This window comes from Anomaloglossus baeobatrachus, chromosome 3, assembly GCF_048569485.1.
Source record: "Anomaloglossus baeobatrachus isolate aAnoBae1 chromosome 3, aAnoBae1.hap1, whole genome shotgun sequence".
Classification (NCBI taxonomy): Eukaryota; Metazoa; Chordata; class Amphibia; order Anura; family Aromobatidae; genus Anomaloglossus; species Anomaloglossus baeobatrachus.
This window is the reverse complement of record NC_134355.1, coordinates 672,482,310-672,626,488: the sequence shown is the minus strand read 5'-3', so window position 1 is coordinate 672,626,488 and position 144,179 is coordinate 672,482,310. Positions and strand designations below refer to the sequence as shown.

The 144,179-nt window shown below is 45.0% G+C and overlaps 1 protein-coding gene across 2 annotated transcripts; it reads right to left on the bottom strand.

Annotated features, from left to right (window-relative positions):
* Positions 1-50,240: 50,240 nt before the first annotated feature.
* Positions 50,241-131,327, bottom strand: FAM167A (family with sequence similarity 167 member A). Of its 2 annotated transcripts, none has more exons than XM_075341248.1 (3): positions 130,874-131,327; positions 76,192-76,662; positions 50,241-52,763 (listed from the first exon to the last, which is right to left on the bottom strand). In XM_075341248.1, exons 2-3 carry the CDS (start codon positions 76,555-76,557, stop codon positions 52,500-52,502), a joined length of 630 nt encoding a protein of 209 aa, XP_075197363.1. In that variant the 5' UTR covers positions 76,558-76,662; positions 130,874-131,327; the 3' UTR covers positions 50,241-52,499. The 2 variants fall into 2 exon arrangements, with proteins under 2 accessions (XP_075197363.1, XP_075197365.1); XM_075341250.1 differs by lacking the exon at positions 130,874-131,327 and adding an exon at positions 124,380-124,474.
* Positions 131,328-144,179: the final 12,852 nt, after the last annotated feature.

Here is a 144,179-nt window from a genome sequence, read left to right as displayed (position 1 = left end):
CATAGGGCTCTGCACACCACACACATAGGGCTCTGCACACCACACACACATAGGGCTCTGCAACCCACACACACATATGGCTCTGCACCCCACACACACATAGGGCTCTGCACCCTCCACTACATAGGGCTATGCACCCCCACACACACACATCAGGCTCTGCAACCCTCCCCACACACACACACACACACACACACACACACACACACACACACATGGTGCTCTGTACCGACCCCCCCACCATCGTTCTGCACCTCCCCCCTCCCCCCACCATCATTCTGTACTGACCCCTACCCCGATGGGGACCACATGTAGGCTACATACACATGACCGTTCCGTTTTTGTGGTCCGCAAAAAACGGTCCATTTTTTTCATGGATGCATCCGTGTGTCATCCGCATGCCTTCCGTTGTTTTTGCGGACCGCAAAAAATGGAAGCAGCAAGAAAGATAAATAGATGAGTAGATATAGAGATGGATAGATACATATAGACAGAGAGATAGAGGGATGAATGAATGAACAGAGGGATAGATAGATAGATAAATAAATAGATGAGAAAGACCTATATAATGTCCTACCCCCCTGCATAGTCTAAGCTGGCACCCTTTAGTGAGTTTCATGTGGCACTAAAGGGTGCTTAGCCTTGTATTTAGCCAAAAAATAAATAAATAAATAATTAAAAAAAAAAAACCGATGTGGGGTCCCCCCATCTTTTGTAGCCAGCTAGGGTAAAGCAGATGGCTACAGCCTGCAAACCACAGCTGGCAGCTTCACCTTGGCTGGTAATCCAAAACAGAGGGCACCCCACGCTGTTATTTTAAATTAAATAGTTTAAAACAAAAAACGTGGGGTCCCCCCAAATTGGATCACCAGCCAAGGTAAAGCAGACAGCTGTGGTATGGTATTCTCAGACTAAGGAGGTCCACTGTTATTGGACACTCCCCAGCCTAAAAATAGCAGGCTACAGCCATCCCAGAAGTGGCGCATCCATTGAATGTGCCAATCCTGGCACTTTGCCCCAGCTCATCCCATTGCCCTGGTGCGGTGGCAAACGGGGTAATATATGGGGTTGATGCCAGATGTGTAATGTCACCTGGCATCAGGCCCTGGGGTTAGTGATGTCAAGCGTCTATCAGATACCCGACATCACATCCCAGTCAGTAAGAAATAAAAAATAGACAATAAAAAGTTTTATTTGAAAAAGCGCTCCCCAACACATTCCCTCGTTCACCAATTTATGGAAAAGAACAATCAAATCCGGGTCAGGCGTAATCCAATAAGGGGGTCCCACGACGATCCATACCATAGTCATTGTCCCAGTCAATGAAGAACAGAATGTTCCCCATTGGCTGGGAGAGCCGTGCAGTGACCTGAGCTTACATCAATAGGTCAGCCCAGGTCACTGCAAGGGATGATGAGCGCTGCTGTCAGGAGGTTAGATGAGCTCATTACCTGCAGTGACGATCTCCTGCACTCCTGACGTCAGCGCTGTCACTGCCTTCTATGCTCGCTGCGTTCTCAGCAGTATCGCGGGAGCCCATAACGTCACCGCCAGGGACAGTCTCAGGCCACCCACGAGACGTGACGTGAGAACGCGGCAGGCATAGAAGGCAGTGACAGCGCTGACGTCAGGAGAGCAGGAGATCGTCACAGCAGGTAATGAGCTTATCTAACCTCCTGACAGCAGGGCTCGTCATCCGCGCTGCTGCCCGCACTGCAGTGGGAGAAGCTGCTGATACTGCAGTGCAAGCAGCCACGGGGCTGGTAGGGAGCGGGACACAGACTGCACGGGCAGTGATGAGAAGCAGCGCTGCGCTCCCTCTCATCAGTGCTGTGAAGTGTATTGGCATCTGTGATGCCGATACATTTGAATGTGCGATCCTGAGCAGGGGGCCCGATGCTGGCCCCTCCCCTCAGCTCACGGTTCCCACAGCAATGCCAGGGGAGGTTGCGGGGAAAGTATGGGTGCGGGGGAATGTGTGGGAGGGTGCAGGGATGGGGAGCAGCAACATGTTGTTCCCAGATTTGCATGTCAACATGGTCCTGCCCATGTTGACATGAAATGACCGGAAGCAGCAAAATCGCAGCAGGAGCGGTCACATGACTGCTCTGAGCCGGGGGAGAGGGGCTGACAGCAGGGCAGGTAAGTGGTCACTATCTACTTACCTGCCCCAATGTAGCCCAATAGGAAAATAATAAAAAAAAGTCAAAATAAGCCGGATAACCCCTTTAAGCTTTGATATTTATGAGTCTTTTGGGTTGATTGAGAACATAGTTGTTGATCAATAATAAAGGAAATCCTCTAAAATACAACTTGCCTAATAATTCTGCACACGGTGGAGAGATGCCGCTCATACTGGCGTATTAAAAGGGTACTTTGGGGTCCAGACTATGAAACGGCAGCCATATGGTCCTCGTCCAGCCACATGTATGTGCTTCTGCCTCACTGGACTGACGCCAGCTTTTCCTAAGTTGCAATTTTAAGGTTCAACTGCTCAAACATGAATTCATTTTTAGGGTGCACGGACTAGATTCTGTGTTCTATCATTCTGAGGGCGGAAAGAACTGTAGTTTCCAAGACCCAATCATGTAACGGGAAGTTCCAAAATGTCTATGGAATTTTGGTTTAATTTTACACATGAGCCTTTTACATTCTACAATACCACCAAAAAGGATAAATTCCTTGACTAAAGATTTCAAGAGAATTATTATTGTTCTGCTGAAATATATTTATCCTACTCTTTGAGTTGATCGCTTTGATGGTGGTATATGGGGGGTTGTGCTTAATTTTGTGTAGGTTCGTATTCTAGGCGTGGTGCTCTGTCCATTCTGTGTATTCCTGGTGTGTACATTGTCCTGTTTGCAGGTTAATCACCCCCTGCAGGGCTTTTGTCCCTAAAGGTCCAGTCACACTAAGCAACTTACCAGCGATCCCAACAACGATAGGGATCGCTGGTAAGTTGCTAGGAGGTTGCTGGTGAGCTGTCACACTGCGACGCTCCAGCGATCCCACCAGCAACCTGACCTGGCAGGGATCGCTGGAGCGTGGCTACACGAGTTGCTGGTGAGCTCACCAGCAACCAGTGACCAGCCCCCAGTCTCCTAGTTAGGCTATGTGCACACGGTGCGTTTTTCTCTGCGTTTTTGCGCGTTTTTCGGGTGCGTTTTTGGCCTCAAAACTGCATGACTTTGCTTCCCCAGCAAAGTCTATGAGTTTTCATTTTTGCTGTCCCCACACAGCGTTTTTTTTTCAGCTGCGTTTTTGTGGTGACCACAAAAACGCAGCATGTCAATTATTCCCGCGTTTTTCACTGCGCTTTTCATCCATTGAGTTCAATGGGATGTTGAAAGACGCAATGAGAAACGCAAATAGCTGCGTTTTGGTGCGTTTTGGTGCGTTTCTAAGACCAAAAACGCAGCTATAAACGCAGGAGGTGGGTAGTAAAGTGATGTGTACAGGAAGAGGATTCCTTCTGTCAGTATACACAGAAGCGTGAATCCTCCCGGTACCGTCACCGTCGCTTCCACCTCCCGTCCTGGGCATGTATGCTGCCGTGCGGCGCCATGTCTGGGCGGGAGGTGGAAGCGGCTGCGAAAACAAAAGTTAACAGTAGAAAAAAAAAAAAAAGTTATACTCACCTGTCTGCAGACTCCCGGTGCCATGCCCGCTCCCATCTCCTCTCACGGTATCGCCGCTCCGGCTGTGTGCAGACGGCCGGGAAACCTCCGATGGATGCAGGACCTGGCGATGGATCACCTGATGCAGTCACCTGACGCATCAGGTGATCGTAAGTATCGCGGTGACGCGGGCGCCCGGCCGGTATCAGCGGATGCGTCAGGAGACTTCATCCCTGATTACCGGCAGCTGCTGCAGCGATCAAACAGGATCAGACTCCCGCCCCATCGCTCCAGGAGCTGCCAGTAATCGGTAATCAGCACATAAGTGAGTATTATTATTTTATTTTTTTTTTTTGCACCGATGCATCAGCTGATTGTATAATCGGCTTTTATACAATCAGCTGATGTGTGATGGGATTCAGGCACTTGATCCTGACACATCATCTGATCGCTTTGCCTTCCAGCAAACCGATCAGATGATATTGGATCCGGATTGGACGGCGCGGGACCCTGACCCGGGATTACTGCGGAGGGGGGTTTATTTCAATAAAGATGGAGTCACTAATTGTGTTGTGTTTTATTTCTAATAAAAATATTTTTCTGTGTTGTGTTTTTTTTTTATCTTTACTAGAAATTCATGGTGGCCATGTCTAATATTGGCATGACACCATGAATTTCGGGCTTAGGGCCAGCTGATAATATACAGCTAGCCCTAACCCCATTATTACCCGGCGAGCCACCCGTCACCAGGGCAGCCGGAAGAGTTGGATACAGCGCCAGAAGATGGCGCTTCTATGAAAGCGCCATTTTCTGGGGTGGCTGCGGGACTGCAATTCACAGCGGGGGTGCCCAGAAAGCATGGGCACCCTGCACTGTGGATTCCAATCCCCAGCTGCCTAGTTGTACCCGGCTGGACTCAAAAATTGGGCGAAGCCCACGTCATTTTTTTTTTAAATTATTTCATGAAATTCATGAAATAATTTAAAAAAAAAGGGCTTCCCTATATTTTTGGTTCCCAGCCGGGTACAAATAGGCAGCTGGGGGTTGGGGGCAGCCCGTACCTGCCTGCTGTACCCGGCTAGCATACAAAAATATGGCGAAGCCCACGTCATTTTTTTTTTTTGGGGGGGCAAAGAAATCCTGCATACAGTCCTGGAAGGAGGATGCTGAGCCTTGTAGTTCGACAGCTGCTGTCTGCTCTCCTGCATACACTATTGGATGGAGGATGCTGAGCCTTGTAGTTCGACAGCTGCTGTCTGCTCTCCTGCATACACTATTGGATCGAGGATGCTGAGCCTTGTAGTTCTGCAGCTGTCTGCTCTTCTGCATACACTAGTGGAGAATGAAGAACACATTGAAGAAGGAAATGACATCAGACCTTTTTTTTTTTTGTTCACTGATAAAAAACGCATAAGGACGCAGTGAGCAAAAACGCAGCAAAACGCAGCAAAAAAACGCACCAAATCGCGGCAAAACGCGTGCGTTTTTTGCCGCGTTTTTTCGACGCAGGTGCATTTTTGTGCGTTTTTAGCGGCCAAAAACGCACAAAAACGCAGCGTCAAAAAGACGCAGTGTGTGCACATAGCCTTACAGCACACATCAGGTTAATTAACCCGATGTGTGCTGCAGCTAAATGTGCACAGAGCAGGGAGCAGCGCACAATGCTTAGCGCTGGCTCCTTGCTCTCCTAGTTACAGCACACATCGGGTTAATTACCTGATGTGTGCTGCAGCTACATGTGCACAGAGCAGGAGCCGGCACTGACAGTGAGAGCGGAGGAGGCTGGTATCAAAGGTAAATATCGGGTAAGGACAGGGCTTCTTGGTTACCCGATGTTTACATTGGTTACCAGCCTCCGCAGAAGCCGGCTCCTGCTGCCTGCACATTCAGTTGTTGCTGTCTCGCTGTCACACACAGCGATCTGTGCTTCACAGCGGGACAGCAACAACTAAAAAATGGCCCAGGACATTCAGCAACAACCAACGACCTCACAGCAGGGGCCAGGTTGTTGCTGGATGTCACACACAGCAACATCGCTAGCAACGTCACAAAAGTTGTTCGTTACCAGCGATGTTGCTAGCGATGTTGCTTAGTGTGACGGGGCCTTAAGTCTGGGGAGGTGGGCCTGGGATCCACCTAAACTCTCTGGGGAATTATTCATTCTGGCTGAGAAAGACAAGAGAGAAGCAGGAAGATTCATCCTCTGAGGGACACCAGAGAGACTGTGAGAAACCCTGATTTCCCTGGAAAAGGACTTCTGGAGGATTGTCACTGATCCCCGGGACATTAGTCCCATTACTGGACTATTTTACCCTCTGTATGCTGGATTATTTTAGGGACTTTCTGATTTGCTTGGAATAAAGGATCATTGGATTGTCCAATCCTCTCTCGCTCTGTTGATTGTGTGGTATGGGAGAAGGACCGTGTTACTTTTTTGGATTTGTAGGTAACATTCATCATTTCAACCACTAGATGGCAGAGCACACGCAGATGTGATCTCTCATCATTCCCATACTCCACAATATACACTGCTCACAGAAAGTTAGGGGTGTTTGGTTTTCGAGTGAAATTTCAGAATAATCCTAAAATGCCCTCTAACCTTTTCAGGTGACCTTAATGTGACCTTCTCTAATCTTTTGGATACTCATGTCCAACTGTTCAATGTTTCAGGACTTTTTTGCACAAATTGCTGTACTCTAAAGGCCCCGTCACACTAAGCAACATCGCTAGCAACATCGCTGGTAACGAACAACTTTTGTGACGTTGCTAGCGATGTTGCTGTGTGTGACATCCAGCAACAACCTGGCCCCTGCTGTGAGGTCGTTGGTTGTTGCTGAATGTCCTGGGCCATTTTTTAGTTGTTGCTGTCCCGCTGTGAAGCACAGATCGCTGTGTGTGACAGCGACAGAGCAACAACTAATGTGCAGTGAGCAGGAGCCGGCTTCTGCTGAGGCTGGTAACTAATGTAAACATCGGGTAACCAAGAAGCCCTGTCCTTGGTTACCCGATATTTACCTTTGATACCAGCCTCCTCCGCTCTCACTGCCTGTGCTGCCGGCTCCTGCTCTGTGCACAGATAGCTGCAGCACACATCAGGCAATTAACCCCATGTGTGCTGTAACTAGGAGAGCAAGGAGCCAGCGCTCAGTGTGCGCTGCTCCCTGCTCTGTGCACATTTAGCTGCAGCACACATCGGGTTAATTAACCTGATGTGTGCTGTAACTAGGAGACTGGGGGCTGGTCACTGGTTGCTGGTGAGCTCACCAGCAACTCGTGTAGCCACGCTCCAGCGATCCCTGCCAGGTCAGGTTGCTGGTGGGATCGCTGGAGCGTCGCAGTGTGACAGCTCACCAGCAACCTCCTAGCAACTTACCAGCGATCCCTATCGTTGTTGGGATCGCTGGTAAGTTGCTTAGTGTGACTGGACCTTAACATGGAGCTTAATGGTAAAATTCACTACAGGTGTTTGATACAGGAATCGCCTAATAAATTTTGGGGTTCAATTATAATTGGTATTAAGCCGTCCTCTCGATTATGCTGTTCATAATTATACATCATGAGATTAAGATGGCACCTAACAATTAATCAGCAGCACGGCACTATTGCGAGGCTTCAAGCAGGATGTCCTCAGACGGAAGTGGCCACTGAGCTTATATGTCACAGAGTGTCACCAGGAGGTTTTACAGAGACACAGAGAGACTGGAAGAGTCACAGAAAGGCAGAGAAGTGGCCACTGAGCTTAATATGTCACAGAGTGTCACCAGGAGGTTTTACAGAGACATAGAGAGACTGGAAGAGTCACAGAAAGGCAGAGAAGTGGCCACTGAGCTTAGAGTGTCATAGAGTGTCACCAGCAGGTTGTACAGAGATACAGAGAGACTGGAAGAGTCACAGAAAGGCAGAGAAGTGGCCACTGAGCTTAGAGCATCATAGACTGTCACCAAGTTGTACAGAGATACAGAGAGACTGTAAGAGTCACAGAGAGGTCTAAAAGTGGCCACTGAGCTTAGTGCATCACAGAGTGTCACCAGCAGGTTGTACAGAGACACAGAGAGACTGGAAGAGTCACAGAAAGGCAGAGAAGTGAATGTCCTTTGACCATATCCCACACTGATGACTGCCACATTGTGAACAATGCCCTTCGGAACTGAATGATTTATGCCACACAACTCCAGGCACATTAAGCGAGATGAGAGGCTCCCAAGTGTCACATCAGACCATTCAAAACCATTTACATCAGTGTCACAAAAAAGGTAAGGCCTCGCGTCACCTAAGTGTGGTCTGCGTGTTAGACAACCTGCAAGGTACCAAACCACACCACCAGGCACAGGCGTCATCTACACAGGACGAGAGACCAGTGGCCTTAGTGCTGGTCACTGATGAAAGCTGATTTACACTGAGCAGAAATGATGGCCCCAATGTCAAGGAGAGCGCTCTGCATCAGCCACTGCTATCACCAGACGAGCCTTTGGTGGTGGTGGTGTTATAGTGTGGGCTGGAGTGTCTAGTCAGTACAGAACGGCCCCACAGTGTGAATGTTACAGTGACAGCCCCGACTACTGGGATAACATCATCATTAATCCAGTCATTGTGCCTCTACATGAACAATGTCGTCTTCATGGATGACAATGCTCCAGGTCATTGAGGTCACATCATTAGGGAATGGCTGCTGGAGACTGGGGACCCTCAATGGAGCGGCGGCACTTTCCCCAGACCTGAATCCCATAGAAAACCTCTTGGATCAGCTGAGCTGCCGTGTAGAGGCCGTAACTCTGTACCCCAGAGAGGGATCTGCAGGTCCGTATTCCTTGGGATAGTGGGGGTCTGATTGGTGTGACCACAATTAATCAGAATTTCTCACTGCAAATCCTTTAATTGTGGGGTGAATTGGTATCTGGACCTATCAATAGAAAGTGAGGATACCATTATTCTGGTCACCACTAGAGGGCGCTCATTACATATGGCTTTATAACATGTATTAATTCCTATACAGCAAGCTCCCCCGAGTGGACAAAAATGTATCATGTAACTCTTTGCCTATAGGAAGGGGAATAAAAACTGTGATTTGGCTCCAGGTGGTCCGGAGGGATTTAGAAATGATTAATTTTATATCTTAGGGCTCTGATATAAATACATTTAACATGTATTATCTCCAGTGCTGAAGGAGTCCTAATGAATGGATCTAGGGCAGCTTAAATGTAATGAGTTTTACTCCTGGTGGGCTAGAGTAGTCACAAAGTTGTGGCTCTGATGGAAGTGTCTGGATAGGCCAGTGTTAGGGTCTTTGGTCTATAGTTTGCCCACTTGTATGAGCCACACTGGGAACTTCTAACACTTGCGAAACAAGTGTAAAGGTGGAGATGCGTGGGATGATAATGAATTGAGACCCTGGTGTCTAAAGGCATGAAATTTAAGAATTTACTTCTCATGGGAGCGTTCTCTTACTCATCTCTCCTATATCCAGCCACAGGCACTGCATTGTCTGCCGGGCTCATCTGATCCTCTTCATCACGCTCCTGTCACTGGGTCATATGGGGCCGAGCATTCAAGTATTTGGCATTCTAAGCATTACTTAGCATATGGAAGTACCTCTGTCTCAACTTTGCTACTTCTCTACACAACTCTGTTATTCCACTGTTTCAGCTCTGCTGCTTTGTCAAGTCAGCTCTGCTACATCCCTAGACCAGCTCTTCTGCATTGAGCGTCTGTTGTAAAGTCAGCTCTGCTACATCCCTAGGCCAGCTCTTCTGCATTGAGCGTCTCTTGTAAAGTCAGCTCTGCTACATCCCTAGGCCAGCTCTGCTGCATTAAGCTTCTATTGTAAAGTCAGCTCTGCTACATTGCTAGGCCAGCTCTTCTGCATTAAGCGTCTGTTGTTAAGTCAGCTTTGCTACATCCCTAGGCCAGCTCTGCTACATTAAGCTTCTGTTGCAAACTCAGCTCTGCTACATTGCTAGGCCAGATTTGCTGCATTGAGCACCTGTTTTTAACTCAGCTTTGCTACATCCCTAGGCCAGCTCTGCTACATTAAGCTTCTGTTGCAAACTCAGCTCTGCTACATCCCTAGGCCAGCTCTGCTGCATTGAGCGCCTGTTTTTAACTCAGCTTTGCTATATCCCTAGGCCAGCTCTGCTACATTAAGCTTCTGTTGCAAACTCAGCTCTGCTGCATTGCTAGGCCAGCTCTGCTACCTTAAGCTTCTGTTGTAAACTCAGCTCTGCTACATTGCTAGGCCAGCTCTTCTGCATTGAGCGTCTGTTGTAAAGTCAGCTCTGCTACATCCCTAGGCCAGCTCTGCTGTATTAATCTTCTGTTGTCAACTTAGCTCTGCTACATCCCTAGGCCAGCTCTGCTACGTTAAGCTTCTGTTGTAAACTCAGCTCTGCTACATTGCTAGGCCAGCTCTGCTGCATTGAGCGCCTGTTTTTAACTCAGCTCTGCTACATCCCTAGGCCAGCTTTGCTGCATTGAGCGCCTGTTTTTAACTCAGCTCTGCTGCATACCTAGGCCAGCTCTGCTGCATTCAGCTTCTGTTGTAAACTCAGCTCTGCTACATCCCTAGGCCAGCTCTGCTACATTAAGCTTCTGTTGCAAACTCAGCTCTGCTACATTGCTAGGCCAGCTCTGCTGCATTGAGCGCCTGTTTTTAACTCAGCTCTGCTACATCCCTAGGCCAGCTTTGCTGCATTGAGCGCCTGTTTTTAACTCAGCTCTGCTGCATACGTAGGCCAGCTCTGCTGCATTCAGCTTCTGTTGTAAACTCAGCTCTGCTACATCCCTAGGCCAGCTCTGCTGCATTGAGCGCCTGTTTTTAACTCAGCTTTGCTACATCCCTAGGCCAGCTCTGCTACATTAAGCTTCTGTTGCAAACTCAGCTCTGCTACATTGCTAGACCAGCTCTTCTGCATTGAGCGTCTGTTGTAAAGTCAGCTCTGCTACATCCCTAGGCCAGCCCTGCTGTATTAATCTTCTGTTGTCAGCTCTGCTACATCCCTAGGCCAGCTCTGCTACATTAAGCTTCTGTTGGAAACTCAGCTCTGCTACATTCCTATGCCAGCTCTTCTGCATTAAGCTTCTGTTGTGAACTCAGCTCTGCTACATCCCTAGGCCAGCTTTGCTGCATTGAGCGCCTGTTTTTAACTCAGCTCTGCTGCATACCTAGGCCAGCTCTGCTGCATTGATCTTCTGTTGTAAACTCTGCTCTGCTACATCCCATAGCCAGCTGTGCTACATTGAACAGCCATTGCAAACTTCTTTACTACATTGGTTCTTCCTCGCTGAATATTGCTTAGTTAATTCTGCTACATCACTATTCTGGCTCTACTGATGTTGTTCCACTTCAGCAGCTCCAATTGTCGTTTTTCCATCTTTGCCACATCTTCCACCATTGCCAACTCGGTTGCCATGCTGCAATAGCGCCACCTGTCTGTGCCGCACTAGAACTTTTCAATTGGACCAAAGGCTTTGAGGAGCGATCTGTCCAAGTAACACTCTCCAAATGTAGCAGAAGGGAGTGAAGAAGTAGCAGTCACATCCGGATCCCGGTGTCTTAAAGCGCTCCATTGGCTGTAGTCTATGCAGAACGTGGACTGGTGCCAGGAGTTTTTCTGTAGAACTCAATGATAAATCTGTATTCACTTAGCTCCCTCTAGTGGTTGTTACAGGAAGCTCACACTTTATAATTTAACTCTCTGCAGGGGATTTGGAGCTTTGTATCAGATAATCAGGCTTCATCGTCCGTTGACTCATGGATTTTACTTCTTGCCTTGTTGCAGAGTCTTTGGATCCTGAGCACGGAGGTAAGTGGAAAGTGTCCTGAATTATTTACACCCACAGTGTAGCAGAGTGGAGTATATACTTGGCCTCGTTGGTTATGAAGCTTCTCCTGAGATCATTGATTCTCCCCGGCCTCAGCCTTCTTTTTTTTCCTTTTTTATTACCCTTCTATGCCTTTGCTATGTTCTGTATTTGTATTTTGGAAGCATGAAGTGGTTAATAATTCAGTCCGGACGCCGCAGAGCTCTTACTGACGTCCCTATATTTAGAAGTCTCAAACTTTCACATTAATCCCTGAGGGAGAACGGAATAGTTTTCTGACGAAGCGTAAATGTTATTCAGATTTCTCCCAGAGATAATCTCCGACCATTATACTCGGGAAATAAAGGAGCAGTACACAAAGTACAACCAGCTGCGTTATACCCGGAGCGAAACGCGTTAGTCCTGTATTACTCCATAAACAGACCTCCCAACATACATACTCATGGCCAATAGTGTTGTCACTTTTTAAACTGCCGATACTGTAACCCCAAACATCTCTGAGCCTCCACCCTATCTGACTGTAGGTCTTGTGTTCATTTCTTTATAGGCCTCATTCTGTTTTCAGTAAACAGTAGAATGATGTGCTTTACCAAAAAGCTGCATCTTGGTCTCCTCTGTCCACAACAAGCTTTCTCAGAAGGATTTTGATTACTCACGCACATTTTGGCAAACTGCACTGTAGCTCTTTATGTCTCTGTGTCAGCAGTGAGGTCCTCCGGGGTCTCCTCCATAGTGTTTCTTTACATCAAAATATGGATGGATAGTTTGCACTGACACTGATGCCCTCTGAGCCTGCAGGATGGCTTGAATTTTTTTGGAACGTGATTGGGGCGGCTTACGCCCCTTCCAGCCTATCCTGCATTGCAACCTTTCACCAATTTTGCACATCCAGGGAGATTAGCTACAGTGCCATGGATTGTAAACTTTTTTGATTATGTTGCACACTATGGACAAAGGAACATCAAGATCTCTGGAGATAGGTCTTGTAACCTTAAGATTATTGCTAGAAAAACAGAAGCGCTGATAGGGTCTTACCAAAATAAACGAGGTAATATATGATATAATACACTCACCAGATGTGGTTGTGAAGGGTCACAAGCACCATAGATAGCATGAGATAAGGGCGGCTGCCACGGCCCCACGTGGAATTGTCTTCAAAGCAGGAGGAGAAAAAGGGGTAATCCCGCGCAATCCACCAGAATAAGATGTGGAATGTTGATAGATTAATAACTCTTTTATCCCATATGTCTACGCGTTTCGAGGTATGGAGACTTCTTCCTCAGGACCAGATAGTGATATTCTGGTCCTGAGGAAGAGGTCTCCATACCTCGAAACGTGTAGACCTATGGAATAAAAGAGTTATTAATCTATCAACGTTTCCATATCTTATTCTGGCGGATTGCGCGGGATTAACCCTTTTTCTCCTCCTGCTTTAAAGACAACCTTAAGATCGTTGATATTTTACAACAATTTTGGTTCTCAAGTCCTCAGAAGACAGTTCTCTTCTCTTTATGTTATCCATGCTTAGTGTGGTGCACACAGACACACAATGCAAAGATTGAGTCTTCTCCCTTTTTTATCTGGTTTCAGGTGTGATTTTCATATTGCCCACACCTGTTACTTGCCACAGGTGAGTGTGAATGAGCACCACATGCTTGAAACAAAGTTCTTTACCCACAATTTTGGAAAGGTGCCAACAATTTTGTCCTCATTTTTGGAATTTTTGGGTCCAATTTGCCTTTTTGTCTTTGTTTGTTTTTTTGTGAGTTGTTCCAATGCACACACAGGAAATAAATGAGTATAACAAAACATATGGAATTGCAACAATTTTCTGTTCTGGAACAATTTCAAGGGTGCCAACCCTTTCGGCCATGACTGTATATACAAATTTTAGATGCAAGGGTCTAAGATCACAGACAAGAGTAGTGTTATAAGGACATTGTATAGCACCATTACATAGGTGATGCATGGTAACCCTTTAGTATATACATTTTTATTTGGACATAGTGTTGGAATCATGTTATATACTTTACGGTGGTATTATTTGGGTGTTTTGCGGTAGTATTATTTGGACATGCTATGACGGTATTATTCAGGCATTGTGTGGCAGTGTTTTTTGTGCACTGCAAGGTGGTATTATTTGTGCATTTTATATTAATAATGTTTGAGCACTTATCGAGGTTTACTTGTGGACTGAATGTTGGTATTTTTAGGCACTGTATGGTGATATAGTTTAGCCACTGTGTACTGGTCTAATTTTAGCAAAATATGGCAGTATCATTTAGGAAATAAATCAATGTACAAAGTATAAACTTGCGTCACCCGTCACTTTTACTTGCTTTTTATTCCAAATTACATTCAAGACAACAGCGGATAGATTGAGCTACCAAATCCAAAGCCTTTTCATGTGGACAAAGAAGGGAATTTTGTTACTTACCGTAAATTCCTTTTCTTCTAGCTCTTATTGGGAGACCCAGACGATTGGGGTATAGCTACTGCCCTCTGGAGGCCACACAAAGCACTACATTAAAAGTGCAAGGCCCCTCCCCCTCTGGCTATACCCCCCCCGTGGTATCACGGGTTCTCCAGTTTTAGTGCCAGAGCAAGAAGGAGGAAGCCAACAACTGGTTTAAACAAATTAACTCCGAGTAACATCGGAGAACTGAAAAACCGTTCAACATGAACAACATGTGTACCCGCAAACAGCAAAAACAATCCCGAAGGACAACAGGGCGGGTGCTGGGTCTCCCAATAAGAGCTAGAAGAAAAGGAATTTACGGTAAGTAACAAAATTCCCTTCTTCTTCAGCGCTCTATTGGGAGACCCAGACGATTGGGACGTCCAAAAGCTGTCCCTGGGTGGGTAAAGAAATACCTCATGTTAGAGCTGCAAAACAGCCCCCCCCTACGGGGATGTCACTGCCGCCTGCAGGACTCTTCTACCTAGGCTGGCATCCGCCGAAGCATAGGTATGCACCTGATAATGCTTGGTGAAAGTGTGCAGACTCGACCAGGTAGCTGCCTGACACACCTGTCGAGCCGAAGCCTGGTGCCGTAATGCCCAGGACGCACCCACGGCTCTGGTTGAGTGGGCTTTTAGCCCTGAAGGAACCGGAAGCCCAGCAGAACGGTAGGCCTCTATAATTGGTTCTTTGATCCATCGAGCCAAGGTGGCTTTAGAAGCCTGCAACCCCTTGCGCGGACCGGCGACAAGGACAAAAAGTGCATCGGACCGGCGCATGGGCGCCGTGCGGGAAATGTAGATCCTGAGTGCTCTCACCAGATCTAGCAAACGCAAGTCCTTTTCATACCGGTGAACCGGATGAGGATAAAAGGAAGGCAAGGATATATCCTGATTAAGATGAAACGAGGATACGACCTTAGGGAGAAATTCCGGAATGGGGCGCAGCACTACCTTGTCCTGGTGAAACACCAGGAAGGGAGCCTTGGATGACAGAGCTGCCAGCTCAGACACTCGCCGAAGTGATGTGATCGCAACAAGAAACGCCACTTTCTGTGACAGGCGAGAAAAAGAAACTTCTTTGAGAGGCTCGAAAGGCGGTTTCTGGAGAGCCACTAGTACTCTGTTCAGATCCCATGGATCCAACGGCCGCTTGTACGGGGGCACAATATGACAGACCCCCTGCAGGAACGTGCGCACCTTAGGAAGACGTGCTAGACGCTTCTGAAAAAACACGGATAGTGCCGAGACTTGCCCTTTAAGGGAGCTGAGCGACAAGCCCTTTTCCAACCCTGATTGCAGGAAGGACAGAAAAGTGGGCAATGCAAATGGCCAGGGAGACACTCCCTGAGCAGAGCACCAGGTTAAGAAAATCTTCCACGTTCTGTGGTAGATCTTAGCAGAAGTTGACTTCCTAGCTTGTCTCATTGTGGCTACCACTCCCTGTGATAAGCCTGTTGACGATAGGATCCAGGACTCAATGGCCACACAGTCAGGTTCAGGGCCGCAGAATTCTGATGGAAAAACGGCCCTTGAGACAGCAGGTCTGGACGATCTGGAAGTGACCACGGTCGGCCGACCGTGAGATGCCACAGATCCGGATACCACGATCTCCTCGGCCAGTCTGGGGCGACGAGTATGATGCGGCTGCAATCGGATCTGATCTTGCGTAGTACTCTGGGCAAGAGTGCCAGAGGCGGGAATACATATGGGAGGCGGAACTGCGACCAATCTTGCACCAAGGCGTCTGCCGCCAGAGCTCTTTGATCGCGCGACCGCGCCATGAATGCCGGGACCTTGTTGTTGTGCCGAGACGCCATTAGGTCGACGTCCGGCACCCCCCAGCGGCGACAGATTTCCTGAAACACGTCCGGGTGAAGGGACCATTCCCCTGCGTCCATACCCTGGCGACTGAGGAAGTCTGCTTCCCAGTTTTCTACGCCTGGGATGTGAACCGCGGAGATGGTGGATGCTGTGTCCTCCACCCAATTCAGAATGCGCCGGACTTCCTGAAAGGCTTGCCGGCTGCGCGTCCCTCCTTGGTGGTTGATGTATGCCACCGCTGTGGAGTTGTCCGACTGGATTCGGATCTGCTTTCTTTCCAGCCACTGTTGAAAGGCTAGTAGGGCAAGATACACTGCCCTGATTTCCAGAACATTGATCTGAAGGGTGGACTCTTGCGGAGTCCACGTCCCCTGAGCCCTGTGGTGTAGAAACACTGCTCCCCACCCCGACAGACTCGCATCTGTCGTGACCACTGCCCAGGATGGGGGCAGGAAGGATCTTCCCTGAGACAATGAGGTGGGAAGGAGCCACCATTGTAGAGAGTCCTTGGCCGTCTGGGAAAGAGAGACTTTCCTGTCTAGGGAAGTCGTCTTCCCGTCCCATTGGCGGAGAATGTCCCATTGAAGTGGACGCAGATGAAACTGCGCAAAGGGAACTGCTTCCATGGCTGCCACCATCTTCCCTAGGAAGTGCATGAGGCGCCGTAAGGGGTGCGACTGGCCCTGAAGGAGAGATTGCACCCCTGTCTGTAGGGACCGCTGCTTGTTTAGCGGAAGCTTCACTCTCGCTGCTCGAGTATGGAACTCCATGCCAAGATACGTTAGTGACTGTGTCGGTGACAGATTTGACTTTGGAAAGTTGATGATCCATCCAAAAGTCTGGAGAGTCTCCAGCGTAGCCTGTAGACTGAGTTGGCATGCCTCTTGAGAGGGTGCCTTGACAAGTAGATCGTCTAGGTAAGGGATCACCGAGTGTCCCTGAGAGTGCAGGACTGCTACCACCGCCGCCATGACCTTGGTGAAGACCCGGGGGGCTGTCGCCAGACCGAATGGCAGAGCTGCGAACTGAAGATGGTCGTCTCCTATCACAAAACGTAGAAAACGTTGATGTTCTGTAGCAATTGGCACGTGGAGATAAGCATCTTTGATGTCTATTGAGGCAAGGAAGTCTCCTTGAGACATTGAGGCAATGACAGAACGGAGGGTTTCCATCCGGAACCGTCTGGCGTGCACATGTTTGTTGAGCAGTTTTAGGTCCAGAACAGGACGGAACGAGCCGTCCTTTTTTGGCACCACAAAGAGATTGGAGTAAAACCCTCTCCCTTGTTCCTGAGACGGTACAGGAACCACTACTCCTTCCGCTCTTAGGGAGTCCACCGCCTGCCGCAGGACATCTACACGGTCTGGATGTGGGGAGGTTCTGAAGAACCGAGCTGGAGGACGAGAACTGAACTCGATTCTGTACCCGCGCGACAAAATGTCTGTCACCCACCGGTCTTTGACCTGTAGTAAAACCCTCTCCCTTGTTCCTGAGACGGTACAGGAACCACTACTCCTTCCGCTCTTAGGGAGTCCACCGCCTGCCGCAGGACATCTACACGGTCTGGATGTGGGGAGGTTCTGAAGAACCGAGCTGGAGGACGAGAACTGAACTCGATTCTGTACCCGCGCGACAAAATGTCTGTCACCCACCGGTCTTTGACCTGTGTCCCTGTGGGGACCGCGCACAGCAACACTCCAGCATTGCTGGGTGTGCTAGTGCACCGGGGCCGCTTAAGAGCGGGTGTGTGGTCTTCCAAAGCCCCTCAGTCTAGGTCTCCCAGAGCCTTGCGTCCTTCCTCCAGCCAGACATGCATGTAATGGCTGCCGGCGTTCTGAGAGAAGAAGGGGGGCGGGCCCTGGGCGTTCCTGACCAAGAGCGGGAAGCCTGCTTCCCTCTGTGCCTAGTGAGAGGGCTGGAGCATGTAAATCAGGCTCCAGCCCTCGTCGCTGCCGTGAAACAGCGTCTCTCCCCTACCCTGATTGACAGGGTGGGGGCGGGAACGATCGGAGCTGCCGGCGTCCTAGGCCCAAAAGCCGGGGACTAGAGTTATAAACGCCGCCGCCGTAAAAGCGCGGTCGGCGTATCCCCGGCGCACCACAAGTCACAGCAGCGCCGCCCGGTCCAGAGGGGGTCGGCGCTGCGTTCCCAGAACACAAAGTCCCCCAGATAACTGTAGGAACACCAGCTCAGTGTACGGTCCCCGGCGCACTACAACACCCAGCCAGCCCGGAGTGTGTCTGTGCCTGCCGGGGACACAGAGTACCTGTATGATGCAGGGCCCGGTCCCTGATGGTACTCCTGCTCCGTATCCATCAGGTTCTAATGGGTCTGTGGATGGAGCCCGGCGTCAGAGCTTTGAGGCCGGCAGGATCCCACTTCCACAGAGCCCCCAAGGGGATGTGGAAGGAAAACAGCATGTCAGGCTCCAGCCCTGTACCAGCAATAGGTACCTCAACCTTACAACACCATCCAGGGGTGAGAAGGGAGCATGCTGGGGACACTATATGTGTCCTCTTTTCTTCCATCCGAACTAGTCAGCAGCTACTGCTGACTAAAATCTGTGGAGCTATGTATGGAATGTCTGACCTCCTTCGCACACAAAGCTAAAACTGGAGTACCCGTGATGCCACGGGGGGGTATAGCCAGAGGGGGAGGGGCCTTGCACTTTTAATGTAGTGCTTTGTGTGGCCTCCAGAGGGCAGTAGCTATACCCCAATCGTCTGGGTCTCCCAATAGAGCGCTGAAGAAAGGTTCCTTAAGACCCCCTTGAAAAGGTATGGTGGTATTATTTGAGCACTGTATAGTAGTATTATTTACAACCTGTGTAATGGTATTATTTGGGAACTGTATAGTGGCATTATTTGAGCATTGTATGGTAGCATCATCTCAGCACTGGATGCTAGTATTATTTGAATACTATATGGCATGTGTTATTTGAGAACTCTGTAGTAGGCACCCTATGGGTAGTTTATGCTTTATATTATTAGTGGACTGTACTATGGTATTATATGAGCTATGTGCGGTGCCTTAGTTTGAACACTGTATGGTAATATTATTTAGGCAGTTTATTGTAGTATGATTTGGGCACTGTATGGGGGCATTATTTGAGCCATATGTAGTAGTATTATTTGGGTACTGTATGGTGGTATTATTTGAGCATTGTATGGTAGTATAATTTGGACACTGTATGGCATAATTTCAGCACTGTCTGGTAGTATTATCTGACCACTGTGTAGTGTTATAATTTGGGCACTGTATGGTAGCATCATATGAGCACTGTACAGTATTATTATTTTAGCATTGTATGGTGGTATTTGAGCACTACTTGGTAGTATTATTTGAGTACTGTATCGCAGTATTATAGGAGCACTAAAGGGTGGTAATATTTTGCCAGTGTATTGTCATATTTTATGACCGTACATGGTGGCATTTAAGTGCTATGTGACAGTATTATTTTAGCATTGTATGGTGGTATTATTTAGGCACTCTATGGTGGTATTATTTTAGCACTGTATAGTGGTATTATTGGGGCACTCTATGGTGGTACTATTTAGTTACTGTATGGTGGTATTATTTTAGCACTGTATGGTGGTATTTTAGCATTGAATGAGGGTATTATTTTAGCACTGTGTGGTGGTATTTTAGCATTGTATGGAAGTATTATGTGGGCACTGTATGGTGGCATTATTTTAGCACTGTATGGTGGTATTATAGCACTGTATAGTAGTATTATTTGGGCACTCTATGGTGGTATTATTTGAGCACTGTATGGTGGTATTATTTGAGCACTGTATGGTGGTATTATTTTGACACTATGGTGGTATTAGTTTAGCATTGTATGGTGGTATTATTTGGGCACTCTATGGTGGTATTAGTTTAGCATTGTATGGTGGTATTATTTGAGCACTGTATGGTGGTATTATTTTGACACTCTATGGTGGTATTAGTTTAGCATTGTATGGTGTTATTATTTGGGCACTCTATGGTGGTATTAGTTTAGCATTGTATGGTGGTATTATTTGAGCACTGTATGGTGGTATTATTTGAGCACTGTATGGTGGTATTATTTTGACACTCTATGGTGGTATTAGTTTAGCATTGTATGGTGGTATTATTTGGGCACTCTATGGTGGTATTAGTTTAGCATTGTATGGTGGTATTATTCGAGCACTGTATGGTGGTATTATTTTAGCACTACATGTTGGTATACTTTGGGCACTGTATGTTAGGAACATTTTGGTCACTTCATGGTGGTATTATTGAAGCACCATAAGGGAGCTTTACTTGGACATTGTTTGGTGGTATTATTTGTGAACAATATAGCCATATTTAAAAGACCTGAGTTTCTTCACCCCAAAAAAGGCAGGAGTCCCATGCAATATTTTGCCCCTTGGCATTGCCAACTCATGATTTGACAATGCCACAAGAAAAGCGGGCAGCTTGTGACTGAGCTAAGGAAAATCCAGCAGATGGAGCAGAACCAAGTGGGAAACTCAGCTCTGCTGCATCTGTATGGAAGATGTCTTATAGGGAGAACAAGAGGCCTGGCCCCGCCGGACGCCTGCTGCTTGTGCTGTGAGCGGTCACTGATCAGGCTTGACAAGGATCTGGGCAGAAAGTTCAGTCCGGATAAAGAAGCTCCTTCTAGAAGAAGAAAAGACGAGAGACGTTACATAATAAAATCTAATGTAAGAGGCGTCCATTCATCCTGGGCCAGATAATATAATGTGAGAGCCATAACACAGCCACATTCCAGGCCCCGCACCCTCCATTCACACAGGACGGCCCCCGCCTAACCCTATATGTATATAGTCTGCTGAGCAGAGGCCGCACAGGGCCCGGGGCACAGGTCACGCAAGGAATATACATCTCACTGTTACATAATATCAATGGCATCAGATCACATGGAGACATTGTATAGAATTGTATCCAGCCTGACCCTACATGGAGATCGCAGCCTGTATGATCCCCCTGATTGCTAGAATTGGAGACCCCGTACCAGCCAGTATAACAGCCATCTGCCCTGCTGCCCCATTCAAAGTCTATGCTACAGATTTAGTGGAGTGATTGGGGGGTCCCGAGTGTGCATGGGTGATACATTTCTTATCTGGAACCTATTTAAAGGATATGGACGCATTTGAAGACGTTTTTTTGGTTGTTTTTTTTTAATAAAGATGCAGGTTTTACAAACTTTATTTCCCTGCATATTGCTAGTGTCGCGGGCGGAGGGGCCGTGCTCGCCACGCTCGGGTCCGGGGCTTCTGCTGCTGCTCGGTGGCTCGAGCGGTGCACCGGACCCGGGGACTCGAGCAGCGCTCCTCGTCCACGAGTGAAAAGGGGGTGGTTTGTTTAGGGCGATAGTTTGAGACGCCACCCACGGGACGTGGTGATGATGGCACCACCGCTGCTGGTGACGGGGATCCCGGGAGCGATGGTAGGGAGCAGCTGGGATGTTATTTCCCCCTCCGTGGGTAGGGGTTGGTGATCCCGGGGCCCGGTGGTGAGACGGGGAGGCTGGGTTGGTGAGGTGCAGGGTTGCAGCGACAGCGCGGTGCGGTGCCGGATGGCACGGGTGTACTCACTCAGCAATAGATGCACAAAGTCTCCGGTAAACCAAACGGCTGGATGGATGGGTCCCGCAGCCGGCTGCAGTGTCTCTCCCCGGACAGGTGATGGCGGCTGTCTCCCTGCACCTTTGTGTACTGAGTTGACTCCAATGGCTTCCCAACGGTAGTCCGCTCCCCGGTGTATAGATACCGGAGGAGCCCATTTTGCCCGCAGGCGCTGGCCCTTGGATTTCTAGCCGGTGGTGGTGGCTGTATACCCTCACGGTGCGGACGGTTGCCTTCAATTGGGACTTGGTTGTTAGGGAACCCCAGGGGTTCTTGTCACATTCGGATTTGACTATTGACGGCGGCTCCAAGCCTGGTCGGGGTCCGATGGCCCTGCCTGTGTGCTTAGCTTCACTCCATTCCCCGGTCCGGTACCGGTGGGCCACCGCCCAGCCCCGGTCCTTACGGCTCTGCGGAGTTCCACCAACTCCTGCAGACGGCCACCACCATCTGCCAACCTTGCTGTCAGTGCCTGGGCTCCTACCCAGACACACGCAGTTTGTGTCCTCTCACTTTCACCTCCTGAACTGAACTCCTCCAAACTCTAACTATCTGCATTTCCCGCCTCCAGGCCCGTGAACTCCTCGGTGGGTGGGGCCAACCGCCTGGCTCCGCCCCACCTGGTGTGGACATCAGCCCCTGGAGGGAGGCAACAAGGGTTTTGTGTCTGACTAATGTAACTGTATGGGGGGGGGGGTGTTTTGTCTGTGGCTACCTGGCTAGTCCAGGGCGCCACACTTGTTCCAATATGAGTTAACTGAGGATCCATCAGTGAGCTCTGTTTTTTTTTTTGTTTTTTTTTTTTAAAGTCTTTGATCTGCTCCTCTCAGCTGATTTAAGACCACAGATCACATCAAGGAGCTGAAACATTTATGTGGTCATAAAGCAGCTGACCCCACATGGTGATTCCTAGAATTTGAGAACCCAGAGCAGCCAGTATAACAGCCATGGATAGGCGTGGGGGTCCGCCATGTGCACTGCTGCTCCATTCAAAGTCTATGTTACAGCCATAGTGGAGTAATTGGGGGTCTCCAGTGATCATACATCGTGTGCATGGGTGATACATTTCTCATCTGGAGCCTATTTAAAGGTTATGGACGTATTTGAGGCCATGTTTTTTAACAATATGCAGATTTTACAACCTTTGTTTACCTGCATATTGCTGGTTCCAGAATGAGTTAACTGAGAATCCATCAGTGAGCTCTTTTTTTTTTTTTTTTTTTTGCAGCTCTTTGATCTGCCCCTCTCAGCTGATTTATGACCACAGATCACAGCAAAGCACTGAAACTTTTATGTGGTCATAAAGAAGCTGACCCCACATGGTGATTGCTAGAATTTGAGAACCCATAGCATCCAGTATAACAGCCATGGATAGGCCATGTGCACTGCTACTCCATTTAAAGACAATGCTACAGGCATAGCGGAGTGATTGGGGGTCTCCGGTGATCATACATTGTGTGCATGGGTGATACATTTCTTACCTGGAACGTATTTAGAGTTTATAGACGCATTTGAGGACGTTTTTTTAACAAAAATGCAGGTTTTACAACCTTTGTTTCCTTGCATATTACTGGTTCCAGAATGAGTTAACTGAGAATCCATCAGTGAGCTCTGTTTTTTGTTGTTGTTTTTTTTTTAAAAGTCTTTGATCTGCTCCTCTCAGCTGATTTATGACCACAGATCACATCAAAGTTGAGCTAAAACTTTTAGGCTATGTGTCCACGGTAGAATGTTGCGGCGGATTTTTCTGCATGAAAATCCGCGGCTTTCCCGCAAAATCCGCACCTTTTCAAAGGTGCGGATTTGCCGCGGATTTACCGCAGAATTGCCGCGGATTTTGGTGCGGATTTTTATTTTTTTTCCCCAATTCTGAAGCCAAAATCCGGATCAAAATCCGCAACAATAATTGACATGTTGCAGATTTTTCCGGATCAAAATCCGCACCAAATCCGCCGCGGAAAAATCCGCAGCATGGGCACAGCATTTCCAAAAAGCCATAGAAATAGCTGGGAAGTGCCGCTGGTGCAGATTTTCGGGAAATCCGCGGCTTTTCCGCGAGAAATCCGCGGCAAAATCCGCGCATTTTCCGCAGCGTGGGCACATGGCCTTATGTGGTTATAAAGTAGATGACCCCACATGGTGTTTGCTAGAATTTGAGAACCCATAGCTGCAAGTATAACAGCCATGGATAGGCGTGGGGGTCCGCCATGTGCACTGCTGCTCCATTCAAAGACAATGCTACTGGCATAGCAAAGTAATTGGGGGTCTCCAGTGATCATACATCGTGTACATGGGGGTTACATTTCTTATCTGGAGCCTATTTAAGGTGTATGGACACATTTGAGGACTTGGTTTTTGTGTTTTATTTGTTTTGTTTTTTAACAATATGCAGGTTTTACAACCTTTGTTTACTTGCATATCGCTGGTTCCAGAATGAGTTAACTGAGAATCCATCAGCGAGCTTTTTTTTTTTTTTTTTTTTTGCAGCTCTTTGATCTGCTCCTGTCAGCTGATTTATGACCACAGATCGCATCAAAGCACTGAAACTTTTATGTGGTCATAAAACAGCTGACCCCACATGGTGATTGCTAGAATTTGAGAACCATAGCATCCAGTATAACAGCCATGGATAGGCGTGGGGGTTCGCTATGTGCCCTGCTGCTCCATTCAAAGTCTATGCTACAGCTATAGTGGAGTGATTGGGGGTCTCGGTTGATCATACATCGTGTGCATGGGAGATACATTTCTTATCTGGAGACTATTTAAGGTTTATGGACACATTTGAGGACATGGTTTGCTTTTTTTTTTAACAAAAAAACCTTTGTTTACCTGCATGTTGCTGGTTCCAGAATGATTTAACTGAGAATCCATCAGTGAGCTCTTTTTTTGCAACTCTTTGATCTGCTCCTCTCAGCTGATTTCTGACTACATTTCTTATCTGGAACCTATTTAGGGTTTATGGACGCATTTGACGACATGTTCTTTTAACAAAAATGCAGGTCTTACAACCTTTGTTTACCTGCATATTTCGGGGTCCAGAATGAGTTAACTGAGAATCCATCAGTGAGCTCTTTTTTTTTTTTTTTCTTTTTAACTCTTTGATCTTCTCCACTCAGCTGCTTTATGACCACAGATCACATCAAAGTTGAGCTGAAACTTTTATGTGGTCATAAAGCAGCTGAGCCCACATGGTGAGCCCATAGCAGCCAGTATAACAGCCATGGATTGGCATGGGGGTCCGCCATGTGCCTTGCTGCTCCATTTAATGTCTATGCAACACCTATAGTGGAGTGATTGGGGGTCTTGGGTGACCATACATCATCTGCATGGGGGATACATTTCTTACCTGGAACCTATTTAGGGTTTATAAACACATTTGAGGACATATATTTTAACAATATGCAGGTTTCACAGACTTTGTTTACCTGCATATTGCTGGTTCAAGAAGGAGTTAACTGAGAATCCATCAGTGAGCTTTTTTTGTAACTCTTTTAGCTGCTCCTCTCAGCAGAATTATGACCATAGACCACATCAAAGTTGAGCTGAAACTTTGATATGGTCATAAAGCAGCTGAGAGGAGTTGAGAAAAAAAACATAAAGGAGTTACATTCTCCCCCTAAGAAGGAGCTCACTGATGGATTCTCAGCTAACTCATTCTGCAGTCAATAATCCATAAGAAAAAAAAGGCCCTGTAAACGGTATAGATTTAATGAAACCCAATTACAAAACTGAGTATTAGCACCAAAAATATGCTTTTAAGCAACAAAAAAAAAAAAAAAGTGTCCTTGTCTTTTAAGTGTCTCTGCTCTAAATGACCCCTTGGTGCCTCTATTGTCACCGAATTACTACTTATTACACCTAATTCCCAATTACGGCCATATTTATTATAGTAAGTCCCTTCAATTTGGGGGAGGGGTGACTGCACAGCGCTGCAAAGACCCTCAGTGCTTTCTATGGTGGGTAAAAGGGGTTTCTGGCAAAGCTGATATGTGAGGAGTAAGTTCACCTGAAAGGGGGACTAAGCCACAGTGCTGAAGTAGTAAGTTCTGGCACTTTGGGGAGCGATGTCCCCCTGATATTCTAGAGCCCTCCAGTTCCCTCTAATGATGGATATTGGCAGTTTCTGGTAAAACTGATATGGGGGTGCAAATGAATGCACCTGTTATGGTGTAAACCATCGAGGAGCCCGTACCCCCATATCAGCATGACAAAAAACCCTAATACTGATATATTTTTGGTGGCGTACCCTGTTAAAGCCATGTAATAATGTCCTTTGTCCTGGCCCCTTCCTATAATAATGTCCTCCATCCTGGGCCCTTTCATATAAAATGTCCTCCATTCTGGGCCCATTCCAATAATAATGTCCTTTGTTCTGGTCCCTTCCTATAATAATGCCCTCCATCCTGGGCCCTTTCATATAAAATGTCCTCCATTCTGGGCCCCTTCCAGTAATAATGTCCCCTGTCCTGGGCCCTTTATTTAATAATGTCTCACTCCTGGCCCCTTCCTGAAATACTGTCCTCTTTTTGGGGCCCCTCTGTTAATAATGTCCTCCATCCTGGACCCCATCCTATATCAATGTCTCCATTGTGGTCCCCTATCCTGAGCCCCTTCCTTGTATATTGTCCCCCATCATGGGCCCATACCAGTAATAATGTTCCATATTCTGGCCCCTTTCCAGTGATTATGTCTCCTCCTGGCTCCTTCCTGTAATAATGTCCTCTTTTCTGGGGCCTTCTGGTAATAATTCCCCCCCTCCCCCTTCTGGGTCTCATCCTATAACAATGTCCCCCATCCAAAGGACCCTTTTCTGGTATAATGTCCCCCATCTTGAGCCTCTTCCTGGTATAATATCCCCAATTCTGGGCCCCTTCCAGTAATATTCTCCCCCATTGTGGGCTCCTTTCAGTAATAATGTTCCCAATCCTGGGCCCCTTCCAGTAATAATGTCCCCCATTGTGGCCTCCTTCCCGTAATAATGTGCTCTATCCTGAGCCTTTTCCTGGTATATTGTCCCTATTGTCCCCTATCATGTGCCCATGACAGTAATAATGTCCTACATTGTGGTCTCCTTCCAGTAATAATTTCCACCATTGTTGCCTCCTTCCCGTAATAATGTGCCCTATCCTGAGCCCCTTCCTAGTATATTGTCCTCTATCCTGAGTCCCTTCCTGGTATATTGTCCCCCATCATGGGCCCATAACGGTAAGATTCCTTTCCAGTGATAATGTCTCCTTCCTTTTCCATTCCTGTAATAATGTCCTCTTTTCTGGGCCCTTCTGATAATAATGCCCCCATCCTGGGCCACGTACTATAACAATGTCCCCCATCAAAAGGGCCCCTTTCTGGTATAATTTTCCCCATCCTAATGTCCCCAATCTTGGGCCCCTTCTAGTAATAATGTCTCCCATCGTGCACATTTTAAAAATTAAAAAAACAATAGTTCTCCCCACTCCCATGACGTGTGCCTTTCCCTTCTATAACTGGCAGAGAAGCTGGCAGCTGACTTCGGCAAATTTGCATGGGCAGGCAATGACACAGGTTGCTTGTGACTGGCAAGTCAACGTTAGCTGCTGGCCACTGATTGGTTGGTGGTGTGTAATGCGGTTCAGGGAGACAGCGGGTCTCTGTGTTGCAATATAGTTCAGCTGAATGTGCATCACGGCTGTGTGACAGATGACAGACAGTCCTGTGGTGTCTTGCAATAGAAGGTCACAGCGTTTAGCTGTGCAAAATGCTCCCTGACTTTCTATTGTTCCTGCTGTTAGTATTCAGTGTACTGGGTATCTCCTCTGCTGGATTTTCATCCTTTTCCCTTTAGGACCCTGAGGAGCTCTTCCCTTCAGCTGCTAATCATCTGCATTTCCCCTTGGGTTTAAATACTCTAATTTTCCTTCGACTTGTGCTGGTGATATTCAGTTTCTCCAGAAGCTCTGGATGTAAGCAGGTGGCTTGCACTCATCTGTAGGATAGTAGCTATCCTACAGTGTTTATTAATGGATCTGGAGTCCTACTATTGATAGAAAGGTAGAAAGTGCCCAGTGCCCTGCGTGTGTCTATGACATGCTGCTGCTGGCCGGCTCAGTGGGCATGTGCCCGGTAATGGGGCAGATGAGGACAGGCAGAAAAAAGGCGGCTTAATGAGCACAAGAAACCTTTATATGTAACTGGTGAACATTCGCTGGAATTACATTCCGCTAAGTCAGTAGCGGAGCTGTGCATGGTGCGGCCGGGTTACCCCGATGACAGGGAGCCCCGGGCTGTGGGATTATCCCATTACACGCTGCACCGGGTCTTCCACTGATCCAGCGATGGGCTCGTTTACAATGAAAGGATTTGCTTCTTACTATTCCAGGAGGGATTGGGCAATTGTCATGAAAGAGAGAGGCCTTGCACCGGCCACGTGTTCCACCAATGTTTGTACCCACCAAGAACCTTAATATTAACCACAACAGGTATAATTTACACACTGCATACTTCAAGCTTTGCCAGGCTGTTCGGGTTCCTGTGCATTTTTTTTTATTGCAAAAATACAGATAATAATAATAATAATAATAATCCCTATAAAGTTTCTGTGCCTTCTTGTGTTGGAGTGGATTTACTTTCATCTGATGGCTTAGCTTACTCATAGCCTTTATCACAGCTGCAGCATCTTGTTATCATGCCCTTCCGCTATATTTACCCACTCCTGGCTTTACTCCATGCCGGTGATATATCTTCTATATTGACCGCTGTGAATGAGCCTGTCTCTGGAGTAGCTGAGGAATTGTTTCAGTTGCAGCTGTGAAGCTTCCTGCTGAAGAAAACTAGGAGTGTTATTTGTGGTGTCTTTGCCCACTTTATTCTTTTCACTTTCCTTGCGTTATTTTATTGTAGTAGTGGACAAGTCAAGGTAAGTTCAAGGTAAGTGAATGCCTAGTCATGTGACGGGCCACAAGGGGAAGGACCCATCTAAGGATTTTAGGAATCTCAGGGATTAGTCACAGGTAAGTGTAAAGTCGTGACCCCTCTCCCTTCTCCTTATCACCTTCCTCTATATCACTGGGGGGATATATACAACACTGGGGGGTACATACGCACTGGGGGATATATACAACACTGGGGGGCACAGACATCATTGTAGTGCACATACAGCACTGGAGGGCACATACAGCATCGGGGACATATACATTGCTGTGGGGAACAGACATCACCGTGGGGTATATACATCACTGGGGGCACAGACATTACTGGGGGTATAGACATCACTGGGAGGCTATACTGAATGCAGCACCTGGAATTAGAGCACTACTCCAACTTTTTTGTGTTTTTTTTTTTTCAGTGCTGGAGAGCTACTTTCAACGGTCGGAAGTCTGAAGTTACATCACAAGCTCCCAGTTCATCTCTATGAGAGCCAGAACAAGGTCAGAATGAGGCTGTCATAGACTTGCATTAATTTGTGACCTCTGAAACAACAATCAGAAACGGTTCTGCACTACCTTATCGCGCCTTCTTTATGGTGGCAGGGAGGAGTAAGCCCGTCGAATCCTTGTGCAATGTGGGTCTCGGGTGCACGTGGAAAAAATGATGAACTTGCTGACAGTCATAAGGGTAGTGAACCACGGCACATCCAGCAGATATCCCAAAAAGTGCTTTATTTGTGCCGCCCCAGCAGCAGTCGAACTGCTCGGATCCGGGGTTGCTGTTGCTCGAGAGTCTCCGGACCCAGGGGCTTGCGGCCATTTCAAATGTAAGGGGGTATTTACAGGGGATGAATGTTTGTGACGCCACATGCGGGTTGCGGTAAAGGGGAGTACTGCCGCTGCCGATGGGAGTACCGGGGCAGATGGTGTGGAGCAGCCAGGTGTCAGTCCCGTCAGTCCCTCTGCAGGTAGGGAAGGCCCCAGATAGTGGGGATTTGGTGAACGGGTAGCTTGCTTGGCCTTGGGAAGCAGGGTGCAGGGGTCAGATTACTCACTGCGGTAGTCTTGATGCTGGATCGGGTGGAATAAGCAGACACTCACACAGATGGTAAACCAAAGTCTCTAGGCACCGCAGTCTCTACGGGGGGGGGGGGGGGGAGGGGGAGTTGGCTGGGCTTTCTGGTGCCAACAGTCCTCCTAGACTGTGTCTGTTACACTCCTGTCCAGTGTTCTTAATACCAGTCCCCGACTCCTGTGGTTCCGGACCACCGTCTGCGGCCCAACCTGTAGCCTCCCTGGGAGCTCCAACTCCCCAGCTCCTCACTCTCTGAGGGATAACTCTGAACTCCTTGTCTCCCCTCCCACTTGTCTGCCTGACCCCTAGGTGGGCGGCCGTGCTCCAACTTGACCAACCCACTGATGTGTCTGTCCAGCCCTGGTGTGAGGTGTGGTTGTGATTTGTAGTGCGGGTGACACTGTTGATAGGAACATGGAACCACGCGGGGTAGGCCCTGCACCCTGGGGTACAGGATGCAGTTCCCTGTAGCACCCTGACGCAGTCAGGGGCGCTACATATTCACATCCAATAATGCATTAAAACAGCAGGCAGAGAATTGGGTGCAGGTCTCCTGGGGACGACGTCCGTTTCGCACCTCTTGGTACTTCTACGGGTCCACCAACCGTAGAAGCACCAAGCGGTACGAAACAGCCGTCGTCCCCAGGAGACCTGCACCCGGTTCTCTGCCTGCTGTTTTAATGCACTACTGGATGTGAGTAAAGCACTTTTTGGGATATCTGCTGGATGTGCCTTGGTTCTCTACTCTTATGAATGTTAATTTGTGACCTCTAATGCGCTCCATGAAACAGTGGAGCTGCCAGCAGGTCACAAATCACCAGAGATGGATCGAACCAGCGCTGGAAACAGATGAAGATGCGGGAAAGTGAGTATAATACAGGGGGCTTAGATTTAAAGCGTCACTCCAGATCAGTCCCATTGTATAAAACTCTCATAATCCAACTTATGAAGTACATGATGTGACTGAGAAAACAGGAAGCGTTCTGAGCATGACCCTCGGAAAGAATGCAACTTTCCCAATCAACTTGATTGTATAAAGATATAAACAGTGAGAATCCGTGTAATCATCCACATCCCATAGTCAAAACAGCCGCGTGTCTGCTGAGAGGCATCTGATCATCCATCAGCGCCCAACAGGGTGTTTACCAGCAGATGTCACTCTGTGTCGCTGACAGAGGCCACACCAGGGATTCTATAATTATACTTTGCTATTGGGAATACAAAAATGTGGGGAAGATTGTGACAGCGAGTGTGGAGCCTAATGTATAGAAGGATCAATACAAAGTATTCTTCTAAATCACAATGATCCCTGGTATTTTAGTGGGGGCGAACAAATAGTCCCTGGGCAAGAAATGGGCACCACTCACCAGCTGCTGCCATGGTCGACACTTAACTCTATACTTATTGGGTGTCACGTTAGGTACGTGGAAGTACCAAGCGAGCATCGACAGGTAAGTGAAGGGGACCCCTGCGTCTAGAGAAGGGGGAGATGGTGACCCCTGACCAAACCTGATGCTGGCCCCCCACCACCCTAGATAGGTTCCGCACCTCTGCGCCGAGCCGGATACTTCACTCTAGGTATCTCTAGTGCTCGGCCCTAAATAGGAATTGGGTGGGAAGAGCTCTTCGTCAACCCCAATAAACACTAGAGAGGACGCACAGGGGGAAAATGCATGAGCTACTTATTCACATATGACTCAGGCAGGAGTTCAGCAAAGCTTCAGCAACCATAGTACAGATTAGAGCAAGCCACCTGCTTGCAACCAGAGCTAGAATGAACTGAATAATATCACCAGCACCGGTCCATAGAAGATGTGAGTTATTAAGCACTGAGAATACTGATAATCAGCAGCTGGACAGAAGGCAAGCACCTGCTGGGTCCAAAAGGGGGAGAGAAGAAAATACAGCAGGAAAGCTACCTATACCAATGAATACTGACAGCAGGAACAATAGAAAGCCAGGGAGCATTTTGTGCAGCTAAACACTGTGGCCTTTTATTGACAGAAACCACATGACTGTCTGTCATTGGTGATACACCCATGACACTGGGCTATTAATGGCAGTGTCTGATAAATCCTTTCCATTAATAACCCCTGACTATTCAGCTGACATCAACCCAAAAAGTATTACCCTGATTGCAACCACACAAGGGTAATTGGAAAGAGCCAGGTAAAGTGTCCCAACTGGTGTGATGCGCCATTTCTGGGGGCTGTTATTTTTAGGCTGGGAAGGGCCAAATAACCAAGGACCATCCCAGCCTGATAATACCAGCCCCCAGTTGTCTGCTTTACCTTGCCTGCTTATCAACAATACAGGGGACCCCACACCGTTTTTTATTAAAAAAACAGTGTGGGATCTCCTCTATTCATAACCAGCCAAGGTAAAGCAGACAGCTGAGTGTTGCAGCCCGCAGTTGTCTGCTTTACCTTACCTGGTTATCAAAAATAGACGGGAACCCTTGTCATTTTTTTTTTTTATTTATTCCCTATTCACATTTGCTTGCAGTGAAATTGCCCCCGTTTTGCTACCATTGCAGCCCCCTAAGCCCTAACTATGACCATTTTACAGCAATTTTCCATCATAGAAGTTTGGATCCCCATTGGTGCTGAGAAATGAAGCTGGACATGGCAGACGCCGGGATGGCGAGGACAGAAATAGTTACTTTTCCGGACATGTTACATTATGTCCGTTCCTCTTGGAGGGTTTTCATTCTTTTTTGCTACAAACATAAACTTTGTCAATTGTCAACTCTCGGGGGGCTTGTTCCGGGGGACGGGGGGGGTTCTCCTTAGTTGGTCCTGCTGCTTTGTATCTGAAGAATGGTGGCGTTCAAGCTTATTTGTGAAAAATAAAGCTCGCTGGTAATGATTCTCGTAACCGTGCGGGGAGCGCCAGGAACTCAGCCCACACCGGCTATTATTCACCATCTAATAAAGACATAGCACAAAGTGTCTCCCATCCTCCTGTCCATCCAGAGCAGTCTGGTGCATGAAACCGAGGAAAAGCAAAATGAGCCACATAAAGACGATCGTTACATTCTATTTTCCATTGTATCAAAGCCAATGATATTTACCATGAGTCAAACATCACTGGATACAAATCTGATTATTTATTGCTACGAGAGATGACATCTATAGATATTACATTCATAAATCAAGGCAATTAGGAGGGAGTGCGGGGGCTGGCGCCGTCCCATAAATGCCACCCATGTACCCGGAGCAGGAAATACCATCATCATCACGGCATTCATCTGTCAAGACGATACTCGTTTTGGATGTTTGGGCCAAAACCAAAAAGTTTACAGTCTACATTTTGCAACCTCCTGATACATTGTAACGATTGACAGCAAGAACAATGCTGGCAGCAGAGCGTGCGTTCCGGATTACATTACCTGCGGATACAGTAACACAATGGACGCCCAAAAGTCGATTTCTCAAGGACGTTGTGTCATTCCTCTCGTCTCATGTTTCGGTAATGCCCCTCCTGTCTGTATCTGACCTCCTGATCTGTAAAATCTGCAGATAATGTGTCCAAATCAAACACGGCAGTGATGGCTGTCAGATGGGAAACAATGGCTATTGAGTAATATCAGTAAAGACCTGTTTCAGGCTTTTACACCTCATCAGCACAAATCAACAGTTTATATTATGAGTTTTATAGTTTTATAGTTTACTGTAAATAGGTGAAAGCAGAGGTGTATAAACCTAAAAAGGACTCGAGTCTATCCATAATGCTCCACGATGTCTAAATAGACAATCCACAGCAGAAAGACTGTCACCCACATGTACAAAGTACAACAAATTCAGAGAAATTCATATATAGTAAATATTGCACAGACGTCCCAAATAAATAAATAAATGTCCCAATATTAATGGATACAGACAGTAACTTTAAGGAGACATCTTTAGACCATATAATAAATATTGGGATAGGACATATACATGGGAGCCTCATATAGAAGAGTTATATATATATATATATATATAACTTATAACTCATATATATGAGTTAGAAGAAGGCGCTGGTGGACAATTAAAATAGAAGGCCCATTATTCCTATAACCCACCAATAAGTGCAAGGAAGACCCTTGAGATCACCTCGACGCGCGTTTCGCTTCAGCTTCGTCTGGAGGCACAGGGACAGTGGAGCTGGCTGATTTTATACCCAAATGTCAGAACTCGTCAACCTATGGCAGCGCTCACTGGCCGTCTGATGCCAATCCACTGCTGTGTCCAGCGCCACGGAAGTTGGAGTGCGCATGCGCAAACTCCAAATAATCGTTAGGATGCCAGGCACAGGGGAGGAGGAGAGATCAGAGCAGCCGGCGCGTGCAGAGGTGTGGCATGTGGGTTTGGCGAGGCAAATACCCCATGCTTGGTGCAGGGGTAAGTGGTAAATTCACAAGAGTTAAGGCTCAAAAAAAAGATTCTGCTTGGGGTGAAGGAAAGCCTTCTTATAAAAAGCGGACTTACTGATTTCATGTTATATGAGTGTCTCTGCTGAAGGCATCACTCACACTAGCGTAGAATTTGGCAGAGTGCACTGCGAAAAAAGGGATTGTACTCAGACCAATGTTATTCACTGAGATCTGCGATTATTATCTCAGCGGTATTCAGCTTGAGGAAAACATCGCAACATGCCACGAGTGGGTGCGTGAATCGAGTGAGAGTCGCCAATGCAAGTCAATGGGTGCGAGGGAAAAAAATGGATGCCACATGGACTATCCTAATGGCATCCATTTTTTAGGGATACTTTACCATTCTGTAGCATAGGAAGGCTGGACTTGCCGAAAGAGAAGAAGAAGTAATCAAAATTCCTGGACGAATCATCAACAATCTTAAATACGCAGATGATACAACATTGGCAGCAACAAGCACAAGCATAGATGGAATGAAGGACTCATTACGGAGGTTCAAGATGGAAAGCCCAAATATGGGACTCCTACTCAATACAAAGAAGACAAAGATATTGACTACTTCAAGGTACGACCAGGACACATCTGAGATGGACAGTGACAAACTGTAAGTTGTAAAGGATTTCAATGTTCTCGGATCAATGATCACTCAAGATGCAGCAACGATACCGGAAGCCAATAGGAGAATAGCTACGGGCAAATAAACAATGAAGTCACTGGACAAGGTCCTCAAATCAAGGAACATTTCACTGGTGATGAAGACACGGCTTGTACATAGTCTGGTCTTGGCTCATACATAGTCTGGTCTTTTCTGTAGTTACATATGGAAGCGAAGCCTGGACGATAAAGAAACAAGACAGAGGAAGAATCGAGGCCTTTGAAATGTGATGCTGGAGATGGATGTTATCAATACCATGGATGGCAAGAAGATCAAACAAATCAATTTTGGAATAAATCAAGCCAGGAATGTCAATTGAAGTAAGGATCACCAAGCTATGACTTGCCTACTTTGGAAACATCATGCGAAAAGAGCAATCACGGTGGGAAGAATAGAAGGAACAAGGTAACCCGATGGCTTGATACAATCAAGATGTCAGCGGAGAAGACCTTCGTGGACCTATCTTGGCGGAGAAGAACCTGGTGGATCTATCTAGGTGGAGAAGATCCTGGTAGACCTATCTAGCCGGAGAAGACCTTGGTGGACCTATCTAGGCGGAAAAGACCCTGGTGGACCTATCTAGGCGGAAAAGACCCTGGTGGACCTATCTAGGCGGAGAAGACCCTGGTGGACCTATCTAGGTGGAGAAGACCCTGGTGGACCTATCTAGGCGGAGAAGACCCTGGTGGACCTATCTTGGCAGAAAAGACCCTGGTGAACGTACCTCGGCAGAGAAGACCCTGGTGGACCTATCTAGGCGGAGAAGACCCTGGTGGACCTATCTAGGTGGAGAAGACCCTGGTGGACTTATCTAGACAGAGAAAGCCCTAGTGGACCAATCTAAGCAGAGAAGACCCTGGTGGATGTATCTAGGTGGAGAAGACTCTGGTGGACGTATCTAGGCTGCACTAGATCCATCTTCCAACAGAGCGTTCATCCATCAAGTCGCCAAGATTAAGCTGAAGGCTGTTAAAAAAAGCATGGGACACTGTAAATGGCCCTGTAAATGAATAATAGCTGCTCTGAAGAAAACCACTGCATATGGATAGCAGATGGACAGAACGTGGATGACAAGTGAGAAAACAATCATCCTATTTTCTGGATGATAATGGGACTAATTTTTTTATACACTAGTGGGATGATACTGCTGAAGTACTTCTTTCTCCAATAAAGGTTTCTGGGATTCATTCTACGGTGCAGGTGAGAATGAAATATACAGGTATGTGATTTCCAAAGCTTTCCAAATTATTTTAATGAGAATCAGATCTTTTATAGTCCTTAGAAATATAGGTGTACAATATCAAAATTTAGAGTTCCTTACATGATAGCAAATAGTAAACTACATAACTGCATAATAAGGAACGACACTCCCAGCATCCACCCAGATTAGCCACACCTCCTAAACAAGTCTGTGTTTCAAAAGTGAAATCTCATGTCCTAAGAACTTTTTGTCCGGTCTGAAGACATAAACTCTTTCCTTTAACAGCACACGAACAGTTTGTTTCAAGATCAGTGTCATGTTACTTATCCATGGACAGACCTGTCTTTTACACCTCATCATGTATCACATATGATGAGCACATATCAAGTTTTTGCAATTTGAGGTCTTTAGTTTAAAGAGATATTCCCATATAGAACAAATGTCCGATTTTCCATGTTAGATCCCGCCCAATTCCCATACTAGAATTTCTTTTATCTTAAAGTGATCGATGAGTCAAGGTCCACAACCTCCGGACATCCTCAGACCACTAATCCTTTGCCACCCTCTGATCTGTGGACCGTCACTAATTGCATAGCTTTCCACCATTGACTTCCAATGAATGATGCTCAAATGACTGTAGTAATTTAGTTGCCTAATCTGCTACAACAACTCATTCATGGTAATTATGAATAGGTTTAGAGAATAAATAGCTCTTATGACAGAAGGTGGTTGACGTTCCAGGAATCTGAGCCAAGAAGAAGAAGCCACCACAAAATTTAATTAGTAAAACCCCATAAAAGTCAATAACAAAATACAAGGAAATGATAAAGTCTGCAGAAAGGTAACATGTAAGGACAGATCAGCTCAAGACTCATCACATGGACAAACAGATGTATCCGCACTATAGCTGCACCTTCATATCACCTATCAGACCAATCTGATCATTATACTATTATAGTAGTTATATTCTTGAACATAGGAGCAGTATTATAGTAGTTATATTCTTGTACATAGGGGGCAGTATTATAGCAGTTATATTCTTGTACATAGGGGCAGTATTATAGTAGTTATATTCTTGTACATAGGGGCAGTATTATAGTAGTTATATTCTTGTACATAGGAGCAGTATTATAGTAGTTATATTCTTGTACATAGGGGGCAGTATTATAGCAGTTATATTCTTGTACATAGGGGCAGTATTATAGTAGTTATATTCTTGTACAATGGAGGCAGTATTATAGTAGTTATATTCTTGTACATAGGGGCAGTATTATAGTAGTTATATTCTTGTACATAGGAGCAGTATTATAGTAGTTATATTCTTGTACATAGGGGCAGTATTATAGTAGTTATATTCTTGTACATAGAGGGCAGTATTATAGTAGTTATATTCTTGTATATAGGGGCAGTATTATAGTAGTTATATTCTTGTACATAGGTGGCAGTATTATAGTAGTTATATTCTTGTACATAGGGGACGGTATTATAGTAGTTATATTCTTGTACATAGGGGACGGTATTATAGTAGTTATATTCTTGTACATAGAGGCAGTATTATAGTAGTTATATTCTTGTATATAGGGGCAGTATTATAGTAGTTATATTCCTGTACATAGAGGGCAGTATTATAGTATTTATATTCTTGTACATAGAAGCAGTATTATAGTAGTTATATTCTTGTACATAGGAGCAATATTATAGTAGTTATATTCTTGTACATTTGGCAGCATTATAGTAGTTATATTCCTGTACATAGGGGCAGTATTATAGTAGTTATATTCTTGTACATAGAAGGCAGTATTCTAGTAGTTATATTCTTGTACATAGGAGCAGTATTATAGTAGTTATATTCTTGTACATAGGGGACAGTATTATAGTAGTTATATTCTTGTACATAGGGGCAGTATTATAGTAGTTATATTCTTGTATATAGGGGCAGTATTATAGTAGTTATATTCCTGTACATAGGGGCAGTATTATAGTAGTTATATTCTTGTACATAGAGGGCAGTATTATAGTAGTTATATTCTTGTACATAGGAGCAGTATTATAGTAGTTATAATCTTGTATATAAGGGCAGTATTATAGTAGTTATATTCCTGTACATAGGGGCAGTATTATAGTAGTTATATTCTTGTACATAGAGGGCAGTATTATAATAGTTATATTCTTGTACATAGGGACAGTATTATAGTAGTTATATTCTTGTACATAGGAGCAGTATTATAGTAGTTATATTCTTGTACATAGGGGGCAGTATTATAGTAGTTATATTCTTATACATAGAGAAAGTATTATAGTAGTTATATTCTTGTACATAGAGGGCAGTATTATAGTAGTTATATTCTTGTACATTGGGGCAGTATTATAGTAGTTATATTCTTGTACATAGGGGCAGTATTATAGTAGTTATATTCTTGTAAATTTGGCAGTATTATAGTAGTTATATTCTTGTATATAGGGGCAGTATTATATTAGTTATATTCCTGTACATAGGGGCAGTATTATAGTAGTTATATTCCTGTACATAGGGAGCAGTATTATAGTAGTTATATTTTTGTACATAGGGGCAGTAATATAGTAGTTATATTCTTGTATATAGGAGCAGTATTATAGTAGTTATATTCTTGTACATAGAGGGCAGTATTATAGTAGTTATATTCTTGTACATAGGGGTAGTATTATAGTAGTTATATTCTTGTATATAGGGGCAGTATTATAGTAGTTATATTCCTGTACATAGGGGCAGTATTATAGTAGTTATATTCTTGTACATAGAGGGCAGTATTATAGTAGTTATATTCTTGTACATAGGAGCAGTATTATAGTAGTTATATTCTTGTACATAGGGACAGTATTATAGTAGTTATATTCTTGTACATAGGAGCAGTATTATAGTAGTTATATTCTTGTACATAGGGGGCAGTATTATAGTAGTTATATTCTTATACATAGAGGCAGTATTATAGTTGTTATATTCTTGTACATTGGGGCAGTATTATAGTAGTTATATTCTTGTACATAGGGGCAGTAATATAGTAGTTATATTCTTGTATATAGGAGCAGTATTATAGTAGTTATATTCTTGTACATGGGGCAGTATTATAGTAGTTATATTCTTGTACATAGGGGACAGTATTATAGTAGTTTTATTCTTGTACATAGGGGCAGTATTATAGTAGTTATAATCTTGTATATAGGGGCAGTATTATAGTAGTTATATTCTTGTACATAGAGGGCAGTATTATAGTAGTTATATTCTTGTACATAGGGGCAGTATTATAGTAGTTATATTCTTGTACATAGAGGGCAGTATTATAGTAGTTATATTCTTGTACATAGGGACAGTATTATAGTAGTTATATTCTTGTACATAGGAGCAGTATTATAGTAGTTATATTCTTGTACATAGGGGGCAGTATTATAGTAGTTATATTCTTATACATAGAGGCAGTATTATAGTAGTTATATTCTTGTACATAGAGGGCAGTATTGTAGTAGTTATATTCTTGTACATTGGGGCAGTATTATAGTAGTTATATTCTTGTACATAGGGGCAGTATTATAGTAGTTATATTCTTGTAAATTTGGCAGTATTATAGTAGTTATATTCTTGTATATAGGGGCAGTATTATAGTAGTTATATTCTTGTACATAGAGGGCAGTATTTTAGTAGTTATATTCTTGTACATAGGGGCAGTATTATAGTAGTTATATTCTTGTTCATAGGGGCAGTATTATGGTAGTTATATTCTAGTACATAGGGGCAGTATTATAGTAGTTATATTCTTGTACATAGAGGGCAGTATTATAGTAGTTATATTCTTGTACATAGGGGTAGTATTATAGTAGTTATATTCTTGTATATAGGAGCAGTATTATAGTAGTTATATTCTTGTACATAGAGGGCAGTATTATAGTAGTTATATTCTTGTACATAGGGGTAGTATTATAGTAGTTATATTCTTGTATATAGGGGCAGTATGATAGTAGTTATATTCCTGTACATAGGGGCAGTATTATAGTAGTTATATTCTTGCACATAGAGGGCAGTATTATAGTAGTTATATTCTTGTACATAGGAGCAGTATTATAGTAGTTATATTCTTGTACATAGGAGCAGTATTATAGTAGTTATATTCTTGTACATAGGGGGCAGTATTATAGTAGTTATATTCTTATACATAGAGGCAGTATTATAGTAGTTATATTCTTGTATATAGGGCCAGTATTATAGTAGTTATATTCTTGTACATAGGGACAGTATTATAGTAGTTATATTCTTGTACATAGGAGGCAGTATTATAGCAGTTATATTCTTGTACATAGCGACAGTATTATAGTAGTTATATTCTTGTACATAGGGGGCAGTATTATAGTAGTTATATTCTTGTACATAGGGGCAGTATTATAGTAGTTATATTCTTGTACATAGGGGCAGTATTATAGTAGTTATATTCTTGTACATAGGGGCAGTATTATAGCAGTTATATTCTTGTACATAGGAGCAGTATTATAGTAGTTATATTCTTGTACATAGGGACAGTATTATAGTAGTTATACTCTTGTACATAGGAGCAGTATTATAGTAGTTATATTCTTGTACATAGGGGGCAGTATTATAGTAGTTATATTCTTATACATAGAGGCAGTATTATAGTAGTTATATTCTTGTACATTGGGGCAGTATTATAGTAGTTATATTCTTGTACATAGGGGGCAGTATTATAGTAGTTATGTTCTTGTATATAGGGGCAGTGTTATAGTAGTTATATTCTTGTACATAGGGGCAGTATTATAGTAGTTATATTCATGTATATAGGGGGCAGTATTATAGTAGTTATATTCTTGTACATAGGGGCAGTATTATAGTAGTTATATTCTTGTACATAGAGGCAGTATTATAGAAGTTATGTTCTTGTATATAGGGGCAGTGTTATAGTAGTTATATTCTTGTACATAGGGGCAGTATTATAGTAGTTATATTCATGTATATAGGGGGCAGTATTATAGTAGTTATATTCTTGTACATAGGGGCAGTATTATAGTAGTTATATTCTTGTATATAGGGGCAGTATTATAGTAGTTATATTCTTGTATATAGGGGCAGTATTATAGTAGTTATATTCTTGTACATAGGGAGCAGTATTATAGTAGTTATATTCTTGTACATAGGAGGCAGTATTATAGTAGTTATATTCTTGTACATAGAGGCAGTATTATAGTAGTTATATTCTTGTACATAGGGGCAGTATTATAGTAGTTATATTCTTGTACATAGGGGCAGTATTATAGTAGTTATATTCTTGTATATAGGGGCAGTATTATAGTAGTTATATTCTTGTACATAGGAGCAGTATTATAGTAGTTATATTCTTGTACATAGGGATAGTATTATAGTAGTTATATTCTTGTACATAAGGACAGTATTATAGTAGTTATATTCTTGTATATAGGGGGCAGTATTATAGTAGTTATATTCTTGTACATAGGGGGCAGTATTATAGTAGTTATATTCTTGTACATAGGGGCAGTATTATAGTAGTTATATTCTTGTACATAGGTGGCAGTATTATAGTAGTTATATTCTTGTACATAGGGGACGGTATTATAGTAGTTATATTCTTGTACATAGGGGACGGTATTATAGTAGTTATATTCTTGTACATAGAGGCAGTATTATAGTAGTTATATTCTTGTATATAGGGGCAGTATTATAGTAGTTATATTCCTGTACATAGAGGGCAGTATTATAGTATTTATATTCTTGTACATAGAAGCAGTATTATAGTAGTTATATTCTTGTACATAGGAGCAGTATTATAGTAGTTATATTCTTGTACATTTGGCAGCATTATAGTAGTTATATTCCTGTACATAGGGGCAGTATTATAGTAGTTATATTCTTGTACATAGAAGGCAGTATTCTAGTAGTTATATTCTTGTACATAGGAGCAGTATTATAGTAGTTATATTCTTGTACATAGGGGACAGTATTATAGTAGTTATATTCTTGTACATAGGGGCAGTATTATAGTAGTTATATTCTTGTATATAGGGGCAGTATTATAGTAGTTATATTCCTGTACATAGGGGCAGTATTATAGTAGTTATATTCTTGTACATAGAGGGCAGTATTATAGTAGTTATATTCTTGTACATAGGAGCAGTATTATAGTAGTTATAATCTTGTATATAAGGGCAGTATTATAGTAGTTATATTCCTGTACATAGGGGCAGTATTATAGTAGTTATATTCTTGTACATAGAGGGCAGTATTATAATAGTTATATTCTTGTACATAGGGTCAGTATTATAGTAGTTATATTCTTGTACATAGGAGCAGTATTATAGTAGTTATATTCTTGTACATAGGGGGCAGTATTATAGTAGTTATATTCTTATACATAGAGAAAGTATTATAGTAGTTATATTCTTGTACATAGAGGGCAGTATTATAGTAGTTATATTCTTGTACATTGGGGCAGTATTATAGTAGTTATATTCTTGTACATAGGGGCAGTATTATAGTAGTTATATTCTTGTAAATTTGGCAGTATTATAGTAGTTATATTCTTTTATATAGGGGCAGTATTATATTAGTTATATTCCTGTACATAGGGGCAGTATTATAGTAGTTATATTCTTGTACATAGGGGCAGTATTATAGTAGTTATATTCCTGTACATAGGGAGCAGTATTATAGTAGTTATATTTTTGTACATAGGGGCAGTAATATAGTAGTTATATTCTTGTATATAGAGGCAGTATTATAGTAGTTATATTCTTGTACATAGGGGCAGTATTATATTAGTTATATTCCTGTACATAGGGGCAGTATTATAGTAGTTATATTCTTGTACATAGAGGGCAGTATTATAGTAGTTATATTCTTGTACATAGGGGCAGTGTTATAGTAGTTATATTCTTGCACATAGGGGGCAGTATTATAGTAGTTATATTCTTGTACATAGGAGGCAGTATTATAGTAGTTATATTCTTGTACATAGGAGCAGTATTATAGTAGTTATATTCTTGTACATAGGAGCAGTATTATAGTAGTTATATTCTTGTACATAGGGGCAGTATTATAGTAGTTATATTCTTGTACATAGGGGGCAGTATTATAGTAGTTATATTCTTGTACATAGGGGCATAGTGGTATCCTCAGGGATACTCCTGATTGTGGAGATGCCTGAGATTCATTCCTGGCCCTGCTCCTGACCAGTCCTGATCTGACTTCTCTTCCGCTCAGGGAGGGATGAGATAGGAGTGTGATGAAGCCCACATTAGAGAGACAAGGGAAAACCAAAACTCTGTGACACAGCACACACACACAAAGGTTAAGACAATTAGAGATGCAGGAGTAGAAACAATATCAGGAAGGAAGCTACAAAATAAAAAGGGTAAATTCCACAACTGCACGAAGCAAAAATCACAACTTTCACCAGAAAGTCTGGAACCCCACACCTCACAGACCAATAAAGACAAACTATAGCTGGCATGGGTGGAGGGATTCAACCAACATAAATATGAAGGGAGCAGATGTGGAGATGTGGCCTGACAATATGTGACCAAATGAGCAAACAAGCTAGCAGAGATTAACTCTTCGTAGCCTGTCTATGAATCAGCACACAGCAGGTCGACACCCATGTCTGCCTCAGTGGATCCCAGATACCAGAGAAACCATCGGGCAGAGTGTCAGAATCTGCAGTCTGTATAGAGTCCAATGCCACCATGACGTCGGCGAAGTTTTTGCAAAATTCTATGTGCCACCAGCACAGACCCCATAAAAGATGAGGGCTGGCTAAACAGCTTAATTTTAGGATTTTAGAGCCAAGTAATATTAGGTCAGACAGCGCACAGCTCATGCTACATAGGGATAGAAAAAGGCTTAAATCTCATTAGGGTGCACTATTGCTGAGCTGAACCACATTAAAAATAGGTGTGGTAGTCTGTGTCTATGAATAATGATACAAAGATCAATTCACAGGGAAGTGCTGGATCTGCAGAGTCAGTGTAACTGTGAATTGGTTGATCTGAGATGTACTGCAGTAACTGCACCTTAATCACAGGATTTTTTCTTATTATTCATCACACAATGAAAACCAAGAGGGCATTTTAATTTCCCTCTGTCATAATCTTGCTACTAAAGACAAATCCTGAAGCCAAGTCTTGTGTGTCACAGAAAGGATCTGCTTTTTTGCATTTCTTTGACCTTTTATAAAAGTTTCTTTGTTGTAATAGTTCAATATTACACTCCTAATTACCTGCTGTAAAGGTTTATATTAGCAGCTGTTGTTCTTTTCTTTTGTCATCTTGTCCAAGTACCTTATGATTGAATACCTCTGCAGTAATGTTATTGTGATTGGCGGTTGGAGTTGCTCTTTCACTCTACGTCCTGCATAATACAATGGGACACATCTCATGTCCTCTGCTGGTTCGCTGCCTTGATTAGCAGATGTCACACATTGTTACACTATTTTGTATATGACTTTGTTGATACATTCTGCTCTTTGAGTAATTGGGGCATGAGGCACACAGTGTATAAGTGGAGGAGGGTGTGAGGTCTGCATTCCAGTCTCTCCTTCGTGGTTTGGGCACTTGCCCCGTGCCCACATCTCTGAAGACCTCATCTGCTCTGGAATGTGCCCGGTGTGTGCCAGGTCAGGTTCAGAGTACGTCTTTACAGCTGCAGTGTCAACAAGTGTCTCGATCAATTGTTCTTCCAACGCTTCTTGTAGCACAAGTGTTTTTGTAACAGAGGCTAAATGGAAGCTGAGGGGTGAACCAAGGAGGAGCACAAACAAGACCTACTCTGCCCAAGGAGGAGACCTACTGTGTTCATGTAAAAATCAAGATTTTTTTTTCTGTTCCCAGAGGAAGATTTAACATTACTGAAAGTTATATTTAGATGAGAAATAATCTTTGGTCAAGCTTAGATTATACCGATACCATGATTTGGTACAGAGCACTCAAGATGACCCATCTTCTGTAGGTCATAATTAGGGATGTGGGGGTTCTCACTCTGGAGGACTTAATAGGGTTGTCCACTATTCGGGCAGCTCCTTCTCAATCAGCATGTTTTCTACCGGTAAAATAAAAACCCTAATACTCACCTTGATGTGAGAACCTCACATGAGCCCCAGAAGAGTGAGGGTCGACACCACTGCAACAGCGACGGCACCGGAAGTGAGTATAAGAGTTCTTATTTTACCGGGCACAAACATACTAGTTGTCATTTAGCCAACAGCCAATGTGTATGAGGGTCCCTGACAGTGCCTCGACAGACAATGTCCGATTTCAGAATGTCTAGCCTTTCATACTCTAGAATGTTAGCTGCCATCAAAAATGCTTGGCAGTGCCTCACAGATTTTAATACATTTTGGCTTTCTATGTTGCAGACATTTTCCACTGGGCCTCTCGTCTTCTAGTCTGCTCTTTCAAGACGTTCCACTGGAGAATTTAGCCCTCTGAGAATGCAAACTTCCTATAAATCAGCATTTCACACAGAAGCTCAGTGTGTTAACTTTTTCTTTTCTGCATTCATTACTTCAGATATTTAGCTCCTCAGAGATTTTATTTATTTTATTATATTACATGTCAGCTTTCTATGCTGCAGATATTTTCTGCTAGTCCTCTCTCTACTTTTCTGCTTTTGCTTTACTGCTAGTTTTCATGTGTCTGCTCTTTTCAAGACGTTCCACTGGACAATCTAGCTCTCTGTACACACCCAAGGGTCCTTGGGAATGCAAATGCCACACTTCCCAAATATCAGCATTTTATAGAGCAGCTCAGTGTGTTATCTTTTTCTTTTCTGTATTCATCACTTCAGACACTTACTGCTTTAGGTCCTCAAGCATCTTATTTATTTTATTATATTACATGTCAGCTTTTTATGCTGCAGATATTTTCTGCTGGGCCACTTTCTCCTATTCTGCTTTTCCTTACTGCTAGTCTACATGTGTCTGCTCTTTTCAACAAATTACATTGGAGAATCTAGCTCTCTGTACACACCCAAGGGTCCTGCGCAAACATGGGAATGCAAATGGCATATTTCCCATATATCAGCATTTAAAAGAGCAGCTCAGTATGTTAACTTTTTTGTCTGTATTCATCACTTCAGACACTTATCGCTTTAGCTCCTCAAACATTTTATTTATTTTACTATATTACATGTCAGCTTCAGCTTTCTATGCTGAAGATATTTTCTGCTGGTCCTGTCTCTCCTATTCTGCTTTTGCTTGACTGCTAGTCTATATGTCTATGCTCTTTTCAACAAGTTACATTGGAGAATCTAGCTCTCTTTACACACCCAAGGATCCAGGGCAAACATGGAAATGCAAAACATTCCACTGGAGAATCTAGCTCTCTGTACACACCCAAGGGTCCTGCGCAAACATGGGAATGCAAACGCCATACTTCCCATATATCAGCATTTCACAGAGCAGCTCAGTGTGTTAACTTTTTCTTTTCTGCATTCATCAATTCAGACACTTACCCCTTTAGCTCCTCAAAGATTTAATTTATCTTATATTACATGTCAGCTTTTTTGCTGCAGATATTTTCTTCTGGGCGTCTCTCTCTTATTCTCTTTTTGTCCGACTACTAGTCTGCATGTGTCTGCTCTTTTCAAGAAGATCCACTGGAGAATATAATTTTCAATACACACTCAAAGGTCCTGGGAAAACATGGGAATGCAAATGCCATACGTCCTATGACTCAGCAGTTCACAGAGCAGATCAGTGTGTTAACTTTTTCTTTTCTGCATTCATCCCTTCAGACAGTTACCTCTTTAGGTCCTCAAAGACTTTATTCATTTAATTATATTACACGTCAACTTTCTATGCTGCGGTTATTTTACTCTGCTCTCTCTCCTCTTCTCTTTTTGTCTGACTGCTAGTCTGCATGTAAAAAAAGAAAAGATACAGCTCATCGTATGATATTATGCTGGTAAATTCATGTTGTAGAGAAGGTCAGACGGTGCATGGAATAAGGGAGGCTCAGACGTGATTGCAGCAAAAAAGAAAAAAAATTATCCAGCAGCAACGTCTTCATAGGGAAAATGTTTTTCTAAAAAAATTCCATTTTATTGAAAACTAATTAAAAATCACAAAGCAGCAAGTTTTAAACACGCGGTTGACGCGTTTCAGAAGTAAGACTTCCTTAATCATAACCATAACAAACATGCTAGTCTGCATGTGTCTGCTCTTTTTAAGATGTTCCACTAGAGAATCTAGCTCTCAGTACACTCCCAAAGATCCTGGGCAAACATTGAAATTCAAACGTTCTACTTCCCATGAATCAGCATTTCACAGAGCAGCTCAGTGTGGTAACTTTTTTCTTTTCTGCATTCATCATTTCAGACAGTTACTGCTTCAAATCCTGAAATATTTTGTCAGATTTCTATGTTGCAGATATTTTCTGCTAGAATTCTTTATTCTCAATGTGCTAAAAACACAGCCTTGAAGGGCATACATTGATGTAATCGGGGTCTTCTCCACATTCCTTTGTGTGAGCTCATAGGTTCTGTTGTGTTGGTCTTGGCTGTAGCTGCAAGCTCCTCACCAGGAGGGAACGATCCAAACGCTACAATTCTGTGACTCACGCATTTCAGGACCCTTATCTGGCAACAACAGAAAAATATTTCCCACTAGGACTTGAACTCTTGGGCTGTTTGGGCTCATGAAATCTTCGTGTATTTACAATATTATGAGTCAGACCTTGGCTTGAGGGTGTCCCGGTGTGAAATGTGTGGTATTTTTATGGCTGTGTAGTCAATAAATCCCTGTAATTAATGTGAAATAAACCTAAAACCTGGATTAATGCACAAATTTCACAATTTTTGAATTTTTTCCCTTAAATCAAAGAGTTACGTCACAAAAAAGAGTTAATAAATAACATTCCTCACATGATTACTTTACATCAGCGCAATTTTTGAAACATCATTTTTTTTTCCGTTAGGAAGTTAGAAGGGGTCAAAGTTTATCAGTAATTTCTAATTTTTCCAACAACATTTACGAAATCACTTTTAAGGGACCACTTCACATTTGAAGTGACTTTGAGAGGCCTAAGTGACAGAAAATACCCAAAGGTTACATCATTCTAAAAACTGCACCCCTCACACTGCTCAAAACCACATCCAAGAAATGTATTAACCCTTCAGGTGCTTCATAGGAAGTAAAGCAATGTGGAAGGAAAAAATGAAAACTTTACTCCCCCACCACCAAAAAAAGTTACTTTTGCCCCAAATTTTGCATTCTTACATGGGTAACAAGAGAAAATGCACCATACAATTTGTTGTGCAATTTCTCCTAAGTTCACCGATACCCCATGTGTGGTGGAAATCTACTGTTTGGGTATATGGCACGGCTTGGAAGGGAAGGAGCGCCATTTGACTTTTTTAAAAGCAAAATTTGCTTGAATAGATAATGGACACCATGTCGAGTTTGGAGAGCCAAAGATGTGCCTAAACAGTGGAGCTCCCCCACAAGTGACCCCATTTTGGAAACTAGATCAATCAATTAATTTATCTAGATGTTTGGTGAGCACCTTGAACACCCAGGTGCTTCATTGATTTTAAAACATTGAGCCGTGAAAATGAAAAAAATATATTTGTACCACACAAATGTTGCTTTAAACCCAAATCTTAAATTTTTCCAAGAGTAACAGGAGAAAATGCAGTGTAAACTTTCTTGAGCAATTTCTCCTGAGTACTCTCTGTGGAAATCAACTGTTTGGGCGGACGGCAAGGCTCGGAAGGTTAGGAACAGCATCTGACTTTTTGAATGCAAAATTGGCTGGAATCATTAGCGGACACCATATCACGTTTGTAGAGCCCCAGAGGTGCCTAAACAGTGGAGCTCCCCCACAAGTGACCTCATTTTAGAAATTAGATCCCTCAATGAATTTATCTAGTTGTTTGGTGAGCACCTTGAACCCTCACGTGCTTCACAGAATTTTATATTGTTGAGTTGTGAAAATGAAAAATAAAAAATACATTTTTAACCATAAAAATGTTGCGTCAACCCCAATTTTTTTTTTTCATTACAGTAACAGGAGATAATGGACAATTTGACTTGTAATTTCTCCTGAGTACTCTAGTACCCCATATGTTGTTGAAAACTACTTTTGAGGCACAGTATAAAGTGAAGAAGGGAATGAGCACCATATTGGAGTGCAGATTTAGTTGAAATGTTTTGTGGATGCCATGTCACATTGGCAAAGCCCTTGAAGTGTCGAGAAAGCAGAAACCCCCCACAAATGACCCCATTTTAGAAACTGCACCCCAAAATGAATTCATCCAGGGGTGCAGTGAGCATATTGACACTACATGTGTGAAACAAAATTCTATAATATTAGGTGGTGGAGGAGAAAAAAAAAATACATTTTTACCACTAAAATGCACAAAATGTTGTTTTAACTTCAGATTTCCAATTTTCTCACTGGGAATTGGTAATATAGACCACATGTTACATAATTTCTGCTGAATGTGGCAATACCCCAGATGCGACTGTACAGCACAGTCTGACCGCACTGCAAGGCTCAGGAGGGTGAGACGCCATTTGATTTTTGGAGCACAAATTTTGCTAGAATAATTTGTGGACTTCATTTGCAGAGTCCCTAAGTGCCAGAACAGCAGAAATCCCCTCAAGTGACCATATTTTGGAAATTACACCCCTCTGGAAGTTCATCTGTGGGTGTTGTTATGATTTAACCTCTGCAAAACACCCATGAAGTCAAACACAATAAATGTTGCAGAATTAAAAATTGCAAATAAGTCCCTGCAGTGCCCAATACATTGTAGTGCCCTTACATTGTGCCCATCTCATGCATCTGGAGACACACACTTTGTAGATTAGACCAACGCTTCCCACTACAACAATGCCAACGATAACTGTGGTTTAAACACATTGTGGGGCTCAGAAGGAAGGGGGGCATTTGGATTTGGGGGGAAGATTTTTCTGGCTTTCTTTTTTTTGGGGGAGGGGGCGCTTTCCAGAGCCTTTGTGCTACCAGTAACATGGAAGCTTCCTATTTTTCCTTTAACAGATAAAGGACCTGAGCGGGGACTTGTGTTTTTGTGGGTTGATTTGAATGCTGTTTGGTAGCAGTTTGGGGGTACAGAACATTTTGGATCAGTCCACATTTATCCTGTGCTCTACGCTAAGCACTTATGTCTGGGTTTCCATCTACATCTTCGAAATACGTGATTCAGATAAAACCTCCGATGGATCCATTCATTGTAATCAGGCAGCAGAGTTACTCCAGACTCTGTTTGGCCTCTATTCATCTGTGTCCGTCTTTTCAAAAGTGAACAAAAGTGTTGATGAGGGCACTTTTGTGCTCGTCTAAAAAGACGTGTAAAAAGATGGACACCCCTGGACCACTGGCCACACATGAGGTCAAAGTGACTCCCTCTGCCTCATTACAGTGAATTTTCCATTGGGAATTTTGTCTGAATCACGTTTTTCAGAGATTTACATGTAATCCCAGGTGTAAGTGCTCACCGTAGAAAGCAGGATAAATGTGAGCTGCACCGTGCTACATTTTTTTTTATTTATTTAATGCATTTATTCCTGCTCTTTTTTTGGGGGGGGTAAAGGAACAATGCGATTTATGGGGCAAACGTAAAAAAATTGCAAAAACTAGATAGTCCAATATCACTTTCCATTTATTCTGAATGCACCAAATCTTTATTAATTTCTCACCAAGAAGAAAAAGTTTCCATTTACATTCATAAAATCTTGCTAAAAATGAGTTCCATATTCAAAAGAAATTGATTTTTTTTTGTTTGTTTTGCATCAATTAAAACTCACTTCGGAATTAACAAATTATATAAAAATTAGCACGAAAAAAAAGGCCACGTAGAAAAGGAAAAGTCCAGATTAAAGGAATTTACAATTATAATGATACAATTCAACAAATAGATGATACATTGGAGCAGAAAAGGCATCCGTTGGCATTGTCACCAGTGAGCATTATAATATTAGGGATTGGATACATTGACGACGTTCTAATGCATCTGACGACTCTAGAGGAAAACGGCATTAAGCATTTGATGTGGTGGCTCCGTTATTGCTATCACAAGGTGCTGCGGAGACAGTGGTGCTTCATCATAAGTTTAATCCTTATCAAAGTTGTGCTAATGGGTAAATCTAATAACCAAGCAGTTGAGCGGTGTTTGAGTCTATTGTGCAGTTTTGCGTTTTAGTCCCATCTTCATATCGATTGTCTTTGTAAATACAAGCAATTACAAAATTTACTGCATATTAAAATTTTCCTCCGTTCTTAAACTATCAACAATGTTTATTTTCTTTACATCCTGTTGCCATGGATACCGACCACTACTGTAAGAGCTTGTAAGCACTGTTTTAAAGCTGGCCACAAAGTCTTGTATAAATCATTTTAGCAGGGGCATTGGCCGGGGCGGAGGATCCTCTCCAGATGCTGCTTCACACAGATCAATTGTCCTGCAAATGATCTGGAAATTGTGAAAAATCCCCAATAATCGGACCCCCCCCCTTTAATGGTGCCATGGGCGGCCACCTAGTCTGCCTGAAAACACTCAGTTTCTATGGATTTTACCCAATAATTTTTGAAATAAGCAAAAGTGGGACCTCGCCTCCACAGACAGAAACTGATAATCACAATGCTATTGTTAGAGCTTAAAAGGAATCTGTCAGCAGGTTTTTGCTATGTCAGCTGAAGCCAGCATGCTGCAAAGGTTAACACAGAGGACTCCGGAATGCCTGTCTTGTCAAGGTCCGATCTGTTGTCTATTTTCTATGTTTGTTTAAGCAGCAGGACCCTTAGAATTGCTGGACTACAGGTAGTCCGGAACGCCCCCTCCTGTGTTTGACACTGCATTGTCAATGTGACAATGCTGACTTTTTCCATACACCAATACTGACTGTTTCCATACACGAATACTAACTGTTTCCATATGTCCCAATGTAGACTGTTTCCATATAGCCCAATGCTGACTATTTCTATACACCAATGTTGACTGTTTCCATATAACCCAATACTGACTGTTTCCATACTCAAATACTGTTTTCATACCCAATGCTGACTGTTTCCATACCCCAATGCTGACTGCTTCCATATCCCAATATTGTTTCCATACCCCAATACTGACTGTTTCCATATAGCCCAATGCTGACTGTTTCCATACACCAATGCTGAATGTTTGTATACCCAATACTGTTTCTATACCTCAATGCTGACTGTTTCCATGTCCAAAGCTGGCTGTTTCCATACCCAAATATTGTTTCCATATCCAATGCTGACTGTTTCCATACCCCAATGCTGACTGTTTCCATACCCCAATGTTGACTGTTTCCATATATTCCAATGCTGACTTTTTCCATACCACAATGCTGTTTCCATATACCCCAATGCTGACTGTTTCCATATAGCCCAATGCTGATTGTTTCCATATAGCCCAATGCTGTTTCCATGTAGCTCAATGCTGTTTCCATACCCCAATGCTGACTGTTTCCATACCCCAATGCTGACTGTTTCTATACCATAATGCTGACTGTTTCCATATATCCCAATGCTGACTGTTTCCATACCCCAATGCTGACTGTCTCCATGTAGCCCAATGCTGATTATTTCCATATAGCCCATGTTCTATAGTGGATGTTCTTTCTGCTACACCCCTGTATGTATATTACAAAGCATGGGATATGTCGAGCAGTAGTAATGCATCTGATGAAAGTCTCCAGTGTAGGCATGGACATTGGGCTGCATCTTCTTCTCTGGGTTTGCGCTGACTGCCATGCATTACTGCAGAGGACGTCGCCCTGTGCATGTTGTTGGGTGGTGCGATAAGCTGGTGCTAGTATAAGGCAGCAGAACTCTATGGATATTACTGGGAGTTTTACCTCCTGGAACGTTTTGGAAAATTCTAACAGAGGGAAAACCTCCTGGAGTTGATGTTCATTTTGGTAACGCCGATAAGTTTGAGGGGCGTAGAAAGGCCAAAGGAGGACATCATAGGGAAGTCACATAGGAGGTCGGAGAGCTCGTCCCTTTCCTCCAGTTCGTAGGTGGCATCGTTCAGCATCCGGCGGTGGAGGTGACAGGTCTGCTCAATCTTCAGCTTGTTGATGTCACTGCGGAGCCTCATCAGCTGCCGGGCCAACTGCTGGTCCTGAAGACGCATCTCTGTCTAAAATAAAAAAAAATACATTAATACAGCAGGAATCATTTTTCAACATTTTTTTTTTTGCACTGATAATGATAGATCATCGTTGGCCAAGACCATACAGCAGTATAACAAGACAGGTTCCACTCAGAACAGGCCTCGCCATGGCTGACAACCGAAGCGGAGTCCATGTGCTCAGTGTCATATTCTTTTCAGAATAGATGTATGAGTGCTGCCAGCATTAATGCATAGGATACAGGGGTGGGGGGGGGGTCCGCCTGTAACTGCTCAGAACATACGCTGCAAACTGCAGAAGTTATAGGGTTGCAGGGGTCCGCCTGTTAGTGCTCAAACCATACACCGCACACTGCAGAGGTTACAGGGTTGGGGGCGGTCTGCCTGTCAGTGCACAGACTATACACCACACACTGCATTCCATTGCTCTGCATAGCTGTCGTCCCAGAAGGAGGTCTCTTCTACAAATGATGCACAAGAAAGCATGCAAACATTTTGCTGAAGGCAAGCAGACTGAGGACATGGATTACTGGAACCATCCTGTGTTCTGATGAGACCAAGATAAACTTATTTGCTTCAGATGGTGTCAGGCGTGTATGGGGGCAACCAGGTGAGGAGGACAAAGACAAGTGTGTCCTGCCTACAGTCAGGCATGGTGGTGCAGGTTCATGGTTTGGGGCTGCATGAGTGCTGCCAGCTGTGAGGAGCTACAGTTCATTGAAGGAACCATGAATGACAACATGTCCTGTGACATACTGTAGCACAGCATGATCCCCTGCTTTATTATTCCAATATGATGATCCCAAACACCTCCAAGACTGCCACTGCCTCACTAAAGAAACTGTGGGTAAAGGTGCTGGACCAGCAAAATTTCTCCAGACCTGAACCCTATAGAGCATCTGAGGGGCCTCCTCAAATGGAAGGTGGAGGAGCGCAAGGTCTGTAGCATCCACCAGCTCCGGGATGTCGTCATGGAGGATGGAAGAGAAACCAGCGGCTCCTGTGAAGCTCTAGTGACCTCCAGGCCCAAGAGAGTTAAGGCAGAGCTGGAAAATAATAGCGGCCACACACAATATTCACAATTTGGGCACAATTTGTCCATTTTCACATAGGGGTGTACTCACTTTTGTTGAAGTGGTTTAGACATTAATGGCTGTGTGTTAAGTTATTTAGAGGACACCACGTTTACCCTGTTATACAAGCTGCGCAGTGTCATCCCAGGAAAAAATATAATAAAATATTTACAAAAATGTGAGGGGTGTACTCACTTTTGTGATATACTGTACATTTTTGTGTTACTCTTTACTGCATGGTGTCTTTCTCCTTATTTACACATAAGTAATTGCTTAGCCTTGTTGGAGAATCTGTTTCTGAATCCGTTTATCCATTTCAGTGCAGGAAAGAAAGCCCAGAAATCACTCTCTGCTGAACCCGAGCAGTGTCATCAGCATCAGGAGCAGACATACTGTCACTGCACCGGGATCCAAAGTTTGACGAGGCAACTAGTTCAGCTGGATATGCCTCTGGACGCACATTCAGCTCTAATCTATTGCGGTGCAGGAGACCTGTTGTGCCACTGTACTGCAATACAAGACACCAACCAATCAGAGGCCAGTGGCTGACATCGGCATACCTGTGACGGTCAGCGCAAGACAGTGAAATCAAACGCCATGGTGGGCATGCTGAACTCCGCTACCCATTACTGTAGAACAGGACATTGGGTGACGTGGAAGAAGAAGGTGAGAAGAATAGTTTATTTCTTTATTTTTCTTTATGTATTTGGAGAAAAGCAGAGAACAGTTTCTCAGGAAGGGGCCAGGATGGGTAATATACTATGAAGGGGGCCAAGATGGGGCACATGATACCAATAAGGGGCCAGGATGGGGAATATTATATTAGGACGGGGCCAGGATGTGGCATATTATACTATGAAGGGGTCAGGATGGGGCACATTATACCAGGAAGGGGTCAGGATGGGGCAAATTATACTATGAAGGGAACAGGATGGGGCTCATTATACTATGAAGGGGCCAAGATGGCGCTCATTATACCAGGAAGGGGCCTATGATGAGGCACATTTTACTAGGAAGAGGCCCAAGATGGGGCACATTATACCAGAAAGGGGCCAGGATGGAGTACATTAGACCATGGGTGGGAACAGGATGGGGCACATTATACCAGGAAGGTTCCAGGATTGGGGATATTAAACAAAGGAGGGGACCAATATTATACCAGGAAGTGGCCAGGATGGGGCACATTACACCAGGAAGGGGCCAGGATGGGGCACATTACACCAGGAAGGGGCCAGGATGGGGCACATTACAACAGGAAGGGGCCAGGGTGGGGCACATTACACCAGGAAGGGGCCAGGGTGGGGCACATTACACCAGGAAGGGGCCAGGATGGGGAACATTACACCAGGAAGGGGCCAGGGTGGGGCACATTACACCAGGAAGGGGCCAGGGTGGGGCACATTACACCAGGAAGGGGCCAGGATGGGGCATATTACACCAGGAAGGGGCCATGGTGGGGCACATTACACCAGGAAGGGGCCAGGATGGGGCACATTACACCAGGAAGGGGCCAGCGTAGGGCACATTATACCAGAAAGGGGCCAGGATGGAGCACATTAGACCAAGGTGCCGACCAGGATGGGGCACATTATACCAGGAAGGTTCCAGGATTGGGGACATTAAATTAAGGAGGGGACCAACATTATACCAGGAAGGGGCCAGAATGGGGCACATTACACTATGAAGGGGCCAGGATGCGGCACATTACACCAGGAAGGGGCCAGGGTGGGGCACATTACACCAGAAAGGGGCCAGGGTGGGGCACATTACACCAGGAAGGGGCCAGGATGGGGCACATTACACCAGGAAGGGGCCAGGGTGGGGCACATTACACCAGGAAGGGGCCAGGGTGGGGCACATTACACCAGGAAGGGGCCAGGATGGGGAACATTACACCAGGAAGGGGCCAGGATGGGGCACATTACATCAGGAAGGGGCCAGGATGGGGCACATTACACCAGGAAGGGGCCAGGGTGGGGCACATTACACCAGGAAGGGGCCAGGATGGGGCACATTACACCAGGAAGGGGCCAGCGTAGGGCACATTATACCAGAAAGGGGCCAAGATGGAGCACATTAGACCAAGGAGCCGACCAGGATGGGGCACATTATACCAGGAAGGTTCCAGGATTGGGGACATTAAATTAAGGAGGGGACCAACATTATACCAGGAAGGGGCTAGAATGGGGCACGTTACACTATGAAGGGGCCAGGATGCAGCACATTACACCAGGAAGGGGCCAGGGTGGGGCACATTACACCAGAAAGGGGCCAGGGTGGGGCACATTACACCAGGAAGGGGCCAGGATGGGGCACATTACACCAAGAAGGGGCCAGGATGGGGCACATTACACCAGGAAGGGGCCAGGATGAGGCACATTACACCAGGAAGGGGCCAGGGTGGGGCACATTATACCAGAAAGGGGCCAGGGTGGAGCACATTAGACCAAGGAGGGGACCAGGATGGGGCACATTATACCAGGAAGGGTCCGGGATTGAAGACATTAAACCAAGGAGGGGACAAACATTATACTAGTAAGGGACCAGGATGGGGCACATTACACCAGGAAGGGGCCAGGGTGGGGCACATTACACCAGGAAGGGGACAGGATGGGGCACATTACACCAGGAAGGGGCCAGGATGGGGCACATTACACCAGGAAGGGGCCAGGATGGGGCACATTACACCAGGAAGGGGCCAGGATGAGGTATATTACACCAGGAAGGGGCCAGGGTGGGGCACATTACACCAAGAAGGGGACAAACATTATACCAGGAAGGGGCCAGGATGGGGCACATTACACCAAGGAGGGGACCATGATGGGGTGCTTGATACCTGGAAAATGACCAGGATCTTCTGACTAAAGGAACTAGTGTGTGGTTTTGCATCTCACACTATTTAAGAAAAAAGTGGCTCAGCTGTAATACCAGGCACAACCTACCGATTCTGGTGGCGCTGTCTCTAGGAAAAAGCATTGATTTTAATATTTTAACAATTTTAGTTGCAAATAACTCCTGCATGTATTCTTCTTTACTCTCACTCCATGGACCCATCACACAGGCACTAACATTGTTTACAGCTATTAAAACCAGGCCCATTCAGAGAATGTTCTTAGGCCGCACTGAACGCTATTTTTATTTTTACAGTCTCCCAGAAAAAGCTTGTAAAGTAGATTAGATTGAAAAGGGCAATTCCACGGCTGCTATTTTCAATGGACGCAAAGAAATCCTTCACTTTGGCCGCGACCCAAAGGCATTTCTCACCAGCGCAGAAGATGTGAGATGGGCCCGGCCCCAGGAGATCTCCTCGGATCACTCCGCCATCTACTTTACACTTATTATTTATCAGATAACTAAGACTTGGACCAGATCCATGCACTAAATACCGCAACAAATGGGGTCTGGCCGTCTGCTGCTCAGCGCCAAAGCAAAAAGCAAGAAATGCAGAATTATATCCCTGAGGGAACAAATGCTAGATATATGCAAAATGCAGCACAAAGTAGTATAAGGGAATATAAAGATGTGCAATAGATCAATCTACAGCAATCACTCCTAAATAATAAAGATTAGATGTGAAAAATAAATATACAAAAAATAACTACTATAATACTGGCCCTATGTACAAGAATATAACTACTATAATACTGCCCCTATGTACAAGAATATAACTACTATAATACTGCTCCTATATACAAGAATATAACTACTATAATACTGCCCCTATGTACAAGAATATAACTACTATAATACTGCCCCTATGTACAAGATTATAACTACTATAATACTGCCCCCTATGTACAAGAATATAACTACTATAATACTGCACCCTATGTACAAGAATATAACTACTATAATACTGCTCTTATGTACAAGAATATAACTACTATAATACTGCCCCTATGTACAAGAATATAACTACTATAATACTGCCTCCTATGTACAAGAATATAACTACTATAATACTGCCCCTATGTACAAGAATATAACTACTATAATACTGCTCCTATGTACAAGAATATAACTACTATAATACTGCCCCTATGTACAAGAATATAACTACTATAATACTGCCCCTATGTACAAGATTATAACTACTATAATACTGCCCCCTATGTACAAGAATATAACTACTATAATACTGCACCCTATGTACAAGAATATAACTACTATAATACTGCTCTTATGTACAAGAATATAACTACTATAATACTGCCCCTATGTACAAGAATATAACTACTATAATACTGCTCCTATGTACAATAATATAACTACTATAATACTGCCCCTATGTACAAGAATATAACTACTATAATACTGCTCCTATGTACAAGATTATAACTACTATAATACTGCTCCTATGTACAAGAATATAACTACTATAATACTGCCCCCTATGTACAAGAATATAACTACTATAATACTGCTCCTATGTACAAGAATATAACTACTATAATACTGCCCCTATGTACAAGAATATAACTACTATAATACTGCCCCTATGTACAAGAATATAACTACTATAATACTGCCTCCTATGTACAAGAATATAACTACTATAATACTGCTCCTATGTACAGGAATATAACTACTATAATACTGCCCCTATGTACAAGAATATAACTACTATAATACTGCCCCTATATACAAGAATATAACTACTATAATACTGCCCCTATGTACAAGAATATAACTACTATAATACTGTCCCTATGTACAAGAATATAACTGCTATAATACTGCCCCTATATACAAGAATATAACTACTATAATACTGCTCCTATGTACAAGAATATAACTACTATAATACTGCCCCTATGTACAAAAATATAACTATTATAATACTGCTCCTATGTACAAGAATATAACTATTATAATACTGCCCCTATGTACAAGAATATAACTACTATAATACTGCTCCTATATACAAGAATATATCTACTATAATACTGCTCCCTATGTACAAGAATATAACTACTATAATACTGCCCCTATGTACAAGAATATAACTACTATAATACTGCCCCCTATCTACAAGAATATAACTACTATAATACTGAACCCTATGTACAAGAATATAACTACTATAATACTGCCCCCTATGTACAAGAATATAACTACTATAATACTGTCCCTATGTACAAGAATATAACTACTATAATACTGCCCATATGTACAAGAATATAACTACTATAATACTGCCCCCTATCTACAAGAATATAACTACTATAATACTGAACCCTATGTACAAGAATATAACTACTATAATACTGCCCCCTATGTACAAGAATATAACTACTATAATACTGCCCATATGTACAAGAATATAACTACTATAATACTGCTCCTATGTACAAGAATATAACTACTATAATACTGCCCATATGTACAAGAATATAACTACTATAATACTGCCCCTATGTACAAGAATATAACTACTATAATACTGCTCCTATATACAAGAATATATCTACTATAATACTGCTCCCTATGTACAAGAATATAACTACTATAATACTGCCCCTATGTACAAGAATATAACTACTATAATACTGCCCCCTATCTACAAGAATATAACTACTATAATACTGAACCCTATGTACAAGAATATAACTACTATAATACTGCCCCCTATGTACAAGAATATAACTACTATAATACTGTCCCTATGTACAAGAATATAACTACTATAATACTGCCCCCTATGTACAAGAATATAACTACTATAATACTGCCCCCATGTACAAGAATATAACTACTATAATACTGCCCCTATGTACAAGAATATAACTACTATAATACTGCCCCTATGTACAAGAATATAACTACTATAATACTGCCCCCTATGTACAAGAATATAACTACTATAATACTGCCCATATGTACAAGAATATAACTACTATAATACTGAACCCTATGTACAAGAATATAACTACTATAATACTGCCCCTATGTACAAGAATATAACTACTATAATACTGCCCCTATGTACAAGAATATAACTACTATAATACTGCCCCCTATGTACAAGAATATAACTACTATAATACTGCCCATATGTACAAGAATATAACTACTATAATACTGCCCCTATGTACAAGAATATAACTACTATAATACTGCCCAGATGTACAAGAATATAACTACTAAAATACTGCCCCCTATGTACAAGAATATAACTACTATAATACTGCCCATATGTACAAGAATATAACTACTATAATACTGCCCCCTATGTACAAGAATATAACTACTATAATACTGCCCATATGTACAGGAATATAACTACTATAATACTGCTTCTATGTACAAGAATATAACTACTATAATAGTGCCCCCTATGTACAAGAATATAACTACTATAATACTGCTCCTATGTACAGGAATATAACTACTATAATACTGCCCCCTATGTACAAGAATATAACTACTATAATACTGCCCCCTATGTACAAGAATATAACTACTATAATACTGCTCCTATGTACAGAAATATAACTACTATAATACTGCCCCTATGTACAAGAATATAACTACTATAATACTGCCTCTATGTACAAGAATATAACTACTATAATACTGCCCCTATGTACAAGAATATAACTACTATAATACTGCCTCTATGTACAAGAATATAACTACTATAATACTGCCCCCTATGTAGAAGAATATAACTACTATAATACTGCTCCTATGTACAGGAATATAACTACTATAATACTGCCCCTATGTACAAGAATATAACTACTATAATACTGCCTCTATGTACAAGAATATAACTACTATAATACTGCTCCTATGTACAAGAATATAACTACTATAATACTGCTCCTATGTACAGGAATATAACTACTATAATACTGCCCCCTATGTACAAGAATATAACTACTATAATACTGCTCCTATGTACAAGAATATAACTACTATAATACTGCCCCTATATACAAGAATATAACTACTATAATACTGCCCCTATGTACAAGAATATAACTACTATAATACTGCCCCTATGTACAAGAATATAACTACTATAATACTGCCCCTATGTACAAGAATATAACTACTATAATACTGCCCCTATATACAAGAATATAACTACTATAATACTGCCTCTATGTACAAGAATATAACTACTATAATACTGCCCCTATGTACAAGAATATAACTACTATAATACTGCCTCCTATGTACAAGTATATAACTACTATAATACTGCTCCTATGTACAGGAATATAACTACTATAATACTGCCCCTATGTACAAGAATATAACTACTATAATACTGCCCCTATATACAAGAATATAACTACTATAATACTGCCCCTATGTACAAGAATATAACTACTATAATACTGCCCCTATGTACAAAAATATAACTATTATAATACTGCTCCTATGTACAAGAATATAACTATTATAATACTGCGCCTATGTACAAGAATATAACTACTATAATACTGCTCCTATATACAAGAATATATCTACTATAATACTGCTCCCTATGTACAAGAATATAACTACTATAACACTGCCCCTATGTACAAGAATATAACTACTATAATACTGCCCCCTATCTACAAGAATATAACTACTATAATACTGCACCCTATGTACAAGAATATAACTACTATAATACTGCCACCTATGTACAAGAATATAACTACTATAATACTGTCCCTATGTACAAGAATATAACTACTATAATACTGCCTCCTATGTACAAGAATATAACTACTATAATACTGCCCCCTATGTACAAGAATATAACTACTATAATACTGCTCCTATGTACAGGAATATAACTACTATAATACTGCCCCTATGTACAAGAATATAACTACTATAATACTGCCTCTATGTGCAAGAATATAACTACTATAATACTGCTCCTATGTACAAGAATATAACTACTATAATACTGCCTCTATGTACAAGAATATAACTACTATAATACTGCTCCCTATGTACAAGAATATAACTACTATAATACTGCTCCTATGTACAAGAATATAACTACTATAATTCTGCCCCCTATGTACAAGAATATAACTACTATAATACTGCCTCTATGTACAAGAATACAACTACTATAATACTGCCCCCTATGTACAAGAATATAACTACTATAATACTGCTCCTATGTACAGGAATATAACTACTATAATACTGCCCCTATGTACAAGAATATAACTACTATAATACTGCTCCTATGTACAAGAATATAACTACTATAATACTGCCTCTATGTACAAGAATATAACTACTATAATACTGCTCCTATGTACAAGAATATAACTACTATAATACTGCCCCCTATGTACAAGAATATAACTACTATAATACTGCCCCCTATGTACAAGAATATAACTACTGTAATACTGCCTCTATGTACAAGAATATAACTACTATAATACTGCTTCTATGTACAAGAATATAACTACTATAATACTGCCTCTATGTACAAGAATATAACTACTATAATACTGCCCCCTATGTACAAGAATATAACTACTATAATACTGCTTCTATGTACAAGAATATAACTACTATAATACTGCCTCTATGTACAAGAATATAACTACTATAATACTGCCCCTATGTACAAGAATATAACTACTATAATACTGCCTCTATGTACAAGAATATAACTACTATAATACTGCTCCTATGTACAAGAATATAACTACTATAATACTGCCTCTATGTACAAGAATATAACTACTATAATACTGCTCCTATGTACGTACAGGAATATATAACATTTGAATACATTATGCACTGAGGTTTCTGGGTCTGGGGGAAGTGACCTCCCTTGATCTGGGGTGTGTGTTGGAGACTGGCGCTTTGTTTGGCTTTTTACAGCATTTGGCAGTATGAGGGGATGAGGCCGGGTCTTTTATGCGCTGGAACAAGTGGATGTTGAGCTCCTCGGTGCAGGCTGGCGTCTGGGTGAGATGTATTTTTGGAAAGGACGGAATTTTAAGGATCATCCTGTTACTGACATAAATACTAAAAGACCCCGGCGGTGGAGATCAGAAGCCGCTGCCAGTCACTGGTATAATGCTGCTGCTCCTGTATGGACATCCTTTGTGCAGACGGAGTTTTTTCGAGGTGTTCATAAATAATGAGTTTTTCAAACAGAACCCAATACAACAATTAATCCTGAGGTTTTGGAGACATTTTTCATTTCCAGAATCGCAGAACGTCCTTTCTTCTTTTTAAAAACTCTGTAGCATCTCCTTTCTAAAAAAAAGACATCATGTGTATTTCTAATATATAAAGCTCAGTGTATGTGTGTATATATGTGTATGTGTGTATGTCCGCTAAAGGAATCCGCACCGTCGCATTTACAATCACGAAATTTTGCACAGACGCCCCATGTGACCCAGGGAACGTCATAGACTATGTTTGGGCTGGAAAATTTAACCCCGCACTTTCCAGTTACGCTACAAAAATCCTGCAGCCATTAAACTGAATGGAGGTGGGAGCTACAGGCTATTAATAGCAACTGTCAGTGGTTGCTATAGGAACAAAATAAACTGTTAGTATAAGAAGCTTATGTGTGAGGTAAAAAGATGTCAGTGGTGAGACAGATAGAGAAAGACAAAGACAGATGGGGAAAGAGACAGTTGGGCAAAGAGACAGCCGGGCACAGAGACAGACCTGGAAATAGACAGACCTGGAAACAGAGAGAGCGGGAAAGAGACAGAGCGGGAAAGAGACAGCCAGAGACAGAGCGGGAAAGAGACAGCCGGGCAAAGAGACAGAGCGGGAAAGAGACAGGGCAGTAAAGAGACAGCCAGGCAAAAAGACAGAGCAGTAAAGAGACAGAGCGGGAAAGAGACAGCCGGGCAAAGAGACAGAGCGGGAAAGAGACAGAGCAGTAAAGAGACAGCCGGGCAAAAAGACAGAGCAGTAAAGAGACAGAGCGGGAAAGAGACAGCCGGGCTAAGAGACAGAGCGGCAAAGAGACAGACGGGCAAAGAGACAGACGGGCAAAGAGACAGACGGGCAAAGAGACAGACGGGCAAAGAGACAGACAGGCAAAAAGACAGACGGGCAAAGAGACAGAGCGGGAAAGAGGCAGAGCGGGAAAGAGACAGACGGGGAAAGAGACAGACCGGGAATGAGACAGAGCGGCAAAGAGACAGACGGGCAAAGAGACAGAGCGGGAAAGAGACAGAGCGGCAAAGAGACAGAGCGGCAAAGAGACAGACGGGCAAAGAGACAGACGGGCAAAGAGACAGACGGGCAAAGAGACAGAGTGGGAAAGAGACAGAGCGGGAAAGAGACAGAGCGGGAAAGAGACAGCCGGGCAAAGAGACAGAGCGGGAAAGAGACAGAGCGGCAAAGAGACAGATAGGCAAAGAGACAGAGTGGGAAAGAGACAGAGTGGGAAAGAGACAGAGTGGGAAAGAGACAGAGCGGGAAAGAGACAGAGCGGGAAAGAGACAGAGCGGGAAAGAGACAGATGGGCAAAGAGACAGACGGGCAAAGAGACAGAGCGGGAAAGAGACAGAGCGGGAAAGAGACAGAGCGGGAAAGAGACAGAGCGGGAAAGAGACAGCCGGGCAAAGAGACAGAGCGGGAAAGAGACAGGGCAGTAAAGAGACAGCCGGGCAAAAAGACAGAGCAGTAAAGAGACAGAGCGGGAAGAGACAGCCGGGCAAAGAGACAGAGCGGGAAAGAGACAGAGCGGGAAAGAGACAGCCGGGTAAAGAGACAGAGCGGGAAAGAGACAGAGCGGGAAAGAGACAGTCGGGCAAAGAGACAGAGCGGGAAAGAGACAGAGCAGTAAAGAGACAGCCGGGCTAAGAGACAGAGCGGGAAAAAGACAGAGCGGCAAAGAGACAGATGGGCAAAGAGACAGATGGGCAAAGAGACAGACAGGCAAAAAGACAGACGGGCAAAGAGACAGAGCGGGAAAGAGACAGACGGGCAAAGAGACAGACCGGGAATGAGACAGAGCGGCAAAGAGACAGAGCGGCAAAGAGACAGACGGGCAAAGAGACAGACGGGCAAAGAGACAGAGCGGGAAAGAGACAGAGCGGCAAAGAGACAGAGCGGCAAAGAGACAGATAGGCAAAGAGACAGAGCGGGAAAGAGACAGAGTGGGAAAGAGACAGACAGGCAAAGAGACAGACGGGCAAAGAGACAGACGGGCAAAGAGACAGACAGGCAAAGAGATAGCCGGGCAAAAAAACAGCCAGGCAAAGAGACAGACAGGCAAAGAGAGAGACGGGCAAAGAGAGAGAGATTGAGACAGATTGATGCAAATACTGACAGAGAGATAGAAACAGACAGACAAGGAAAGAGACAGACAGAGACTGGGAGAGAGACAGAGAGACAGTTACTATCCCGGGCAACGCCGGGTACTACAGCTAGTACCTAAATATTTCTTGAAGCAGATATCACTTAAAAACTCACTTTTGAATGCCCCAAAGTACCCAGTGTGAACAAGAGGCTATACGCAGAGTCTTTTTGATGAGATTTTGGAGTAGAAACCAATAGGAAACTGAGTGCAAACTCTTCAAATAATCCTCAAAAATGCAAAACTTTGGTATTGCTCAGTTTCTTCAGCAAAAAGGCTCCTTGGACACATACTCACTAAGCAGAAACTGCAACATTTTTATGAGTTTTATGATTTGGAGAGTTTCTGCTCAGTTTTTCCTCTAAGGCCCTGCAGATTTACCCGCCGTTTTGCCACGGATTTCGCTGCAGAAATGCTGCAGGAAAATGTTGATAACATTAGTACAGTCCTTCTCCAGCAAAATCTATGGTGATTAAATAAAGCTGTGCGCACACTGCGTTTTTTGTCCCTGCGGAATTTCCGCTGCGGAATTAATGTGCACGTCACTTCTTTTCTGCAGGTAAAAAAACGCACCAAAACCGTAACGAAATCTGCATGCGGTTTTGCTGCGTTTTGGTGCGAATTTGGTGCAGAATTTCTGTGGTTTTGCCGCAAGTTGGTCCCTGCGGTTTTTTAACAATATTTAATGGCAAAACCGCAGGGACCAACCTGCGGAAAACCGCAGAAATTCCGCACCAAATTCACACCAAAACTTGGCAAAGCCGCATGCGGATTTCGTTGCGGTTTTGGTGCGGTTTTTTACCGCAGGAGAGAAATTCTTTCACAGGGTCCGGTTTTCCTTAAGAAAAAGTCATTTTCTAGTGTGCACATTGCCTAAAGCTAAACAAAGAAAACCCAAAAACCTCCGGGTGCACATACTCACTGAGCAGAAACTCCAAGATATTCAGAAGTTTTGTAATTTGGAGAGTTTCTGCTCAGTTTCTCTTCTAAAAACTGCTAAAAAAAAAAAAACCCTCCGTGTGCACATAATTACTGAGCGGAAACCGCAAGATGTTGAGAATTTTTCTGACTTGGAGCGTTTGTGCTCAATTTCACCTCTAAAAACTGCTAAAAATAAAACCTCTCGCCTAAAATTACATGACCTCTTTTGCAGGCTGATTCCACCCAGAATCCAACTTAAGGCTATGTGCGCGCTAGAAAGTGCCTTTTTCTTAAGAAAAAAACGGACCCTCTGAAAGAATCCCGCACCCGCGGTAAAAACCGCACCCACGTTTTTGCCGCGATTTTCCACGGTTTTGCCGCGGAATTAGTGCGGATTTTCCGCAAGTTGGTTCCCGCGGATTTTTACCATTATCTATGGCAAAAAAAAACGCAGGTACCTGCGGAAAAAAAGTGACATGCTCATTAATTACGTGAGGAAAATCCGCGGATACAAAAAAAACGCAGTGTGCGCACAGCATTTTTTAAAACCCATAGGTTTTGCCGGGGAATTGACTGCAGCAATGTTAGACACATTTTCTTCAGCAAATCCGCGCCAAATCCGCGCCAAATCCGCGTCAAAATCCGCGGTAAATCCGCAGCGTGCGCACAGGGCCTTAAAAGGTGCAGCAGCGGCACATAAAATGGACATTGTGCACAGTAATGTCACAATACTTGCTGTGCACATGTTCAGACGTTTATCACTTGTTTCCACGTTAGATTTTGGAAACAGTAAATGACCGGCTCATTCTTCAGCCGACTTCCCTATACTTTATAATATAGAGGAAAAGATGTCACCGTTACCTGGGAAAACTCAGCAGCTGCTCCGGCATCTACAAAGACACAGAGTGCAAATATCCTGAGTGTTTCCACCCAAAAAAAGGACCCATTTTTTTTTCTAAGTTGTTATTAGACTTGCTATGGTTTTTTTCTTATCCTTTTTTTCTCCGACGGAGGCAGACTGTTTATACTGTTTTATCCATTGATTTTTAACAATGTAACAGTTGAAAATGGATGAAACTCGGATATTCTGAAGCAGGGGCATAACGATCGCGGTCGCGACTGTGAACAACCCGGGAGTACAGGGGACCCAATGGACCCACAGGCCCCAACTCCTGTTTTAGCTGGATGTGCATTCGAAGGCGCACATCCAGCTGAAATACTGTGCAGCACAAACACTCATCAGGTCCCTGCACCGCGATGTGCCGGTCGCCAATTAAGGCTATGAATATTCACTGCTCCCCCCTCCCATAATCCAGAGCAAGGGGAGCAGAGAATATGTCAGCACCTGACAACCGATTGCGCTGTAAGTGGGCGCACAGTGACATCATGCACTGCGCCGCTTGCACACTGGTCAGATGCGGCATTCCATTATTGGAAGAGGACACCAGGGGAGCGGGGGGGGGGAAGGTGAGTATAATTGTTTATTTTTATTACTTTGTGCAGCATCTGTGGATATCATATGTACCAGAATGCGGCCAGGATGGAGACATAAACCAGGCTGGGGTCATTATAGGGAATGTATACCAGGATGGGGCCATTATGGGGCATGTAAAACAGGATGGGGCCATTATGGGGAATGTATACCAGAATGGGGCCATTATGGGGAATGTATACCAGAATGGGGCTATTATGGGGAATGTATGCCAGGATGGGGCCATTATGGGGAATGTATACCAGGATGGGGCCATTATGGGGAATGTATACCAGAATGGGGCTATTATGGGGAATGTATACCAGAATGGGGCCATTATGGGGAATGTATACCAGAATGGGGCCATTATGGGGAATGTATGCCAGGATGGGGCCATTATGGGGAATGTATACCAGGATGGGGCCATTATGGGGACATCTATACCAGGATGGGGCCATTATGGGGAATGTATACCAGGATGGGGCCATTATGGGGACATCTATACCAGGATGGGGCCGTTATGAGGAATGTATACCAGGATAGGGCCATTATGGGGAATGTATACCAGGATGGGGTCATTATGGGGAATGTATACCAGGATGGGGTCATTATGGGGAATGTATACCAGGATGGGGTCATTATGGGGAATGTATACCAGGATGGGGTCATTATGGGGAATGTATACCAGTATGGGGCCATTTTGGGGAATGTATACCAGGATGGGGCCAGGATGGGGCCATTATGGGGAATGTATACTAGAATGGGGCCATTATCGGACATGTATACCAGGATGGGGTCATGAAGAGGATATATATACCAGGATAGGGCAATTATGGGGACATATATGCCAGTATGGGGCCATTATGGGGACATCTATACCAGGATAGGGCCATATTTTCCAAAATATAGACATGATGAGGTCAGACACCAGGATGGGGGACATATTTAGCAGGAAGTGGCCCAGGATGGGGGACATTAGTACACTATGGGGGTCAGTACCACACAATGAATACATCTGACCAACATGGCTCAAACTTTGCACCGAGGCCATCGGACTCTAGTTACACCACTGCTCTGAAGTACAAAGTCCGTCTTCAGGTTGTCATCTGTTCTACACGGACCCCTCTAGACTTTAACGGATGAGTCTGATTCGCAAAACGGATGAGGGTAGATCTGAAGAAAAATTGGATCTATGAACTACTGCAGAAACATGATAGAACTCGTATGTGAAATGGTGACGTCTGCATGAGCCGACCGGCTGCGTCCCACAATGAGCTTCTGTTGTTGCAAATTTTTGCATAACTTCTGCTCCTAGTATGTAAACGATGCATTTTTTTAATTGCTTTTTTAATGCTGCAATTTTTGGCTCATGTTTTATACAAAGCTTCTTTGTTTTTGATACTTCCTAGTGTCACTATGTGCAGATTACATGTGGTTTTTCGCATCTAATGTGATCCTTTGAGGAAATTCTGCACATAAAAAAATAAGCATACCCGCAAAACAAATTTTTATGTTGCAGATTTGAAACCACCGCAGTTCAGTGCAACAGTGGACATGAGATTTCTATGGGCGGCCCGGTGGCTCAGTGGTTAGCACTGCAGTCTTGTGGTGGCTCAGTGGTTAGCACTGCAGTCTTGTGGTGGCTCAGTGGTTAGCACTGCAGTCTTGTGGTGGCTCAGTGGTTAGCACTGCAGTCTTGTGGTGGCTCAGTGGTTAGCACTGCAGTCTTGTGGTGGCTCAGTGGTTAGCACTGCAGTCTTGTGGTGGCTCAGTGGTTAGCACTGCAGTCTTGTGGTGGCTCAGTGGTTAGCACTGCAGTCTTGCAGCGCTGGGGTCCTGGGTTCAATTCCCTTCAAGGACACCATCTGCAAGGAGTTTGTATGTTCTCCCCGTGTTTGCGTGGGTTTCCTCCAGGTTCTCCGGTTTCCTCCCACACTCCAAAAAACATACAGTTAGGGACCTTAGATTGTGAGCCCCAATGGGGACAGTGTTGCCAATGTATGTAAAGTGCTATGGAATTAAGAGTGCTATATAAATGAATAAATTATTATTATTATTATTATTATTATTATTATTATTTCTATAAATCCCAACTACTGGGTTGGGACGGTAAGACGCTGTGCCAAAAATGAGGCATCGAAAACTCACCAAAAACTCATAGCGGAAAGTTAACTCTAAGGCCGCTTTCACACTGCCTTCCTCTCCCCGTTCAGTGGTCCCGTTGGGGCTTCCGTTCGAATCACCCGCAAAATGGGTTTTGGACATATGCCCCGACAGGGCCCATGACTATAATGGTGTAGATGGAGTCACCGTGTGCTGTCGACAGGGGCGGGCTGGCCCGGGGGGGCCCCCCAGGCCGCTCTCCCAGCTGTTGTACAGGGCTGCCTGCCTGCTGCATTGTGTCATTTGAACTGTGCGTGACCGTGTCTCCTGTATTGCCTGTCGTTCACCATTTTCGGGAGTATACCCCTATTGGAGGCGGACACCCAGACGCAGTCCTCCAGTAAAAGTCTACTCTTAAAAATGGTGCACGATAGAGCACATGGTGACTTCGTCTGCACCATTATAGTCAGTGGCTCCATCGGCGCATACATCCGAAACCCGTTTCGGATGGAAGCCCCGACGGGACCACTGAACGGGGAGAGGAATGCAGTGTGAAAGCAGCCTTACTTTTAGAGGACACCCGGACAGTAAGCAGGCAACAAAGTAACCCCCTGCCAGGACCCATGGAAGTCAGCTGCAAACTATCGGGAAACCTGACAGTAAATGTGCCCATAAAGGTCAGTGCAGAGTTGGACAAACCAGTTGATTTGGTTAGGGATGAACATATTACAGCTGATTGCTGATGTTCCCGCATTAGCCATGTTGTATACCCTGCAATCATCTTATTTTTGGGGGTCCTTCGCCCGACTACTCAACCTCTGCATTTACGCTGCACGCCACGCTCCATCTCATCGTTACTGTAGACCCTGTGACCCTTCGTGTGAAGGTCGTTAATTAAGTTAATGATCGTTAAGTATTTCTCGCTTGTTTGCATTATTAATAAGACATCAGAACATTGAGAGCATTTAACAGCAGGAAACGGAGATAATAGATGAAGCGGAATATATAATTCATAAAGGGATGAAGAGTAATGGTGTAAAACCAAGATTAAATGGTTAACGTACAGTTTATTCATGAAACGCATCTCTTGCTCCATAAAGGAGGGGGGTGCGAAGATTACAGATTTTATAGTTTAGAGGGGTTCAATAAGAAGAGAGAAAAATGTCTGCTTTCTTGCCTAAAGGTTATAAGTGGTAATACAGCTCATTCACTTCAATGGAGATGACCTGCAATACCAAACCCAACCATAGACAGGTGCGGCGCTGTTTTTGGAAAAAAAAGGAGACTTTTTTTTTAGTTTTTTTAGAATCCTCAATTTTCAAAAAGCTGATCAGTTGTAGATTTTTAAGAGTGGAAAACTACAAATGATACAAATTTGCAGTTTGATCCATATTCTGTACCTTCTCATGATATAATTTTGCTTTTAAAGGAAATTAAAGCAATAAGATATATTGATGATCTATTTTTGGGTGCTTCTATAGGCACTGCAGTATCCAGAATGACCACTACATGTTGTATGGTGCTGTGCTGTTCCAGCTCTGCACTGGTTACTTCCTATTCATATACTAAAGTTTCTCATGATATAATTTTGCTTTTAAAAGAGATTAGGAGAAATAAGATATATTGATGATCTATTTTTGGGTGCTTCTATAGACACTGCAATATCCAGAATGACCACTACATGTTGTATGGTGCTGTGCTGTTCCAGCTCTGCACAGATTACTTCCTATCCATATACTGAAGTTTCTCATGATATAATTTTGCTTTTAAAGGAAATTAAAGCAATAAGATATATTGATGATCTATTTTTGGGTGCTTCTATAGACACTGCAGTATCCAGAATGACCACTACATGTTGTATGGTGCTGTGCTGTTCCAGCTCTGCATTGATTACTTCCTATCCATATACTAAAGTTTCTCATGATATAATTTTTCTTTTAAAAGAGATTAGGAGAAATAAGATATATTGACGATCTATTTTTGGGTGCTTCTATAGACACTGCAATATCCAGAATGACCACTACATGTTGTATGGTGCTGTGCTGTTCCAGCTCTGCACAGATTACTTCCTATCCATATACTGAAGTTTCTCATGATATAATTTTGCTTTTAAAGGAAATTAAAGCAATAAGATATATTGATGATCTATTTTTGGGTGCTTCTATAGACACTGCAGTATCCAGAATGACCACTACATGTTGTATGGTGCTGTGCTGTTCCAGCTCTGCATTGATTACTTCCTATCCATATACTGAAGTTTCTCATGATATAATTTTGCTTTTAAAAGAGATTAGGAGAAATAAGATATATTGATGATCTATTTTTGGGTGCTTCTATAGGCACTGCGGTATCCAAAATGACCACTACATGTTGTATGGTGCTGTGCTGTTCCAGCTCTGCACAGATTACTTCCTATCCATATACTGAAGTTTCTCATGATATAATTTTGCTTTTAAAAGAGATTAGGAGGAATAAGATATATTGATGATCTATTTTTGGGTGCTTCTATAGGCACTGCGGTATCCAAAATGACCACTACATGTTGTATGGTGCTGTGCTGTTCCAGCTCTGCACTGATTACTTCCTATCCATATACTGAAGTTGTTTCTCATGATATAATTTTGCTTTTAAAAGAGATTAGGAGGAATAAGATATATTGATGATCTATGTTTGGGTTCTTCTATTATGTTCAATGGGAACTGCAGTACCCAGAATGACCACTACATGTTGTATGGCGCTGTGCTGTCCCAACTCTGCACTGGTTACTTCTTGCCATCATTGAAGCCAAAAACAGTTATTGATGGGGTGTCAATCATGCATGAAAAGTATAATCTGTATTTAGTGAAGACAGATTATTTCCATTACTGAGATAGGAGATGACAGTTGGTGCTTTTAAGATTCTATGGGGAGGGGAAAGAGGAGACAGACACAGATATTCTGCTGCAAGTTCTCCTGAATCAACAGCTACCATTCTCCATAAAACTTTATGAGCACCAACTGTCATCTCCTATCTAAAGAGAAAGTCTGTATTCACTGTAAACAGATTTTAGCTGTGAACTAAAAATTTTGAGAATGAATAATCAGTCCTGGAGGAGAAGAAAAAAATCAGATTTCTCAGATATTTTCCAATGTATTATTGATTTATGAAAAAAAATAAATAAATTGATGATTACTCTTTAAATGGGGTCAGGCTGCAATTCCACTTAGCGCCTTTATATATGAGAGGCGCTATTTCTATTAGGCTAAGTTCACATTTCCGCTAAAATCTATCAGTCACAATCCGCTGCTCTTGTAAACAGCGGAATCCGTTTAGCGGATTCCGCTGCTCCCATAGACTTGTATGAGCAGCGGATTGTGACTGATGATGCTGCGTTGCACCCTCCGCCCGACTGATCAGTCGTGGAACGACTGACCGCCGGGCGGGAGGAACGCAGCATGTAACGTTTTTTGAGCAGCGAGATCCGTCGGATTTCGCTGCGCATGCTCTCTGGCTCCCTGCACACGTCACCAGCTTTGGTTGGTTACCCGATATTTACCCTGGTTACGGTGCAAGGAGCCAGCGCTAAGCGGTGTAGGCCCGTAACCAAGGTAAATATCGGGTAACCAAGGTAAACATCGGGTGCTTTGCTGTTACCCGATATTTAGGCTGGTTACGTGTGCAGGGAGGCCGACACTTCCCCGCTCGGCCCCGCCCCCTCCCGCACTCCGCACATGTATGTACACACACACACACACACACACACACACACCTGTCCCCAGCCATGCAGAGAAGCACTGACACCCTCGTCTGGCCCCGCCCCCTGCTCGGCTCCGCCCCCTCCCGCACTTTGCATGTGCACACACATACATACATACATACATACATACATACATGCACATACACACACTCACTCACTCACAGATACACTCACCTGTCCCCAGCCATGCAGACCGCAGCACTTCCACTGACATCCTCAGCGCCTGGCCCCGCCCCCCGCTCGGCTCTGCCCCAGAACTCCGCCCCCCGCACACAACGGAATCCGACAAAGAATTCTGTTCTTTGTCATCCGTTGTACAGCGTTGAACAGCGCATCAGTCACATGCGTCAAGCGACGCATGTGACTGATACAAATCAACGGAAATGTGAACTTAGCCTTAGAAAAGTATCTAATGCAACCTCTTTAAATCTCTGATCTGGATGCACCTTTTGGTGATGGTTCCCTGTCAGTCAAAAACTAGGAAGTTGAAACAGCGGCTCCTCGTGTTTTGCATTGATAACAATGTAACAAGTTTATTACATTGTAACAATATAATGAATCATCCATTATCATCATAAAATTTGATAATGCTTCTTATGAAGCAACACGAGTATAAACACAACACGCAATAAAAGGAACAATTACTCCCCATAAAATGACTCAAATAAACTAACTCCCCTTAAATATAAATTTTGGGCTCAACTGAGCCCGTTACCTCTCTGGGGAGAGGGTGACAAGCATCGGACACATACAAACACTAAATGACCTTGTATACATACTTGATTAGCTAATTTTTCCATCTATGGAGCTTTATAAGGGTTTATTTTTTGCGAGGTGAGTAGTGATGAGCGGGCACTACTATGCTCAGGTGTTCAGTACTCGTAACTAGTGATGAGCGGACACTACCATGCTCGGGTGCTCAGTACTCGTAACTGGCAATGAATGGGCACTACCATGCTTGGGTGCTCAGTACTCGTAAGCAGTGGTGAGCAAGCACTACCATGCTCAGGTGCTCTGTACTGGTAACTAGTGATGAGCGGGCACTACCATGCTCGGGTGCCCTATACTCGTAACTAGTGATTAGCGGGCACTACCATGCTCGGGTGCTCAGTACTCGTAACTAGTGATGAGCGGGCACTACCATGCTCGGGGGCTCGGTACTAATAACTAGTGATGAGCAGGCACTACCATGCTCGGGGGCTCGGTACTAATAACTAGTGATGAGCGGGCACTACCATGCTCGGGGGCTCGGTACTAGTAACTAGTGATGAGCGGGCACTACCATGCTCAGGTGCTCAGTACTTGTAACTAGTGATGAGCGGGCACTACCATGCTCGGGGGCTCGGTACTCGTAACTAGTGATGAGCCGGCACTACCATGCTCAGGTGCTCTGTACTCGTAACTAGTGATGAGCGGGCACTACCATGCTCAGGTGCTCTGTACTCGTAACTAGTGATGAGCGAGCACTACCATGCTCGGGTGCTCAGTACTCGTAACTAGTGATGAGTGGGCACTACCATGCTCGGGTGCTCGGTACTAGTAACTAGTGATGAGCGGGCACTACCATGCTCGGGGGCTCGGTATTAGTAACTAGTGATGAGCGAGCACTACCATGCTCAGGTGCTCAGTACTTGTAACTAGTGATGAGCGGGCACTACCATGCTCGGGGGCTCGGTACTAGTAACTAGTGATGAGCGGGCACTACCATGCTCGGGGGCTCGGTACTAGTAACTAGTGATGAGCGGGCACTACCATGCTCAGGTGCTCTGTACTTGTAACTAGTGATGAGCCGGCACTACCATGCTCAGGTGCCCAGTACTGGTAACTAGTGGTGAGCGAGCACTACCATGCTCATGTGCTCGGTACTGGTAACTAGTGATGAACGGGCACTACCATGCTCGGGTGCTCTGTACTTGTAACTAGTGATGAGCGGGCACTACCATGCTCGGGTGCTCAGTACTCGTAACTAGTGATGAGCGGGCACTACCATGCTCGGGTGCTCAGTACTCGTAACTAGTGATGAGTGGGCACTACCATGCTCGGGTGCACTGTACTCGTAACTAGTGATGAGCGGGCACTACTATGCTGGGATGCTCGGTGCTCGTAACTAGTGATGAGTGAGCACTCCCATGCTCAGGTGCTCAGTACTCGTAACTAGTGATGAGCAGGCACTACCATGCTCGGGTGCTCGGTACTCGTAACTAGTGATGAGCGGGCACTACCATGCTCGGGTGCTCGGTACTCGTAACTAGTGATGAGCGGGCACTACTATGCTGGGATGCTCGGTGCTCGTAACTAGTGATGAGTGAGCACTCCCATGCTCAGGTGCTCAGTACTCGTAACTAGTGATGAGCGGGCACTACCATGCTCGGGTGCTCAGTACTCGTAACTAGTGATGAGCAGGCACTACCATGCTCGGGTGCTCAGTACTGGTAACTAGTGATGAGTGGGCACTACCATGCTCGGGTGCTCGGTACTCGTAACTAGTGATGAGTGGACACTACCATGCTCGGGTGCTCGGTACTCGTAACTAGTGATGAGCGGGCACTACCATGCATCATCCCATTAGTGTACTGAAACCCAAATACTCAATTTAGGAGCCAGATGATGGAAGGTGAGTAGAATATCATCTTCTGGTGCCTCCTAGCATATGAAGTCTGATCGATGCTGTGGATTATTTGCGCGGGTGTAAGTGGTGGCTGAAACACGTTACACCCTCTCCAACATGATAATCCTCTTACAGTTAATGCATCAGCTTTTTACGCAGCAGATTTTCTACAGCAGTCATCAGAAACCTGAGAATCGAAGGCTACTTAGAACTTACCAGCTCCTTCCTGAGCCAATTTAGAGCCTCATCGATGCTATCAAAGCCATGGATCTTCCCCGATGTGAGGACGCCGCCTTCCTTCGGGACATCCATGGTCTTCTGGACTTGTCCCATCTCTAGACTTGAGCAGATTTCCCCTTCAGTCTGTTTTTCTTCTTCCTCTTGTTCCACGGGAGGATTTGGGCTCTTCCAAGGTTGATCTTCCAGTCTTGCCCTCCATTCTAGATAAGAGGGTCTCCTGGTCTCCAACCTCAATTTCTCAGTCAGGGCCTTCAAGTTTCGTAGATGGTCATCTGTCGGTGGGGCCGAGTTTCCTTCAGCTTCATCTTCTGGTTCCTCAATTTGTATCTTTGGTAATGACATGATCGATTATGGAACGGACGGTCATACGGTCCACATCATACCTCCTGACGGTGCCGGGGAATCTTCTTATCTGACTACGCTGGCTCACCGGCTTTATTGCAGCATCTGAAAATAACAAAGCGGCAGCTGATGTCACTAGATGACTCGTTAGGCAAATATAATAAAACAAGTGACTGATCAAGAGTTAATTTAAAAAGAAACAATGTATCAAGATTTTCTGGTTTTGCAAAAATAAACAATTAATTAATGAAGTGATGCAGACATAGTCGATATGTGATGGATATGGGGAAGGAATTCACTACAACGTTGCCCTAAATTACGTCACACTCGACAGGATGCTGAATGTTGATCTTCTTCAATCTCTTAATCCGGACCTGATGCTCACGGCCAGTGTAGGGGCAGCGAGTGGGGTTAGTGGACCCTCTGGGCCACAGGGAGGATCTGGGCTTACCCTTTAATGGAAGGGGCGGACAACAGGTACCACTCCCAGAGCAGTGACCAGGACTGTGATAGCTTACCCCCAAGACAGGAGACTCAGGTACAGGCGAGGTGACTGAGGCGAGCTGGATAGGCTGGCTTGGACAGGAATGGTGGGCATGGCAGGGACAGATAGATATGAGAAAGCAGATTCAGGTACAGGTGACTGACACGGGTAACGGGACCTGACAAGACAAGACAAGACACTGAATAACAGAGAAGGTTGTGCAGGCACCTCCCCTAATGGGAGGGTGCCTTAACACTCGAAGTCCCAGGAGTTTTGAGCTCCATAAGATTCCAATGGTAGAAATGTCAAATAACCCCTTTCTGGGACTTCTAGAATTAAACACACAGTGCCTCTCAGCCATGGGAACACTGGCCCTTTAAGAGGAGAGCCAGTGTGCACACGCACATTGTAGGTGCTCTCCCGGGAACCCTGTGAGTCATGTACAGGGCCCGGGAGGGGATGGAGTCAGCAGAGCACTTGGGAAACCACGCGGCAGCAGGGGAGAACAGGACCTGGCCACGCTGGTAAGTCGTCGTGCCTGCAGGCACACCAGCGATACAGATGGTCACATTCATACACGTTCTCATCAAACCATAACACATTGTTTGGCCCTTACTACTTTTTCACGAAATAAATCGAACTTTTCACAAAGAGTGTACATCATTTAAATGTCCCAGTCGTAGAGTAACTAAAGATAAATAGTAAAGTAGAGGTGAGGGGGGAGGAGGGAGGAGAAGCTGCAGTTTATTTAAGAATGCTGTGAGAGGGGAGGATGAGCTGACTTTTCATACATTACCATACAGCACAGCATAGAAGACTCCAAAACTCTTTCAGATTAAAGTTTCTAGTGACGTTTGAAAGTCCATATACAGGAGGAGAACATTGGCCAAATACATTATTTTTTTAGGAATGGTCAACTTTTCCCAATTTCTCCATTAACTACAGTAAATCACTTTTTTTTTAATAATTCCTCAGTAATGCAGTAAAGACTAAGAGATATCAGGAAGGAGGAGACAAGAGAAACTGCAGCCTACTTGTTTAAAGAAAATCAGAAAACTGACCTTCCTAACAGACAAATGTGAACAGGTGCAAACTGAGCAATAAATATTTATTTGTTTAAACAAGACCTATTACTAGGTCAAAGGAGTCCAGTTTTGTTCCAGTTTATTCCCACTGCTCCCCTGAATATTCTGTTTTTTATTTCTTTTAAATCTACCATATGATTCCAGAGATATGAGATTTTTATTTATTGATACTTTTATGGTCTTTAGTAAGGGGCGTGGCTCACATGACTCCTCGGGGGCGTGTCTTTAGGGTGTTTTGCATAATTACGCTTGAAAGACCATAAGGGGTTACAAACTAAAAAAGCCCATATCTTGGGAACCATATGGTTAATTTTAAAAAATAAAAAAGCAAAATACTCAGTGAAACAGGGAGAATATAATAAGGCCAAAAACTGGCTACTTTTCACCTGGTGACATGTCCTCTTTAAAGACGCTGTGAGAGGGGAGCAGGGAGCTGATTTGTCCTAGCGGACAGCTCAGCTTGAAAGTGTTAAGTAATCTTCTAGGCTGATGTTAATGATTTGGTTTTTACAAATTACTACAAAGGTTACACATTATATTTTTTAGTAATGCAATAAGTGAAGAAACACTGCTCAGGATAGGTGAGGGGGGAGGAGGGAGGTGATGCTGCAATCTATTTGTTTAGGATTGTTGTGAGAGGGGAGGAGGGAGCTGCAAGAGAAAAATGGAAAATCTGAGTGCTCGGAGGCCACAGCATAGCTCGAAAGAGTCAGGAAGAACTCGTCCATTCATTGGCAAATCTTTCAGGTCAAGGTTGTTCATGCAGATTTTCTAAAAGACCCAAGATACACATAAGAGGAACATTGTAGGGCCGGTGTATCTGCAGAGATGCCGACTTGCTGCCTTTGTTGGCTCTCGTTCTCCCTCGCACTCCCCTGGCCATCTCCGTTTAACACTAGAAGTCCCAGGAATTTCGAGCTCCATAGGGTTCCAATAGTAGAAATGTTAAATGACTCCACTCTGGGACTTCTAGTGTTAATGCTGTCTCCTTTCCCTCCCAGGCCCTATGCATGCAGCCCAAGTCTCCCAGGAGTGTGCTTAGGGAATGCGCAAGTGCACCGGCACTCCTCTTTAAGGGCCGGAGTGCCATTTCCTGGAAATGCCATAGGCTTAGAGGCACTATGTATTTAAGGCACCCTCCCATTAGGAGAGGTGCCTGTACAACACTTTCACTTAGTCAGTGTCCTGTCTGTCTAGCCAGTTGTCAGGTCCCGTTATCTCTGTGTCTGTCTCCTGTACCTACCTTCCCATACCTGTCTGTCCCTACCGTGCCCACCATACCTGTCCGTAGCCGCCTGTCTGTCTGCCCCGGTCATCTCACCTTTACCTGCCTGCATCTGTCTGTTGTCCTGGGGGTCAGCTGGCACAGTCCCGGTCACTGCCCTGGGAGTGATACCTGGTGCCCGCCTCGCGGTAAGCGCTTCGTTAAGCCCAGATCCCCTTTGTGGTCCAGTGGGTCCACTAATCCCGCTCGCTGCCCCTACACCGGCCGCGAGTGTTACAAACTTCATCCAACTCCACATTTTTCTGCAGAAGAGACAATCGCCTATTTTATAGGAGGATGTCCTAACTATGAAGCTCTAGGGAGAGATTTCTGAAGAAAGAAGGATAGGGCATGTTTAACTCTTTGTTTCCAAGAAAGATAATCAGGCCACTAGGGGTTTCTCGCAGCATCCTAAAACTTTCTCAAACTGCCTGAAGAGTCTCATATCTTGATGCCCCCCAAATTTGGAAACAGGATTTGTCTGATATGTGGGTCGATCCCTATCTATTGGGAGACTGACGGTTCTCTGACATAGAGGAGTGACTGCGGAGAAAAAAAAGATCCCGATGGAAACTGACCAAGTAATGAAACTTGTCAAAAACTTATTTAAAAGTTCCGTCATCCTTTGTATTCCGTGTGGATATTCCATAAACACCGCGCACACTGTACGTATCCTACAGCAGTAATTATGATAATATTATGCTTACCTATGCAATAAATCCATTCTCTCCGTCCTCAGGAGCCAACTATGGGCTGATATACCTTATACAATGTGTAACCAGAATGGAAAACTATATTTGTGGGAAGAGGCAGAAAAGCTTTTGTGTTCATGGTTTGGCATACATACATATATACACAGTATCCGAGGTCCGCGGCAGGCTCACTCCTGTTTACACTGTATTATTTACATAGTCTAAGCTTACAAGGCTTCTAGGAAAGAAAACCATAGTAATGGTGCAAAATTATGATCGCTGAGTTCTTACTGGAGAATAATAATGTCATCCAGGAGAAGACTGAGACCAATCTGAACTGCTGGGCCATGACATCACACTGGGACTAGTGACATCATACTGGACCTGATGACATAACACCTGCACCAGGACTGGTGACATCACTCTGGGACTGGTGACATCACACTGGACCTGGTGACATCACACTGGACATTACACTGGACCTGGTGACATTACACTAGATCTGGTGACATCACACTGGGACTGGTGACATCACATTGGACCTAATGAAATCACACTGGACCTGATGACATCACACCAGGACTGGTGACATCACACTGGACCTGGTGAAATCACACTGGACCTGGTGACATCACACTGGACATTACACTGGACCTGGTGGAATCACACTAGGACTGGTGACATCACACTGGACCTGGTGAAATCACACTGGACCTGATGAAATCACACTGGACCTGGTGACATCACATTGGACCTAATGAAATCACACTGGACCTGATGACATCACACCAGGACTGGTGACATCACTCTGGACCTGGTGAAATCACACTGGACCTGGTGACATCACACTGGACATTACACTGGACCTGGTAAAATCACACTAGGACTGGTGACATAACACTGGACCTGGTGAAATCACACTGGACCTGATGAAATCACACTGGACCTGGTGACATCACACTGGACATTACACTGGACCTGGTGACATTACACTAGATCTGGTGACATCACACTGGGACTGGTGACATCACATTGGACCTAATGAAATCACACTGGACCTGATGAAATCACACCAGGACTGGTGACATCACACTGGACCTGGTGAAATCACACTGGACCTGGTGACATCACACTGGACATTACACTGGACCTGGTGAAATCACACTAGGACTGGTGACATCACACTGGACCTGGTGAAATCACACTGGACCTGATGAAATCACACTGGACCTGGTGACATCACATTGGACCTAATGAAATCACACTGAACCTGATGACATCACACCAGGACTGGTGACATCACTCTGGACCTGGTGAAATCACACTGGACCTGGTGACATCACACTGGACATTACACTGGACCTGATGACATCACACCAGGACTGGTGACATCACACTGGAACTGGTGAAATCACACTGGACCTGGTGACATCACACTGGACATTACACTAGACCTGGTGACATTACACTAGATCTGGTGACATCACACTGGTTCTGGTGACATCACATTGGACCTAATGAAATCACACTGGACCTGATGACATCACACCAGGACTGGTGACATCACACTGGACCTGGTGAAATCACACCAGGCCTAGTGACATCATACCAGGACTGGCAACATCACACTGGGATTGGTGACATCTCTCTTTACCTGGTGGTATCACACTGGGACTGGTGACATCACATTGGGACTGGTGACATCACATTGGACCTGATGACATCATACTGAACCTGGTGATGTCATAATAAGACTGGTGACATCACACCGGGATTGGTGACATCTCTCTTTACCTGGTGATATCACACTGTGACAGGTGACATCACACTGGGACTGATATACTCCAGATACATTACACTGGACTTGATGACATCACACTGGACCTAGGGATATTACAAAGGGACTGGTGCCATCACACTGGACCTGGCGATATCACATTGGGACTAAAACTACACTAAAAAGCCACATAAAAATGTGAAAAAAATGCACTGTGTGCACATGGCCTAAAAGGTATGGCTCCTGGGGAAAAAAAGGTGGCCCTTGCTGCCCAAGGCCTGATGTTTAAGGGGGTATTCTAGTCTAGCTGATCAGATACATTTTTTTGTTTCTTTTTTTCAGAGTTTTTATGCATTTAGCTCAATTTGCAATATTAAAAAACTTCTAGCACCTTATAGGGAGCGATATTTATATACATACAGTAGCTACATTAGTTCAAATGTGTAATCATATTGTAAAAAGCCCTATCCTTATAGTTCTTCCACAAAAAATAAATAAAAAAATAAAATAAAAAAATAAAAATTAAAATAAATAAAGCGTTAAAATAAAAAAATAAAAATGAAATAAAATAAATAAATAATATAAATAAATAAAAAAATAAAATAAATTAAATAAAAAAATAATAAAAGAAATAAAAAATGTAAATAGGGGGGGCGTGGCCGGAGCTTCATGGAGCAGGACGTTTGAGGACTGAGCTCCTTCACCCGGGAGTAAAATAAGCCCACTTACACTAGCTTGGAGTGCCCAGGATGGGGAAGAGAAAGCCCCTTAAGGTTGCCAAAGACCCGGGAACCCCAGCGCCGCTCACCCTGGACTCCTATCTACTTAAGGAGCTGCCAGGGGAGCAAGAACAGGAGGACGCCCGGACGGCGGGAGTGCCGCATCCCCTGCTTCCACAGACCGCTGCGACTCCGGGAGGTATGGGAGACAGCGGACGGAGAGAGCTGGTGCATGCCGCAGATGGAGGAAAAGATGTGGAGACTAGAGAGGTCGGCGGCGCAGACGGAGGAAGAGATGAGGATCCCGCGGACGCCGGCAGGAGGGGAGCTGACCTCGTGGTCAAGATGGCGGCGGCAGCGGAGGAGAAGCGCGGTGACTCACCTGCTCGCGGACGGGATCAGGACTGCGGTGAGCGGGCTGAGATCGTGCGCCCATGGACTGCAGGACCGGGTAGGAGGTATACGTTCTCCCTAGAGGCGAGCTCAGGCGGTCACACGGAGATGGGGGAAATGCCGCTTCTCCCCCCATTAGAGATCCTGGAAAGTGGTGGCGGCTGGAGTCCGTCGGCTCTACCAGCAAATCCACAGGGGGAGTCCGGTGACTTAGCCTGGGGCGATGGAGCTGAGGACTGGGGGAGCTCCGGTAGTGGGATAGTGGATGGCTTAGTGGGGGACGGGGGAGAGGCACAGGAGGAGGCTCATGAGGCCAGGATGGAGACCCGGCAGCCTGCAATAATTCCCCAGCCTGTGTGGGATGACCCAGAACCTCATAAAGATGCCCCCCTGTCCTCCCCACTGGGACCACCAATATTACAGAGTGAGACTCTCACCCCAATGCCCCAAAGGCACCAGAAATCATCTGGGGAGGCAGGGCCAAGGAGCCCAGTCCCTGTAACACAATATAAAGAGACCTCTAAGATCCCACTGAGCCCGCCTGGCAGAGTAGCTTCCAAGAGGGGGCCACCGGGAAACCTGACTGCTGGACCCGTGCCTCCGCAGCCTGCATGCCCTCCAGCAGATTGGTGGGAATTTGTACATCAGCTCCCTACAAAAACGGATTTCCAAGCACTTATTTCTGAAGTAAAAGATACCTGCAGGTCTGAAATAGCGTCAGTCCGAAAGGATGTAGTATCTATCTCTAAAAGAATAAACCAGCTGGAGACTGATCATAATGATGCTAGAACAACCATTCGCCACCTCCAGTCCCATACCTCCTCTCAAGCCGACGCCATAAGAGAATTACAGCGTCATATCGAAGATCTTGACAACAGAGGTAGACGCCACAATATAAGGGTCAGAGGGGTCCCTGAGGCCCAAATAAAGGAGGACGTTACAAAAATTCTGCAGACCATATTTAATTCTCTCCTTCAGCGCCCTCCTGATAGCCCAATTCCTATGGACAGAGCACACAGGGCTTTGTGCCCCAAAAATTTGACAGGGAACCCGAGAGACATTATTTGTCATATTGTGGACTTCCAACTTAAAGAGGAAATAATGTACAGAGCACGACCGCCAAAACAAGCGATGTACCAAGATGCTAAGATTCAACTGTTTCAGGATCTCTCATGGTTGACACTACAGCAGCGGAGGGCCCTCCGCCCATTACTATTATCCCTAAAGGCCACTAATATCCTCTATAGATGGGGGTTCCCATTCAGTCTATCTGCACGGCGAGGGGAGACGTCGGCCAGCCTTCGGACCCCTGCAGACCTGGAGTCATTTTGCCGGGCATTCGACCTTCCTGTCCCGGACCTGCCAGATTGGACTCTGCCCCAACAGATACAGCAGCTTCCTCAGACCTGGCAGCCGGCCACAGCAGCACGTAAACGGCGACCTAGAGGCCCAAGAGCAGAAGGACCTACCTGATTGCTTTTTCCCGTGACTTTATAGTCATTTTTTGATCTCATATGGGAATCTCAGGGGGTCAACTGGTTTGTTTATATTGCTTCCCATTTTCCTGGGACATCCTCCTTTATACAAAGCCCCGGGGGGGGGGGAGGGGGAGGTTTGGATCCCTAGTCCGGTTAGTGAAGTTCCGCCACTAACCCTTCTGCAGAGTTGAACCAATTGATTCGCACTTTGGTTTATAGTGCAGGTTATATTTAGTGAGGTATCCTTAACTTTGTATAACAGTAAGTCGACTCTGCTGGTGGGGTGGTGGACGGTCGGGGTTGATTCCATACCCTTATTGCGTAATTGAAGAATTTCTATTTTTTGGTAGAACGTAGGTATGTTTTGGTTTATTCTTTCTTGTTCTGGTTGTACTCACAGGTATGCAGCTCACTATAGTAGAGGCACTCTATTTTACAAGGGCCCAGGCAGTATGTCTACCGTACACATCAGGCGACAATCTCAAACACTAGTCCTGACATTAGCTTACATCAAGACACCGGGATGGCTACGTTGATGAGCCTTAACGTGAAGGGGTTGAATTCCGATGTTAAAAGGAGGCTGGTTCTTCAGGAGATGCGAAAATCACTGGCGGACGTGGTGTTTCTACAAGAGACACACTTCACGGAAAAAGCTCTTTTAACTTTGCCCGCCATTGGTTTCCTCAATCCTTTTCGGCTACAAATACAAAAAAGAAAGCTGGGGTGGCTATACTGATTTCTCGCACTTGCCCACTCCAAGTGAGTAAGTGGGAAGCAGATCCCTCAGGTCGCTACCTGATCATCCAGGGCACGCTGAATGGGATGAAATTAATCCTATGTAACCTCTATGCTCCAAACTCTAATCAGAATAGATTTGTTGCTTCGGTCCTCTCACGCCTCCCGTCAGATCGGGGGGTCTTTCACATTATAGGAGGGGACTTCAATATGGTGTTCTCACACAGAACCGATAAAATGCTAGCACCCTCGCAATCCACAAACCTAAGTAAGTCATCTAATTTGTCTACGGGATTTCGCAAATTGATCCATAAATACCAACTATTTGATCTGTGGAGAATTGATAACCCGACAGCAAGACAATACACTTTCTTCTCACATCCTCATAATTCCCATAGCCGAATAGATTATTTCTTTGGTAACGTTCTCACTCTTAGAACACTCCGACAAGCACAAATAGGCAGTATCACGTGGTCAGATCATGCCCCTTTACTACTACACCTTAATTTAACAAATGTGCCCTCAAAAAGAACCCACTGGAGACTAAATGAATCCCTACTCACTAACCCTACTTCTCGAGAATCTATCTGTAGGGCTATACAGAATTACTTTGAGGAGAATTCTCAGACCCCTCCATCTTTCCCAGTGATATGGGAAGCCCACAAGGCGGTTATTAGAGGGGAGTGCATAGCCATTTCTTCCAAGCTCAAAAAGGACTCACAGCAACTTTACCATCAATGTGAAATAGACCTTCGATCAGCGGATGAACTCATTTGGCTCATCTTTTCAATCTTTTCATGAAGGGTGAGGACATCCCAAATACTTTTTTACACTCTTACATAACTGTCATGCCTAAAGCGGGCAGGGACCCCATGGAATGTGCGAGCTATCGCCCTAACAGCCTTTTAAACTCTGATCTCAAAATATTCACCAAACTGTTGGCGGACCGTCTAAATAATTGGATCCCACAGCTGGTCTGTCGAGGGCGGGGAGGAGGGTGTCAGCACACCGCGCTCACCCCTTCTGCTCGGGTCCGGCAGCTGCTCAGTGGTGGCTCGAGCGGTGGGCCGGATCCCGGGGTTTTCTCGAGCGACACTCCTCGCCCATGAGTGAAAGGGGTTTGTTGTGATTGGGTGTGGGGGAATTGTTATAGTTCGTGACGCCACCCACGGTTGTGGTGATTTCACCACCGCTGCTCAATTCGGGGATCCCGGGGATGGTGATGCGGAGCAGCCAGGTGTTGTGTTGCCCCTCCGTGGGTAGGGGTTGGTGATCCCGGGGCCCGGTGGTGGAGAAGGATGTGCAGGGCCTAGTGGGAGCAGGGACACGGGGGCAGCGCTGTGCCTTGCGGCACTGTGGTACTCACTCAGCCTGAGACGTGGACACAGTTTGTACGGTAAACCAACGGCTGGTAGGACGGTCCCACAGACGGCTGCACCTGCACTCCCGGTAGGTGACGGTGAGGTCTCTCTTCCTTGCACCTATGTTGACTGATGGTAGCGGTGGATTCCCTCCGGTTACCCGCTCCCCGACTGCAATCTGGGCCGGAGGAGCTCTACACTTTGCCCGCAGGCGCTGGCCCTGGGGAAACTGGTGCCCTGGCGGTGGCGGTGTCTCCCCTGTAATGGTTGGGCTGTTGCCGTCAATCGGGACTTGGTTGTTGGGGGATCTACGTCCCCTTCACTGCCCTGGTGCTGACTGTCCTTCGGAACGCTGCTCCAGACCACCGGGCACACAGCCAACGGGGTCCTTCCAGGAACTTCCAAACGGTCCCCCTCCAGACAGTCACCGCCGTCGCTGACCTTGCTGTTCTGGCCCTACACAGAGCTGGACCTTCCAGGCTTTTCTTCTCTTGTTCCACTTTTCTACTTTTACTTTCTTAACTCCTCCACTTAGCTCCTCTCTCCCACTCCTCCCTGAGCTAATCTCTGCTGTTTACTCCTTCATGTCCCTCACTCAACTGCCTGGTTTTCCCGCCTCCAGAGTTGTGAGCTCCTCGGTGGGCGGAGCCATCCGCCGGGCCCACCCCCTGGTGTGCATCAACAGACTCCTGGAGGAAGGCAACAAGGATTTCTGGTTAGCTGTGATGTGCCTACCTGGAGTGTGGGTTGTGGTGGTGTTGTGACCCGTGTCCCCTGGCTTGCCCAGGGCGACACATTCCCCCTTAGCAAAATGCAGACCGTCCGCGGGCTGCCGTCCTACACCGGTTTTATTTTTCTGTAAAAAGGGGTAACAAGGTTAAGCAAAACATAAATACATTTTTAATCAAAACTCTTCCCAAGACGGGAGGCACATTTACTTAAACGTTGCAACGGTATACGGTCACGGTTTCCGCTCTCTCCCACCCAAGCAACCTGGCCCTGATGCTGCCCCTAAAGCCCAGGCAGCACCCCTTGGCCCACAGTCCAGCACAAGTTACCCGAGCGGGATCTGTCCTTCCCCTCCAACCTGCCTCTCCGGAGGCGGCACTGCGGAAACGGTAACGGTACCCAACATATTTACAAGCCACTTAACGTTTGTGGTGCCCTGCAAGTTCACGGGCCTGTCCATGGATAGTTCCCATGCATTTTAAACGGTCCCCACGGGGACAACGGTGCCGGCTCCAGCCGGTTGCAAATCTCAAGCAAATCAGATGAAAAACTCGGTAATTTTCATTTTACTTATCATTCCTTTGCAAACTTTCAAACAAACAACAACACTCTTTTACATTTGCGGACCCCCTTTTACTCATAGAACGGTCTCCCTGTACCTAAGTGGGGGTCTACCTAGGTTGGAACGGGTGGACCTTCGGGGCCCGGTGTCAGTGTGGCTAGACAGTGGGGTAGAGGGAACAATCGGTTCCTCCTCCCTGCTATAGTGTGGAGCAGGTGGAGGTGTAGGGGAGCTGGGTACAGGTTCATCCCTGGGCACCGGCACTGGTTCTGGCTCACAGTTAACCGCTTCCACTACTTCTTCTTCCACGGGTTGTGGGAACAGTATCACTGGAAGTAAGTATCACCGCGCCGTTCTGTGTAGGCCAGTCTGCTGGGAAGTCACCCATTACAGTGTGGATTACCTCTGCTGCCTTCTCCACGGGTGGAGGAACCGGTACTTCAGCCTCTGCCTTCAATGCTGGTGGGCATTTTTTTAGATGGTCCCGGGAAACTGTGGCCAGGGTGCCCCCTTGGTCACGACTGATCTGGTAGGTCTTCCCATCTCCCCATTCTGTGGGTTGTATGACGTAAGGTACTTGTTCCCACTGATCATCCAGCTTGTGGGCTTTTCTCTTCCGTTTCAGCACCACATCTCCTGGCTGGAAAGGACCTGCGGGCGCCTTCTGATTGAACCGGTGCTCTTGTTGTTCTCGACTTCGACTGAGGTTTTTCTCCACATACTCTTGGATTTGCCGGTACTGTGCCCTCCTCCGGCTTTCCCACTCTACCGTTGAAGGGAGCGCTTCTGGGGCCTCCAACCCCATCTCCAGATCCACCGGCAGGCGGCCAGGCCGAGCCCTCATCAGATACGCGGGGGTGCACTTCGTCGAGCTGGACGGGATATTGTTGTACATGTCGACCAAGTCGGGCAACTTTTCCGGCCACATGTTCCGTTCTTCCAGCGGTAACGTCTTGAGGAGCCCCAGGACCAAGTGGTTCATTTTCTCGCACATGCCGTTGGTTTGGGCGTGGTACGGAGTGGTCCGGATCTTCTTGCAGCCGTACAACTGGCAGAATTCATGAAATACTTCTGCTTCAAAAGCCGGGCCTTGGTCAGTCAGCACCTTCTCGGGGTACCCATGGGGTCGGCAAAAATAAGCCTGGAACGCTCGAGCAGCGGTTCGACCAGTCAGGTCCTTAACGGGGACTACCACCATAAATCTTGAGTAGTGGTCTACCATGGTCAATGCGTAGGTGTACCCACTTCGGCTAGGGGTGAGCTTGACATGGTCTAGGGCGACCAGCTCCAGCGGCTGATGGGTGACTATGGGATGTAACGGTGCCTTCTGGCTAGTTTCGTCCTTTCTTCTCAGCGTACAAGGACCACACTCTCGGCACCAGGCTTCCACCGATTCACGCATCCCACTCCAATAGAACCGCTCCCTCAACAGCATCTCCAGCTTCTTCCATCCGAAGTGGCCAGCACCATCATGGTATGCCTGCAGGACAGTAGCGACATCAGCTTGAGGAACAATTACCTGGCATATTTTCTCATGGGTCTTCGGGTTGATCAGCTCACGGCACAGCCTCCCTTGGTGTAGGTAAAGCCGTTTCCGTTCTTTCCACAAGCGTTGGGCTTCGGCTGGAGCGGCAGGGTCTATTCCCATAGCGCCTTGTTCCACCAGAGTCTTGACAAGGTGGACAGCCGGCGCTTGGTCCTGAGCTTCCTGCCACTCTTGACTGGGCCGCGGGTCCAGATCCACCCTTTGCTGGCATACTTGTACCCTCTCAGTAGGCAGCTGGTGAAACGCAGGCAACTCGATCTCCTCGAGGTCGTCATCCTCGCCCCCCTCTTCTGACAGATGGGGCATCTGGGAGAGTGCATCAGCATTTATGTTGACACGACCAGCTCGATACTTTATGGTGAAATCATAGTTGGCTAGCCGGGCTACCCACCGCTGCTCCAGCGCGCCCAACTTGGCCGTGTTCAGGTGAGTCAGCGGATTGTTGTCCGTAAACGCGGTGAATTTGGCTGCCGCCAAGTAGTGGCGGAACCGCTCCGTGATAGCCCACACCAACGCCAATAGCTCAAGCTTGAAGGAGCTATAGTTCTCAGGGTTCCTTTCGGTCGGCCGGAGTTTTCGGCTGGCGTAGGCAATCACCTTCTCCTTCCCATCCTGGACCTGGGATAGGACCGCTCCTAGCCCCACGTTACTGGCATCCGTGTGGAGGATGAACGGGCGCCCATAATCAGGGTACGCCAGGACCTCTTCTCCGGTCAAGGCCGCTTTCAACTGGCAAAAGGACTCCTCATGCTTGTCCTCCCACGACAGTGGGGCCCCAATGGGTCTACCACCTTTGGTCTGTCCCACGAGGAGATCTTGCATGGGGGCAGCCATCTTCGTGTACCCCTTTATAAAGCGCCGATAGTACCCCACCAGACCCAAAAACTGCCTTACTTCCCTCACTGTAGTTGGTCTTGGCCAGCTCTGGATGGCAGTGATCTTCTCAGGGTCGGGGGCGACACCATCCGCACTCACCACATGCCCTAGATACTGCACCCTGGGTTTCAGCAGGTGGCATTTTGAGGGTTTCAACTTCATCCCGTACTTGGCAAGGGACGCGAACACCTCGGCCAGGTGCTCCAGATGGGCTTCATACGTCTGGGAATAAACAATCACATCATCCAAATACAGCAGGACGGTCTCGAAGTTTAAATGTCCCAGACAGCACTCCATCAACCGTTGGAAGGTCCCGGGGGCATTGCACAGCCCAAACGGCATGCTATTGAATTCGCAGAGCCCCATCGGGGTGGTGAAGGCGGTCTTCTCCCGGTCCTCTGGGGCCACGGCCACTTGCCAGTATCCACTGGTGAGGTCAAGGGTCGAGAAGTAGTTTGCAGTTCTCAGTGCAGCCAAAGACTCTTCAATACGAGGTAATGGATAGGCATCTTTATGGGTTATCTGGTTGATCTTCCGGTAGTCCACACACATCCGCATGGTACCATCCTTTTTCTTAACCAGTACCAACGGAGCGGCCCAGGGACTACAGCTGTCCCGAATAACCCCAGCCTCCTTCATATTCCTCAACATATCTTTGGCACACTGGTAATGTGCAGGGGGAATAGGTCTATACCTCTCTTTGATAGGGGGATGTTCACCTGTGGGGATATGGTGTTGGACCCCCTTGATCCGCCCAAAGTCTAGGGGGTGCTTACTGAAAACCTGTTCGTACTCCTGCACCACCCTGTGTACCCCTGCCCTGTGATGTGTAGGGGTATCATCAGTACCTACATGTAGCTGTTGGTGCCACTCCTTTGTGTCCCCCTGGGGTGGGGGAGTGTTGATGGTAGGTGGAAGTGTGGATGGACTGGCTTCGTGGATAGTGTGAGGGTCCAGAGTAAGCAGCTTGGCAATGGTGGCATACTGGGGAAGCCTGACTTCTTCCTCCCCACAGTTCAACACTCTCACAGGCACTCTCCCTTTCTTCACATCCACCACCCCTCGAGCGGCCATTACAGTGGGCCAGTGCTCGGAAGGCATGGGCTCCAACATCGCAGGGTAGTCACGCCCCTGAGGCCCTACTGCTGCCCTACACCAGATCATCATCTCACTCCTAGGGGGCACAGTCAATGGAGCAACATCCATCACTCTCACTCCACCAATCTCCCCTCCTGTTGAGCTTACATGCTGGCGGTACATCAGGGCACGGATCTCACGCTGCACAGCCCTCTGCCTGCTCCCCGCCGCTGTGGCGGCCAGCTGTTGCAATAGGGTCAACACATCAGCCATGCAGTGTTCCATCACATTGGTTCCCAGCACTATCTTCGGGTTATGATCTCTGGGCTCATTCATGATCACAATCATACCCTGGTGTTGCAGTTCAGCTTGCCCCACTGTCATAGCCACTTGTTTATACCCCACCTGGGTCAATGGGAGTCCATTAGCGGCAATCAAATTTATACTATTGTCTGGAGGCGCCAGCTCGTCTGTGGCCCAATACTGCTGATACAACGTGTACGGTATGGTCGTTACCTGTGATCCAGTGTCCAAGAGAGCTATCACTGGTATGCCGTCCACAGCCACGGGGATGATAGGGCGGGCCCCGATATATCGGTCTCGCCAGTCCGGGGGGCCACGGTGTTCTACTCCTGAGGATTGGCCCGGGGCCCCAGGGGTTGCTCGTTTAACGGGCACTGTCGGTAATAATGGCCCGGCTTACGGCACTTGTAGCAGATTGGGGGTCTGCTCCGTGGGTTGTTAGCGCTTCTCCGCTGCATCCAGGGAACATCTTTGGGACTGTCAGCAAGCTGTATCTGCGCTGGAGGCTGAGATCTGGTCAGAGGTTGTAGCGCAGCAAGGATCTTGGCAAGGTCTCCGTCCATGCGACGGACCTGGGCTGCCAGTTCTTCCACTGTGCTGTTCGGGGCTGCAGGTATTAAGGAGGTTGGTTTGGCTGAGGCCGCCACAACGGGAGCTGTCTCGACGGGCCACGGGACGGGTTCCAGAACTTCAGCAGCTGGGGGCTGTAGTGCCTTGATAGCCCGCTCCTTTAACACAGCAAAGTCCACATCAGGGTGTTCCAGGGCCCACAGCCGGAGTTGTTTGCGATCCTCAGGGGATCTCATCCCCTGCGCAAATTGCTCCACTAACATCTTGTTGCTATCCGCCTCATTAATAGGATTCACCTGCTTCAGCGTGCGGAGGGCGGTCTGCAGACGTAGAGCATAGTCCCGAATGCTATCCCCAGCTCGTTGCCGGCATTGGTAGAACTGCATCCTCAGCTCAGCTTCAGTCCGGGTCTCGAAGGCAGTCTGTAGTTTCTCGAAGATGGTGGCTACAGAGAGCCGGTCCCCCTCGGCCCAGGTCTCCGCTTCCTGCTCCGCCGCACCGGTTAACTGGCCTAGCACTATCGCTGCCCGTTGCTTATCAGTCAGGGGGTACAGCTCTAGCAACGGGTTAAGCTTTTTCTGGAAGGCCTGTAGGGCATCCGGTTTCCCGTCATACGGCGGTAGCCAGGCAGCTCCAGGCGCATAGGGCAAGGAAAACGGCATGACCTGAGCAAGCGCGGGGGCCGCGGCACCTCCCGCCGGTACGGCCGGGACCTGGGCAGGCCCATTCCCATCCGCGGGTGCCGCTGCGGCTGTGACCACCGCTCCTCCAGTGGCTCCGTCGGACGCAGACATCTTGTTTCCGTCCCCCTTAGCTCTTTTCCGGCCCCTCCTCTCTCGGGGCGGGGTTTTGGCCTTCGCGCCTCTACTGCTCGAGAAGACGCTCGAGCGGGAACTTTTCGCGCCAAAGATGGCGGCTTCTGAAATTTTTCTGCCGGATACCTCCGGCGGTAACAAGGCGCACCTCTACCAGACGGCAGAGCGGTAAGATCCTGTTCGTGACGCCAAGTTGTCGCGGGCGGGGAGGAGGGTGTCAGCACACCGCGCTCACCCCTTCTGCTCGGGTCCGGCAGCTGCTCAGTGGTGGCTCGAGCGGTGGGCCGGATCCCGGGGTTTTCTCGAGCGACACTCCTCGCCCGTGAGTGAAAGGGGTTTGTTGTGATTGGGTGTGGGGGAATTGTTATAGTTCGTGACGCCACCCACGGTTGTGGTGATTTCACCACCGCTGCTCAATTCGGGGGTCCCGGGGATGGTGATGCGGAGCAGCCAGGTGTTGTGTTGCCCCTCCGTGGGTAGGGGTTGGTGATCCCGGGGCCCGGTGGTGGAGAAGGATGTGCGGGGCCTGGTGGGCGCAGGGACGCGGGGGCAGCGCTGTGCCTTGCGGCACTGTGGTACTCACTCAGCCTGAGACGTGGACACAGTTTGTACGGTAAACCAACGGCTGGTAGGACGGTCCCACAGACGGCTGCACCTGCACTCCCGGTAGGTGACGGTGATGTCTCTCTTCCTTGCACCTATGTTGACTGATGGTAGCGGTGGATTTCCTCCGGTTACCCGCTCCCCGACTGCAATCTGGGCCGGAGGAGCTCTACACTTTGCCCGCAGGCGCTGGCCCTGGGGAAACTGGTGCCCTGGCGGTGGCGGTGTCTCCCCTGTAATGGTTGGGCTGTTGCCGTCAATCGGGACTTGGTTGTTGGGGGATCTACGTCCCCTTCACTGACGGATTCTGCAAATTTGGCGACTCCTAGCCTTGCCGGGGTCCGAGAGGCCCCTGCCCTGGTGCTGACTGTCCTTCGGAACGCTGCTCCAGACCACCGGGCACACAGCCAACGGGGTCCTTCCAGGAACTTCCAAACGGTCCCCCTCCAGTCACCGCCGTCGCTGACCTTGCTGTTCTGGCCCTACACAGAGCTGGACCTTTCAGGCTTTTCTTCTCTTGTTCCACTTTTCTACTTTTACTTTCTTAACTCCTCCACTTAGCTCCTCTCTCCCACTCCTCCCTGAGCTAATCTCTGCTGTTTACTCCTTCATGTCCCTCACTCAACTGCCTGGTTTTCCCGCCTCCAGAGTTGTGAGCTCCTCGGTGGGCGGAGCCAACCGCCTGGCCCACCCCCTGGTGTGCATCAACAGACTCCTGGAGGAAGGCAACAAGGATTTCTGGTTAGCTGTGATGTGCCTACCTGGAGTGTGGGGTGTGGTGGTGTTGTGACCCGTGTCCCCTGGCTTGCCCAGGGCGACACAGGTTCATAAAGACCAAGTAGGTTTCGTTCGCAATCGACAGGCGGGGGACAACACCCAAAGAATCTTAGATCTGGTGGAAGTGGTGAATAGGGAAGGAGTGGAAGCACTTCTTCTGGGACTAGACGCGGAGAAGGCTTTTGATAGGCTGGATTGGTCCTTCATGTTTTCTGTGTTGGACCACTTCGGCCTGTCGGGACCATTTGTCTCAGCCCTGCGGGGCTTGTATTCTCTCCCTGCGGCGACAATTCGCCTCCCTCATGCACATTCCAATCCCCTGCCTATTCGAAATGGAACTAGGCAGGGCTGTCCTCTGTCCCCTTTGCTATATGTCCTAAGCATTGAACCACTGGCAGCACATATTCGACTTAATCCAGACATTATGGGGGTCAAGGTTCGGGATAAATCCTTTAAAGTGGCCCTATTTGCAGACGACGTCCTGTTGTCTCTGACTAATCCCGTCATTTCCCTACCAAACTTACACGCAGTACTAACTCAATGCGCTAGTGTGTCGCCCTGGGCAAGCCAGGGGACACAGGTCACAACACCACCACACCCCACACTCCAGGTAGGCACATCTGCTAACCAGAAATCCTTGTTGCCTTGCTCCAGGAGTCGGTTGATGCACACCAGGGGGTGGGCCAGGCGGTTGGCTCCGCCCACCAAGGAGCTCACAACACTGGAGGCAGGAAGAAACCAGTCAGTTCTGTCAGGGAGGAGGAAGTGGAAGGAGTGAAGTCGAGCCCAGGCAGGGCAAGAGTAAAAAGGAGAGAAAGTAAACAGCTAAGTGAAAGTGCTGAAAGTAAGGAAAGTAGTAAAGGAGAAGAGTAAGCAAAGTGACAGAAGGAAAGAAAGCCTGAGAGCCCCGCTTTGTGTAGGGCCAGAACAGCAAGGTCAGCGACGGCGGTGACTGTTTGGAGGGGGACAGTTTGGAAGTTCCTGGAAGGACCCCGTTGGCTGTGTGCCCGGTGGTCTGGAGCAGTGTTCCGAAGGACAGTCAGCACCAGGGCAGGGGCCTCTCGGACCCCGGCAAGGCTAGGAGTCGCCAGATTTGCCAAATCCGTCAGTGACGGGGACGCAGATCCCCCAGCAACCAAGTCCCGATTGACGGCAACAGCCCGACCATTACCGGGGAGACACCGCCCCGCCCCAAGGCACAAGTTTCCCCAGGGCCAGCGCCTGCGGGCAAAGTGTAGAGCTCCTCCGGCCCAGATTGCAGTCGGGGAGCGGGTAACCGGAGGGAATCCACCGCTACCACAAGTCAACCATAGGTGCAAGGAAGAGGGACATCACCGTCACCTACCGGGAGTGCAGGTGCAGCCGTCTGTGGGACCGTCCTACCAGCCGTTGGTTTACCGTACAAACTGTGTCCGTGTGTCAGGCTGAGTGAGTACCATAGTGCCGCAAGGCACAGCGCTGCCCCCGCGTCCCTGCGCCCTCCAGGCCCTACACTTCACATCTCATCACCGGGCCCCGGGATCACCAACCCCTACCCACGGAGGGGCAACACAACACCTGGCTGCTCCGCATCACCATCCCCGGGACCCCCACACTGAGCAGCGGTGGTGCAATCACCACAACCGTGGGTGGCGTCACGAACTATAACAATCCCCACACCCAACAAACACCCCCTTTCACTCACGGGCGAGGAGTGTCGCTCGAGACACCCCGGGATCCGGCCCACGGCTCGAGCCACCAGGAGCAATTGCCGGACCCGAGCAGAAGGGGTGAGCGCGGTGTGCTGACACCCTCCTCCCCGCCCGCGACAACTTGGCGTCACGAACAGGATCTTACCGCTCTGCCGTCAGGTAGAGGTGCGCCTTGTTACCGCCGGAGGCATCCGGCAGAAAAATTTCAGAAGCCGCCATCTTTGGCGCGAAAAGTTCCCGCTCGAGCGTCTTCTCGAGCAGTAGAAGCGCGAAGGCCAAAACCCCGCCCCGAGAGAGGAGGGGCCGGAAAGAGCTAAGGGGGACGCGATGGCGGCTGGACGCGTGTAAGTGTGGCGTCGCAACAAACAAACTGGAACCCCCGATCCATCGACCCTAACGGAAAATGTCCGCCCCGCCGAGCTATGCGGAGGTGGCCGAGCTGGTGCCCGGGACAGCGGCATGGCTGAGGGCCCGAACGGTGGAGATTTGCCGCCATTATCAGAGGCAGATTGGCGGGCTGATGGAGCAATGGGCCGTGGAGGTGGAGGCGCTAGTTGCCGTAGCGCGAGTGTATGGAATGGAGGAACCGGAGAGTGACCCACGCCCCTGTGTCCCGGAGGGACCGGCCGCTGCGGCTGAGGGACCCGGTCTGATCCTGGCTCCTAGGTTGCCTCCGTCCTACGTGCTCGCATGCTGCACAGCACCTGGCCCGCCGGGCGTACATCCCCCCGTGATTGCCGCCCAGGAAGTAGCAAGCCTGGAAGCTACGGCGGTTGGAAGCTACCCGACTGGTGCGGAAGCTGTTGATGGTGACTCCGGGCCTGACACCGAGCCCATGTCGGAGGAGGATGGGTCCGCTGCAGCCGAAGAATCTGAGTAGGGCAGCGGATGCCCGTTGCACCGTCCCCGTGGGGACCACCAGAAGTTTGCTGTTTGTTTGAAAAAGTTGAAAGTTTTGAAAAATGGAAAAACACTGATTGAACCGAGTTTTCACCTGATTGTCTACAGTGATTTGCAAACGGCTGGAGCCGGCACCGTTGTCCCCGTGGGGACCGTTTAAGTTTATTTGCATGGGAACTAGCCATGGACAAGCCCGTGAACTTGCAGGGCACCACAAACGTTAAGTGGCTTGTAAATATGTTGGGTACCGTTACCGTTTCCGCAATGCCGCCTCCGGAGAGGCAGGTTGGAGGGAGGGCCCTGAGCAGAGCAGGCCAGGGCCCAGCCACCAAAGGAACCGGTGGCCACCCTCTGGAGGGCAAGGACAGATCCCGCTCGGGTGACTTGTGCTGGACTGTGGGTCAAGGGGTGCTGCCTGGGTTTTAGGGGCAGCATCAGGGCCAGGTTGCTTGGGTGGGAGAGAGCGGAAACCGTGACCGTATACCGTTGCAACGTTTAAGTAAATGTGCCTCCCGTTTGGGAAGAGTTTTTGATTAAAAATGTTATTGATGTTTGATTAACCCTTGTTATCCCCTTTTACAGAAAAATAAAACCGGTGTAGGACGGCAGCCCGCGGACGGTCTGCATTTTGCTAAGGGGGAATGTGTCGCCCTGGGCAAGCCAGGGGACACAGGTCACAACACCACCACACCCCACACTCCAGGTAGGCACATCTGCTAACCAGAAATCCTTGTTGCCTTGCTCCAGGAGTCGGTTGATGCACACCAGGGGGTGGGCCAGGCGGTTGGCTCCGCCCACCAAGGAGCTCACAACACTGGAGGCAGGAAGAAACCAGTCAGTTCTGTCAGGGAGGAGGAAGTGGAAGGAGTGAAGTCGAGCCCAGGCAGGGCAAGAGTAAAAAGGAGAGAAAGTAAACAGCTAAGTGAAAGTGCTGAAAGTAAGGAAAGTAGTAAAGGAGAAGAGTAAGCAAAGTGACAGAAGGAAAGAAAGCCTGAGAGCCCCGCTTTGTGTAGGGCCAGAACAGCAAGGTCAGCGACGGCGGTGACTGTTTGGAGGGGGACAGTTTGGAAGTTCCTGGAAGGACCCCGTTGGCTGTGTGCCCGGTGTTCTGGAGCAGTGTTCCGAAGGACAGTCAGCACCAGGGCAGGGGCCTCTCGGACCCCGGCAAGGCTAGGAGTCGCCAAATTTGCAGAATCCGTCAGTGAAGGGGACGTAGATCCCCCAACAACCAAGTCCCGATTGACGGCAACAGCCCAACCATTACAGGGGAGACACCGCCACCGCCAGGGCACCAGTTTCCCCAGGGCCAGCGCCTGCGGGCAAAGTGTAGAGCTCCTCCGGCCCAGATTGCAGTCGGGGAGCGGGTAACAGGAGGGAATCCACCGCTACCATCAGACAACATAGGTGCAAGGAAGAGAAACGTCACCGTTACCTACCGGGAGTGCAGGTGCAGCCGTCTGTGGGACCGTCCTACCAGCCGTTGGTTTACCGTACAAACTGTGTCCGTGTGTCAGGCTGAGTGAGTACCATAGTGCCGCAAGGCACAGCGCTGCCCCCGCGTCCCTGCGCCCTCCAGGCCCTACACTTCACATCTCATCACCGGGCCCCGGGATCACCAACCCCTACCCACGGAGGGGCAACACAACACCTGGCTGCTCCGCATCACCATCCCCGGGACCCCCACACTGAGCAGCGGTGGTGCAATCACCACAACCGTGGGTGGCGTCACGAACTATAACAATCCCCACACCCAACAAACACCCCCTTTCACTCACGGGCGAGGAGTGTCGCTCGAGACACCCCGGGATCCGGCCCACGGCTCGAGCCACCAGGAGCAATTGCCGGACCCGAGCAGAAGGGGTGAGCGCGGTGTGCTGACACCCTCCTCCCCGCCCGCGACACTAGACTCTCAGGTTATAAACTTAACTCCGACAAAACAGAGGCCTTGCCGCTTAACATCCCAGACACTAAATTACAGATCCTTAAACAAAATTTTAAGTACTCCTGGCGTTCAGATTCCCTACGATATTTAGGAGTCAAAATAACCCCCAGTTATAAAACATTATACCAAGCCAATTTCCCTCCCCTGATACGCGAAGTGGAAAATAGCCTGAAAAAATGGTCATCACTTCAGATCTCTTTTTTGGGTAAAATCGCTACACTTAAAATGTCAGTTATCCCTAAATTTCTGTATCTGTTTGAAACACTCCCGGTGCGGGTTCCCCTGGGGGTATTGAAAAAAGTCCAATCAAAACTCTTGCAATTTATATGGCACTCAGGAAGGCACCGCATCCCAGATTCAGTACTATATGCACCACGTACAAAGGGGGGCTTGTCGTGTCCGAATATTAAGCTTTATTACTGTGCCGCACACCTGCGCAGCCTGGCGTCATGGACGACCTTACCGGCTTTTAACAGGTGGACGGAGATAGAGAAGCTTTGGATGGCACCTTTCCACCCCAGCTCTCTAATATGGGGACGTCCTAGTGAAACCCCATCCAGAGACCTCCTAGGCCCGATGGCATTTACAAGGGAGGTGTGGCGACAGTGTAGAATGAAGTTCCAGCTGGCCTCACAGTCTACAGTCTTCCCTGCTGACCCCTTTCTTGTTCACACCACATCTGACAAAGGGCATGAACTCGGAGGTGACGGGGCAGTGGGCGAAGGCGGGCCTCTACTGTTTTCGGGACCTGGTCAACCCGGTTACGCTGAAATTGAAGCCATTTTCAGATTTACGATATCAATACAACCTACCCCTTCACCTATATTCCTCATATCAACAGGTATCACATTTTTTCACAGACATTATGGGACGGGCGGGGGCGCGGCATCCCACAGCATTCGAAATCCTTTGCTCAGGCAGGACTTCAACCAGGGGACTGATCTCGGCCATTTATAACATTCTGATAATCGGGGACCCGCCGGAAGTACTGAAGCATTCATACATCAAGAGATGGGAGGGATGGGTTGGATGCCCCCTTTCAGAGGCACTCGATTAGCACTCTTTATAAGGAAAACCAAGTAAAGATCCTCATGACATGGTACCACACACCAGAACTCCTTCACAAATTTAACCGTACCTATCCGGACGTGTGTTGGAGATGTGGCCTTGGGGGAGCATCCCAATACCATATATTCTGGACATGCCCGATCATTGATGGCTTTTGGGAGGAGGTGGAATCCTTGATTGGCAGATTGGTGGGGGGTAGTGTGACCAGAGACCCGGTAGTGTACCTGCTGAATGCCCTTCCATCGTCTCTTAGCAAACCTGAACTAAAGCTTTTACTCCATGTCCTTACTGCGGCCAAATGTCTAATTTCACTGTTCTGGAGAAGGGTAGCCCCGCCCTCCGTCTCAGATCTATATGCCAGAATAAAAGATGTCAGGAGTATGGAAAAGCTCACAGCTCAGCTCCATAATACAATGGATAAGTTCACAGTGACATGGTCTCTTTGGGATGCCCTAGTGGACACATACCAGATGTAGGGTCGGATATAGGAATGAAGTGACGGACACTCGGGGTTTAGACCGGTATCAGGGGACACCTTCCACCTTCTATTTGACGCTTGGAGTGTTGGTGATATAGTCCATCAATGAGCATACTTGTGAAATGGTGCATCTATTCGTGTAACTGCATATCTGTGTGTTATTCTTTTCTTTTCTGTTGTACAATATGTTTTAAAAACCTTTTTCAAAATAAAAAGTTGAATAAAAAAAAAAAAATGTAAATAAAATAAAAAAAATAAAGAAAGAAAATAAAAATAAATAAATGAAAAAAGAATAAAAAATAAAAAAAAAAAATTAAAATTAATAAATAAAAAAATAAAATAAATTAAATAAAAAAATAAAAAATTAAAATAAAATAAAAAAATAAAGAAAATAAAAATAAATAAATGAAAAAATAAAATAAAAAAATGAATAATAAATTAAAATAAAAAATTTAAATAAATAAAAAAATAAAATAAATTAAATAAATAAATAAAAAATAAATAAAAAATAAAAAAATAAATAAATAAAATAAATAAAATTTAAAAAAAACAAAACGCAAAAATAGCATAAGAATCGGACTTCTAGACTAGAAGATCCCCTTAAGGGGTTAATACTTGCATAGACTGCCGCATATGATGAAGACCTGAATGAGGGGGTCCCTGTATCTGGCTTTCCTTCTCCCCCCATAGTCTGCCTGACAATAGCTCAGTAACAATGTATCACTGGTCGATATTCCATTGTAGCCAGTAGTTACATTATTGCGTCCTCCATCGTGATGTCCTCCATCATGAAGGGTTAACACGATACAAATCTGCAGTAATGGGAGCGCCTTGCTTTTTTTTCTTACGTCCCAAGCTAAAAGCTTTTCCTGTGTGATCAGATTACGGTCGGCCTCAGAAGATACCTGGCGAGGAGACCCCGGCCTCGCTTTTATAAAACAGGACAATATAGAAGCCATCGTCTTTTCTCGGAGCCGTAGTCGGTGACAGTCATCCTGTCTGGTCTTGACGCTTCACGGCTCGTGGGAATCCTCGGCGCACAATGCGGGGGAGAGACGTGGGAGTATCAGGATTCCTTTGAAATGTGACATAGATACAAATAAACCAATTAAGCTACGGCGACCATTCATAGAGGAGATACCTGGATGACAAAACAAAAATCACTATTGTCAAGAATAACACCCAATAAAGACTGGAAGGCAAACCGGCCCCGCACCTGTCAGGAGGCGAGGTAAAAGGCGATGGTTCCCTCAAATCAAAGAGTATCTAAAATAATCATAAATCAATAGTATATGGGTAAATAAGACACTTTGTAACATATCTTTATCAGACAAATCTTCTTCTTTCTCTTCCCGCATTGATCATTCAGTCTCCAAAGTCTCAATTCACAGGTAAAATCTGAAATCAGTTTTTCCGACCCCTAAGATCGGAGATGGCGGCTGTTGATTTTTTTTTCTCATTAACCTCTTTCTAGCCTTCAAAAGAACAAAAAAAAGAAGGGTTTGCTGGATCCGGGTGATTGGTCCAAAACTTTAAGATCCGCTAGAATCTGAAATTTGGGGGGAATGTTGTAATAAATGTGACTCATTACTGAATGATTGGTGTCCTAAGTCCGGTCCTGTCTAAGACCACCCACCAATCAAAGCAAGAAACTCGCATTTCTGGTTGGGTTTGTAAAAATGTCACCCCTCTTTTGGTGGGACAATCCAAACGAGTCGTCTCTCTTCTATAAGAGATTAAAGACAGATTCTGGGCCTGAGTCTTGCCTTACCTGGTCAGACTCTGCTATTTAAATGTATTCCCTTTCTTTTGGGCAAGAGAGGGTTAATGTCAATTTGCTTTCGCAGCTTCACACTCCTGATCAGGTGTTTCCAGTTTGTGACCACTCCCAGTCCCTTTATATACCCTCTGCTCCCAGTAGAGGGCGCCAGTTATTCTTTTACTCATTTGGATGCTTGGCCTGGAGGTGGAAGGAGCTGGTGGATCCCTCTCTGCAAATTGCTGTGTAGGCTGCAGTATTGGTGCCTCACTGCACCTAGTTGTGTGAGTTAGTCTGTTGTAGCGTTTTCCCCCTGTCTGTCTTACCTTCCCTTGGTGTGTTTTAGTGCAGCATTGGGACTAGCGATCCTTACCTTCCCACTCGCTAGCCAGTTCTTACTACAGGGTCTCCCAGTGCTTCAGGTTCCTGTTCGGCAATATGTGAGGAACCTGCATAATGACTGGCTAGGAGTACAGGGTGCAGCGGCAGGTAAGTGGAGGAGGTGTCCATCTTCCCTCTCACAAGTATCATAGCCCACTGTTGTTAAAGTGTCCCCGTGTACTCCTTGTTTGTCATGGTGTAACCCCTTTTTTTGTGTGTTTTTCCTCATGCTGGACCTTCCTTAAGTCAGTGTGCGACAACATGCCAAGAAAAATTCTGGTAGTGACAAAGCTATTGCATGATAATGATCATGGTATACACTGGAGTAACGACCATTTTTACTGGGTGCAATCATCCTCGTTGGATTAGGACCACTCAGGCTGGCATCCTGTCTCTGGCTACCATCTTCCTCGTTGGACAAGGACCACTCAAGCCGGCATCCTGTCTCTGGCTGCCATTGTCCTCATTGAACCAGGAACACTCAGGCTGGCATCCTGTCTCTGTCTACCATCTTCCTCGTTGGACAAGGACCACTCAGGCTGGCTTCCTGTCTCTGGCTGCCATTGTCCTCATTGGACAAGGACCACTCAGGCTGGCATCCTGTCTCTGGCTGCCATTGTCCTCATTGAACCAGGAACACTCAGGCTGGCATCCTGTCTCTGTCTACCATCTTCCTCGTTGGACAAGGACCACTCAGGCTGGCTTCCTGTCTCTGGCTGCCATTGTCCTCATTGGACAAGGACCACTCAGGCTGGCATCCTGTCTCTGGCTGCCATCGTCCTCGTTAGACAAGGACCACTCAGGCTGACATCCTGTCTCTGGCTGCCATCGTCCTCATTGGACTAGGACCACTCAGGCTGGCATCCTGTCTCTGGCTACCATCTTCCTCGTTGGACAAGGACCACTCCGGCCGGCATCCTGTCTCTGGCTGCCATCATTCTCGTTGGACAAGGACCACTCCGGCCGGCATCCTGTCTCCAGCTGCCATCATCTTCGTTGGACAAGGACCACTCAGGCTGGCATCCTGTCTCTGGCTACCATCTTCCTCGTTGGACAAGGACCACTCCGGCCAGCATCCTGTCTCTGGCTGCCATCATTCTCGTTGGACAAGGACCACTCCGGCCGGCATCCTGTCTCCAGCTGCCATCATCTTCGTTGGACAAGGACCACTCCGGCTGGCATCCTGTCTCTGGCTGCCATCATCTTCGTTGGACCAGGACCACTCAGGCCAGCATCCTGTCTCTGGCTGCCATTGTTCTCATTAGACAAGGAGTCCTCAGGTCAGCATCTTGTCTCTGGCTGCCATCGCTCTTGTTGGATAAGGACCACTCAGGCCGGCATCCTGTCTCCGGCTGCCGTTTCCTGAGAAGCTCCACTTCTCTATGGTTCTTACCTCAGCCAATATCAGACATCTGAAGATACCCAGATACAGGTCTGGACAGATCATTGGGAAACCTGGGCACCCTCAAAAGGAACCAAGAGGAGAACGGTTCCATTACCACCTCCAAAGAAGGTGTAATTGTGCATTATGAGTTATTGGACTAAAAAGGACCCATATACTGTTTTGGCACCGGGGCTCTTTTCGGTCAATGTCCAGATGCCTAAATGCAATTCATCATGGTAAAATGTGCTAATGCGTTCTCCTCAAGAAGAATGATTTGCGTTATTTTTCTTATTGAATTTGGAAGGAAGGAGACGTCAGATTAAGATCAGGGAAGGAGGATAAACCACCGACGCATGGCCGACATTTCACCTGCGCGGGACGTCTAGAAACCATTTTTTTCGGATTTCGTAACTTGGACCCCATTGCCTTTTGGTGTCATATGAACGGCATTCTGTAAAATAAATCTTTCTTCTTATCTTCCCTCCTGTTTATCCAGTGATTGTCCAAGACCAAATATTGATTCATGATCTGAATAGACAGAAATCAGTAACACAAAGAGATGAAAGTGGGAATATTTGCTGGAGGTGGACACATCGGCCATGACGTCCATGCCCTGATCAATACCCTATAGAGCGCACGTATACGGTACCGTATGTTTCACCTCAACCATCCCCTTTGGGTGTTTTAATGGTCATGAATGAGAAAAACCGATGTGTGGTTTCCATAGAAACAAGTGCAGTAAAAAGGACACAATGTAACATTCTTCCCATCAGTTTGCAATTTCACGGAATACGGAGAAACTCGTTTACCAGAAGCATTGTTACTTCATGAATCAGCGTTCCACCGTCTGCTACACGCTGGGAACCTTTCCTTAAAGGAATGGCAAAAGTAAAATATTTGCTGCAGAGGATTGCAGTCTGTTGTTCCCTGTTATCAGCCATTTCAGGATAAAGAGTGTGATGGTGGAATATGGGGGGTTGTGTATAATTTTGTGTAGGTTCAAATTTTAGGCGTGGTGCTATGTCCATTCTGTGTATTCCTTGTGTGTGTATATTGTCCTGTTTGCAGGTTAATCACCCCCTGCCAGGATTTTGTCCCTAAGGCGGGCTTTGCACACTACGACATCGCAGGTGCGATGTCGGTGGGGTCAAATTGAAAATGACGTACTTCCGGCATCGCATGCGACATCGTAGTGTGTAAAGGCTCGATGATACGATTAACGAGCGCAAAAGCGTCGTAATCGTATCATCGGTGCAGCGTCGGCGTAATCCATGATTACGCTGACGCGACGGTCCGATGTTGTTCCTCGTTCCTGCGGCAGCACACATCGCTGTGTGTGAAGCCGCAGGAGCGAGGAACATCTCCTACCGGCGTCACCGCGGCTTCCGTAGGATATGCGGAAGGAAGGAGGTGGGCGGGATGTTTACATCCCCCTCATCTCCGCCCCTCCGCTCCTATTGGCCGCCTGCCGTGTGACGTCGCAGTGACGCCATACGACCCGCCCCCTTAATAAGGAGGAGGGTCGCCGGCCAGAGCGACGGTCGCAGGACAGGTGAGTCCATGTGAAGCTGCCGTAGCGATGATGTTCGCTACGGCAGTTATCACAAGGATATCGCCGCTGCGACGGGGGCGGGGACTATCGCGCTCGGCATCGCAGCATCGGCCTGCGATGTCGCAGCGTGCAAAGTGCCCCTAAGTCTGGGGAAGGGGTCCTGTGATCCACCTAAACTCTTTGCTTACTTGGAGGATTATTCAGTCTGTCTGAGAACTTCAAGAGAGAAGCAGTAAGATTCATCCTCTGTGGGAGAAGCTGCGGCTCCCCAGAGACGAGAGAGGAACAAATTTGAACTCGGCACCAATTCCATAAAAAAATCTTTGGTCCTTTATTGAAAAAATATTTTCTTAAAATTCCATCCAAATACGCACAGTACAGGAGTGACTGACAAGGTAAGCTTTACGTGTTTCAGACTAAATATATAAAACCAGTGAAGTCCTTAATCATAAGTTGATTTTTTTATGGAATGGGTGCCGAGTTCAAATTTGTTCCTCTCTCACTCCTGTCATACCAGTGTGGACTAGCCGGCGAACTGCGAGCACCCTGGAGTACATGCGGAGTAGGGGACAGGTGAGCCGAAAAAAAACTTTTTTTCTTACAGGCTCCCCAGAGACACCTGGACATTTATCGCTTACAGGACTGTATCCGTTTTTCTGGACTATTTTACCCTCTGTATGGTGGATTATTTTATGGACCTTCTGACTTGCTTGGAATAAATGTTCTTTGGATTGTTCAATCATCTCTCGCTCTGTTGATTGTGTGGTATGGGAGAAGGACCCCGTGACAAAGAGAAATTAACTTATTTATGAATGTATGAGTGTCGCTAGTGTGTTACGGCCTGATGTGACCTCGGGGGCATCTGGAAGTTCACAGCCTGTTATTGATCCCAGAACCGCTTTACTGCTCGCCCATCGTTTACCCTGAGTTGGAGAGTATTTAATTCCTTCCAGTTCTGAAGGAGTTAAGGTTCCTTTCTATCCTGCAGTGATCTAACAGGTATTTGTAATCTCAGCTGCAGACACTCCCTTCTGCTATAAATATCCACTCCTTCCTATGCCAGCTACAAATAATTTAAAAAAAGGCATGGGGTCCCCCTTTTTTTGATAACTAGTGCAGGTAAAGCAGACAGCTAGAGGCTAGTATTATCAAAATGAGAAGGCCCATGGTTATTTGGCCCTTCCCAGCCTATAAATAGCAGCTCACAGCCCCCCCAGAAATGGTTCTTCCAATGGCTATTGGGGTAATTCTTTTGGAGTTGATGTCAGCTGTGAATTGACAGAGGACATAAATCCCAAGACGTTAGTAATTGACAGGCGTCTATCAGGCACCCCCCATTACTAACCTGCTAAGTGTTGAGTTAAAAAACACATACACACAGGGAAAAGAATAGTTTATTTGGATAAAGATTCCGATACACTCCCTTGGTCACTTATTAAATTAAAAATTCTGGACATTCCGACGTAATCCAATGGAGTAATAATTTACGACGCCCATCAATTCCTATGGAGTTCATGTGTCACGCTGGATCTCTGGTAAAGAAAAGTATTATAGAATCACAGCATGATTAATAGGGATGAGGAATTTCAGGTTCCTCCCTTAGTGACACTGAACGTGCCCAATGACCGCTCCCACAATGGAAACTTTGTCGTCCTTGACTCCCACTTCACCAGGTCCCACAGAAGAGTCAGTGGCCACCAACAGACTTTTGGACCTGAGAGCGTAGAGCATCGTGCCTATGTCGGTGGCACCTGTGTCAATGGCACAGGCACATATTTTGTGTGAGTTAACTCTGGAGATTCCAGTGGCACAATGGTATAGAAGGTGTATGCAAATATGATTATATGTGATTCTATGGGTTCCAGGCAGAAGATCCAGGGTCTATTTTCTGGTGCCAGGTGCTAGCGATGCCCCTGGTTTGTATGGAGCACACAATACGCTGTTCTTCTGGGTCGTCCTTGACGTGACTCTGCCAGGACTTGTACCAGACTCCACCGTGTTCTCTTCTGGGGAAATGTTAATCCTTTGATCTTGGCAGCGATTAAAATGTTAGTTTAATTGGGGAAATTACAGGATTTTAATCCCAGGAAATTGTGATGATTGACAGTTTGGTCAAATACAATAAGTAGGAAAGTTCCTGTAATTCACGGCCCAAGTGCAGCGACAAGCACCGACCTGAACGACGAGACGCCCAGAAGGAGACCTGTAATCCCTTCCAACCAGAATGTGAGATCTGTGTAATCTGCATTTTAGAGTACGTAGCTTTGAATTATAGTGATACTTCTTTTTCTGACAATTCTAATAGTGTCACGGGAGTGATGGGTAACTGAAGCAGGGGCACGTACATTGGCCCTGGTCCCTAGACTGGGGGCCCTGCACTGTCTCTCATCACAGGGGTACACTCAATGGTAGCAAGGTCTGGACTGCCATCGTGACCCTAACTCCTGTCCATACCCTGGTCTAACAACCCCACTCCTCTACGCCTGGGAAGGGCCAGGATCAAAGTAACGAATCCCACAAATAATGCAGACAGGGGAGAACCCAAACACATACACACTTCAATCAGACACAGAGAAGAGACAATATGTGCACAGGAAGAAATAAGATACAGGGAGGAAGTAAACTAACAACAGGGATATTTCCACACCACACCAGATAACATACAACTGATCACTAGTAACTGATAAACACTAAGACTGGTATTGCTGGAGCAATGCTGAAGCTATAATCAGCAATAAGAAACCAGATCCAACACCTAATAAAGGGTGGAGGTGGCTGTGAGGGGTCATTAGCAACCTGAGCCCCTAGCAGCAGTTCACAAGCCAGTAGGAATTAACTCCTGCTCGACTGATGAGCAGTGAATATGAAACAGCCGACGCCCGGCTCTAGCTGAACAACTAAGAGGCATCAGGTTGCCTGATAGATTCTGCAGTGTGAACGGAGTCCAACGCCGCCATGTCACCCTGCTTTCCCAGGAAGAGAGGTAACTTGGCACAAAAGGTGAACTGTAGATATTGACACGATACGACTGTCCCATGCTGCTGTAATCACCTGACCTCTGGAACTGAATGGACACTATTACAGACACTCCAGCACACTGGATCTCCTTTGCTCTTCAGTTCTTTGGTGATGAAGTTGTCTTACAGGAACATTAGCCCATGTGGACAGGGTCATCACATGGAGGCAGTGACATTCTGTGATACCCCGTTCTACCTCATCGAAAAAGATCTGGGGACTGTAAAGGTCGGAAAAGCAAGAAGCCTCCCTGTCATGTTCCTGGAAGTCAACCATGACTATACAATTTTTGTGGCAGCTGCCAGGAAAGATGAATTTGATCAGCCACATCTATCCACAGGTATTATAGGAGCCAGGAGGTGCCAAAAACATTCTGCACCCTTACTGTAGCTTCAGCAGACTTACAAAAGTATCAAAGGTCCAATGATGTATTTGGCTGTAGATTTTAATGACTGTGCACTGTCTGTTCCATCAGAATGATTCTTCACATGCTCCTCTGATCCCTTTCATCAGAATGATTCACTTAATCCTCTGACCTTTTTGATCAGAACAATTCCTCACATCCTCCTCTGATCCCTTTCATCAGAATGATCCTTCACATTCTCCTCTGATCCCTTTCATCAGAATGATTCACTTCATCCTCTGACCTTTTTGATCAGAACAATTCCTCACATCCTCCTCTGATCCCTTTCATCAGAATGATCCTTCACATTCTCCTCTGATCCCTTTCATCAGAATGATTCACTTCATCCTCTGACCTTTTTGATCAGAACAATTCCTCACATCCTCCGCTGATCCCTTTCATCAGAATAATCAATCATATACTCCTCTGATCCCTGTAATCAGAATTATCTTTAACATCATCCAATGATACCTTTCATCAGAACGATTCTTCACTTTATCCTCTGACCTTTTTGATCAGAACGATTGCTCATATCCTCCGCTGATCCCCTTCATCAGAATGATCCCTCACATATTCCTCTGATCTTGGTCATCAGAATTATTCTTAACAACTTCCTCTGATTCCTTTCATCAGAAAGATTAATTTCATCCTCTGACTGTGATGATCAGCCACTAGGTGTCACTAGATACGAATAGGAGGGGTCGTCAAAACAGACAGGAGCTCAGGAGCCAGGTTTACCATCAGGACACTGGGATATAGCAGAGCCGAGGGTCAGGGTAAAAGCCGAGGGTCAAAAGCCAGGTTTAACGTCAGGACACAGGGATATAGCAGAGCCGAGGGTCAGGGTACAAGTCGAGGGTCAAAAACCAGGCTTAACGTCAGGAGACAGGGATATAGCAGAGCCGAGGGTCAGGGTACAAGCCGAGGGTCAAAAGCCAGGTTTAACATCAGGACACAGGGATATAGCAGAGTCGAGGGTCAGGGTACAAGCCGAGGGTCAAAAGCCAGGTTTAATGTCAGGACACAGGGATATAGCAGAGCCGAGGTCAGGGTACAAGCCGGGGGTCAGAAACCAGGGGGTAACGTCAGGACAGGGAAGAGGGTGGAGAAGAGTAACTAAGGTCCAAAGATGAGAGGCAGGATCAGAACCGCACACTTACAGGAGCCAGTAGCACAAGCTACAGAACAGGAACTATGACTGGCAGCGTTCCAGGAAGGATCACTCCATTATGAAACAGAACAATCACCCAGAACGAGGGGCCTGGAGACATGCTCCTCCCAACAACAGTGCAGGATCTAAGACTGGAAACAACCCGTCCACTGGTGCAATACAAAACAGAGCACCTCTGGGGAGCAGAACATCGCGGTAAGAATCATGACACTGACCTTTTTCATTAAAATGATTCCTCACATCTTCCTCTGATCCCTTGCATAAGAATGATCCCTCACATATTCCTCTGCTCCCTGTCGTCAGAATTATTCTTTACATCTTCCTCTGATCCATTTCATATGAACGATTCTTCACTTCATCATCTGACTTTTTTTCATCAGAACGAATCCTAATATACTCCTCTGATCCCTTTCATCAGATTGATCCCTCTCATCCTCTTGTGATTCTCTTCTTCAGAATAGTCTTTCAACTCTTCATCTGATCCATCTTGAGGGTGAGTTTTTTTATGTCCCTAGGATCCCCTTTTATCTATTATATGTCAGATTCTGCTCAGCTTGTATTGTCGATGTATAGTTTATAGGATGGCGAAGAACAATGGTGTGAACATACCTGAAGGTGACAGTGGTCTCCTGTGCTTACCGCCAATGGTATGTCCACTCCTGTATGACACCACCAGGAAAAGCTGATTTTGTTGAGGGAGACCTTGTCCATGGCTGCGGTTGGTGGGTAAGGAGATGTTGGAGAAGATAGTAGCCATTCATGGCTATTGCCTAAAGGATCTGCTCTTAAAGGAGGACTCTCGCTCGGTCATAATAGATACATACAATGATAGTATACAGTGGTGGACAGAGGACACATTGTCACCATGACTTCCTCGTACAGTTTTGTCTTGTTTCTCGAAAGCTTGGGAAAAGTCACGGCACAATCCAATCCCCGGTATCCTCTCCAGGCGTTCAATGCCCCGCACACAAAGAGATTCATAAACCCTGCCGACCCCGTGGAAGTGGAATCTGAATATGAGCGGCTTTATTATGTTGCCCCTGGGGCATCGCTCTCCAAGCTTCATGACTACTGGGTCTCCAGTATTAACATGTAAGTAATGTGCCGGAAGCTCGAAAATCAGCCATTATACTGTGCGATCCGAGACCTCAGGAGGGACTGGCCCCAAATCTGTGGGAACGAGTCCTGGACTCCTATGGGAAATGTTCCCCTTTACTTAGGGCAGGAGGTGTCTTCTCTAAGGTTGTGGGGAGAAAAGGATACGGGGTCTCCCCATCCACTAGTAAGACGGCAAGGATGCAACCTGCGCTGACCCCCTAATTTCAGGGAGATCTCCTTTGTATGTACACGCCCTATCAATTAAAATGGATGACGCTGTATGGCACTACACTGTGTGCAGAATTATTAGGCAAATGAGTATTTTGATCACGATACTTTTTATACATGTCGTCCTACTCCAGGCTGTATAGGCTGAGAGCCAACTACAAATTAAGTAAATCAGGTGATGGGCATCCCTGTAATGAGGAGGGGTGCGGTGTAATGACATCAACACCCTATATAAGGGGTGCTTAATTATTAGGCAGCTTCCTTTCCTTTGGCAAAATGGGTCAGAAGAGAGATTTGACGGGCTCTGAAAAGTCCACAATTGTGAGTTGTCTTGCAGAGGGATGCAGCAGTCTTGAAATTGCCAAACTTTTGAAGCGTGATCACCGAACAATCAAGCGTTTCATGGCAAATAGCCAACAGGGTCGCAAGAAGCGTGTTGGGGAAAAAAGGCGCAAAATAACTGCCCATGAATTGAGGAAAATCAAGAGTGAAGCTGCCAAGATGCCATTTGCCACCAGTTTGGCCATATTTCAGAGCTGCAACATTACTGGAGTATCAAAAAGCACAAGGTGCCATACTCAGGGACATGGCCAAGGTAATGAAGGATGAAAAACCACCACTTCTGACCAAGAAACATAAGATAAAATGTCAAGACTGGGCCAAGAAATATCTTAAGACTGATTTTTCAAAGGTTTTATGGACTGATGAAATGAGAGGGACTCTTGATGGCCAGATGGATGGGCCAGAGGCTGGATCAGTAAAGGGCAGAGAGCTCCACTCCGACTCAGACACCAGCAAGGTGGAGGTGGGGTACTGGTATGGGCTGGTATCATCAAAGATCAACTTGTGGGACCTTTTCGGGTTGAGGATGGAGTGAAGCTCAACTCCCAGACCTACTGCCAGTGTCTGGAAGACAACTTCTTCAAGCAGTGGTACAGGAAGAAGTCGGTATCATTTAATAAAAACATGATTTTCATGCAGGACCATGCTCCATCACATGCATCCAAATACTCCACAGCGTAACTGGCCAGTAAAGGTCTAAAAGATAAAAAAAATAATGACCTGGCCCCCTTGTTCACCTGATCTGAACCCCATAGAGAACCTGTGGTCCCTCATAAAATGTGAGATCTACAGGGAGGGAAAACAGTCCACCTCTCTGAACAGTGTCTGGAGGCTGTGGTGGCTGCTGCACGCAATGTGGATCGTAAACAGATCAAGCAATGACAGAATCTATGGATGGTCGGCTGCTGAGTGTCATCAGAAAGAAAGGGGGCTATATTGGTCACTAATTGTTTTGGGTTTTGTTTTTGCATGTCAGAAATGTTTATTTCTAAATTTTGTGCAGTTACATTGGTTTACCTGGTGAAAATAAACAAGTGAGATGGGAATAGATTTGGTTATTATTAAGTTGCCTAATAATTCTGCACAGTAATAGTTACCTGCACAAGCAGATATCCTCCTAAGATAGCCAAATCTAAAAAACCCCACTCCAACTTCCAAAAATATTAAGCTTTGATATTTATGAGTCTTTTGGGCTGATTGAGAACATAGTTGTTGATCAATAATAAAAAAATCCTGTAAAATACAACTTGCCTAATAATTCTGCACACGGTGTATGGTTGGCACAGTATGGCACTGCTACGTACCGGCGGCATTGCACTGACTTTTGGTTCTTTAGGAAGCACTTAGATCACTATGTCTTGGCAAGGCTGGTTACATACTGCGTTATGGCCGCAATCTGAACAAGGTACTGCTCTTACTACACACATCAGTCTAACTATCTCTGCCCATCCTATACCCAGGGCCGGCTTTAGATAGAGTGGGGCCCTGGGTAAAAGTTTATAGTGGAGCCCTAAATGCTCACATATTGCACCATCACAGTCAACCATTTACATGAGCTGAGGTCAGACTGGTAAATGAGGGCGAGAGACAATATTCCAGTCCATCGGTGCTTATTTCCAGCCTGTTTACACAAGATGAGGAAGGATGATGGCACAGAATAGATCAATCTGTCCCCTACAGCATCATAATATCAGCGGCACTTCTGCAGTTTGCATCAGACGATGTGCTGCCAAGAACAAGGATTTCTGTTCCGCCAGAAACAATCCAATCACCCGATGAATGAGCAGCATTTTGTTCGTTTGTTGAGCTATTGCTGACCTGTTTACACCTGTTTACACCTATAAATTCTCATTTGTGCATCCGAGGTTTATGCATGGATGATTCATACACACAGAATGTAACACAAACACTGTATGTTACACAAACATAGCACACACGGGCGTATACACCCAGTACATACATACACATCTGCACACTCATAGCACACATAAATGTATACAGCGAGCACATACACATATATACTGAGCACATACAGACACATATGTATACACACCTAGTACACACAAATGTATTCATAAAGCACATACACACATATAGCACACACATATATAAACTGAGCACATACACACATGTGTATACACACACACACACACACACACGTATACACCAAGCACACAAATGTCACTCGGAGTTCAACTTTAAACTTTGCAGTATGAACAGGGTCTGAAAGTGCCATGACACCTGCTGAGTCTAAAACACCACCTGCAGGCCTATGAATTGCTGCAAGGGTCATGGGTTTTTGGAGACCTATCGTGATGGGGGAATCTGCTCCTCCATGCTTAGGGCTATGCTGGCGGTCCAGACCTCTTCACCTTCAGAACTACCTCTGGGATAAGGGACAGTTAGGGCTCCCTAGACTGAGGGCCAGTTTAGGAGACCCTGTTCCCAGTTACTACTCATGACAATATGTATACAAGCACAAACATACTGTACATATATCTTCACACATACTGCATATACACCAGCAAGAGTCCACACATTCTAGGCTCCACAGCACACTCGTCCATTCACATCATTGGGCTTCAGTGTCATTGTGAAGCCCTACAGGTGCGGTGCAGCAGTGTATTACCCTTAGGGACTCCACGGGATGGGACGGTCTGGTCACAGGTAGGGAACCTTCGTTTTGGGATTCGTCGTGACGCCACTCTCAGAATTGCGGTCAGTGAGGACCGCCACTGCAGGTTAAGGGATGCCTGGGGCTGATGGTGGGTGCAGTAGGTTGTAATAGCCTCCTGAGAGTAAGGCAAGCCCCAGGTCCCTGTGTATGTGGGTGGGACCACAGGTCGCAGAATGACTCAAACACAGTCCAAGAAGTCTTTTAACGTGTTTACTCACTGTTTAGAGGTCACGGTGAGATGCCCGGGCGACACTGTGATAACCAGGTGGAACCAGGAATTCCAGGAGGCCGTTCTGAGGGTACCTGTCCGCTTGCCCTCCTTGCACTCTTTTTGTTTGGGAGGATCCCTTGCTTGAAGCGTGGTAGGACTCCTCCAGGGAAGCTGTTACTACCCTGCTCCCCTCTCTCTGGCCCGTCTGCCGGCAGCGTGGCCTTGGTGGGATGGCTTCTGGCCCTGTCCCCTTCTGGGCCTGGTGATTGCTGCTTGGCTCGAGCTCTGTGTAGTAGTGGTGAGGGCATAAAGTACCCCCCACCTGTAGGTTAAGCAGCTCTGGATGATTTGCTGCCTGTACTGGGGATCTGTTTCCCCTTGCGTGCTCGGATACCAGGATCTCCGTACTCAGCCACCCCTCTCTCTGGATGTCTTTCAGGCCGACCCACGGTACCCTTTCTCCCCCGCTTTCAGCTACTGCACTCCTCAGGACCCGTCTGACACGAGAGCCCCTCTCTGCTTCCTTCCACACCCTCCAAACTCCAGACTCCTTCTCCACTTCCTCTTTCTCCTCAGCCGGGGACGGGGAATCACTCCCCTGTAGTGATCCGGGTACCCAGGTACCGAGGGGCCACCGCCCGGCTCCGGCTACCTGTTCTGGCCCCTTCCTCACTACGGCCTGCCCCGGCCCTTTTGGAGAATGATTCACTCCCAGCCGGGAGCTACACTTCAGACCTCCGTCCTGTCTGCCCTCCACACACTGTCTGCTCCAGCCCCTCCCCTCTCCTCTGCTTTTCTCCTACACTGGGGCTGTGCTTTGTCATGCTGCACCGGTGTGAGATCAGATTACCAAGGAGGATTAACTCTTTCTGTGACAACCTGGCTGTGCCAGGGCGTCACACACCCCCTTGGTAAAACACGGCCCGTCCTCGGGCCGTCGAGGCACCAACATTTATTAAAACTGGAAAAAGGATCAAACATTTTAAACATTTTCAATCTTCCCACAGCGGGATGCACATTGCTTCAACGTTGCAACAACAAATAACACTTTTAATAATAACTGTGTAACGGGTCCTTCAGTCACCCACCCAAACAACCTAGCCTTGGTGCTGCCCCTAAAGCCCAGGCAGCACCCCTTGACCCCAGTCCAGAAACGGTTCCAGATTGGTCAACGGGACCGGTACTTTGCTGCCGTTGCGGCCGGGCGGACTGCCGGAGCCGTCGTCATCTCCGTCGCGGCCGGGCGGACTGCCGGGGCCGGTGGCAGGGCGGTGACAAAGGTGAGGCCTGGGGACCCCAGGTCTGGGTCCTCCCCAACAGGCGCTGCGGGCTCCGCTACCGGTAACAGGGGTAACGGGTCGGTGCATCGCTGCGGCGGCCTCTCCAGGAACCAAATGCTGGCAGAGTCCTGGCATCCCTGCCTTTACAGTCCTTGTCACATAAGCTGCGGTTCCTTCTTCCTGCTCCCCCTTGGTACTCGGGAGCAGTCCTTCCAGCAACTTTTTAAAGTTTCCCTTTCGCTTCCGGTCCTCCGGAGCTTCACTTCCGCCCGCGTTCTCAGGGGGCGGAGCCTCTTTTTCGCGCCCACCGCTCGGAGAAGAAGGCGCCAAGCTGTTGTTTTTGGCGCCTAAAATGGCGGCTAAAATGGCGGACTTCTGGATTTTTCCTCAGCGGGACGCCGCTGACGGACGGGGCAAGGCGCACTTCCTCCAGGTGACTGGATGGGCTCGATCCTGTTCGTGACGCCAGATCTGTGAAGCCCTACAGGTGCGGTGCAGCAGTGTATTACCCTTAGGGACTCCACGGGATGGGACGGTCTGGTCACAGGTAGGGAACTTTCGTTTTGGGATTCGTCGTGACGCCACTCTCAGAATTGCGGTCAGTGAGGACCGCCACTGCAGGTTAAGGGATGCCTGGGGCTGATGGTGGGTGCAGTAGGTTGTAATAGCCTCCTGAGAGTAAGGCAAGCCCCAGGTCCCTGTGTATGTGGGTGGGACCACAGGTCGCAGAATGACTCAAACACAGTCCAAGAAGTCTTTTAACGTGTTTACTCACTGTTTAGAGGTCACGGTGAGATGCCCGGGCGACACTGTGATAACCAGGTGGAACCAGGAATTCCAGGAGGCCGTTCTGAGGGTAGCTGTCCGCTCGCCCTCCTTGCACTCTTTTTGTTTGGGAGGATCCCTTGCTTGAAGCGTGGTAGGACTCCTCCAGGGAAGCTGTTACTACCCTGCTCCCCTCTCTCTGGCCCGTCTGCCGGCAGCGTGGCCTTGGTGGGATGGCTTCTGGCCCTGTCCCCTTCTGGGCCTGGTGATTGCTGCTTGGCTCGAGCTCTGTGTAGTAGTGGTGAGGGCATAAAGTACCCCCCACCTGTAGGTTAAGCAGCTCTGGATGATTTGCTGCCTGTACTGGGGATCTGTTTCCCCTTGCGTGCTCGGATACCAGGATCTCCGTACTCAGCCACCCCTCTCTCTGGATGTCTTTCAGGCCGACCCACGGTACCCTTTCTCCCCCGCTTTCAGCTACTGCACTCCTCAGGACCCGTCTGACACGAGAGCCCCTCTCTGCTTCCTTCCACACCCTCCAAACTCCAGACTCCTTCTCCACTTCCTCTTTCTCCTCAGCCGGGGACGGGGAATCACTCCCCTGTAGTGATCCGGGTACCCAGGTACCGAGGGGCCACCGCCCGGCTCCGGCTACCTGTTCTGGCCCCTTCCTCACTACGGCCTGCCCCGGCCCTTTTGGAGAACGCTTCACTCCCAGCCGGGAGCTACACTTCAGACCTCCGTCCTGTCTGCCCTCCACACACTGTCTGCTCCAGCCCCTCCCCTCTCCTCTGCTTTTCTCCTACACTGGGGCTGTGCTTTGTCATGCTGCACCGGTGTGAGATCAGATTACCAAGGAGGATTAACTCTTTCTGTGACAACCTGACTGTGCCAGGGCGTCACACACCCCCTTGGTAAAACACGGCCCGTCCTCGGGCCGTCGAGGCACCAACATTTATTAAAACTGGAAAAAGGATCAAACATTTTAAACATTTTCAATCTTCCCACAGCGGGATGCACATTGCTTCAACGTTGCAACAACAAATAACACTTTTAATAATAACTGTGTAACGGGTCCTTCAGTCACCCACCCAAACAACCTAGCCTTGGTGCTGCCCCTAAAGCCCAGGCAGCACCCCTTGACCCCAGTCCAGAAACGGTTCCAGATTGGTCAACGGGACCGGTACTTTGCTGCCGTTGCGGCCGGGCGGACTGCCGGAGCCGTCGTCATCTCCGTCGCGGCCGGGCGGACTGCCGGGGCCGGTGGCAGGGCGGTGACAAAGGTGAGGCCTGGGGACCCCAGGTCTGGGTCTTCCCCAACAGGCGCTGCGGGCTCCGCTACCGGTAACAGGGGTAACGGGTCGGTGCATCGCTGCGGCGGCCTCTCCAGGAACCAAATGCTGGCAGAGTCCTGGCATCCCTGCCTTTACAGTCCTTGTCACATAAGCTGCGGTTCCTTCTTCCTGCTCCCCCTTGGTACTCGGGAGCAGTCCTTCCAGCAACTTTTTAAAGTTTCCCTTTCGCTTCCGGTCCTCCGGAGCTTCACTTCCGCCCGCGTTCTCAGGGGGCGGAGCCTCTTTTTCGCGCCCACCGCTCGGAGAAGAAGGCGCCAAGCTGTTGTTTTTGGCGCCTAAAATGGCGGCTAAAATGGCGGACTTCTGGATTTTTCCTCAGCGGGACGCCGCTGACGGACGGGGCAAGGCGCACTTCCTCCAGGTGACTGGATGGGCTCGATCCTGTTCGTGACGCCAGATCTGTGAAGCCCTACAGGTGCGGTGCAGCAGTGTATTACCCTTAGGGACTCCACGGGATGGGACGGTCTGGTCACAGGTAGGGAACCTTCGTTTTGGGATTCGTCGTGACGCCACTCTCAGAATTGCGGTCAGTGAGGACCGCCACTGCAGGTTAAGGGATGCCTGGGGCTGATGGTGGGTGCAGTAGGTTGTAATAGCCTCCTGAGAGTAAGGCAAGCCCCAGGTCCCTGTGTATGTGGGTGGGACCACAGGTCGCAGAATGACTCAAACACAGTCCAAGAAGTCTTTTAACGTGTTTACTCACTGTTTAGAGGTCACGGTGAGATGCCCGGGCGACACTGTGATAACCAGGTGGAACCAGGAATTCCAGGAGGCCGTTCTGAGGGTAGCTGTCCGCTCGCCCTCCTTGCACTCTTTTTGTTTGGGAGGATCCCTTGCTTGAAGCGTGGTAGGACTCCTCCAGGGAAGCTGTTACTACCCTGCTCCCCTCTCTCTGGCCCGTCTGCCGGCAGCGTGGCCTTGGTGGGATGACTTCTGGCCCTGTCCCCTTCTGGGCCTGGTGATTGCTGCTTGGCTCGAGCTCTGTGTAGTAGTGGTGAGGGCATAAAGTACCCCCCACCTGTAGGTTAAGCAGCTCTGGATGATTTGCTGCCTGTACTGGGGATCTGTTTCCCCTTGCGTGCTCGGATACCAGGATCTCCGTACTCAGCCACCCCTCTCTCTGGATGTCTTTCAGGCCGACCCACGGTACCCTTTCTCCCCCGCTTTCAGCTACTGCACTCCTCAGGACCCGTCTGACACGAGAGCCCCTCTCTGCTTCCTTCCACACCCTCCAAACTCCAGACTCCTTCTCCACTTCCTCTTTCTCCTCAGCCGGGGACGGGGAATCACTCCCCTGTAGTGATCCGGGTACCCAGGTACCGAGGGGCCACCGCCCGGCTCCGGCTACCTGTTCTGGCCCCTTCCTCACTACGGCCTGCCCCGGCCCTTTTGGAGAACGCTTCACTCCCAGCCGGGAGCTACACTTCAGACCTCCGTCCTGTCTGCCCTCCACACACTGTCTGCTCCAGCCCCTCCCCTCTCCTCTGCTTTTCTCCTACACTGGGGCTGTGCTTTGTCATGCTGCACCGGTGTGAGATCAGATTACCAAGGAGGATTAACTCTTTCTGTGACAACCTGGCTGTGCCAGGGCGTCACATCATACAGGACGAATCCTCCAGGAAGAGATGCTCTCTGTCTTCCACTCCAGTCCTAGCTCTCTCCTAGTTTGGGTGTGAGGGAGTATTAGACCTAGGGCTGGTCAGGAGTTAGGGCTATGCTGGCGGTCCAGACCTCTTCCCTTTCAGAACTATCTCTGGGGTAAGGAACAGTTAGGGCTCCCTAGACTTAGGGCGAGTTTAGGAGCCCTTGTTCCCAGTTACTGCTTTCCAGTTGTGGCAATATGTATACACATACTGTATATATATATATGTATATATATATATATATATATATATATATATATATATATATATATATACACAGACCACCAAGAGTCTATACATTGTAGGCTCCACCACATCACTGGTGGTCTTCTGTGCCATACAGGATGCCTCCTACAGGTGGAAACGCCCTCTGTAGCTTATACTCTGACCCACAGATGGGGATTCTGCACACGGGACTCCTTATATTACTTAAGAATGAAGACAAAGGGGAAGTGTTGCATAACAAATAATATAACCCTTTAAAAGTCAATCTTTATTAATATTAAAAACTAATATTAATAAAGATTACTTAAGAATGACCTAAAAATGTGTAATAAAATGTTTTTTTTACAAACTGAAGTCAGTAAGAAGAACGTTTCCATGGGATCATCTACTTAAATGTAACCTTTAACAAAAAACTTTATATATTTCATGCTAAAATCTATATTTAAACAAAAAAAGGTTACACTAGAATTATTAAACCCCATCCTGGTGTTCCAAATTCCCTATGACAACACTTCCTAACTAAAACGGACCTCACAAGATGATTCTCCAGGTCAGTACGATTACGCAGATACCAAAATTAGAGGTTTTTTTTTTTTTATTTAATTGGTGAAGAAAAATGTTGAATTTAAAAAAAAAAAATGCTCGTCACCATTTTCAAAAGCCCATAATATTTTAATATCTCAAGATATAAGGCTGTGCAAGGGCTTATTTTTTGCATTTTGAGCTGACGTTTTTACTGGTACCATTTGAGGCAGATGCTAATTTTTACTTTGATTTCTCTGAACGCAGTAATACCAAATATGTCTATTTTTTTTATTTAGTTTTAATTGCTTCAATGCTATTTTCAGTGCGGCTCCTGCTATAGACCCCAGGGAGCTGCCCAGTTTGCCCTCCCTCAATGCTGACCCTGCCTATAAGATACTGTCTGAGAAAATCTCCTAGCACTGAATTCCCAACATCAAGAAATATTATTTTCTTTGTATAATATTCTCCAGAGTGATGATACACTGTATCTAATTAAGCCCATCATGTGTAACATTGTTGTAATTCATTACCATTTACTGCCAGCAGAGGGCGGCATTGTTCTCCCGTGATGAGAACTAAAGACAAGACGGAGCGGGCACTACCATGCTCGGGTGCTCTGTACTCAAAACTAGTGATGAGCCGGCACTACCATGCTCGGGTGCTCAGTACTCGTAACTAGTGATGAGCGGGCACTACCATGCTCGGGTGCTCAGTACTCGTAACTAGTGATGAGCGGGCACTACCATGCTCGGGTGCTCAGTACTCGTAACTAGTGATGAGCAGGCACTACCATGCTCGGGTGCTCAGTACTCGTAACTAGTGATGAGCGGGCACTACCATGCTCGGGTGCTCAGTACTCGTAACTAGTGATGAGCGGGCACTACCATGCTCAGGTGCTCGGTACTCGTAACTAGTGATGAGCGGGCACTACCATGCTCGGGTGCTCAGTACTCGTAACTAGTCATGAGCGGGCACTACCATGCTCGGGTGCTCAGTACTCGTAACTAGTCATGAGCGGGCACTACCATGCTTGGGTGCTCAGTACTTGTAACTAGTGATGAATAATGAGTTACTAGTTCTGAGTACCGAGCATGGTAGTGCCCACTCATCACTATGTACGAGTACTGAGCACCCGAGCATGGTAGTGCCCGCTCATCACTAGTTACCAGTACAGAGCACCCGAGAATGGTAGTGCCCGCTCATCACTAGTTACGAGTACTGAGCACCCGAGCATGGTAGTGCCCGCTCATCACTAGTTACGAGTACTGAGCACCCGAGCATGGTAGTGCCCGCTCATCACTAGTTACCAGTACCGAGCACCCGAGAATGGTAGTGCCCGCTCATCACTAGTTACGAGTACTGAGCACCCGAGCATGGTAGTGCCCACTCATCACTAGTTACGAGTACTGAGCACCCGAGCATCTATCTATCTATTAATCTATCCTAATATGTATTTATCTATCTATCTATCCTTCTTTCTATCCTAATATCAAATCAAATAAGCTTTATTGTCAGGACCAAATACATATTAGTTTTGCCAAAGCAACGTACACTAGGGACTGTGAGGATGATGGATGGGGACTGTAAGAAGGTATAGAATATTTATCCATCCACCTATCTATCTCTATCTACCTTAATATCTATCCCTCTGTTGATCTATCTTTCCCTCTATCATCTATCTATCTATCTATCCCTCTATCTATCTATCTATCTATCTATCTATCTATCCCTCTATCTATCTATCTATCTATTTATCCCTCTATCTATCTATCTATCTATCCATCTATCTATCTATCTATCCCTCTATCTATCTATCTATCTATCCCTCTATCTATCTATCTATCTATCTATCTATCTATCTATCTATCTATCCCTCTATCTATCTATCTATCTATCTATCTATCCATCTATCTATCTATCTATCTATCCCTCTATCTATCTATCCCTCTATCTATCTATCTATCTATCTATCTATCTATCCCTCTATCTATCTATCTATCCCTCTATCTATCTATCCATCTATCTATCTATCTATCTATCTATCTATCTATCCCTCTATCTATCTATCTATTCATCTATCTATCTATCTATCTATCCCTCTATCTATCTATCTATCTATCTATCTATCTATCTATCCCTCTATCTATCTATCTATCTATCTATCCCTCTATCTATCTATCTATCTATCTATCCATCTATCTATCTATCTATCTATCTATCCCTCTATCTATTTATCTATCCATCTATCTATCTATCTATCTATCCCTCTATCTATCTATCCCTCTATCTATCTATCTATCTATGTATCTATCTATCTATCCATCTATCTATCTATCTATCTATCTTTCCCTCTATCATCTATCTATCTATCTATCTATCTATCCATCTATCCCTCTATCTATCTATCTATCTCTCTATCCATCTATCTATCCCTCTATCTATCTATCTATCTATCTATCTATCTATCTATCTATCCCTCTATCTATCTATCTATCTATTCATCTATCTATCTATCTATCTATCCCTCTATCTATCTATCTATCTATCTATCGATCTATCTATCTATCTATCTATCTATCTATCTATCCCTCTATCTATCTATCTATCTATCTATCCCTCTATCTATCTATCTATCTATCTATCTATCTATCTATCTATCTATCTATCCCTCTATCTATCTATCTATCTATCTATCTATCTATCTATCCCTCTATCTATCTATCCCTCTATCTATCTATCTATCTATCTATCTATCTATCTATCTACCTATCCCTCTATCTATCTATCTATCTATCTATCCCTCTATCTATCTATCCCTCTATCTATCTATCCCTCTATCTATCTATCTATCTATCTATCCCTCTATCTATCTATCCCTCTATCTATCTATCCCTCTATCTATCTATCTATCTATGATCAAATCAAATCAAATCAAATCAAATCAAATAAGCTTTATTGGCAGGACCAAATACAAATTAGTTTTGCCAAAGCAAGTGTACATTAGGGGCTGGGGCTGTGGGGATGGTGGGTGGGGACTGTAGGAAGGATGGATGGGGCACATCCAGGGTGGGGACTGTGGGGGCTCTTCTAGGATGGAGGCTATGGAAGTCCATGGCTTATGATGGGGCATATCCAGGGTGGGGACTGTAGTAACGGTGGATGGGGCATATCCAGGGTGGGGATTGGGGGGCCACATCTGGGATGGGGGGCTATGGAAGTCCATGACTTATCATAGTTCTCTTTCTCGAAGTCTATGACATTCGCTCACATACCGCGCTGCTATCTCCACTGCGCTCTCTTCTTCCCCCAGCAGGATATATGTTTTCTCTTCCTCCTTCATGGAGCTGAAATCCGGGAAGAGATGGGAGAGTCTCCTGAAGTGAGTGTCCCTCACTGCTGAGTACTCTATGTATCTATCTATCTATCCATCTATCTATCTATCTATCTATCTTTCCCTCTATCATCTATCTATCTATCTATCTATCTATCTATCTATCTATCTATATATATATATATATCTCTTTCTATCAACCACATATACATATATTATAGAAAGCTATATAAGATAGAGAAATAGATAATCACATTAAAACATAGATTTATTTCTATCTTATATAACTTTCTATAATTCATTCTCTTATGACAAGAATCCCCCCTTTTACTCGGTAGACCCCTATGAAGAATGTATGCATTAATTACCCGGTAGATAATTATCTTTATCTCTTTGTACATTTGATTCTGTTACTGCAACAAAGTAACGATTTCCTAATAATAAACCCAACTACTAACAGCCGATGAATCACACGGCGGATTACACATGTAGCAGAGCTGAGCTGGTGACCGCTGCCCCCTGGAGCACACAGCAGAGTGCAGACCCTCTTACCTCCGGGCAGCCGCTCATTACCGCAGCACTGGAGGCGGCGGGATCCGGGAACAGTCTGACACCTCCGGCCCCGGCACTGCCTGAGTAGTCAGAGAGACGCTGGGGAGACAAAGACGGCTCCTCCTGTCCTGACACCAGCAAAACTACTGGAGGTACAGAACCAGGAGGGAAAGGGGCCGGAGTGATGAAATAATGACCGAGCCGATCATTATCCCTCTATCTATCTATCTATCTATCTATCTATCTATCTATCTATCTATCTATCTATCTATATTCATCTATCTATCTATCTATCTATCTATCTATCTATCTATCTATCTATCCCTCTATCTATCCCTCTATCTATCTATCTATCTATCTATCTATCTATCTATCTATCTATCTATCTATCCCTCTATCTATCCCTCTATCTATCTATCTATCTATCTATCTATCTATCTATCTATCTATCCCTCTATCTATCCCTCTATCTATCTATCTATCTATCTATCTATCTATCTATCTATCTATCTATCTATCTATCCCTCTATCTATCTATCTATCTATCTATCTATCTATCTATCCCTCTATCTATCTATCTATCTATCCCTCTATCTATCTATCTATCTATCTATCTATCTATCTATCTATCCCTCTATCTATCTATCCCTCTATCTATCTATCTATCTATCTATCTATCTATCTATCTATCTATCTATCTATCTATCTATCTATCTATCTATCCCTCTATCTATCTATCTATCTATCTATCTATCTATCTATCTATCCCTCTATCTATCTATCTATCTATCTATCCCTCTATCTATCTATCTATCTATCTATCTATCTATCTATCTATCTATCTATCTATCCCTCTATCTATCTATCTATCTATCTATCTATCTATCTATCTATCCCTCTATCCCTCTATCTATCTATCTATCTATCTATCTATCTATCTATCTATCTATCTATCTATCTATCTATCTATCCCTCTATCTATCTATCCCTCTATCTATCTATCCCTCTATCTATCTATCTATCTATCTATCTATCTATCTATCTATCTATCTATCTATCTATCTATCTATCCCTCTATCTATCTATCTATCTATCTATCCCTCTATCTATCTATCTATCTATCTATCCCTCTATCTATCTATCTATCTATCTATCTATCTATCTATCTATCTATCTATCTATCTATCTATCTATCTATCTATCTATCCCTCTATCTATCTATCTATCTATCCCTCTATCTATCTATCTATCTATCTATCTATCCCTCTATCTATCTATCTATCTATCTATCTATCTATCTATACTATACACACACACACCATACTGTGCAACAGTTTTAGGCAGGTGTAAAATAAAATTCTGCAAAGCAAGAAGCTTTCTTAAATAGAAGTGTTAATGGTTTATTTTTAGCCATTAAAGTGTGTGTGATGCAGACTTGTGAATCCTCAGGAGTGTCAGACAATGAGTCACTGCAGACTGCAGCCCCAACCCTGGACAACCCCTTTAACTAAATGCAAAGTACAATGGACAAAAGGGAAAATCAAAATTAAATTAATATTTGGTTTCACTGCACTTGGTCTTTTAAGCAGCAATAATTCTTCTTGGTACATGTGCACAAAGTGAAGGATTGTACAAGATTATAGTCGGGTGCATGAGTAACCAGCCTAACCAACAGGTGATAGTGATCATTATTATTAACAGAAACAGCTGTGTAAGAAGCGTAAAACTGGGTGAGGAACAGACAAACTCTGCTATAAAGGTTAGATTATGGAAGACAGATTCATGTCACAGGTCCAAACACAATCTCAAGACAGAGAAAAACAGAAAAAATAACAAGACTTAAGGTAGTTATTCTGCAACAGGCAGGAGTGTCCCAGGAAAATATTTCTAAGCAAGCTGGGGTATCAAGACGTGGTGCTCAAAGTATAAAAGGACTGCATGCGCAGTGCGCAAACAGACAAGGAGAACCCGGAAGAGAAGCCTGCCGAAATGGTAAGTATAAACGAGGTCAAGATAGAATGAGCGACGGGGACGTCACTCATGTGACTCCATGGTATCACGCCCACAGGGGCTTGGTACCAAGGAAAGTATGTAGACGCCCATAGGGCAAGGCATCGCCCATGGGGCCAGCGGCTCTGTAATTTACATAGGAAATATGAAAGTAATAAAACGTTTTTTTATTACTTTCATATTACACAATTTTACAGCACAGGGATGGGTAGGGAGCTGCTATTAGGGCAAATATGCGTCTGCTAATATGTCAGATTGCATATTCTAGGTGACAGGTTCCTTTTAAGTAATCTCATTTTTCCTGGACTTGTTCTGGTGATATTCAGTTCCTTCATAAGCTCTGGATGCAAGCAGGCGGCTTGCACTCATCTGTTGAAACATTTCTGCTCTTTGCTGAACTTCTGCAGTTCACTGGAGATAAGTTGTTCATGCCTTTCCCCCTGTGTGTGCTCCCTGTGTCTTCTTTAGTGTTTAATGGAGTTGACGAAGGGCTCATCCCACCCATTCCCTATCAAGGGCCCAGCTCTAGGGTCATGCTAGGGTCAGGTATCCTGCTTGGCGCATAAGTGCGGAACCTATTTAGGGTGGTGAGGGACATTATGGGCTAGTGGTAGGCTTGGTCAGGGGTCACTCAGTTTTTTTCTTTTGGCAGTTTGCGTGGTACTCCCTCCATACCTAGTGTGACAGGAGGCATCTGATTGGCTCAAAAATTATTTTGCAGCAACACAACAACCCCCTAACATCCAGCTGATGTCATTAAGAACAAGGAGTCCTGGGGGTGATGATCCGGATCCACAGAGCCCACATCTCACATCTCACATCATCCCGTCTGTCTGGGATAAAGAGACAGAAGGATCCACACAAGCCTCATACACAGAAGATCGGGGGTCAGGGCTCCAAGATGTTTGGAACAACCTCCTGCCGAGATCCTTCATGCACTGTACAGGTGACAAGGAGAAGTGATGGAGGCGAAAGATCATCTCCAAATATAGATTTTTAGGGGGCGACATTATGCCCATTTAACAGAAATTGTCCCCAAAATAAAGTGTCAGGCACTATCATATCCCATGGTCTTGTTCATTAATATCTGAATTTCTGAACTTACCTTTACTCTAAGATGTCAATGTGATTAATATTGAAGGACAAATGGTAAATATTTACAGAGAAGGTTCAGCCATTCTATCAATGTTTCCAACAGTTTCTTGCATAGAAATATAAAAGATATTATAGGGACTCAGAGGAAATCTGCTGCCTGGGACTAATATATGCAGCGGCTGTCACTATACGAACCCAATACTGCCCCCTACTGTCTATAATATCCACCTATTGAAATGTGCTGGGTAATGCACAGACATTGAGGCCGACACTGCAGGGATAACAAGCTACCAGGTGTCAACTACTGAGTAATAAGAATCGTAGTCTGTCCGTCATGATTGTCAGTAATTTGGGCGGCACGGTGGCTCAGTGGTTAGCACTGCAGTCTTGTGGTGGCTCAGTGGTTAGCACTGCAGTCTTGTGGTGGCTCAGTGGTTAGCACTGCAGTCTTGCAGCGCTGGGGTCCTGGATTCTATAGTCCCACTAAGGACGGCATCTGCAAGGAGTTTGTATGTTCTCCCCGTGTTTGCGTGGGTTTCCTCCGGGTTCTCCGGTTTCCTCCCACACTCCAAAGACATACAGATAAGGACTCTAGATTGTGAGCCCCAATGGGGACAGTGTTGCTGATGTATGTAAAGCGCTGTGGAATTAATAGCACTATATAAGTGAATAAATATTATTATTATATTCATTTATGAGATGATTGATCCTCAGATGTTTTGTCTGTGACCCATCTGTATAATGAAAGCACAATGGAGGGGGAACGGCTCCCAATACTGAGCGTCTAGTAATGATAAAAACAGTAAAAGCTCCGGAAGCAAAACTCGATACATTCTTCAATAACATGTATCAGGTGTCAGCAGTCTGGAACACGAAACACTCATCTCTCATATACAGACATGTATGAATCAGATACATTTTATGTACAAGACTTCAAGAGATTTTATAGTTCTCCCAAAACCTGCTCCAATGTTCATCACATCCCAAGATTACTGAAAGATACAGTGCTTGTTTTATATAGGAAGCGATGATACTGAGGAATACATAGCGATTCATGGGACACATTAATGAGTAGTTACTTTAATACAATACTATATACAAGATCATAACTACTATAATACTGCTTCTATGTACAAGAATATAACTACTATAATACTGCCCCTATGTACAAGAATAAAATTACTATAATACTGCTCCCTATGTACAAGAATATAACTACTATAATACTACCCCTATGTACAAGAATATAACTACTATAATACTGCTCCTATGTACAAGAATATAACTACTATAATACTGCCCCTATGTACAAGAATAAAATTACTATAATACTGCCCCTATGTACAAGAATATAACTACTAAAATACTGCTCCCTATGTACAAGAATATAACTACTATAATACTGTTCCTATGTACAAGAATATAACTACTAAAATACTGCTCCCTATGTACAAGAATATATCTACTATAATACTGCTCCCTATGTAAAAGAATATAACTACTAAAATACTGCTCCCTATATACAAGAATATAACTACTATAATACTGCTCCCTATGTACAAGAATATAACTACTAAAATACTGCTCCCTATGTACAAGAATATAACTACTATAATACTGCTCCCTATGTACAAGAATATAACTACTAAAATACTGCTCCCTATGCACAAGAATATAACTGCTATAATACTGCCCCTATGTACAAGAATAAAATTACTATAATACTGCCCTCTATGTACAAGAATATAACTACTATAATACTGCCCCTATATACAAGAATTAAATTACTATAATACTGCTCCCTATGTACAAGAATATAACTACTATAATACTGCCCCCTATGTACAAGAATATAACTACTATAATACTGCCTCTATGTACAAGAATATAACTACTATAATAATACCCCTATGTACAAGAATATAACTACTATAATACTGCTCCTATGTACAAGAATATAACTACTATAATACTGCCCCTATGTACAAGAATATAACTACTGTAATACTGCTCCTACGTACAAGACTATAACTGCTATAATACTGCCCCTATGTACAAGAATATAACTACTATAATACTTTCCCCTATGTACAAGAATATAACTACTATAATACTGCCCCTATGTACAAGAATATAACTACTATAATACTGCCCCTATGTACAAGAATATAACTACTATAATACTGCCCCTATATACAAGAATATAATTACTTTCCAAAACCCGTGCACTGAATCTGACTGACAGTGAGGCTTCTTCTCCCCATTTTCACATACACTTAAAGCATTTGCTATTTACGCAGTTTACAAATATAATCATGTGACGCAGAAGTTAGACCGCACTTTACAAATGTTGACAAGTTGTATTAAACAAATCTCTGCAACTTTATCATTCATTCTGCCCTTTGATTCCATCCTGTTTCTAACATCTCTGCTTGCTGTCAGTGAATGGAAACGTTCAAAATGTTCCCCAGGATCTGTCATAGATGTATTGGTAAAGTTAATGAGAACATATTCTAAATTTAAAAATAATAATGATAAAGTACAATCTCTCCACTTGTCTTAGGCGGAGTTCACATGTCCAGGATTCGTGCGTTAGAAGGGATCCATTGACCAAAAAGTTGCACAGATACAATTTTTGAAAAAATAGTCTTTTGCAAGATTCTTTTTTTAACATTGGAGTCTATGGAAAACGGATCCTTAACTGAACGCTATTAACTGATCCAGTAAGACAGAAACGGATCCTTTACAAACTCAATAAAAACGGAAGGCGAAATAGCAAAGGATCCGATTTTTCTTTCTGGATCAGTTTCAATTAGCAATCAGTGAATGGATCGAGTTTCCATAGACTCCAGTGTTAAAAAAAAAAACGGATCCTGCTAAACTCAATTTTTTTAAAATGGCCATAAATGGTGCATACACAACTTTTTTGCCAACGGATCCGTTCTAGCGGAGGATTACCAGACGTGTGTCCTGCTCACGCAGCTGCTGGTTTTGTTACCTGTGCTGATTCTTTTGGATTGATACATTGTAGCAGATTCTCGGTTCGGAATGTTCGGAATGTTACAGTTTTGAGTGTTCCGTTTTCCTGACAGCAACAAAGACTTTACAAATGGTGGAAAATACAAACAAAGAATAATAGAAAATTGCCGAACTTTAAAATATAGAAGACGATATAGATTCTTAAGACGAGGCCATGTGACATAGGATTGGTATAAGATGACGTGATGGTGCAGACACACACAATTGGGGGCTGGCAGCGGATGGTGTGGTCATTGACGGCTGCACAGGTGGATTGCTCTTGGGGGTTTTTGTCTTCTTCTGGATCATTTGGGGTTTGCACGTGGTAGGGTTGCGGTCAGTGTAGATGTGTAGTATATGGCGGCACATACCTGGATCTTATACCGGCAGGATCCGGGCGTCACGCTCGCCGCCGCTCCTTGGGATGTGCCGCTCAGGAGATGCTTCGGTCTGGATTCCCTCCCAGCCTCCAGGTCATTGTGGCTGCGGAGTCTCCTCGCAATCTGCATTCATTCGGAGTTGTACCTCCCCATTTTCTATGTGTCCCCTTTTTTTTTTTTTTGCAAATGACTTTTTGTTGCGTCAGGAGAGTTGCCAGGAGACAGCAGAGCTATTCCAATTCTGCTCCTCTGTCCTTTTCATTCACAGAGGCTGAGGACACATCCACATTGTACCTCCCTGCAGAGGCAGAGCCGGCCCAGGGTCCTAGCTTCTGCCATGTTCTCTCCTCAGCCTAACAAGGGTCCTGTCAGACAGAAAACACTTCACATGTGAAAGAAGTGCCATTCCAAGCAATGTGTGATGGCCAGAGGCGTGTACCTCCACAACAGCGCAGATTGAGCAATCCACCAAAAACACCGAGCTGCAAAACGCCTGGAGAAGACGACAAGTAACAACAGATTTCCAAAATATTTACATTATTCCAGACAAAAAAACAACTACTATAATACTGCCTCCTATGCACAAGAATATAACTACTATAATACTGCCTCCTATGCAGTATCAGCTCCATGAAGGAGGAAGAGAAAATATATATCCTGCTGGGGGAAGAAGAGAGCGCAGTGGAGATAGCAGCGCGGTATGTGAGCGAATGTCATAGACTCCGAGAAAGAGAACTATGATAAGTCATGGACTTCCATAGCCCCCCATCCCAGATGTGGCCCCCCCAATCCCCACCCTGGATATGCCCCAACCACCGTTACTACAGTCCCCACCCTGGATATGCCCCATCATAAGCCATGGACTTCCATAGCCCCATCCTAGAAGTGCCCCCACAGTCCACACCCTGGATGTGCCCCATCCATCCTTCCTACAGTCCCCACCCACCATCCCCACAGCCCCAGTCCCTAATGTACACTTGCTTTGGCAAAACTAATTTGTATTTGGTCCTGCCAATAAAGCTTATTTGATTTGATTTGATTTGCACAAGAATATAACTACTATAATACTGCCCCCTATGTACAAGAAAACAACTACTATAATACTGCCCCTATGTACAACTATATAACTACTATAATACTGCCCCCTATGTACAGGAATATAACTACTATAATACTGCCCCTATGTACAAGAATATAACTACTATAATACTGCCCCTATGTACAAGAATATAACAACTATAATACTGCCCCCTATGTACAAGAAAACAACTACTATAATACTGCCCCTATGTACTAGAATATAACTACTATAATACTGCCCCCTATATACAAGAATATAACTACTATAATATGGCCCCTATGTACAAGAATATAACTACTATAATACTGCCCCTATGTACAAGAATATAAGTACTATAATACTGCCCCCTATGTACAAGAATATAACTACTAAAATACTGCACCCTATGTACAAGAATATAACTACTATAATACTGCCTCCTATGCACAAGAATATAACTACTATAATACTGCCCCCTATGTACAAGAAAACAACTACTATAATACTGCCCCTATGTACAAGTATATAACTACTAAAATACTGCCCCCTATGTACAGGAATATAACTACTATAATACTGCCCCTATGTACAAGAATATAACTACTATAATACTGCCCCCCTATGTACAAGAATATAACTACTATAATACTGCCCCTATGTACAAGAATATAACTACTATAATACTGCCCCTATGTACAAGAATATAACTACTTTAATACTGCCCCTATATACAAGAATATAACTACTATAATACTGCCCCTATATACAAGAATATAACTACTATAATACTGCCCTATGTACAAGAATATAACTACTAAAATACTGCCCCTATGTACAAGAATATAACTACTTTAATACTGCCCCTATATACAAGAATATAACTACTATAATACTGCCCCTATGTACAAGAATATAACTACTATAATACTGCCCCTATATACAAGAATATAACTACTATAATACTGCCCCTATGTACAAGAATATAACTACTATAATACTGCCCCTATGTACAAGAATATAACTACTATAATACTGCCCTCTATGTACAAGAATATAACTGCTATAATACTGCTCCCTATGTACAAGAATATAACTACTATAATACTGTCCCCTATATACAAGAATATAACTACTATAATACTGCCCCTATGTACAAGAATATAACTACTATAATACTGCCCCTATGTACAAGAATATAACTACTATAATACCCCTATGTACAAGAATATAACTACTATAATACTGCCCCTATGTACAAGAATATAAATACTATAATACTGCCCTCTATGTACAAGAATATAACTGCTATAATACTGCTCCCTATGTACAAGAATATAACTGCTATAATACTGTCCCATATATACAAGAATATAACTACTATAATACTGCCCCTATGTACAAGAATATAACTACTATAATACTGCCCCTATGTACAAGAATATAACTACTATAATACTGCTCCTATGTACAAGAATATAACTACTATAATACTGCCCCTATGTACAAGAATATAACTACTATAATACTGCCCCTATGCACAAGAATATAACTACTATAATACTGCTCCTTTGTACAAGAATGTAACTACTATAATACTGCCCCCATGTACAAGAATATAACTACTATAATACTGCTCCAATGAACAAGAATATATCTACTATAATACTGCTCCCTATGTACAAGAATATAACTACTATAATACTGCTCCAATTAACAAGAATATATCTACTATAATACTGCCCCTATGTACAAGAATATAACTACTATAATACTGCCTCTTTACACAAGAATATAACTACTATAATACTGCCCCCATGTACAAGAATATAACTACTATAATACTGCTCCAATGAACAAGAATATATCTACTATAATACTGCTCCCTATGTACAAGAATATAACTACTATAATACTGCTCCAATGAACAAGAATATATCTACTATAATACTGCCCCTATGTACAAGAATATAACTACTATAATACTGCCTCTTTACACAAGAATATAACTACTATAATACTGCTGCCTATGTACAAGAATATAACTACTATAATACTGCTCCTATGTACAAGAATGTAACTACTATAATACTGCTGCCTATGTACAAGAATATAACCACTATAATACTGCTCCTATGTACAAGAATGTAACTACTATAATACTGCCTCCTATGTACAAGAATATAACTACTATAATACTGCTCCTATGTACAAGAATATAACTACTATAATACTGCCCCTATGTACAAGAATATAACTACTATAATACTGCTGCCTATGTACAAGACTATAACTACTATAATACTGCCCCCTATGTACAAGAATATATCTACTATAATACTGCCCCTATGTACAAGAATATATCTACTATAATACTGCCCCTATGTACAAGAATATAACTACTATAATACTGCCTCTTTATACAAGAATATAACTACTATAATACTGCCCCTATGTACAAGAATATAACTGCTATAATACTGCCTCTTTATACAAGAATATAACCACTATAATACTGCTCCTATGTACAAGAATATAACTGCTATAATACTGCTCCTATGTACAAGAATTTAACTACTATAATACTGCCTCTTTATACAAGAATATAACTACTATAATGCTGCTTCTATGTACAAGAATATAACTACTATAATACTGCCCCTTATGTACAAGAATATGTGAGAAGTTTCTTTCAGTACATTATATAGTATTTGTTTTGTTATTTACAGATAGTTGTTATAATATTACTGATATATTATATTCTTTCTGGTGTTGTTTTCTATCTTGCTGCTGGGGGGAGGGTGATTATTCTGCCTGCGGTGGTGACTGATCCTGCGTATATCCATTATTAGGAAATCCAGACCACAGAATACTGATACGTTGATGATAATAATGGGAATATTTTGTGTCGAGGCTGCAGAGATCCTGAATAAAATATACTGTAATGTTCGTCCCTTCAGTATTCGGTGATCACGCATAATATACATTCCTCGGACCAGTGAGCCGGTCATTATAGTGAGACCTCCAGACATTTATTTCCTTCGGACCCAGGTACAGATGAATTGGGTTGAACTCACAGGTGACGGGCATCATACAATGGAAGAGTGTAGGATCAGTGAGGTGTGAGTGAGTAATGCAGGCGGCCGACTGTACGACTAGTCTATACTTGTAGGAATTCAACTGACCATCACAGTAAGTCATTGTGGGTCATCAGAGAAGACAGTGCCAAATGCCACAGAACAATGTCCCTTATAGCTCGTTATATGGCTGCACCCATTAAGTCGTCTGCTCACTTAGCTTTCCTTTTCCTACCCATTGCCCTCTGACCATATCCCACCTTATACTGCCTAGACCCACCTAATTGTCTAACATTGCATTCTCTATACTGGCGTTACTGGAGTCCGATAAGCAGTGGCACCCATTAAAAATTTGTACCTGGCCCCTCTCTGCATTTTGGTCAGCTGTAGGGGCCCCTCTAGCATATATAAATCTCATTTTAAACACAGCAATGAGATCATTTTCTAAGTACTAGTCGTATAACATGTATCACCATACTGTTACTTTAATATACCAATAACAGACCACATCAAGGGTATAAATACCGCCATATAGTGACCATATATGATAACCCTATAGTGTCTGAGTATAAGCACCATCCTGTTACTGGACAAAGCCCACTATACCAAGACCAATATACCAATAATATCACATACAAGTGATAAATAGTGCCACATCATGACCAGACCACATATTACCACCACATAGTTATTTCATAATACCACTATACTGACTTATCACAAACCACAGAATTAACACTAATATTATCACAAGTGACATTATACACAAGAGCTCTGTAGATATTATACGGAACATAATCCACTATACCAAGACCAATATTATCCCATACAAAAGATAAATACCACCACTCCATGGCCGGAGCACATATTACCACCACATAATTATTGAATATCACCACCATAATGACCATTATCACAAATCAAAATACTAACAATCATATTACCGTCAGTGACATTATACACAGGAGCTCTGCATATATTATACTGAACGTAATCTGCTATACAAAGACTAATATACCAATAATATCCCATATAAGGGATAAATAGTGCCACACAGTGACCAGACCACATATTACCACCACATAATTATTTAATAATACCACTTTACTGAGTATTATCATAAACCACAGTACTAACAATCATATTACCACCAGTGACCATATACACAGGAGCTCTCTAGATATTATACTGAACACAATCCACTATACCAAGATCAGATACCAGTAATATCACATACAAGTGATAAATTGCGCCATACCATGACTGGACCACATATTACCACCACATAGTGATTGAATAATACCACCATACTGACTTATCACAACAAACCACAGAATTAACACTAATATTACTGCCAGTGACATTATACACAGGTGCTCTGTAGATATTATACTGGACATAATCCACTACCAAGACCAGTCTACCAATAAGATCACATATAAAGGATACATACCACCACACCGTGACTGGACTACATATTTTACCACCACATAAGTATTGAATAATACCACCATAATTACTATTATCACAAACCACAGTACTAACTCTAATATTACCGCCAGTTACATTATACACAAGAGCTCTGTAGATATTATACTGAGCATAATCCACTGAACTAAAACCTATATACCAATTATATCACATACAAGGGATAAATACCACCACACCATGGTCAGACGACATACTACCACCACATAAGTATTGAATAATACCACCATATTGACTTATCACAACCACAGAATTAACACTAATATTACCGCCAGTAACATTATACACAGGAACTCTGTAGATACTATACTCAACATAATCCACAATACCAAGATCAATATACCAATAATACCACATAGAAGGGATAAACAGCACCACACTGTGACCAGACCATATATTACCACTGCATATTTATTGAATAATTCCACCATAATGACCATTATCACAAACCATAGTAGTAACACTAATATTACCGCCAGTAATATTATACACAGGAGCTCTGTAGGTATTGTAAGTGTAAATAGTGCAGGTAAATCCAATGACTACCGGTACCTGTAGAGCATCCAAATTAAGTCATTAATTTTTGCTATGACTTCTACCTCACCCCTCAACCACTTTTTCCCCTATTTTTACAATGCACTGGATAAAGAAAAAATTGCAATAGTGCCGCCCTGGTTCTCTGTACAGTGACAGTATCTCCATTTTATTCCCTCCATGGTAGAAGTATCTATAAAAATAAAATATGTTACAAAGTGATGTCTTTCTTTGTGAACCCTTCACAATAGAGATGTCCTCCACTGAGCCCCATACCATATTAAGTGACGCAGATCTCTGTGTGAGAGTCCATCCACCATCGGCACTTGCCAACTATAATTGTTTGTGGTCTGGTGAGTGCGATTTTTTTTTTTTTTTTGGTGGAGGGGTGTCTGCTTTCTTTTGGGGGTGTATGCTTTCTTTGATGAAGAGTCCAGCTGTATTAACTATTTTAGCTGCTTGGACACTTCATTATGGAACCATAACTAGGGCTTATTTTTGAAGTAGGGCTTATTTTTTGACCATACTCAAAAAAGTCCTCAAAAGCCTATTACAGCTTATTTTCGGGGTTGGTCTTATTTTCGTGGGAAGCAGGGTACAATGTGCTACAAAAAGAAGGCATCTAGGGAAGCAAAACAAATCAATATTCTATGACTTATATAAAAAGAACAACTAGGGCAAAACAAAGGAGTATATCACTCAAATAAGGAAGATAAATACTTTCTTAGTATGTGTCTTTTGTACTTGGCTATCCACACACTGCACCTCAAGACGTTTCTCCTCCAAGTAAGGCTTCTTCAGGAGACCTACGGAGAACAGAAATAGTAGATATCCGTTGAGTGCCGATAGGCTGACAGACTTGGTACTTAATGGACATCTACTACTTCTGTTCTCTATGGCTCTCCTGAAGAAGCTTTACATTGAGGTGAAACGCGTAGAGGGGAGGGCAAAACATGGAGACACACATCGCTGTCTGATTCTGATAGGTCAGCAGTTTATATAGTTTTTGCTATACAGGGAGTTGCCGGAAGGTACTGAATGTACATTTGATTACACATATCCAGCTGAAATAGTTGTTGGTGGCCCTCTACTCTCCGGATCTGATACCACCCTCTGCGACTGCAATTGTCATGCCCCTGACTATTTTGTGTTAAGCCCATACCATTGTCCCCGTGCTGTCCTGCTCCCTCCTCTGGCAGGGATGTCTGTTCTCTCACCTGCCCAGAAGGTGGTGGCTGCCCCCTCCTTGGTCCATGGTGCGGTCTCCCAGAAGCCTGTGTACACCTCACAGGCTTCCTGGTTCTGCCTGAAGGGTGCGTGCTCGGCGACACCCCTTTTCTTAAAGGGCCAGCATATCATGACCCAGACGTGCCTCTCAACTGAGAGGTTGCAGGTATATAAGGCACCTTCCCCTTAAGGAAGGTGCCTGGGCAATGAGTTAGTTACGTTGCTAGTTCTCAGGTCCCTTTGTACTGCTGGTGTCACAGCTTTTGCGGTTTTCTGTGCTGTAGATCAAGCAGTTCTCGATAACACCGTGCACACCACAGATTGACAGCTTTCTGTATACACTGTGCATAGGCAGAAAGGTATGGAGGTTGAATTATTTAAAGCTAATGAATGTGAATGACAATATAGCAGTAGGTTTACTAGTCTTTTAATGATAATTTCCTGCTGATAAAACAGTGTTTTTATCCAAACTATATCAAGCAGCCCAGTAAGTGACACATTGCTGAAATCATGATCTCAGCCCCTACATTATGCTGCTCTCAGATTAGGTGGAAAATACCTAAATGACTTTATGATCTTTAGGCTGCAAGATTATTGACTATGTGCATTACAGCAAAAAGAAGTTGTACAACAGCCCTAAGTTAGTGAAAAATTAGTAGAAGAGGCAGCATTTGAAGAATGAAAGGATAATTATGCTTTTTCTGCCTTTGTAACACCTTTACACCATATTGGCCCTTATGAAGCACTAATGCATTATTAAGATGCGTGGATGATATAAAGGAGTCCTCCGATTCCCCTCTTTAGTCCTCTGATCCCCTCTTTACTCCTACGATTCCTCTCTATAGTCTTCCCATTCCCCTCTTTAGTCCTCCATTTCCTTTCTTTATTCCTCTGATCCCTTCTTTAGTCCTCTGATTCCCTCTCTAGTCCTCTAACCTCTCTTTAGTTCTCCGATTCCCCTCTTTAGGCCTCCGATTCCCCTCTTTAGGCCTCCAATTCCCTTCTTTAGTCCCATGACCCTGTCTTTAGTTCTCTGATTCCACTCTTTAGTTTGCTGATTCCACTCTTTAGTTTGCTGATGCCATTTTTAGTCCTCTGATTCCCCTCTTTAGTCCTCTGATTCCCCTCTTTAGTCCTCCGATTCCTCTCTTTAGTCCTCCAATACCTTTCTTTATTCTTCTGATCCCCTCGTTAGTCCTGTGATGCCCTCTTTAGTCCTCTAACCCCTCTTTAGTCCTCCGATTCCCCTCTTATGTCCTATGACTCTCTCTTTAGTCCTCTGATTCCCCTCTTTAGTTCTCTGATCCCCTCTTTAGTCCTCTGATCCTCCTCTTTAGTCCTCTGATTCCCCTCTTTAGTCCTCCGATTCCCCTCTTTAGTCCTCCGATTCCCCTCTTTAGTCCTCCGATTCCCCTCTTTAATCCTCCGATTCCCCTCTTTAGTCCTCCGATTCCCCTCTTTAGTCCTCTGATTCCCCTCTTTAGTCCTCTGATCCCCTCTTTAGTCCTCTGATCCCCTCTTTAGTCCTCTAACCCCTCTTTAGTAATCCGATTCCCCTCTTTAGTCCTCCGATTCCCCTCTTTAGTCTTCTGAACCCCTCTTTAGTCCTCTGAGCCCCTCTTTAGTCCTCCGATTCCCCTCTTTAGTCCTATAACCCTCTCTTTAGTCCTCCGATTCCCCTCTTTAGTGCTCTGATCCCCTCTTTAGTCCTCTGATTCCCCTCTTTAGTCCTCCGATTCCCCTCTTTAGTCCTCCGATTCCCCTCTTTAGTCGTCTGATCCTCTCTTTAGTCCTCTGATCCTCTCTTTAGTCCTCTGATCCTCCTCTTTAGTCCTCTGATCCTCCTCTTTAGTCCTCTGATCCTCCTCTTTAGTTCTCTGATCCTCCTCTTTAGTCCTCTGATCCTCCTCTTTAGTCCTCCGATTCTCCTCTTTAGTACTCTGATCCCCTCCTTAGTCCTCCGATTCCCCTCTTTAGTCCTCTGAACCCCACTTTAGTCCTCTGATCCTCTCTTGAGTCCTCTGATGATCAGATTCCCATTGTTGCTGTTGTCTGGCCAGGCAGGTGTGTATGGAGTCCTCCGCCGCCCGCACCCATCCTGTGCACCTGTACTAGGAACTGTGGACTCCTCTGATCTGTTATCTGCCTTTCATCTTCATGAATGTGGAGAGCGGAGGTCACATAAAGTCATGAGAAACAAGTGAGAGCTGAAACTACTTATGTCTCTGAGCTGTGTAATCCTTCAACGGCAAGTAGGAAATATCTATTTACGTTAGGACTAAGAAGATAACGAACTATTTATCCTCAGACTATCCTACAGCTTAACGAGCACTTGACTCCATACTGTAGGGTCATGTACCTGACAGAGGTTGGAGAAAACGTCCCTTTTTGTTGCTACAACATTTCATATTTATGTAATCCTTATCCTTTATGTGCAAGAATATAACTACTATAATACTGTTCCTATGTACAAGAATATAACTACTATAATACTGTTCCTATGTACAAGAATATAACTACTATAATACTGCCCCTATGTTCAAGAATATAACTACTATAATACTGCCCCTATGTACAAGAATATAACTACTATAATACTGCCCCTATGTACAAGAGTATAACTACTATAATACTGCCCCCTATGTACAAGAATATAACTGCTATAATACTGCCCCCTATGTACAAGAATATAACTACTATAATACTGCCCCTATGTACAAGTATATAACTACTATAATACTGCCCCTATGTACAAGAATATAACTACTATAATACTGTTCCTATGTACAAGAATATAACTACTATAATACTGCCCCTATGTTCAAGAATATAACTACTATAATACTGCCCCTATGTACAAGAATATAACTACTATAATACTGCCCCTATGTACAAGAGTATAACTACTATAATACTGCCCCCTATGTACAAGAATATAACTGCTATAATACTGCCCCCTATGTACAAGAATATAACTACTATAATACTGCTCCTATGTACAAGAATATAACTACTATAATACTGCCCCTATGTACAAGAGTATAACTACTATAATACTGCCCCTATGTACAAGAATATAACTACTATAATACTGCCCCTATGTACAAGAATATAACTGCTATAATACTGCTCCTATGTACAAGAATATAACTACTATAATACTGCCCCTATGTACAAGAGTATAACTGCTATAATACTGCCCCTATGTACAAGAATATAACTACTATAATACTGCCCCTATGTACAAGAATATAACTACTATAATACTGCCCCTATGTACAAGAATATAACTACTATAATACTGCCCCTATGTACAAGAATATAACTACTATAATACTGCCCCTATGTACAAGAATATAACTACTATAATGCTGCCCCTATGTACAAGAATATAACTGCTATAATACTGCTCCTATGTACAAGAATATAACTACTATAATACTGCCCCTATGTACAAGAGTATAAGTACTATAATACTGTCCCCTATGTACAAGAATATAACTACTATAATACTGCCCCTATGTACAAGAATATAACTACTATAATACTGCCCCTATGTTCAAGAATATAACTACTATAATACTGCCCCTATGTACAAGAATATAACTACTATAATACTGCCCCTATGTACAAGAATATAACTACTATAATACTGCCCCTATGTACAAGAGTATAACTACTATAATACTGCCCCCTATGTACAAGAATATAACTGCTATAATACTGCCCCCTATGTACAAGAATATAACTACTATAATACTGCTCCTATGTACAAGAATATAACTACTATAATACTGCCCCTATGTACAAGAGTATAACTACTATAATACTGCCCACTATGTACAAGAATATAACTGCTATAATACTGCCCCCTATGTACAAGAATATAACTACTATAATACTGCTCCTATGTACAAGAATATAACTACTATAATACTGCCCCTATGTACAAGAGTATAACTACTATAATACTGCCCCTTATGTACAAGAATATAACTGCTATAATACTGCCCCCTATGTACAAGAATATAACTACTATAATACTGCACCTATGTACAAGAATATAACTACTATAATACTGCCCCTATGTACAAGAATATAACTACTATAATACTGCCCCTATGTACAAGAATATAACTACTATAATACTGCCCCTATGTACAAGAATATAACTACTGTAATACTGCCTCTATATACAATAATATAACTACTATAATACTGCACCTATGTACAAGAATATAACTACTATAATACTGCCCCCTATGTACAAGAATATAACTACTATAATACTGCCCCTATGTACAAGAATATAACTACTATAATACTGCCCCTATGTACAAGAATATAACTACTATAATACTGCCTCTATGTACAAGAATATAACTACTATAATACTGCACCTATGTACAAGAATATAACTACTATAATACTGCCCCTATGTACAAGAATATAACTACTATAATACTGCCCCCTATGTACAAGAATATAACTGCTATAATACTGCCCCCTATGTACAAGAATATAACTACTATAATACTACTCCTATGTACAAGAATATAACTACTATAATACTGCCCACTATGTACAAGAATATAACTACTATAATACTGCTCCAATGTACAAGAATATAACTACTATAATACTGCCCCTATGTGCAAGAATATAACTACTATAATACTGCCCCTATGTACAAGAATATAACTAATATAATACTGCCCCTATGTACAAGAATATAACTACTATAATACTGTTCCTATGTACAAGAATATAACTACTATAATACTGCCCCTATGTTCAAGAATATAACTACTATAATACTGCCCCTATGTACAAGAATATAACTGCTATAATACTGCCCCTATGTACAAGAATATAACTGCTATAATACTGCCCCTATGTACAAGAATATAACTACTATAATACTGCCCCTATGTACAAGAATATAACTACTATAATACTGCCCCTATGTACAAGAATATAACTACTATAATACTGCCCCTATGTACAAGAATATAACTACTATAATACTGCCCCTATGTACAAGAATATAACTACTATAATACTGCCCCTATGTACAAGAATATAACTACTATAATACTGCCCCTATGTACAAGAATATAACTGCTATAATACTGCCCCTATGTACAAGAATATAACTACTATAATACTGCCCCTATGTACAAGAATATAACTGCTATAATACTGCCCCTATGTACAAGAATATAACTACTATAATACTGCCCCTATGTACAAGAATATAACTACTATAATACTGCCCCTATGTACAAGAATATAACTGCTATAATACTGCCCCTATGTACAAGAATATAACTAATATAATACTGCCCCTATGTACAAGAATATAACTGCTATAATACTGCCCCCTATGTACAAGAATATAACTACTATAATACTGCTCCTATGTACAAGAATATAACTACTATAATACTGCCCCTATGTACAAGAATATATCTACTATAATACTGCCCCTATGTACAAGAATATAACTACTATAATACTGTCCCAATGTACAAGAATATAACTACTATAATACTGTTCCTATGTACAAGAATATAACTACTATAATACTGCCCCTATGTTCAAGAATATAACTACTATAATACTGCCCCTATGTACAAGAATATAACTGCTATAATACTGCCCCTATGTACAAGAATATAACTACTATAATACTGCCCCCTATGTACAAGAATATAACTACTATAATACTGCTCCTATGTACAAGAATATAACTACTATAATACTGCCACTATGTACAAGAATATAACTACTATAATACTGCCCCTATGTACAAGAATATAACTACTATAATACTGCCCCCTATGTACAAGAATATAACTACTATAATACTGCCCCCTATGTACAAGAATATAACTACTATAATACTGCCCCC

What these genes read in the sequence shown, in the direction of transcription:
- FAM167A (XM_075341248.1), bottom strand. Translation starts at nt 76,557, where the DNA reads ATGTCATTACCAAAGATACAAATTGAGGAACCAGAAGATGAAGCTGAA. An exon ending in ATTGGCTCAGGAAGGAGCTG is followed by an intron (nt 52,764 to 76,191) that starts GTAAGTTCTAAG and finishes TTTTTATTTTAG; the next exon opens with ACAGAGATGCGTCTTCAGGA.